This window comes from Passer domesticus, chromosome 28 (genome assembly GCF_036417665.1).
Source record: "Passer domesticus isolate bPasDom1 chromosome 28, bPasDom1.hap1, whole genome shotgun sequence".
Taxonomy (NCBI): domain Eukaryota; kingdom Metazoa; phylum Chordata; class Aves; order Passeriformes; family Passeridae; genus Passer; species Passer domesticus.
In genome coordinates this window covers 2,361,362-2,498,449 of record NC_087501.1, presented here as the reverse complement: position 1 = coordinate 2,498,449, position 137,088 = coordinate 2,361,362, and the positions used below count along the sequence as shown (strand labels likewise).

The following is a 137,088-nucleotide window of genomic DNA, read 5'->3' as shown; positions in this document are numbered from 1 at the left end:
AATGACTGGAAAGCACCTCTTGCAACACCTCACGGAGATTTCAGCCCGCCTTCTGTGCTTTCAGTTTTACCATTTATGACAGCATGAACAAGGTGCAGTTTTGGAGGGGAGTACAGTATTTCAGAGCCAAAATAACTTTATTTCTCTGAACAGTATGGCAATAAACATTTTCTCCTGAGGCTATGGCAGGTGCATCGTTTGCCTGGGAAAATTACTGGAAAACTTAACAGCCAAGGAGCTCTTAGCTCAGCAATGCAGCACTGCGGGTTCCATCTGCAGCACCCCAGCAATGAGCAGCTCCTCTCTGTACCCCAGGCTCCAAGATCTGGATTTTCCATCCAGTTTACAAGGCTGAGCCCCTCTCAGCAGACTCCACTGGGCTTCTGACAGAGATGTTCTTTGCAAGAGCCGTCAGGAGGGAAGGGATCAAGCAGGTTCTTTAGCCCAGTCATTTGGAAATAATCAAAGTCCCTCCTTGCAGCAGACATCCCCCTCTATGACAACAACAATTCTATTAGTTCCACAAGGCAACCCCTGTGTTCTGCATACCAGGTGAGAGGAGCTGTTGGGGGTTTCTGACAAGGTCACAGGAAGCAGTCCCTGAGGTGCATGTGCCTGGTGTCACACTCATATTTTCTGGAAAAGTCCCTTTACCCAGGATTCTTCTCCTGGGAAGCTGAGAAGCCTCAGAGAAAAAGGAAAACAATAATTATCTGATTTGCTTCTCCTGTGTTTTGCTGCTTTGGAATGTGTTTGGAGATTGTTTACCAACAGGTGATTGTTTCATGTGAATTGTTTTGACTTATTGGCCAATTATGGCCAAGCTGTGTTGGGACTCTGCAAAGAGTCACGAGTTTTCATCATTATCTTTTTATCCTTCTGTAAGTATCCTTTCTGTATTCTTTAGCACAGTTTAGTATAGTATTCTTTAAAATAATATAGTATCATAAAATAATAAATCAGCCTTGAGAACATGGAGTCAGATTCATCATTCCTCCTCTGTCTGGGCACCCCACAAATACAATAACCCAGTTCCTGCAGGGATTGCCCCCAGCCCCCTCAGGGTGACCCAGCAGCCCAGGGTGACACCAGGACAGTGTGACACGGGCACTGCTCTGCCCTGGAGCCGAGCAGGGGCAGGGAGCCACCCCTGCCTGCCTCGCTGCCCCTCTGCAGGGAAGCACAGCCCTGGCCCCACTGCCATATGGCAGCTCCTGTCCTCTGGCTCCTCTCTGTTCCACCGCCAGCCCTGTCAGAGTGCTCCAGAAACCACTGCTGCTATTTTTAGAGGGTTAACAAATACCTCTAGGAAAAAATAATCCACTGCTACGTGACTCCCTTTCAGCCCAACATTGAACAAACGGCCACAGCATCGGTAGAGGAGCTGTAAAGATGAAACGAGACTGATGAACTCTGTCTACCCTCACCCACCTGCCCACAGCGAGGGAACACGAGAAAACAGCCAACCTTCTCTCTGGTTGCCAAGGTTTCTCGTTTTTATGTATAGTTACATATATTTATAGTGCCCCTTGCTATCAAAAATGAGCAAAGGGAACAGCAGATAAGACAGCCTAGCAGGATTGTTTCTCAACAGAATGTTTTTCACTTTTCCGTGAGGCGTCAGCAGCTCTTTAAAGTCTTTTTATTACATTCTGCATTAGATGCAAAACCATATTTCAAAGACACTTTAACTTTGAAAAAGAAAAATGCAGATTCTGTGCTGTGCCACCTGCAAACGTGGAGGCATGACCCACATTAGAGAAACTGGGGAGGGAAGAAGGCAGAGAAGGAGAGAGGGAGGGAGCTCTGTGGATGAGAGCAGGCCATTTAAAACACTTCAAACATAAAAACTCGTGGGGAAATCGCTGCCTTTCTAATTACAGCTTTTAGGGGAGCTCCTCACCCTCTCCTTAGTGAGGCTGGGGAGGTCTCAGGCACCCCACATTCTGCATCTAAATCCACATAACAAAAATTAACCAGCTTGGATTTTCTGTTGAATAAAATCAACAAAGCTTCCATTATGTTTGGTTCTTTCTTAATTAGTTAGACCAAAAATTACAAATCAAAAGTCTTCTCATCTCCACTCCATCCAGCACAGAGACTGTTATCATTTCCTGAATTTTCTGGGCATTGGCTTTCACTTTTTAAAGCACGAAAAGCTTTAACAGCCACAAGCAATTAGTGAAAGGAATAAAGCAGCAGCTCGTATGTCCAGATTAGTTATGCCACAGAGAGGCACCGACCTCATTAGGCCAGACTGGGAACTCTGGCAACTGTGCTCAATCCCAGAAACCAGGACAGGTGCAGAATTCAGCAGCGCTTTCTCACTGGCACAAATTCTGTTATCTGTTATTACCTGGACACGGGGGAAGCAAAGCGCTGCTGCTGCTCTTCAGGCTTATTCTTTAAAAAATACAGCATTTAGGGCAAATGGATCTTGCCGAGATTCATTCCAGAGCGGCAATTAAAAATAATAAAATACATTGTACAGATATTTTATATGTATACAGATAATGGATACAGATAACAGAACAGATATCTGTACAGAAATAATGTATATAGATAATATAACAGACATCTGTATATAGATAACATATACAGATAATGTAACAGATATCTGTATACAGATAATGTATACAAATAATATATAATAATGTATAGAGATAATATATAATAATATTGATAATATACATAATAATGTATACAGAATAATAAAATTGATATAGTATACAATATATATAATCACAATAAATATAATATAAATAATAGAATACATAATATATCATTATATCTAACATAATATACATTAGATATACAATATATTATATATAATAATATATTATATCATTATCACTGTTAATATTTATAAATTATAAATTATAAATATTAATTCTATTATTGATTATATGTAATTATATATAATTATATAAATACTATATTATATATTATTGCACATTATCTTTATAATTATTATACATTATATTGCATATATTATATAATATATTATATTATTATATGGTATATAAATTATGTATTATATTATAGACTATATAATATAATATCATATTATATTACATTACATTATATTATATTACATTATATTATGTTATATTATATTATATATATTATATAACGTAATATAATATAGTATTATATATTATATTATATTATATTATATTATATTATATTATATTATATTATATTATATTATATTATATTATATTATATTATATTCTGTTCTATTCTATTCTATTCTATTCTATTCTATTCTATTCTATATTATTGTAAATTATAGATATAATTATAATAATTATAATATTGAAGAATCTGTACATGTATACAGATAATATCTAAATGCATCACAAATAACAAAAGCAATGAAGTCGGACAAGGACAGAGAGCCGAGATGGGCAGCCCGGGATGCGCTGGCGCTCCCGGAGCGCTCCGAGCCCCGCTCCGCCGTTCCCGGGACAAACGCGCGCCGTTCCCGGGACAAACCCGCGCCGTTCCCGGGACAAAGGCGCGCCGTTCCCGGGACAAAGGCGCGCCGTTCCCGGGACAAACGCGCGCCGTTCCCGGGACAAACCCGCGCCGTTCCCGGGACAAACGCGCGCCGTTCCCGGGACAAACGCGCCCCCGCGCGGTTTGGGGACAAAGCCCGGCACCCCGCAGAGGGGACAGAGACCCCGCCGCCGGCAGCAGGAGGCACCACAGCCCAAGGAAGGTGGGAGCCGGAGAGGGGGACGGGGAGGCTCCCACCCGGCTCACCCCAGAAGCAGCTCCGGGAACACGAAAAGCCGCTGGCAGCAGCGCTGGGGCTGCATGCGAGACGTGGAACCACAGAAACAGCAGCACAGCGTCATAGAATAACAGAAGAATTTGGGCTGGAAAAGACCATTAAAGCCAGCAAGTCCAAGCATTACCCCAGCACTGCTGGGCTCACCACGGAACCCTGTCCATAAAAAATGACACACCGAGTTTCAGGCTGTGCCATCCATCTCCACAAAGCTCCCAGGGGTCTGAGAGCAGGCTGGTGAGCACCAGTGTCCCAGCCCTAAAGGGATCCAGTTCAAATCTGAGGTGTAATCACAGGCAAACCCCATCTGACAGCTCATACACGTCCCTGCTGTTAGACAATTCCTCCTCCTCTACATGCCCTAAACAGGGGGAAATGTATTTTTGGAGGATCAAACCAGCAGGCTTGGGGCATTCTGCTTCAGCTGCATTTTGCCCCTTCTCCTGGCCTCCTCCCCCAGGCTGGGAGAGGGATCTCTGAGCTGGGATTGCTCCTGTTCCCAGCGTGCAGCTCCACAGCATTCACAGCTGGTTCTTCCCAGCACAGGCTCTGCAGCAGGAGCTCCTCTTATTCATAAAGTAAAGTGATCTGCAGGGAATTAACTTTGGAGCCCATCCCAAAGGTGAAAGAAAGAGCAGATCAAGTTCTGTGCCACTCTGGAAAACACAACAGTGCTTTTCTGAGAGTGAACCGAAGAAATTTCAGTATCTGCAGGCAAACAATGAACCTCTTTCACAGGATTATGTCTGTCTTCCTATTAATTCAGTTATCTAATTGCAGACAATCTGGTTTCCATGCTGTAACCTGATATTTGCACAAAAGTGATACAAATATCTTGCCTTCAAATCCTTTTTACTCGGAGGAAACAGTTCAGGTATTGAGAGATGCTTATCAAAGAGCAGGAGCTCTATGTCCCCAGCTGGAGCTAAGGTGTCCTGCTTCAAGGAGAGGGATCTTGCTGGGGAAAAGCATCCTGGAGAAGCTGAGGATGCCCTTCTCCTTCCCAGAAGGGTCAGCCTGTACCACACAGATGCAGCAGGAGCCAAAGGACCAATACAAGGGCACTCAGAAAGAGCCCCAGGGAAGACAGGATGGCTAAAGACAACAGAGAAGGTGTAATCACAGAAAGCAAGGAGCTTCAAGGATCAGATGTGGCTTGTGAAATATTGTATAGGGGTTTTGGAAGCGACTCAAGTTCTCAGTTGGACCAATCTGTTTGCTCCTGCTAGATAACTGTATCACTTCCATCTTTGATTTTTCCACAGGGTGGAAAAATCAAACTCTGTTTCAGTTCTCCCACTGTACAGACTTCTCCACGTCAAAGATTTTCTAAGGCAGAAAGCCCTAATTTCACAAGAAAGGGGAAGCGTTTGGGACACAAAGGTCAGCAGAAACAATGCAAAACGTTAGAGCCATAAACAGAGCAAGAGAATCCCTGGCCCCGCTGTGCTGAGACTCTCTCAGCCACTCTGCCAAGAGAGAAACAATGGCTTGTACCTCGCCAGCACTGCACAAATTCCAGACTGCCATCTGGGAATTCCAGACTGCCACTGCCTGGGCTGCCAACTGCTGAGCACGGAGCCAGGCTGATCCTCGGGGAGCAGAGGATTTGTGCAGGAGAAGGAGACCAGGATGATCCTCAGGGAGAACAGGATCCGTGCAGGACAAGGAGACCAGGATCCGTGCAGGAGAAAGAGCCAGGATGATCCTTGGGGAGCACAGGATCCGTGCAGGACAAGGAGACCAGGATCCATGGAAGAGAAGGAGCACAGGATTCATGCAGGAGAAGGAGACCAGGATGATCCTCAGGGAGCACAGGATCCATGCAGGAGAAGGAGACCAGGATGATCCTCAGGGAGCACAGGATCCATGCAGGAGAAGGAGACCAGGATGATCCTCAGGGAGCACAGGATCCATGCAGGAGAAGGAGACCAGGATGATCCTCAGGGAGCACAGGATCCATGCAGGAGAAGGAGACCAGGATGATCCTTGGGGAGCACAGGATCCGTGCAGGAGAAAGAGCCAGGATGATCCTCTGGGAGCCCAGGATCCATGCAGAAGGAAAATCCAGGCTGATCCCCTGGAAGCACACAATCCATGCAGGAGAAGGAGCCCAAGTTGATGTGCTGGGATCCAAAGGACATGGCCAGTGCCCTTTTTTCCAGCAGGAGCTTTGCCTTCAGACCCTTCCAGCAGGGAAGTCCAAAGGAGTCAGCAGCAGCACTGCAGCAGCCAGGCCCTGCTGCCAGCCCTGTCCCAGCTGCTCCCCTGCACTGCTGCCAGCCAAGCTCAGCCCTGGGGGAGCACACAGGGCCCCTGCACTGTGTCCCCTCGCCGTGTCCCCTCGTGGTGTCCCCACACTGTGTCCCCTCACCGTGTCCCCTCGTGGTGTCCCCACAGTGTCCCCATGATCCCTCACCGTGTCCCCACTCTGCCTTTGTGAACAATGCACTGCCAGACAGCATCTGGTTATTCCAGCACTGCTTCACAGCAAGCAAAAGGGATCCAGGAAAATGGGTTTTTTCTGTGAGTAAACGACCGTGAGAGCTGTTGTAAACACTGCACTCAGAATCCAAAAAACACAGAGCTGAATATTACCTGTCACAACACACTGCCAGCCTCAGCCTGCCCGTTTGCCAGGAGCTGGCTGGGGCAGCAGGCACCTGGCTGCTGCTGTTTGGGCAACTGCACCACAGCAATGCTCCAAAGGAGGAGAGAGAGCACAGCCCTCTGCTATTTGGAAAAAAAAAAAACCATGCAGACAAATCACAGAGCTTTTCTTAATGCTGCCATGATACACAAATAAGAGGCTTAAATATAATTATAGGTTGTTTAATCAGTGAGAATAAAGAAATATGTAGTAATTGATGCCATATTTTATAAATATCCTAACTGTTTAAGAAACGGAAAATGTTTTCAAAAGAAATACTTTAGCATAATGATTATAAAGCCCTTTAATGTGAGAGAGCTGCTTTCTGAAGCCAGTTTTAGATTCAGGCTCATGAACATAAATAGAGTTAATTGCCCTTCTGTGTGAGCTGGATGTTAGCACATTCCAGCAGAGCGTGCATTTTCCAAAGTGCCAATTCCAACACATTCCAGCCTGTGCAATTTTTGCCTTTCTGTACAGCACAGAGAACAGGCACATCTGGGCAAGGGGAAAGTTAAGTGCTTGTAGCAGCGAGCCTTGGAGATGGATGGAGACATCAACTGCTGGCCCAGATGTTAGCTGGGCATTCAAGTGCAAATGTGATTTTTTTTTTCTGAATTCACCCCATAAGGGAGAGCACATTGATGTGCAAATGGTGATGGGGAGAAGGGATGCTGGTGGCTCCTTCCCTCTCCCTTCTCAAAAGCTGCAGCTGCACCACGTGGCAGCGCAAGGGGATGATGCTCCTGGGGAAAAGGGGAAATCCTTCTTCAGAGGCAGCTTCTCAGCTGGCAGCCTCCCCAGGCAGCCCTCAGGTGCAGGATGCACGCACCCAGGAGAGAATTCTCATGGAAAACTGCCAGTGTGTGTGCCCTGCTGTTCCCTGGAGTGTCCCTCCTGCCCTGAGTGGGCAGCAGGACAGGTGCCAGTGCATCAGCCACCCCTCAGCCTCCCCAGATGTTCACTGAGCTCTCAGTCCTGCTGGCATCCCACTGAGGCCTCGCAGTGCTGAGGGATGTTCCTCCCCCAGGCCCTGCGCACCCCCAAGCACAAAACTCTACATCGAGTCATATATGAGAAATGAAAATGAAAACACAACACAACCCCAGGATCTCACAGGAACAAAGCATCTACATCTCCAGGAGGAAACACCACCGTGGATTTGTGGCATGAAAACAGGGACCACTTTGTACGTAACGCTAAAAATAACAAAGCCATCCCCATTTGGCAGCGTGCATTCCCAGCTGCCAAATCACAGCGTGGAGCAGCGTGCCAATGACCCGTGTCAGGGCTGCCTCCTTCCCCGGGGTTTTGGGTTTCTGCTTTAATGAGCTGGTGATGAGTGACCCTTGCTCAGCCCTTCTTCACTCCTGGGCCTTCTGGGAGTCAGGAAGAACCATTTTAAATCCAATTTCCTCCTAGGGATTTTGCTCCTAGGGATTTTCTGAGGCTGGGGGTAGAGCACTCTGTTGAGACAGACCAGTCCCCGCTCCCTGCTGCAGCCTTGCCGCCTTTTCCGAGTGTCTGTCACCACATCAGATGGCCGTGCCCAAGCAGGAGTGGCACTTCTGCTGCCATCCCAAATTCCAGCCCCACCACCAAGCCAGGATCTAGCAGAGGTCATGTTTTCCCAGGGCACTTGGTGACACGGGGCTGCCACAAGAGCTCACCATCCCTAACTCAGCCTTTTTGGGGAAGGGGCCCACTGAGGGTAGCAGCCTACAGAGATCCACGTGCCAGAGCTGGGCAGCTAAAACCTCAAAAACCTCTTGAGGGCAAAGCCCCAGGAGTGCAGTGTCCCAAGCCTGTGCTGTGCAGCAGCACTGCAGCAGAGCTGGAATGCTGGGATGCAGCACGAGCTGCAGCTGGGTCAGCTCTGCCCAGAGCCAGCCTCTTCTGGACCCTCCCAAGGGTCTGGGTCATCAGCAGACCTGCACTTTGGGAAGGACAGCAGTGCGTTTGGCTGCAGGCCTGAGCTGAACATGGCCCCATCCATCAGCAGCTTGGCTTCTCACTCACATGATGGGCTTGATCTTGAAACCATCTGTTTTCCCTCAGCTTGCATCCAGCTTTCACTTGGACAGCAGGGCCCTGTTCAGCTACAGCCCCGGGGCATGGGGGTGGGAAGGCTGCTCCACTGGCTGCTCTCTGTGGCCAGAAAAAAGGGAATTTGGTTGGAGACACACACCAATGACCCTTTTCTTGCAGGTAGAGGTAAGACTGGCAGGACTTGCTGGTGAGAACAGCCAGAGCAGCAGCCCGGGGACAGAGCTCAGAGGGTGCTCATGCAAAATCTGTGCAGTGGGGTATTTCTGCATTTCCCATGCAGTTTGGAAATACTCAGGTGATCAGACCCTGCAGCACACTGAAAAAATTCCTTTTACCAGTGTAGGACTCCTAGACAGAAGAGTGCTCTCAGCAGTGTAAAGAAACCCTCAGCACTCTGAGAGTCTGTGATGAGTAGTTTCGTTCTGGCAATACTTTTTTTAACCTCTCAGTAGGTTTTCTCCTCCAAAAGAAATGTGATCTGGAGTCTGTCACCAAGAGCCTCTGAGTGCACTGGTTGTGGCTTGGGGCTTTGTTTCTTTTCCAGGGAGTAGAACCAACCTGTTCACTGAATGGGCTCTTCTCTCCTTGGGATGCTTTTGCTTTATCTCAAAAGGCTGTTATTAACTGACAGGTTGGTGTAAACACACATTTTGCAAAGTGCAAACAGCAGTGCCTGTGTCCTGCACATGCAGCACTTGCAAATCTCCACAGTGATCACAGCCAGGACTCCTCTGTGTGCCCACAACAGCTCCAGCATCTCCTGGGGGAAAGCAGAGCTCTGGACTGCACTTGTGAGCCCACAACAGCTCCAGGATCTGCCTGGGGGAAAGCAGAGCTCTGGACTGCACTTGTGAGCCCAAAACAGCTCCAGCATCTTCTGGGGAAAGCAGAGCTCTGGACTGCACATCTCCTGTGGGCTCACCTGGGAAACAAGTGGCCTCTGGGCTGCAGAGGGCACCTGGCCACTCTGCCTGCTGCCCTGCAGAAGCCAAGGGGTGGAGGGAAGGCGAGGAGAGGGCTGGAGCTGTGTGTGCCCCCCAGGCCTTCCTTCTCCCTGCTTCCCATGCAGCAGAGTCCTGCCCAGCACAAACAGCTCCAAAACCCACAAGGGTGAACAGCAGAACCCCTAGTGCTGCAGAAGGGAAGGAGAGCATTTCCTGCAGGCGTTTCTCACCCCCTGGGCCAAACCTGGACCTGGCACAAGCCGAAGCAATGCTCAGAGGAGCTGATGAGAGCGAGCCTCCCCTGCTGACACCCTGGGCAGTGACCCTGTCCAGCCCAGTGGGGACACCAGGGATACCCTGCCAGTGTCTCAGCAGCTCGGGTGCCAAGCCTGCAGGGGCAGGTGAGGTACCCCATAGCGAGGGTGATTAAAACCAGCTGCCAAGGAAATGTCTGGAGACAGCAGCAAACTGTCAGGCTCAGATAAGTACAGTCTCCTGCAGCATGCACACAAGATAGCTGTATCTCTGGGAGGGTCCTGCAGGGGTCATTCCCAAGGAATGGATATGGAGCAGATTTTTGTATTAACCCTTTGCCTGTCTTGACGTTGCAGTTAAAATCCTAACATGTTTTTGCTGCTGATCTGCCAAGGGAGAAAGAGATATTTCACTGAAAGATCCCCAGGGATCACATCCACAGACATCCCTGCAGATGCTGTAGGGCACATCTGCCACCCTCGAGGGACAATCGTGGATGCCCCATGGTTGGAAATGTTCCAGGTAAGACCAGGCAGGACTATGAGCAACCTGATCCAGCAGCAGGTGTCCCTGGCCACGGCAGGTTGCTGGAATTTTAGGTCTTTAGGGCCCCTTTCAGCCCAAACTGCTCTGGGATCCTGTGGCCCTTTGCTCCTGTCGGGAAGCCACGGAGAGTTCGGGCGGGGAGGGAGCCGGGGGTGGCTGCAGAGCTGGAGCGGGGCAGCCCCGGGGGCGAGGGGCAGCTCCCGCGGGGGGACCCTGCCCGCTCCCGGCCCGCTGCCCTCCGCCACCGTGAGGTGGCACCCGCCGCTCGGGCATCGCCCCCGGGCACCGGGCATCGCCCCCCGGGCACCGGGCATCGCCCCCCGGGCATCGCCCCCGGGCACCGGGCATCGCCCCCGGGCACCGGGCATCGCACCCCGGGCATCGCCCCCGGGCACCGGGCATAGCCCCCCGGGCATCGTCCCCCGGGCATCGCCTTCTCCCGGCCCCTCGGGCATCGTCCCGACCCCCCGAGCGTCGCCCTCACCCTCGGTCCTCCGGCATCGCCCCCCGGGCATCGCCCCGATCCCTCAGGCATCGCCCCCCGGGAATCGCCCCCCGGGCATCACCCCCCGAGCATCGCCCCCCTGGCATCGCCCCATGGGCATCGCCCTGACCCCTCGGGCATTGCCTCTCGGGCATCGCCCCGGCCCCCCGGGCATCGCCCTCGCCCTGGCTCCTCGGGCATCGCCCCCCGGGGAATCGCCCCCGGGCATCACCCTCGGGCATCGTCCCGACCCCCGGGAATCGCCCTCTGAGCATCGCACCTTGGGCATCGCCCCCGAGCATCACCCCTCGGGCATCCCCCCCCGGGTATCCCCCCCCGGGTATCCCCCCCCGGGTGTCACCCCTCGGGCATCGCCCCCGCTCCCCCCAAAGCCCACCCTGCTGCCCCCAGCTCCTCGTGCTGCCGGAGCCGAGCCTCCCCCGCAGCCCCCCGGAGCTCGGAGCCCCCTTTGTTCATTGTTCCTCGGGTTGCAGCCCCGGGGAGCTGCGTGCTCTGGCTCCTGGGTGTGCTCTTCAGCAGAGTGCTCAAAGCTCCTCTCTGCTCTGCTGGAGGCTGCGTTGACACCCAGCCCTTAAACTGAATTCTCTCTCTGCATCTTTGTCTTAGAAATGCCATTTCCCTGGAAGGAAGACCTGCCACCTGGCTGACTGTGCAGGAGCATCCCAGCAGGGACGCTGTGGGGTGGGAGAGCCATCAGAGCACACCAGGACATCAGAGGCTGGGCCTGACAGGAACCATCCCCTCCTCATTCACTGCATCTAACAAGAACAACCCTCGGTCAGCACAAATCCTTTCATGTTCAGTTAAACATCTATTTATAATATCAACAAAACCACAGGACGCAACAGCCTCAGAAAGCTCAAAAGCTTCCAGAAGCTGGAGACAGAAGAGGGTTTCCATCAGCAGCAAAGGCAAGAGAGCTTTGTGGCTGAGAGACCTGGCTCAGCCCTGCCACCATGGTGGCCCCAGCTGTGCCAGGGGGACTCACAGGGCATGGCCCTGGCACGGGGACACGGCTCTGGTGTCTGCAGCCAGTGGCCACGCTGGCCAGGAGGGAGCCAGGTGAAACACAGCCCAGCTCAGTCCTCAGCAGGGCCTCCTTGCTCTGTTTCTTGTCCTTGTCTCCCTCCCCCTCCGCTTTTCTTCTTTACAAATCAAGTGGAAATAATTTAAAAATATCTCTTTCTCCCCGAAGCCAGAGGTCCCTGACTGATGTCTGGGTTAGAAGCAGCTCCTGTAACTGCCAGACCCTGTGGAGCACCCAAATCTCTTCAAGAGTCCTACCAAAACCAGAACACATAAAAGCCAGCTTAGTCACAGAAATGAATGTCTCCTTGGGATCCCTGAGCCCAGACACAACCAAGTTCCTTGAGGGCTTTAGGCCTGGCAGGACTCCTTCCTGCAGTTCACATTTTTGAACCCTCACACCCCATTGTTTTGATACATGCACAGATTTTTGGTGTCTGCTGGAGCCATGGGTGTTCACTGCCGTTTCTCCTACAGCTCTGCAGCACTCGCTGACTGTCCAAGCCCAGCAGCCCCAATCCCCACCACAGCTGGGCTTTGTGCTGTCCAGCAGATGACAAAGCAAGCACAGCCCTCCTGGCTGAGCAGCGAGCAGGATTCCAGGCTGCTCCAGTGCTCTGGAGCTGCTGGAAACCCAATGCTGCTCCTGGAGTCTGGAACACACAGCCCAAGCTGTGGCAGTGCCCTTGACCTCAGTCTGTGCTGCAGGGCAGCAGAGCTCAGCTTGCCCAGATACACACTTCTTAGCCCCAAATGCATTTGGGATCATCCAGGGGCTGCTGCTGGCACGGAGCTGGGTGGTTTGGCAGACACAGCTCTAAAGAAAAAGAGGGGGGGAAAAACTGGAGGAAAAATGCCCCCTCTAGCCCTCTTGTTGAATTAAACCACATGTATATTTTTAAAATACAGCGGAAAGGAACAACTCTCCAGCACATGTTCAAGAGCAGAGTCTTATTTCAGAGATTTCAAAAAATTAGTGGCTGAAAGCTGAAACAATATCGCCCTTAGACGGGGACATTTGGAAGTGATTAACGAGCCCGAACTCATGCGTTCAAAATAAAAAGTTAGTACCTCACGCTGGTAACAACTGTCAGCTACTAAAAAACTGGGGAGAGGGGAAGAAATCAAACTCAATCCTGCACAGTCTAATGCTCCAAATCAGCAGGAGGTGAGTAGCAAGCCCACCAGCCTGCACCTTCCCTGGGTGCATCACCTGCAGACCTCAGATGGGCTCAGACTCCAGCCCAGGGAGTCCAGAGCTCCCTGGGGGCTCTGGAAGATTCTCCTGTGCCTCTGTGACCAGCAGCATCCCCAGAACCACAACAAGAGGCAAAGTCCAGAGCTCTTGGGATGTTTTCCCACTGTATGACCACGACAGGAGATTCCCACCAGAGCAGTGCTGCAGGGGACAGGGGATCATCAGTGACACACCAGGGACATCCCACAGGGCTTCTCCTCCCACTCCTGCTGCTGCTGGAGGGCAGCTGATGGACAGAGATGATCCCTGCAGACTGGGAACACCTCCAGATACATCCAGACCCTGCTTGCAAGCCAAGCTCCAAGCTGCAGGTCCACGCTGGCAGCCTGGTCCCCATCCATGGGGGTATTTGGGGAGCTGCACACCAGGGGAGCACTGGGGGCATGGCTGTCTGTCCCTTCTCCACTCAGGGGCTGCAGAGGCAAGACAAGAGCCAGCCCAGCCATCAGAATGTGCTCCCCAAGTGGAGATTGCTGTGGGAATCCTGAGTAACCCAACCCACAGTGGGGTGCCTGGGTGTGGAGACCCTGCAGATGCACCAGGGGAGGTGGTCTGCCCTCAGTGGGATGCCACAGCACATCCCAGCAGGCCAGGGCTTAGAGAAACAAACCTCCCCACGTCTCATGTCTGAGAACTTAAAGACGAATAGCTCGAATTTACTTCAGCAAAAAGAAACGCTGGTAACGCATCAAACATCTGGGAGCTTAAAATGAAAGCAGACTGTCTCCCCTCTGCGAGGAACAAGCACGTCCTCAGGCTGGGCAGACAACAGGAGCCCAAAGGGAACAGCTGCTGGCCCCTTGTGGGACACAGCCTTGGACACTGCTTCCCTGGCTGCATGTTTTCTCCTTGCCTTGACGAAGATCTGGCCGCTCAAGCTGCTCCCAGAAATTCATGGCATTTTAGAAATGAGCCCAGAATTTCCTCCACCCTTCTTGTTTCTTTGTTTTGTTCTCGAGTCTGTCTGAATGCCACGGTGCCTCTCTGGGTTTCCCTGGGCTGGAGAATGGTCAGGGGCTGGTGGCAGCACGTGCAAGCTTCACACACTCGTGTGTGGGCACTGCCATCAGCCCAGGAGTCCAGGACACATTTCCCATCCCTACTGCAGATCAGTTGTGGTGGCAGAGCAATGCCAAACCTTTGTGATCCTGTGACAAGGGAGAGCATCTCCACATCAGCAAGGAGACAGCTGACAGAGCCTGGGCCTCACGGCCTCTCTGGACAACAGGCATGTGTCTGCCTCCACCGGGGAAATGTCTGTCTCTGCACTTCTCAGCCTCCCCCCAGAGGTGAAGCTCCACATCCACGCTCAGAGGTGTAGAGCAGGGAGCAGGAATTGGTGCTGATGGGGAAAAGAGCAGAAAAGTTCCCAGAGCCAGGGATGCTGTCGCTGTGAATCTGCCAAAGCTGAAGCCTAAGGAGCTTTCTTAGCTGAAAGGCACTGAGTGCAATTCCAGCTGCTCTGGGGAGTATTCCTGAGCACAGATCATTATTGTTATTATTTTCTTGTTTCTTTAATGGTATTGAACATGCTCTAAGACCCTTAATCACAGAGGAAATTACAGCAGACTCTCAGTGGGCTGACAAATGGGGCTGAGCACAGCCAAGAACAGCCATAGCTGACAGTGTGTCCTGCCAGGAGCAGCTTCAAGGGCAAAGGGGGGGATTGGGCAGGGAGCAGCCCCCTCTCCATGGGCCAGGCAGGAGGCTGGAAAGAGCAGGGTGCAGGGGGAGCCTCCTGTGATATCAATCTCATGTTTTAGCCTATGATTTTGTAAAATAAAAGGTGAACATTTTAAATGAAACATATTCCTTTCTTTGACACCAGGAATTATGAATTGATAAAGATTTCCTATTACCTTATAAAATCTACCAGGCCAATCCTCTGCAGCCACTCACTCCATCCAAGAGATTCCAATGCTCTGGGCACTGCACTGGAGACAATTTTCCTGTTTCAGGTCACACTGCAAAGCCAACAGCAAATAATTTCCAAAATGATTTGCCTCTGTGGGCATGGGGCAGAGGGCAGCCAAGGACCAGCAGCAGAGCCCACTCGCTCCCCAGACTGGCCCTTGCCTGCTCAGAGCCTTTTGCATGGGAAACCCAGGACTCACTCTTGATATCAATCTCATGTTTTAGCCTGTGATTTTGTAAAATAAAAGATGAAAATTTTAAATTAAACATATTCCTTTCTTTGACACCAGGAATTATGAATTGATAAAGATTTCCTATTACCTTATAAAATCTACCAGGCCGATCCTTCAGCAAGGCCATGCCCATAATTGCAAGCAGATGTCTTTCTCTGCTGACACATTAAATGGAAGCAGAAAGACCCGCTGCTATCTCCCATCAACAATTTGCACTTAAGCAGAGAACAGATTTTCACAGAGCAGGGCTGCTGGAGGAGGAGGAGGGGGATTAGGTTCCTGTAGCCCAGGCGTCTCAGCATTACAGCAAAACAAGGCAGCTGGGGAAAACAATGAACTCTAAACAGTCCCTAATTCCAAAGTAACCAAAAGCTTTTGTGCAGGAAAATGAATTTGTGAAACTAATACTGCCAGGGCCCATGGAGAGCACAGGGGCTGAGGCAGTGCAGGGGCGAGATGATCCAGCTGACAAACCCCCACCTCAGCTCCCACGGACCCTGCTGGGCTGCACTGGCTCCTGAGGCTGTGTTAGCACAGAGCACGGGGGCTGGAATTATCAATACAAGTGGAAGTGACAGGGTGTTTAGCAAACATTAAGCCCAGGAAGCTTAAAAGGTCTTCCAGGATTATTAAATAAACATTTAGGACGAATGAAAGCCTATGAAATGGTGAAGAAATTGCAAACACTCTGGGAGCAGGCAGTTGGGGCTGCAGAGATTCAGCTGTGCAGGAGAGTGTTTAATCATTTATGTGGTGTCACACATTGTCACGCCTCAGCTCATGGCAAGTGTTAATCCAGGAGCTGGACTTTGAGAGAAATTTAGCCCGATACCAACATTTTATTGAAGACCATTTAACATGCAAGGCTGAACGTGCCAGCCAGCACCATCAGTTTGGCCAGGCCAGTGCTGCCATCGCTGCTCCACGAGCCCTGCAAGAAGACACACGGCCTCACACGTGTTAAATCACCTCAGAGCTTCCACAGAGAGCTCCATCTTCTCCAAATCCAGATTTTCCCTTGATGTACAGGAGCTGGGGAGGCTGTGTGGGCTGGGTGTGCTCACCCCCACCTGAGGATGACCAAGCTAAAGATGTCACATCTGTCTCAAGGGGCTGCAGTTTGTTATTTTCAGGAGAGGCTGCACACACACTCGTCAGCCTGCCCAAGGTAAATGCCCTGATCTCCTCATTTCTTTCCAAGCAGAGATACTCACACTCCACCATCCTCCTGGGGTCATAATTTATTCATGTACAATGCCACACCTCCCAGTAAATTAGCCTCTCAGCCACACCAGTAACTCATGAGTTTGGAGAAAGTCAGATTGAGGCAGTGATTAGGTTATTAATTACAGGTTGCCAATAGCACAGTGGGCCCCAGCCTGGACTAAAGAAAAAGAGCAGTTTTGGTGGCAGCCCCGTGGAGCTGTTCCTGCAGGAGAACAAGAGCAGAGAGCTGGATCCCAGAGAATTCTGCACTGACTGCACCAGGTCCAGATCCCTCCAGCCATGCCCTGGCTTCCCTCCTCCCCTCCCCAGAACGGCCTGGCAAATATCTCCTGGTTGCCTCCAAAGGAAAAACGTTCCAGACAGCAGTGAGCTCCCCATCCCAGCACATTTCTTCAGAAAAGAAGGACTGTTTGCTGACTGCTCGTGGCTCTGGGGATCTTGGCAGGCTGTGAGAGGAGCCCGCTGTGCTGCAGCGTGCCCGTGCCCTCACACTGGCAAGTGGAGACAGATTCATCACTCTGATGTGCCGGGAGCAGACAGAGCCAGGGCTCCCCTGGTGCTGCCAGGCTCTCTGCCAGCAGCAGGGGCACAGCACACCCTGCTCCTGCCGTGCAGGCAACATTCTGGTGGCAGACTGCTGCCCCAGAGGAGATTTCAGCCTTGATGGGAAGTGCTTGAAACAAAGCCCCCGTTTGTTTCAAGGCTGTGAGGCCACCCTGACAGGTTGACCCGCACTCCCGCCCTCCTCGAGGCTCTCCAGGATGGGGTTTTGCTTTGGGGGGTGTGCTGCAGAGCTCCTAGACCCTGCATGTGGGGCTGGCTGCAGGGAGAAGCTCCCAAGAGCAGAGGAGCTGCCAGCCTGCCCCACTCCCCTTCCAAGGAAGACATTCAAGCATGGCTTGGACACCAAGACTGCCCAAAGGAGAAGTTTATCCATCAGGCTCAGATGGGATCACTGGGGAAGAAACAGCAATAAAAAAATGTCTGTTCCTTTGGAAAACAGGGATTTAAAAGCACTTCCTAGACCCTGGAAGACGCTTTTCCTCTCTGGGGCTGAGGGAGCTCTTTCTCCTTGGTGGTGCCACTGTGGCATGCAGAGCCTGGCTGGGATGGAAAAAAGAACCTCTGTGCCAGGGAGCAGCAGTTTGCACACACAGCCCTGGCCCTGGGGTGGAGGGTGGCTTTAATTAGGGGGTGTGTGTGTGTCCTGCTCAGGGGTCAGCCAGCACGACGCAGTGAGAAAGCAGGAGCAGCCTCTGACACACAGCAGAGCATTTCTCTGCAAGGTTGGGGAAAGGAGAATTGCACTGTGGCTTTAGAGAATGTTTCAGCTGAGATCTTGCACGTTCAGCCACTCACTGCTGGGTCCATCCACAGCCTCAAGGAGCTGAGGGGTCCATCCCCTGCTTCCCCTGGCCCCACACGGAGCAGTGAGAGCAGTCAAGGCAACTCAAAGGGAAGGAGCTCGTTATTTCCACTCTTACTCCGTTATTTTTCAGTTATTTGTGCTACCCTCACTGCACACCTGGGCTGCCTGTTTATGAACAGCTGATTAAAGCAAACCCAGCTCCAGCTGGCAGATGTTTAGCTGGTGAGCCCAGCCCTGCTGCCTGTGAGCCAGGGATGAGCCAGCTTCAGCCTGGCACAGCTGCAGGGCATCACCCCCTCACCCTGCACAGCACTCAGAGAGTTCCACACCACGCTGGTGTCCTCTCTTCTCCAGGACAAACCCCCCCAGCTGCTCAGCTGATCTTCCCAGCAGCAAAGCAGAGCACAGACTGCCAGCAATGTAAGAAAATCAGCTGAGGGGTGGAAGATTAATTTTTGTACAGCATGAAAGAAAACTGTATTTAATTAGTAACTGAAGTACAAACTGGAGGCCAGACAGGTGGAACTCAACAGAAGGAATGCTGGAGCAAAGAAGATAAACATTATTGGGAGGATAAACTGAGTCACAAAAGGATGATATTTTATTTTAGGGTTTAAGGTTCATAGTTCAGAAAAGCCCAGGCTGTAGCAAGCCTGAGTGTCCCAGAGTGGCACATCACTGTCCCACAGACACCCCACAGCCCTCAGCAGGGCAAAACTGGGGGTGTCTCCCAGCACAAAGTATGACTGAGCACTTACACACATGCTTGTAACTTAAACCAGAACTCATCGTAACAATCAGCATCCGACATTTTAAAATGCAAAGTGTGTCCATGAACTGCACAAACACCCATCTCTGCTCTGGGAACACTACACCAGACACATGGTGCCTGATTTCAGGAGACTTTTGTGCTTTCTCATGTCAGTAAACATCTCTTTGCTCCACATGGCTCCACACAAGCACAACCCAGGATCTTGGGTACTTTCTCCATAGTTTACACTCAGCCCACTTCAGGTTTTAATAAACTTTTTTTGTTGGAGAGCAGTACAGGAAATCTAAAGACACCAAAGGCACCCACATGCAGCAGTTGCACTGCAAGTCTCACTTTTTACATGACCAAAAATCCTTCAGGAGTTGCCAATTACAAGAAGCCAGTAAAAGAACTGATTCTGGAGATTTTCAGCAACCACGCCTGGCTTCCTGCATCTCTTCAAACCGACCTGATGCTCTCACCTTGCTGAATGACCACAGACAAACCAGCAGTGGAATGCAGGGACACAAAAAGCAGAGCCAGATTGAGCCCAGGCACCAGCTCTGAGCTGGGAACAGGAGACCCCAGGCAGCAGCTCCTCAGCACTGACCTTACCTGGTCCTGTGGTGACCACACTGCTGCAGCCAATGTCCCAGCCAAGTGCACTGCAGGGAGAATTTGTCCCTCACCCCTTAAAGCTTCCCCTGCACTAAAGACCCAGCTGGGGCTGCAGCAATTTCTCAGCAGATCCTCACCCAGGAGGTGAATAAAGGATCACTTGGATTAAAACCACTGCCAGCTGCAGCCAGGGCTGGCTGAAGCAGCAGGAGCTTCCCAGGAAGGGCACTGCTGCTTCAGTGAGCAAGCAATCACAGAATCATGGAAAAAAGAAGGCTGGAAAAGAGCTCCAAGATCATTGAGTCCAGCCCTTGGATGAACACCACCACATCTGGTCATTTCTTGAGGCATTCCAGGGATGGTGACTCCACAAAAGGGTCAGGAAACAGCATCTCTTGATAAAAATGGAGGTGGGGGGAATCATATTTAATGGATTAATTTGGCAATTTTAGCAGCAGCAGCACTCCCTCTGCTGTGCTGTGCTCAGGAAGGTGACAGAGGGGGGACAGAGGGTCCCTGCCCTGTCCCAGTGGGGCTTTTAGGGGCACTGTGGGCACTCACAGAGAACCACACTTCCAGCTCATGGTGTCCTGACTCCATTCCCCACACGGCTGGATTTGTCAGCCCTCTCCATCATTTCACCTCACCAATCTGTGATGTTAAAGCCCATGGTTTATTTATTTCTTTACTTCACTAATAAAGCACATTATCTACAATGATTAATTTTGCAATAAAGAAACAACACTACTACAAATGGTGCTCTAAGACAACCTAAGGGGACTCTACAAAGTTCACATCCTAAATCCATCTCTCTGTTAGCTGTGAAACATCATTCCTCAGAGTACTTGGCTTGTTAATGGAATTCTTCTACAACCAAGTCCACGGCTCTGTCCCCATGTGGGAAATAAGCACCACTCCCAAGCTAAGGAATAATTAATGCACCAGTTTTGAGGGGGTTTGGTTCAAACCTCAGAAATGAGGATTTGTTATTTCACTTAACTGTGATACAACAGGATTATCTCAGACATCAGATATTCATTCTCTCAGAGCATTGGTGATGGATGAGAATACTAAATGGAAGGAGGAAGGATAATGAATACAGAGTGGTATGGGTCTATGAAAAAGAGAACTAGTCCAATTAACAGAATAATGAATTTCAGCTTGGTCGATAAATGTAATCATTTGTGTAAAACATTCTTTGTCTTTCATAAACTATTTGAAATCATACAAACATGACATTTCAATTAGGGCAAAAAAGACATAATGATAGAGAGCCAAGTTGTCATAGATCAAACAGACAAAACCCCAGACTGATGGGTCCCACAGCAAAGAGGGGAAGACAGAGACCATACATTCCCTGCAGTGCTCCACAGGGAAAAGTCCTTGGCCTTCTGCACTCGTACTTTGCCAGCAGCCTAAAGGAACTATAAAAACATCACTGGTAAAGTGAGGGAGTGACACAGGCTGGAGGAGCTGGCCATGGGCTCCACCCAGCCAAAGCCCCAGGCAGGCCAGCAGCTGAACCTGTGCTTGGGCTTAAAATGGAGTGCCAGGTCTGGGCACCAGCAGCTCAGGCCACCTGTGCACGGGAACTGCCACAGGCAGGGAGGGATCTCAGCTGGGCACTGCTGAGACAGGGGCCTGCACGAGGCCAAAGGCACAGGTGTGGGCAGAGCCCCCTCTGCCCCTGCTCCCCATGCCAGTGCACAACACACTGGGCACAGCACAGGGACTCAAAGGCTGCCTGGGTGCAGCACTGGGCAAAGGGGCTCAGCTGGCACAGCAGGTGCCAAGGCAGGCACCCGGGGACACAGCACAAAGATGCTGGTGAGAGAGGGCTCCAGCCCAACAAGGCACCACAAGGAACCAGGGTTAAGGCTTAAACTAAGCAGGTTAAGACTATAATGGGATATTTTTACAGTGAGGGCAATTAACTATGAGGAATTCTTATCAGAGGTTGTAATGGGTTCTCCACTACTCATTTATTAACTTTGATCATGAAGATAGGATCTGTGTCTAATCAGCCAGCTCCGGCTCATACAGGAATTCAGGGCAATCCTGCAGCCATGAAGACAGGAGTGACGTGGTGACGAGGGTCCTTTCTACAAGAAACTTGAAGAACTCCTTTCTCTTACCATCACCTCACAGCCCTGCGCTCGCCCTCTTTACCTGACAGCTGCTATTTCAATGGTTGCACACATCTGCACAACAACAGATGCAGACGGAAATGGTGAGTGACCTCGGCGACCGCGCCCAGGCCATCAGACCGAGGATGTGGGAGGGCTGAGGATGGTGAGGGAGCTCTGAGGAGCAGCAGGGCTGGGCTCCAGCACCCCTGCTGCAGAGCAGCGAGGCCGTGCCCGCCGGGGCAGGTCCAGGGCGCGGCTCTGCCGCCGCCCAGCACGTCACTTGAACACGGACGGAAACGTCGGGCAGTCGGGGGACTTCATCTTCTTCATAAACTTCTTGAACTCTTTGTTCTTCTTGTCCCACTTGTAGATAGCTGTCAACAGGTACTGAGTCTTCACCTGGCGGCCCATGATGAGGAAGTAGTGGCTGAGGTTGTCCAGCTGATGGCAGGGACAGTCTGCCCCGTTTTTTAGGAACAGCACCAGCTTCTTGAGGTTCTTCTTGCGGATGGGCCCCAGCTTCAGTGCCTTCCTCTTCCGTGGAATGATCATCTTGTCCCCATTCTCCTTCTTCACTTCCTTGATGGTCATCTTAAGAGCTGCAAAACAAGATGGGAGGGGGGGAAAACCAAAACTCCTGAGCAGCCTTCACTGGCACAAAGCCCCTGCTAAGTGAGGCTGAGGGAGCAGCAATGCCCTGTGCCACTGCAGACACACAGTGCCCTGCTCCACTCCTGCATCCCCCTTCTCTGCTCCTGAATCCTCCTGCTCCCTGGCATCGCCCTGGCCATGCCACTCACAGCCTCGGGTGGAGCTGCCCCATACCCAGGAGAGCACCAAGGTAAAACACTGACATCTTTGTTCCCCTTCCTGCAGCAAAGCACCCAGAGCTTTCCATTAGAGAGGGGACTTGTTCAGCTGCCAAGCACAAATGTTAACTGAGTAAATTAGGTGACTTCCCTGCTCTAGAGGCATGGAGAGACTCTTGAAAGGATCATTTAAAAGGTCAATTTGGCTTTTCAAGCATTTGTTTGCAGTCACACCGGCCCTCGGGTGCCTGTGAAACAAGTTTGCAAGCACTGGATGTCCCTGAATCAGAGCTGTGGAGATCCCAGCATGCACTCATTCTTCCCTGGGACAAGGGAAGTTGGTCTGCTACGACTGCCATGGAAAATACTTTCCCCTCTTTGGGTTCAGCATTTTCCTGAGTTAATCACAATACCCCCCACCCCAAAAAAAAAGGTTTTTTTTACAATGACCATGAAGAGGAATTTTGCATACATGGGAAAAATGATGAAAATGTGTTGTACATTAAAACATCATTTCAGTGCCATTTGGCTCTGCCTCATTTTGGGGGAAAAGCACATATGGACCAAAATTGCTAACATATTTTCATCATTTGGGAGTTTACTTCAGAGCTGCAGATAACTAGTGCTCAGAGAGGTGATTGGCTGGCTGCTGTCCCTTCTCATTAGAGTCTCAGGGCAGTTGCAGGCAGTCCACAAGAACCTCTGGCTCTGGCAGGGAGATGGGTCCTCACAGCATCATTCCTTGAAGCCCTGTTGTGCTGGAATGTGCAGCAGTGAACACGTGTTGCTTCCTGGACAGGAGCACTGCTCACTGTTCCAGACACAGCAGGACAGCACCACGACAATCCTGAGCAGGCAGCAGAGAGTCAGTGTCACCCTCATGCTCCCAGCCACTGCCCTGGCAACAGGGGCAATGGTGTTTGTCTGCCCCTGTGCCAAAAACATCCCTCAGGTTTGCCAAGAGCCCTGCCATGTTACACTGCTATCATATAAAAAAGTAATCTAGGACTGGAAACCTAAGTGAAATTTTCATTCCATCCGTTTTCCAAATCCAGGAGCTAAAGAAACTCAAGTTTTAAGGAGCTAAAGATGCTGAACCAGATCAGTTTGTAACAAATCTGAAAAATGAAGTAAGTAGTTTTCAAGCAGCTCTAAGTTCTCCATGACACCAGCTGGGCAGCAGTAGCAGCAACACCCCTCAAAATCAGCCTCACTTCCTTTATTCATGCTGACCAGAGCCCTTGCACTAAGCACAGAGGTGGCCAGGGCAGGAGGGATGCTAAAACACCATTACAACTGCACAATAAGAGATTTTGCAAAATGCTTTGATGAGATCACTGCAAAATTTGATGCTTTCTGCTAGAGGAAGAGAAGATCTGCCAGCTAGTGGAGGTGCTGATCTACTCCAAGTATCACCCAGCATGGAAGACAAAGAAGGCCTGGTAACCCTGCTCTGTGGGAGCTCACAGCTGCTCCCTCCCCTGCACACAGCAGCTTGTGAGCCAGCGATGCAGGTTCATGGGAGCTGCCCAGGGGAGCCACAAATCCAGATGTAAACCAAACCCTCATCCAAACCTCGCTCGTGCAGAGCGGCACACTGAGCCAAGATGGGATAGCGCCAAGGGGGATGAAGGAGGAGGCTGACCAGGGGTGCAAATAGCTGTGTCAGGCTCTGTTCTTCCCAGCAGCAATGTCCTTGAGAGCAGCAAGAGCCTGAGGTGCTGCCCAGGTAAACACAGGCTCATGGACCACCAAGCTTTACCTGCCTTGGGTGCTGCAGGCTGAGCAGTCACACAAGCATGATGATCTCTGCTCAGCCCTCATTCCTCTGGCTCCCCCAAACTCCCCTTGTTCACTTAATTGGGCCACATTCCCTAAGTCCCAACCCACACTCCAGGTGAGATTCCCAGGTGTGAAAGCTGGGTTCCATAGTGGCAGGCCAGTCACAGCTTTGGCACATCCCAGGAACAGCAGAAAAGGGGTGTCTGAGGGTACCCTCATTCCAGTGCTCATCCCCCTCTAGGAGCTCACCACCACGCAGTGGGAGGCAGTCTCCAGCTTCTGGCTTTCCCAGAACATGGCACTTGAAGGGGGTGCTGCAGCAGCTCTCCTGGTGAATCCCCAGCCCTGGGAATGCTGCTGCAGCAGGCAAAAGGCTGGAGCAGGATGCTTTGAGTCTTGGCTCCAGGGGCCAGCTGAGCTGCCAAAGCACAAGGTTTCCTCACTGGGAGCCTTGGCCTTTCCACCCCCCCATGCCACACCAAACCTGTCTCAGCACCAAGAGAAGGGCCAGAATCACCCCTGGGACCCCAGGACACCCTTGCTCAGACAGACTCAATCCTCAGCTGTGGCTGCCAGGCAGGAGCTGACCCCAGGACAGTCACCCATGTGCCACCTTTCCAGCCCAGCAGCTGCCCTGTGACCACAGGCTGCTTCAGCACCAGCTGTGGCACTGCTGGCAGCACCAGCCCCTGCCACTCTGCATGCCACAGCAGCCCCAGAGGGCTGCAGGACTGACATGCCACCCACAAGCCCTTCTCACCATTTACTTTCATTGGACACAAAAACATTCCAGCACAACCTTCTCCAAGGACAGCACTGTACTGGGGTAGTCAGCAGCTGAGGGCAGAGCCCCTGTGCCCTGCTCACAAACCACTACCACGCATCATTCCTGCTCCCCACTGGCACCTCCACCCCTTTTTCAGGACTAGGATGCTGTCTCTGCTGTTCTCCTGCACAGGCAGGGGCCCCACTCCAGCACCTCATGTGCAGGAAAGGGAATGTGAGAGAAGGGAAAGCTCCACTGTTCCTTCAGCCTCATTTTTCCTTCCTTTAGCAATCACTGAGAAGGAAGAAACCTGCCAGAAGACACATTAGGGCTGTAACAGGAGAAGGCTGCAGGCAAGGACCTGTCAGTCACAGAGAAAAAATAAACAGCATGTATTGATTGTTCTGCAGTCCCCAGTGCCACAGAGCCTGTTCAGCAGGATCCCCCAGACCCCGGAGAAAGGGCAGAAACAATAAATAAAATCACTAAGAGAAACAGAGCGTGGAATGAACTCCTGGAGTAAGAAACAAGCGCTGGCTGCAGCCCAGGGCAGCTGGGGGAGGCAGCTCTGGGGGCACTGGAGGCTGATCTTGTGCTTCCTCTTGCTGCCATTGCTCCCTCAGCACACCAGTACTACCCTATCCAGCCCCCTGTGCTGCTCTGTGCTCAGGCCAGGGTGCTGGCACCCCTCACTGACATCCACCCCAAAGCTGCATCCTGGAGCCCACATTGATCCCTGCTCACACAAAGGCAAACCCAGAGCTCTGCTGGACCACGAGGCTGGCAATCTCCTGCCCCCCAGCATCTTGTCCAAGATCCTCTCCTGCCTTGTCTTCACAGTTTGTGTTCACAGCTCACTGCAGCTCTCTTCCTGCACTGTGCTCTAGGCCAACAACACCAACAGCCACTTCCTAACTGGCACAGCCACACATCTGTGGGGGGCAAAGTGGTCCTCACCTCTCTTCTGTACCAAGCTGCTGGGATGTGACAGAAAACTACACAGTGGGAATCAGTGCAAGACCTACCAACAGCTGCCCCATGCAGCACATGCTAGTTTAAACATTTATTGTACATGTCTGGCTTTGATGAGGCTCTGTAACCTGTCAGCTGCCAGTGTTTACCTTGGTGGACGTGCATGAGAAACCTCAGTCTGAAGGTTTGGGAGTTTATAATAGTGCCAGATAAACAGCTTTCCCTGAGAAATCACCCCATGACAGTAACCCCCCAAGACTAAACAAAGATCCAAGGGCCATACACTGTGCTTTGGGAAAACTTCCTGAAGGTGATGCCTCCTCCACTAGCCACTCCCTCTGCTGAGACAGATGGATCCTTCCCTTCCCTCACAGGGCACAGGTAGGACCTTTACTGCATCCTATCCCCTGTTCCTGCTCCCCAGCTGGCTACAGATGGGCCACATCTGCCAGGAAATAATTCCATCCTTTGGACACTGTCACCACTGTCTTTCCCAGTAGTAACACTGTGGGTAAGTCACTGTCCCAAGGCAGGGGATTCCTCTGCTTTGGCCTCTGCTCCCTGCTGTATAACTGTCCCAGAGCACGGGAGGATATTCAGCAGCAGAAGCTGATGACAAGCAGGCAGCTGAGGTTGTATTTCCCTTCCCAGCACTCTCCTACCAGCAGGACACCCCCTCAGCTCACTCCCTGCACACCTCTGGCAAGGGGACATGACCCACCAGCACCAGGTCCCCTGCTGCCACTGGCCAGTGCCCCTCAATCCCTCTCTGGGATGAAAGCCCCCAGCCCCTGGCCCAGAACAGAGCTCTGAGCACCCAGCACCTCCCACTCCCCAGCCAGGCCAAGCACTGAATGTCTGCTTCCATTCCCCAGCCAAGCCAGAAGTATGCACATTCCTGGGAAACTATTACATGGGTGTTCCTCTTGGTGCTTTTCCCTGTTGGAAAAAGTCTGTGCTGAACTTAAAGACTTCTGGCATACCAAATCTGCAGGACAGTTGAGAATTCATTTCCAGCAGAAAGGGTAGCACACCAGCATGCAGAGCAGGTTTGGGTTTGCATAAGCACGCTCCAGTACAGGGCACATTCAAGTGCTAATCCCCCAGGAATGCACACCTTGTTCAATATGCCTTTAATAATCTTCCGGGAAAGTTACACACACCAGCAAGGATGTCAAAACCACTTAATTCTGGGTTTGATCTGAGAAAGCTAATATATTTCCTTGTGATAATCTTTTTTTTCTAACTGAAGTTCAGTTTACCACTGATTGTCTCACTCACTCACTCATTTAGGACAAAGCCTTCGAGTAGCTTTGCATTTTTTACCAAGGTCCACCTCTGCATGCCCACAGTGACATCTAGAGGCACACGTGCCCAGCCTTGGGGACAGACTGCAGGACACACCAGCACCACCACGGGCAGGGAAATGTGGCAGCTCCAGTCTAGGCACAGAGGGGTCATGCTGCCCCTGACCAGCTGGGAAGCCTCCCCGTGCCTGGAGTGCTCCTTCTTACCAAACTCGCTGGCACACAGGTGCTCCACAATGGCCTCTGACTTCATCTCATTGTCACACGGGGGACACACGGTCGTTCCTGGCAACAGAAAAGAAGTGAAGACAGTTGAGAGGTGGTGAGAAGCCAGCAGAGGTGGCATAGAGCCAGACTGCCCATGCTGTCAGTGTCACCCTCGAGGGGGACCCATGCACCCTGTCACAGCTCCCAGGAGTGTGGGACAACACCCTGCTGGGTGTAAGGAACCATCCAGCACCTTACAGGCCACAGGCAGCCCCACTCCACTGCTGTCAGTGGCCCCAAGGCCAGGCACAGGCAGCTGCTAAGAGCAAAAGGACAGCACTGGCTAAGGAAGGAGTTGTCAGGGCCAGGGACTCAGCTGAGGGAAGATGCCTGCCAAGGGGCACGGCCCATAGCCTGCTGACATTGCCTCCCCACTGCATGCCAAGGCAGGCACACAATGCCCAAACCCCAGCACAGCAGGAGAATGCTGCCCAGAGGTGGCACAAGTGCCAAGGTGCCACCCTGGTGCCAGGCAAGGGGTTCAGGACCAGGACAGCCCAGTTCAGCTGAGTGTTCCCCTCAGCACTGGGGACCACGCCACAGGCTGCCCAGGCAGGGCTCAGGGAGCCCCTGGCTCCCCTCCCTCCTGCTTTGTGCCAGAGCAGCACTGGTTGGGGCTGGAGCAGCACAGCTCTTGTGGATGCTGCCACCACCAAGAGTGGTCACCCTCTCTTTTGTTTTGAGCCCAGGGCAGCCTCATGGCTCCAGCAGAGCAGAGTCACCTCTGCTGGCCGTGGTCAACATCTGCCTCCTGGGAAATGCCAGCCCAGGGGATTTCACTGGGATCTGTCCTGGGAGGAAATCTCACTTCACCAGAGAATAAGAATCCGTTTCCAAGTCCCCATCTGCAGTTGGAGCAGACCACCCAGCAGCACAGACGTAGACTTGAGCTACTGGCAGATGAATTTATTGAGCTGGGAGATGCTGCTTGTTCCTGGTCCAGCAAGACTGAGGGCTCTTCCCACACAAGGGAGTTATTCTCAGGGACAACACTGCAGCAAAACATCTGCCAGCCCCTGCATGTAAACAGAGCACTCATGGCCTTCCAGCCCTCAGCCAGGCCAGCAAATCCACAGCATTGCTGGACAGAAAAAGCAGAGAGGTGTCTCAGAACGAGGGGTGCAGAGCCAGCACAGCTGGTGAGGGAGGCACAGCCACGACCATAGTGTCGTGTCTCCTCAGCCACAGATGCCCCATGGGGATTCAGGCCAGACATTCATTTTCCGTGGCTTGTTCTTCCCCTGTTGCCACCCCCAAATCTCTTCTGTGCCAAACGCCGATTCCTGGGGACGTGCACCATGACTTTATTAATCACACATGCAGAGCAACTGGCCTTCTGCTCGCTCCTGTGTGCAAGTCACAAGTCAGCCCTCACAGCACCAACATCCACCTCCAGAGCCCCACACTCTCTGTACTTCTGTCCATCGCCTCTTCTTCCAGAACCCTAACATGCAATGCCACTATCACCATCTCACTCAGTGACACAGGCAGGAGCCAGCCTTTGGAGACATGATGACATCCATAGTTACAATATTTCTTTCCTGGCTGCACATTTACTGTGCTCATGGCCTTCTTATTCTCATAGGAAGGTGACACAGGCCCAGCCCTCCATCTGCTGCAGAGCCAGGAGTACATCACTGTGCTGGGCACCACTGCCATGCCAAGCACTTCAATCTGCCTCAGCAGCCAAAGTGCACACGAGGAGGCTGGCCAAGCCAAGCCTACACCAGCCAGACAAACATGAAAGCCACCACTGCATCCACTCTGTGAGTTTTCCAGGCAACCAATTAAAATAGGAAAAAAAAGCAAACAAAAAATGGAAAATAAGACTCATTGTTCCCTGGTGCAAATACAGGCTTTGTTCTAGCTGTGCTCCAGCAGCCCCACAAGAGGCTGTAACACACCCAAGGTGGCAGAGACCCCTGACTTGCTGCCCAGAGCCAACAGCCAGCCTGAGGGCTGGACTTGGGAGCCCCTGGATAGCCCCTTCCACAGGCAGCAGCCTCACTTACACACAGTCCCCCTGCCCTAATCAATAACCTTGATCAGGTTGCTCAGAGTCCCACCAAACCTGACCATGAATGTTTCCAAGGACGGGGCACCCACTATGTTTGTAGATAATCTGTGCCGGTGTTTTACAACCCTCACTGTAAAAACTTCCTCCTTATATCCAGTGTAAACCAGCCCATCCTCCACTCCTGCCTCCTGCAGCCCTTTCACAGCCACTGGAGACACTGTCCCCTGTCAATGGGAAGAAAAATTGTCCTCTGCTCTGGATCACCACATCACACTTCAGTCAGGAACACAAATGGGGCCCAGCCAGCTCCTGCACAGCTCTGTGCCCCAGGAAAACTGCTGTTCTGTGGAGCCACAGCTCCCCCAAAACTGCAATCCAAAGACTGCTGAGGCACTAGAGCAGACATCCCCAGCCCACCCTGGGGGCCCACTGCAGGCTGGCTGGGGCCCATCTGCTGCAGCTGACAGCTCAGCTCCGAGCACAATCTCAGCCTGCCTCCAGCTCACTTGTTCCCTGCTGACCATTTTCCAATGCCTGGCTGCAGAGCCAGCTTACTCCAGGGGCAAGAGAAGGAATGTGTAATGCTGTATTAATCTGCAACTCCCCTGATGCATCCTGTGGGCCTGCAGGCTTTACTGCCTGTGCTTAAGGAGAAAGGAATTCAGCAGGTCAGCTCTTTGAGAGGCAGAAACAAATTCCAATTTCAAGGTGTTAATGGGGGAAAAAAACTGAAAGGGTTTGTTCTTATTAGTACCAGGAGAAAAGGGGGGACACTGCTTGGTTCTGACCCTCTTTGAATCAACAGGAAACACACCCAAGAGCAAAGGGACTCCAGGGGTTGGTGCTGACAGAAAACACAGACAAACCATGGACAGGGTGCACAACCCAGGCAGACAAGTACCCAGCCAGCACAGGGACAAGGACAGAGCTGCAGGTCACCCAGGATGACTCGACATCTGCAGGAGGTGGCAGTACCAGAGCTGAAGCAACGGGTGCCTAACAGAGCCTCTGTGGCATGCAGGACATCCAGCAGTGCTGGTCACACCACACCAGCGGCTGCAATTCACTTGGAGTTTGCTTTTTTTTTTCACTCCAAACTGTTTGAGGCACCACAAGAAAGCAGCAGTGTCCCACCCCACTGCTGCCTTCAAGACAGGTCCAAAAGGTGAAGAGAAAGTCGTTAAACTGCTCAGCGGAAAACCTGGCAGATGCTGCTCATTTAGAAGACTGTTCCTAAGTCCTGGCTCATTAATGTCTGTAAAATGAATGATCTGCACACAGCTCAGACTCTGTTTCAGAGCCTGGAAGGGGCAGCTCAGACCCAGCTGTCCCAGGAGCAAGCTTGGCTGCAAGTCCCTGGGGAAATAAAAGCAACCTTTGTACCTGCAACACGGAACACGGCCGAGGTCTTGACCAAGGGTCCAGGTTCACATAAGACATATTAAATTAGAGCATTCCTGGAAAACAACAAGGTTTCTCCAGCAGTCACACCAGGAAGGACAAGCCATGACAAGGAAGACAGTATGGCTGTGCTGCCATCCCTGCAGGGAGAGGCTGGTCCCTGGCAAGGGGATCAGCCAGAGCTCAGGCCCCCAGTTCCCCCTGGCACTGGAACAAACTTCACATTCTGGATGTCACCGAGATGTGACATGGGCTCCTGAGTACAGCTCCTCTGGGTACTGAGCCTGGGTGTCCCCTGTGCCTGCCATGCCACAGTCACCGTGCCACTGCTCTGCACTGTCCCCACACAGCTCCTGAGAGCCCTCAGTGCAGGATGCACTCTGCTCCCGTCCTCTATCAGAGGGGCTCTCTGAAGTGTGAGACCTTTCAAGACGGGCAGGATGACACTGCACAGTCCCCACAGGCTGGGTTACCCCTCCCAGTCGAGCACCACATACAGGTAGCTCTGTACAGGTAACTGCAAAGGGCAGACGTCCCTGCAGACGAGCTCTGACACAACACAGAAGCCACAAAAATCACTCAGCCCCCTCCCCTCCAGGCACTGGCACTATGCCCCCGTGGAATCAGGAGTGACAATTCCCTCCAATGATGATCTGCTGCCCAAAAAGCTCTCTTAGAGCCCCCTGCATCTCCCTCTACAAACATTCCTCCTGCCAGCCTTCCACAGTGCTCCAATAGCAAACACCGAAGTGACACCAGGGTATTTATTTATTTTCAAGTTTCCAGCAACAAGCTGCACTCACTGCAACTTGAACAAGCCGGTCTGGCACCACAGAAACGTGCTGCATGCAATGGAAACAAACACGAACCACGTTCACTTTCCCTAGTTGTTTCTGGGCAGGTTCCTTGCTCCCTTCTCCAGCCCACAGCCCACCCGAGGGCAGGGCTGGATCTCCACTGCATGCCCAGCCACCAGCTGCCCAGCCTCTTGTCCTAGGATGTGGGGGACCCGGCCAGCACTGCTGTCACTGCTGGGTCCAGCCAGCCAGCACTTTCTGCCGTGGAGACCACACAAATCCTGCTGCCCAGGGCAGCCCTGCAGGAGTCTGGCTGGGGAGCAGACCCAGGTCAGTGCAGTATCTGAGGACAGAGGGTCACGCCTTGGTCCATCAGGGCTGGAGCCCAGCCCCAGTGCATGTGCAGGGATCAGAACAGGCACAGCCCCACCGTGTTCCAAGCCTGTCCCAAGGCTCCGGGATAGGGATGAGTTTCCTGTCCCCACTTTCTTTGGGACAGGAAACACAGACACTTGAACTCTTCCTGCTGCCAAGAAGAGTTCAGGTGAGCCTCCTCCTGCCACAAGAACCCCTTCATCCCCTCCTGGGCTAACACCTGCCCCGTCAGCTCAGGGAGGAGTGCCAGCAGCAAGGCTGCAGCACGCCTTACCTTTAGGCCTGGAGACCTCGGTGGCATTGGGAGCTGTCATAGCAATGCAGACGTCATCCTGGGGAAACTGGTCACACTTGAGCATCTCTGGCCAGAAGAAGCCAAAGAACTGCATGACAGGCTCGCAGGAGTCGCGCACGGCCTCGCAGAGCCAGCGGCAGGGGTAGACGGGCCGGTCCAGGCAGACGGGGGCAAAGAGGGAGCACAGGAACACCTGGGTGCCCATGTGGCAATTCTTGTTGAGCAGCGGCACCCAGCTGCTCGCCTGGTGCTTCACCTCGGCCATGGTCTCGTGGTCCAGCAGGTTGGGCAGCACCATCTTGTCGTAGCCCACGCTGTGGCAAAGCCGCAGGTCGGCGGGGATGGCCACGCACTGGTGGGGCTTGGCGTAGAAGCGCCCGCCAGGGTAAGGGCCCAGGTCTGACTGGTAGCTGACATAGTCGTACTCGCTGGCCACGCCGCAGGCCAGCAGCCCGGCGGCCACCGACAGCAAGGCACGCAGGGCGGCCCCGCCGGGCCCCCTCACGCTGCCCATCGCCGCCACCCGCCGACGGCGGCCCCGACAGCACCGCACGCCGCTCCCCGCCGGGCGCCCGCTGCCGGCGGCCGCCCCCGGGGAACTCTCCTCGCAACCCCACCGGCGGCCCCGCTGCCCCGAGCCGCTGCCCTGGCCGGCTGCGCGCAGAGCCCCGCGGAGCTCCGCCGCCCTGCCGCCGCCCCGGCCCCGGCCCCGCTCTGGCCGCGCTCCGGCCGCGCCGCGGGTTTGTGAGCCCGCGGCAGCCAATCAGCGCCGCGCCGCCCGCCGCGCGCTGGCCCGCCGCTGTCAATCAGCGGCCGCAGGAGCCAATCCCGCCCCGCCCCGCCCCGCCCAGCGCCGCCCCGACGGCCCCGGAGCTCGGCCCGGTTCGGCTCGGCTCGGCTCGGCTCGGCTCGGCTCGGCTCGGTTCGGTTCGGTTCGGTTCGGCTCGGCTCGGCTCTGCCCGGTCCGGCGCCGCCTGCAGCGGCTGAGGGCCTGCCCGGCCCGGTTCGGCTCGGCCCAGCGCTACCTGCACCGGTTGAAGGCCTGCCCGGCCCGGTTCCGCTCGGCTCGGCACGGCTCGGTACCACCTGCAGCGGCTCAGCTCGGCGGTACCCAGAGACCACCCCCCCCCCCCGAGCACCGCTCGGCTGCATCCCCGGCGGGCGGCCCGAACCCCCCGGGGCCGTTCCCGGTCCCTGAAGCCGGGGTGGCCCCGGGATGTCCCGGCGCTCCTGTTCAAAGTTGCAGATATTTCTGTGAGCCTGTACTGGACCTGTGCGGAGCTCATTTCCTAGTTGGCAAATTCCAACAGAAACCATGATATTGAAAGAAAGAAAGAAAAAAAAAAGACAAAAAAACCCAACAAAAAAATTAAATTAAATTAAATTTTAAAAAAATAAATAAATTAAAAAAAAAAAAAAAAAAAAAAAAAAAAAAAAAAAAAAAACCAGGAGAGGGGCCTGAGCTGTAAGGGGCACCGTGCTCCAGATGTGCCGGAGGAGCAGGAGCTGCATTCCCCGTTCCTCCAGCAGCAGCGGCCCCTCGCCACCCTTACCTTGCTGGCAGGAGCTGGGTGTGCGGAGGATGGAGCCGGGCGCTGCCCGGGTGCCCGCACGGCTCCCGCGGCTGCCTCGGGGCAGAGCAGGGTGCCCCTGGTGCAGGCCAGGCAGGAGAGGCTCTCTCGGTGCTTGTGCACATCTGGCCATGGAGCAGCTCTGCCCCGGAGTGCCTGCAGGGCACTGAGCTCGCTCGGTCCGGAATGCTCCAAGGCTCCCCTGCCTGCTGCTGGAACGACTTGTACCACTTACAACAGGAACTACAGCTCATTGAGAGGTAAATGGAAGAGGCTCTGCAGCCTGGAAGCCTGAAAGAGGCACTTTCACCTGAGGGCCAGCAGAACAGAGCAGCCAGTTAGCACCGCTAATGGAGTGAAGAATTTAGCGGTAAACAGGGGACCCGGAGCAAAAAAAGCTGGATGGAGACTTGGGCTCAGGAAATGATGGCAAAGCACTGATCACTGCTTGTACCGAGAAACAGCTGCAAAATGGACTTCTCGTTCCTTGAGAAATTCTGACAGTATAGAATCTGCTTTTACCAAAGCTGGTTTAGAAACGCTGAAACAGCTCATTTTGAGGATTTAGAAAATAGTGCTGTGTCCCACTTTTTTGTGCAATGTGGAACAGGGCACTGATCTGCTGAAGGATTTATCCAGACATCCTGATTTGCACCCAGGTGTTGCATCCACGGGCACAAGTCTCTGGTTGGGGAACCAAACTGTGCCAGTGCCTCTTCATCTGCCATAGGAAGATCACAGAAAGTCTCAGAGCCTCTCTATTTGCAGAGCAGCAATGGGGGTGTTTGACTTTGGCACTGCTATGATCCTTCTGTTCCAGCACGAGGCATGCAACAGGAATATCACAGGCAGGCAAGGTGGATCTTGGGAAGCTCTTGTTCAAAAGTTGGAGAGCTCTCCAAAGGAAACAGCAGTAACACTGCAACAAAACAGCAATCAGGGTTCCAGTCATGTGCAGGTCAGCATTTACCACATGGCACCAGGAGAAGTCCTGTCAGGGTCACCCCAGGGACATGTGTCCTGGAGCATCCCACACTGATTTTTGGGTGGCACTGCAGCCCTGACAGCTGAGCAGTAGCTGCTGAGCCTGCCACAGTTCACAGCTCTTGAGCCAAGCTACAGTTCAGCATGCCTTGGCTGCTAAATCTGACCACATGCATGGTCTGGACAGTTCCTGAACTTGGCTCAGGGAAGGACTTTGCTGGCTCCCTTCTCTCTCCTGTGGCTGACATCCACATTCATGACAACAGAGCCTGAATGGGAAATCAAGAGTAAATTTTAAACTGAAATACAATTGACCAGCAAATACAATTGCTGGCAAACCATTTTTTATTTTAAAAAAATATAAGAAACCAGGGAGAATGAGGAAAAAACTAAACCAAATGAAAATGCCAACTAGTCTAGGCCAATAAATTGCTTAATACATGATATAAGACCTCTTAGAAAGCAGCTACCCAAGAAGGGCTGCTCTTCCAACACATCTCTTCCAGACTGCACAGGAACTTTTCTGAGTGAAGCCTGTGCAGCCATTTCCCTTCATAATTATGTAGCCCACTGCTCCTTAAATCTCTGCCTTGTCTCTAATGTCATAGCCATTTATTGCTGCCTTTCCCACAGGGGCTAACATTTTCTTACTGAATAACGAGGCGCTTTGCACCACACACCATTCTGGCTGTCCCAAGACCTCTCCTGCCCCGTGAAAAGCCCAGCCCAATTAACCGTGCCTATTTCTGGCTCCATTGTTCATCCCAGCAGCCTGCAGGACCAGGCACTCTGCCCTCATCTGCAGCTCTGCATCCCACCCTGCTCCACGTGTGTGCTGGGTGGTGGCAGGGCAGGTGGCAGGGGACACGTCCCCGTGCTGCTGGCAGAGGTTCTCCCACCTGTCCCACCCTCCCTGCCCACACTGGGCACACTCTGCCCTGGCCACCTGCTGCTGGAATGTGCCTTTCCCTGCATGCTGCCCTGGGGAAACAGGCAGGCATGGGATAATAGAATATATTAGCCCCGAGTCCATTCAGGCCCTGGCTCTTTATGAACAAAGCCTGCTAACTGAGCTGATTTTTGCCAAATGACTGGCTTTCGTGCATGAGCAGCAAAGTGGAGCCCCCAAAGACTCCCATGCAACAAGCACTCATTGCCCAGGGCTCATTGTTTTACGCCTGCACTTGAGGGCATGGAGGAGTCACGGCCTTGCCTGCCCTGGCATTTCTTCTCCAGTTTCCCACCACTGCATTAGCCCCATCTCAGCCCCAGCAGAGGCAGCAGTGACGGGGGAGATGAACAAACTCAGGGCCAGGATCGCCACAGTCCCTGTCCCAAGGCTCACACTGTCCCTTGGTGCCCCTCTCTGGGGGCAGATGGGATGCACCAGCAGAGGCAGCCCACCTACCCTGCTCCTACATGGAGAGCCCACCATGTCACCAGGACAGCTCCTGGACACCCCCAGGGAATATTTGCTTCAGGTTAGACCACCCTCAGCCCACCGAGAGCTGCCAGGGTCAGTGCCCAAGCAGGATGTTGGTTTTGCCATGTTTGTTTTCTGTTTTTCTCAGCAGATTGCTCCAAGACTCCAATAACACTGATGCAGCCAGGAGCACTCCTTCACCCCATGATAAGGGAATCTGCACAGGGAGTTTTTGCAGCTGTCTGATGCCTCAGCCAGGTGCCCAGTGCCCCTGGGGCTGCAGGAGACACCTTCACCAAAAGCTGGGCCAGGATCAAGGCACGCAACAATTGCAGCTGATGTCTCCTGTTTGTGTGAAATTAGCACCAATAAATGCTATAACTATACGTGACCAACAACAGATTTACTAGCTAACATATAAAGGACTACAAGAGCTAATGCCTTCAGCACTGGTGAAACTCTTGACCGTCTGCCCCTAGTCCCAGGAGGGAACCGATGGCAAATGTTTACAGGGGCTTATAAATATTTATCCTGTAATAACTTGCTGCATTACAGCACATTCTTCTCCACAAGGCTCAGCTTTGCCCTGGACCAGGTGCAGGCTGCTGAGAGGGTCTGTGGCACATATAAAGTTTGCCTGAATAACATAGAGCAAGTGCTGGTGTTCAATAAAACAGCAGCAGCCAAGCTGCACGCGTGAAAGGCACTGCAAGCCATTCCTTACCCAACAAAAGAAAAATGTGGCTGGGGAGCACAGGTGTGCAGGCACGTTTGTGTGGGTGCACACCCCTTCTGGGTTGCCAGAGTAACCTGGGGAAGTGCTGGAAGTCACTGGGGAGGTATAAATCACACTGCTGGGCTGGCCTGATGGAAGGCTCAGCCCAAAAGTGGCCCCGTGCTCCCTGAGAGCATGGGGACCCTCGGCTGCTTTTGTGAGGACCCCAAAGGAAGGGAACAGGAGACCAGCCCACCATGAGGAAACATCTCCTCATGCTTCTTGCTCTTCAGCAATCCTGTCTGCCTGCATCCCTCTAATTTTTTTTTTTTTTGAGCCATTTGTCCACTTATTTATTTATCCTTCTCATGCTAAATGATTTGCAAGAGCTTAAGATACCTGTGGTTTGGAAACGATGTGGCAGTCTCCAGGCTGGACCAGAGATGGAGTTCAGAACTACTTTCTAACAGGAGTAAAGAAGCAGATTGGAAAGGCTCCATTGTGTATATTCTAGGTTGCTATTTTCTTAACCCTGTCTCATTAAGATGGATGGAGTTTCTGCTTATTAGTAATTTGGCAAGTTCCTCTTTGTGTACACTCTGCACTTCTCACTAATGACGCTGTGCTTCAGTGATTAACAAAAGAGACTTCCAGCATAGTCAGTGAAAACACAGCCACGCACTTGGGGCACTGGGACGGAAACCCAACGTTCTGGAGATGCCCTCTGGGGAAGACTGCAGGGAACCCAGCAAAGGAGAAGCTGCTGGCCATGAAACCTTTCATGTCACTCCAATAATTCTGACCTGAGGACATTGGTTCTTTGATTTACATGCATAATTGCAGAGCTGACAGAGCCTGCAACAAAGTGATTCACAGCCCTTCTTGTGCTGTTCTTAAGACACATCTGATGGAGATGAAGCTGGCCCTGCTACTGCCTGGATTTACAGCTGGCCATTAAAGTATGTTTACAAGTCTTTAGTACAGTGTACACATCTGGTAAATCATTGACTGAACAAACAGCTCCTCCTGCCATGCTCCCTCTCTCAACTTTTCCTCCTGCTCTGGTACTCAGCCTGGAGCCTGTGTCCAGAGGTGGTGGCCAGCTGATGCAGGTGTGCATGTGGCACACACACAGATCTGCACCTGCACATGCAGCACTGACATCTAGATGCTGTTGGACACACAAGAAGCCCCAGGCAGATCCTCAGCTGATCTGACCTTACCTATGTGCAGTGAAAGGCATTCTTGTGGCCTGGCAAGGGCCACAAGCAGCTCCTCAGCACTCACCAGAGCCCTGGCTGCCTGCAGGCTGGGTCCCCCCAGCACCAAGGGCTCTCACCAAGGGGGGAAAGGCAGGGCTGGCAGGGCTTGGGTTTGCTGCACAGGTACGGGGAAAGAAAAGCAGAATGGAAAAAGGGCACAGCTCCAAGTACACAAAAAACAACAGCCCTTTTCCCTGGCACCAGGAAGCATGGAACACAGCCCACACGACGGACTGCACTGGAGCCTTCCCTGCAGCAGGGAAAAAAAATGGTGGGGATTGGTGTTCTACCAAGCATGGCAGTGGCTGGGGTGAGGAGCAGCAGGAGCTGTGGGCCCCACCATGCACAATAAGCATCTGGGCAGCTGTGCAGTCATCTGTGGCCAGACCCTTGCTCCTGTGGCCACAGAGCTGGGCAAAGGCCAAAGGGTAAAGGGCAAAGCACAGGAGCAGAAACAAAGCTAGATCAGCTCATTCATGCAAAGCTTTTCAGGAGCTGTTGGTGGCAGGATGACCAGCTGTAGGAGTGCAGGACTGTGTGTGAATTGCTGTTGGAAACACAGGCTGCCAGGCCCCGTGCAGTCACCTGACAGTGGCTGAAAAGGTGCAGGACCCTGGAGGCTTAATTAGACGGGATCATCAGAGAGGGATCATCAAAGTCCAACTCCTGGCCCTGCTCACGTGTCTGAGGATCCCACCCTGTGCCTGAGAGCCTTGTCCAAACACTTGAGCTCTGGCAGGCTTGGGGCTGTGACCACTGCTCTGTGACCACTGCTCTGAGCAGCCTCTGGGGAAGAACTTGCCCCACTTGTCACTGTCACCCCCTCACCACCAGGTACAGCATCCACCTATGCTCAAATTCTACTGAAGTATCCTCAAAGTTAAGGTCTCATTTAAGTGCTTTTCTGAATAAAAACTTGTTAAGAGAAATGCCTGCAAGGCAAGGCAAGTCCTCCTCTCCCTCCTCTTTTTAACAGTGATAAAATGGGGTGGCTTCGCCCCAAGACAGCTTTGCCTTGGGATGGAAAGAGAGGAGCCTGGGCACCCTCCTTCCATCCCCACATCCAGCTGCCAGTGCTGGCTTCTGAGGTAGACTTTGACTTAAGGCTGATTCCCTGGGGAACACCATGCTGCCTCTCCATTTCAGGGTTTTAATGGACTGGCAGGGTGTCTGGGAAGGAGGAGAGGGAAACAGAATTTTCCTTTCTCCATAAATAATCTTATGAAAGATTTTAAAAGAGATTTAAAGAAGAATCTCTTTCCTCCCTTCCCCCTTTCTCAATTGTACTGTGCGTTTTAAACTGTTTGTGGAAGGGAATTAATTAGTGCAGGCAGCAGAGCCCAAAGCTCTGCAGCAGCCCCTCTTCTGCACAATGGAGATCCAATGCTTTCTCCCCTGCCTGGGAAACACATGCCCAAAATCCAAGTACATACATTTTTTTCTAACCTAATTCATTTTGTAGATTGATGGAGAAAATCCATAGCAAATATTTATGACTTTGCAATAAATAACCCTCACAGAAGTTACAAAAGAGTTCTGGCGAGTCTCAAGGTAACTTTCAGCGAATTCCAGGGGTCAGGGCAGACTGGGATACTGAGCCCATAGTGCTCGAGCCTTTGGCTCATCTGTTTTGAATTATTGGTATTACTCAGTGCAGCATTGCTCTCAATGGAGTAGCTGTGCTGTGATTCCATGCCATATTTTATTTCTGTGGCAGGAGAGAAGCTGCAATAACTATTAGCTGTACTCTGGTGTAGCCTGCAAAAAAAAAAAACCCAGGCCCTGGTGGGGTGGGGCTGCTCCTGCTGGCGTTTGCAGGCTGGCAAAGGAAGGTGCCAGTGCCCAAGTGCCTGGCACAGCAATCAGGGCCAGACACGGTGCTTTTCCCTGCCAGCTCAGAGCACACACTGCTGAGGTGCTCGCAGGGGTCTGCTTGAAAGGTGGGAGTGTCCCAACGTTCTGCTGAAGGCAGCTGCCAGTGCTCCCCGGAGCCAGCGAGGGGTGGTGGGTGCTGCTGGGGAGCCACAGACGTGGCCTGGGAGCCACAGATGTGTCCTGGGAGTCACACGGCCATCCTGGGAGCCACAGATGTGTCCTGGGAGCCACAAACGTGGCCTGGGAGCCACAGACGTGTCCTGGGAGCCACACAGCCACCCTGGGAGCCACAGATGTGTCCTGGGAGCCACAGATGTGTCCTGGGAGCCACACGGCCATCCTGGGAGCCACAGATGTGTCCTGGGAGCCACAAACGTGGCCTGGGAGCCACACAGCCATCATGGGAGCCACAGATGTGTCCTGGGAGCCACAGACGTGTCCTGGGAGCCACAGATGTGTCCTGGGAGCCACACGGCCATCCTGGGAGCCACAGATGTGTCCTGGGAGCCACAGACGTGTCCTGGGAGCCACAAACGTGTCCTGGGAGGCACACAGCCATTCTGAGAGCCATGTACCCATCCTGGGAGCCATAAACCCATCCTGACAGCCACACACCTTTCCTGAGAGCTGCACACCCATCTTGGGAGCCACACACCCCTTTTAGGAGCCATGTACCCATCCTGGGAGCCATAAACCCATCCTGACAGCCACACACCTTTCCTGAGAGCCACACACCTTTCCTGAGAGCTGCACACCCATCTTGGGAGCCACGCACCCATCCTGGGAGCCATAAACCCATCCTGAGAGCTGCACACCCATCTTGGGAGCCACACACCCCTTTTAGGAGCCATGTACCCATCCTGGGAGCCACACACCCGTTCTGGGAGCCACACACCCATCCTTGGAGCTGCACACCCATCTTGGGAACCACACACCCGTCCTGGGAGCCACGACAGGGCGAGAAGGAGCCAGCCGCTCCCCACTCCGTGCTCGTTAGCTCCTAATCAGCGCAGCGGAAGGAGCAGCAGCCAGCAGCCCCACGCTGCTCTGCCGGGCGTGGGCTCCTTTCAGGGCTTTCAGAAAACAGGGTCAGACGTGTCTTCTGACCTGTGACCCGGCGCTTCCCTCCTCGCCATAATTATCTAATACAGCGCTCTCCCTGCCAAGTACAATGAAACAATTTGTCACTTCAATTGTCTGTCAGTCAACACTGGGGCCTTTTCAACAGGCCAACACATGTTTTTTGAGAGCTTGTCAGCAAGGGCTGTCTGGCCAGGCACATAAGCATGGAAAATGGAACCTTTGTTAATTCTGGTTCTTAGAAAAGTAAATCCATTCACTTAGGGTTTTTTTCAGGCCTTCAGTTTGGAATTTGCACAAGAAGCTGAATTGCCCCTGATCCCTAAATGATTGGTCAGAGGATTTGCATGAGGAAGCAGAAATTAATTATTCTTTTCTTTTCTTTTTATTTTCTGTAATTGTGTGTTTAGAAATGAGATTACATTCTACAGCAGCACGAGGGGCTGAGGGGGGAATTGCTTTGCATTTGTTTAGCTCCTTAGAGTTAAGATCACCTAATCGTTTCAAGCATTTCCTAAGATTCCCTCTCTCTTTTTCTGCTTTAATGACCAAACAAAGATTGTGCTACTTCCCGGGGAACTTTTCTGGCAGCTGAGCTCAGCAGTGGGAGCCAGGGGCTTATCCCTCTGCCGAAATAGTCTTAGAATCACACAATCACCAAGGTTGGAAAAGAGCTCTAGGATCACCGAGTCCAGCCATTAACTAACTCAGTGCTGCCAAGGTCTTCTTGCTGCTTTTGGTAGAGCTTCCTTCTGTTCTTTGGGTTTTTAAAATTTGTTATTTTGAAAGCAGCACCCTTTGAAATTCTCACTTTCTCTGTTGGTACACATACGAAATCCTGTTCCTCAATATTTACTACAAGATAGAGATCTCCATTTTGAGGTACTCATACTTTTGTCATGTGGAAGCTTGTGTTCTGGAATATTTTATTACAGAGATGCTGGATGGCCCCTACTCAATTTCAAATGCCCTGAATAAAAACTTCTCCAGATCTGGCTTTGCAGAATACCCCTGTCCCAACCTAATTTAAACCATACAGGGACCTCTGACTTAGAATAAAATGACACAAATTTGCTTTGAGAGTATATCTCCCAATCTAAGCCACGTCTGAAATTTGATTTTTCCTCTTGCATCTCTACTGCATTAGGTGGCCTGAAAGACTTTGTTTCAAAGCTTTTGTCTCCTCTAAGAGCCACGAGTGTGTGCTTGGTCAGGCTGGAAAACACCGTGCCCATGAAGAGTCAGTGGCTGCTCAACACCTCGGATTTGCTCTCACTGCAGCAGAGGAACGACAGTTCTAATCACCTGAATATTCTCCCAGTAGTTAAACACTCCTAGAGAGCTTAACCTGTGCACTGGACTTGAGTTATTCAGAAAGGTCACAGATAAATATCCGGGACAGCGGCGGGGCCGGTGCCTGAGGGCACGGGCGGTACCAAGTACGGCCGGGGGGGAGCCGGACAGCGCCAGGCGCCGGTGCCCGCGGACCCTGGCACAACGCCGGGCTCTGGAACAGCGCCGGTGCCCGCGGGCCCCGGGATAGCACAGACCCCGGGACAGTGGCCGGCCCCGGGATAGCACAGACCCCGGGACAGTGGCCGGCCCCGGGAAGGCGACGGTGCCCGCGGGCCCCGGGACAGCGGCGGTGCCTGAGGGCACGGGCGGTACCAAGTACGGCCGGGGGGGAGCCCGGACAGCGCCAGGCGCCGGTGCCCGCGGACCCTGGCACAACGCCGGGCCCTGGAACAGCGCCGGTGCTCGCGGGCCACAGGATGGCGCAAGCCCCAGGGCAGCGGCGGACCCCGGGACAGCGCCGGTGCCCACGAGCCCCGGGACAATGCCCCGGGACAGCACCGGGCGCCGGTGCCTGTGGGGCCCGGGCGGTACCAAGTTCGGCCGGGGGGGGAGCCGGGACAGCTCCAGGCGCCGGTGCCCGCGGGCCCCGGGATAGCACAGACCCCGGGACAGTGGCCAGCCCCGGGACAGCGCCGGTGCCCACGAGCCCCGGGATAGCACAGACCCCGGGACAGTGGCCAGCCCCGGGACAGCGCCGGTGCCCACGAGCCCCGGGACAGCGGCGGGCGCCGGTGCCAGGCCCGGGCGGTACCAAGTACGGCCCGGGGGGGGGGGGGGGGGGGGGGGCTGTGTGTCATGTGTGCTGAGGTGAGCGGTAAACCCAATCGGATATGTGTGCTTTTGCGCATGCCCGCATCCCGCCGCCCTGCGGCCTCCGCGGCCACGCCTGCGCACTGCCGCGCCTCGTGGCGCCCGGCGGCACTTCCGCCCTCAGCCGGAGCCCGGCGTCGGTTTTGCGACAGCCGTAAGTGCGGGCGGGCGGCGGAGCGGAGCGGACGGGCCGGACGGGGCGGCGGCGCGATGAGGCCGCAGCAGGCGCCGGTGGCGGGCAAGGTGTTCATCCAGCGCGACTACAGCGGCGGGACGCGCTGCCAGTTCCAGAGCAAGTTCCCCGCCGAGCTGGAGAACCGGGTGAGGCGGGGCGGGCCGGGGCGGGCGCACCGGGCCTCACGGGCCTGCTCCCGGGTGGCGTTGCCCCGCTCGGAGCCGGTTGCGCGGGTTCCCCCGAGGGCGGGGCAGCGCCAATCTCCGAGCGGGGCCGTCCTCCGCCGTCTGCGGCCGGTCCCGGTTGTGTCTGAGCACGGAGCCCGCTCCGTGCCCTCAGGGCATTGTCCTGTCCCCTGAAATCCTGCCCGTGCTGCCGAGGCCTCACAAATGGCTTTTTAAGTACTTCCCTTTCGGTCGGTGCTGTCAGGTGTGGTGCAGTCAGACAAACACGCCTTCCTACCCCATTTTCCTTCCCTCACTCGGCTTTTTCCTCTTCCCCGCTCCTGTGTTGGGTGTTTGGTCAGCCCTGCAGCAGCACCGAGGCACTGTGGGTGTGGAGAGCCCTCTCTGTGCCTGGTCACTGTAACCCAGCACATCCCTGTGTGCAAATTCTGCTTTTTTCACATCTGAATTTCACATTTTCTTGGGCTCTGACTGGTTCTGTGTCCCCGTTGTGTTTGAGTTCAGCCCCAGCCTGTTAGACCCAGGTATCTGATAAAGAGCTGCAGGTTTGTGCCTGGTCATTCTAACCCAGCACATCCCTGTGTGCAAATTCTGCTTTTTTTCACATCTGAATTTCACATTTGCTTGGGCTCTGAGTGGTTTTGTGTCCCCGTTGTGTTTGAATTCAGCCCCAGCCTGATAGACCCAGGTGTCTGACAAGGAGCTGCAGGTTTGTGCCTGGTCATTGTAACCCAGCACATCCCTGTGTGCCAGTTCTGGTTTTTTTCACATCTGAATTGTGCATTTTCTTAGACTCTGACTGGTTTTGTGTCCCCGTTGTGTTTGAATTCAGCCCCAGCCTGTTAGACCAGGTGTCTGACAGAGAGCTGCAGCTCTGTGGCTCTGTGTGCTGCAGCTCTGTGGCTCTGAGCACAGTGCAGGTGATCCCTGGGCAGTCCTGAGCCGTGCCCCTGACAGCCCCACGTGCTTCTCCTGCAGATTGACAGGCAGCAGTTTGAGGAGACAGTCCGGACGCTGAACAACCTGTACGCGGAAGCTGAAAAGCTCGGGGGCCAGTCTTACCTGGAGGGCTGCCTGGCCTGCCTGACTGCCTACACCATCTTCCTGTGCATGGAGACACACTATGAAAAGGTATGGGCCTGCTTCCCCTTCGTGCTGCAGGCAGGTGCTTGGTTCTTGGTGGCTTTCCAGTGTTTTGGTGCAGGCTCTGTGTGGTGCTGGTCACTTTGGGTCCCCTGAGGTCACCCTGACTCCTGTGGAGCCACCAGGCCAGTTGTGGCTGTTGGTTGTGCTGTTGTCACAGCCATGCCTTCTGTGCTGTTTCATCACCAGGTTCTAAAGAAAATTGCAAAGTTCATTCAGGAACAGAATGAGAAGATCTACGCTCCTCAGGGCCTTCTGCTGACAGACCCCATCGAAAGAGGATTAAGAGTTGTATCCTTGTGTGGCTTCTGGCCTTGCCTCCTGCCCTGTGCTCCTGCTTTGCCTCAGTGAGGCACCCCTGCTCCTGCTTGATTTTTGATGTACAATTGGTTTTGTTGCTCTTTGTTGTGTCCTGGGCCCCAGGCAGGTTTCTGTTGTTAAATTTGGTACATGGAAAGCCCCTGAAGATGTGGAACCCATCCTTTGTGAGTGCCTGGAAGGAGCACTTGAGATCCTTCCTCTATTCCAGTAACTCCAGAAATGCTGCCTTTCTGACTGGGGGAAGAAGTGACCGTGTTGGCAGGACAGAAACTGATGTTGTGAGAACAAGACCTGGCTGTTAATTAATTAAATATTAAATTATTAACCCTCAGCTCAGGTTCTGGTGAAGATTTTGCCCAGCACTTGCTCTTGTGGCTTATTTCAACCCTTTTTCTTCAGCTGTTGAGCCACACTGCAGACATTTTATGTGGTTATTGCCTGAAGTTGTAAAGACCTCTCATAACAAATGGGGAAATATAATGAGTAACACATCTTTCTTTGAAAATATTGAAACCACAGCAACTTGGAGCCCAACTGAATGTATGATAAGGCTAATTCCTTGCAGCTGGGTTTTCTGTGGCCTTGTCCACATAGCTCAGAGCTGTCACCTACACGACTCCTGTTTTCTCAGTGTGTTTTCCATTGTGCATACACCTTCTGGGAAAAAAACCAAAAACAAACAAAACATTCAACTTGAGTAAAAGCATTTTCAGCTTGGTAGTGATTTATTAGCAGTACTAACTGTTTTGCTTGGTGCACAGCCTTCCCCAAAATTTAGCAGGGGGGCAAGGCTCAAGCCCACACAGCACTGAGCTCCTGTGCAGGCCCTGGGCTGGGAGCCTGATGAGACATCTCACATAGACTGTTCCCTTTGGAGCTCTGGGACTGCCTTTAGACAGCTAAGATATCAAAAATCCCATCATCTTAATGTTTTCTGTCTTTTTCTGGGTATGTTTTCATAGTCTCTTTATAGTATATTTCCCTAACAGCTTTTCTGTGCAGATTGAAATTACCATTTATGAAGACAGAGGTTTGACCAGTGGAAGATAAAACTGTGGAGTCTCAGGTACACATTACCCTTATCTCAGATCAATCTCAACATCTTTCTGTGCTCAGGGCACTGGCTGCTGTCATGCTGAGAGTTTATCCCACCCTTGTATGAAATCAAAGACTGTTCACACAAATCCTGTGTGGACCAGGATTATTGGAAGTAAAAATATCAGTACAGGGCAGCATGTTGCTGAAGAGAGAAGAGAAATTTGAGTCTTGGTTGTGTAAATATGCTATATTATATCCAAAATCCTTCTCAGGTCAGTAAAAGATGGACTCTGGGTGTATTCTAGCACACAGAGCCTTCTTGCTGCAGTTTTTCACTTGGCTGCTGTTCTGGTTATCATGCTGATGTCTTTACTTGTGGTGCTTTTGGGTTAGAGGGCCCAGCAGCCTTGCACAGCTCTGCTGAGAGGCTCTCAGTTCTCTGGATGCTGTGGGGCACCTCACAAAGTGAGGAGCGTTCACAGGACTGGGGCTCCTGCTAATTGTATCCAGTGCAGAGCACCAAAATCACTGCCTGTGGCTTTGCTTTTGGAAAGGACACTGGGGCTGGCTCCCTTGTGTTAGGTGCTGGGATGGGAGTGTTAAGTCCAGATTGTTGGCAGGATATGCAGGAAAGAGTGGGAAATATTTATGCCAAAGAAATAAATAGTAAAGGTCTTTATTTTTTTTTTTTGTTTGTTTGGACAAATGGAATCAAGAGCTCTGGGTTCTGCTCACAACCCATGGTAACTTGCTCCTCTTGCTGCAGCTGTAGAAAGGTTTGTGTAGGGGAGCTTTTGGTGTGACTCAGGAGGAGTTTCTAAGCCTGTGAAACTTCTTTTCTAGATGAAAGCTCACCGGTGGACTTGCTGTACCAAGGTTCCCCTACCTCCTACTTTAGAGCATCATTCCTTTCTCTGCTGCCAGATCCACAGTGCCATCTACTACAAGGACTAACTTCCTCAAACTGCTCCCCAGGGGGTGACCTAGCTGGTCAGCATCCACTTTGCAGTAGATTTGGAAGCAACAGGATCACTTTTTCATTTTTGTTTGGTTTGTTTTTTTTGGTTTTTTTTTTCTCAAGAAAAGGCAGAAGTGGTAAAGCTGTGTTGTCTCCTGAAAGAAATGGGGCTCTCAGCCCAGCAGAGGTTTGTTTTAGTCCTGTAAGTGCAGTGCTGTTCGTCCCTGGTTCTTAAACCCTTCTGTGTGTCAGTTGGGCTTTGGAAAGCTCCAGCTCAAAGCTGGCAATTTCCCTCCAGCCCAGTGTAAGAGTGCAGAGATACACAGTGCCTCTTGCAGTGAGGAGTGACTCAGGCACCGTCCTTGTGGAAAACCAGAAGGGAAAATGTTCCTTGAGTTAAGGTCTGGGTTATCCCTGGGGGAGGGGGCTGTAGCCAGACTTTAACCCTGGTGGTTTTTCTGCCCCCGTGTCTGTGCTGTTGTTGGCCCCATCAGTGCTCACAAGAGGGGCCTGGTCACTCATGAAACAGTGAGCACAGTAAAGTGGATGCTGAGCCAATGAAAATAACGATTCCCACCCTTCTCTGATTAACATGTGAAGTGTAAAACTGTTTCTTTATGGATTTCTTACGTATAATTTATAGGAAAACATGGATTTGACAAACTGTAAGATAGTGTGTAAGATGGATTTCTTAATTCTGTCTCTGGCACACGCTGAGGAGTTGAGCTGTGCATCCCTCAGCGTCCCCGTGCATCGCTCAGCAGTTCCTGCACGAGTGAATTCCCCACACTCCAAGCTGCCTGAATCCTTTCTCTCACATCCTTTTCCATGTCAAAGCCCAGGTGTGGCAGGAACTCGGGAGTTCAGAGGAGACACTTTGGTGGAGGGGCTGGCTTGCTTGGTGGTGGTGCTGCAGGTGCTAATTCTGGACATGGAACTCCAGGCTCATTCCTCAGCCACTGGGGGGGTTGAGATTTGATTAATATTTTCATTGTATAAATTTGTTTTTTTCTAAACTGTAACAGTGTTTGCCTTTCACAGCTGTTGCAATATGGGCAGAAGTACTGATGGATCAGTAAACCTTTTCTTAAACTGTGTGCAGGTGTGTTCTGGGCTCGGGGTGACCCCGGAGCGCCGGGCTGGGAGCGGCTGGAGCCACGCGGGGCAGGGCTGGGGCAGTGCCCAGGCTCTGTGGGCAGGGCTGGGGGCAGTGCCCGGGCTGCAGGGGCAGGGCTGGGGGCAGTGCCCGGGCTGCAGGGGCCGGGCTGGGGGCAGTGCCCGGGCTCTGTGGGCAGGGCTGGGGGCAGTGCCCGGGCTGCAGGGGCCGGGCTGGGGGCAGTGCCCGGGCTGCAGGGGCCGGGCTGGGGGCAGTGCCCGGGCTGCAGGGGCAGGGCTGGGGGCAGTGCCCGGGCTGCAGGGGCAGGGCTGGGGGCAGTGCCCGGGCTGCAGGGGCAGGGCTGGGGCAGTGCCCGGGCTCTGTGGGCAGGGCTGGGGCAGTGCCCGGGCTGGGGGCAGTGCCCGGGCTGCAGGGGCAGGGCTGGGGCAGTGCCCGGGCTCTGTGGGCAGGGCTGGGGGCAGTGCCCGGGCTGCAGGGGCAGTGCCCGGGCTGCAGGGCAGGGCTGGGGGCAGTGCCCGGGCTCTGTGGGCAGTGCTGGGGGCTGTGCCCAGGCTCTGTGGGCATGGCTCCACCAGGGCCTGACTGTGTCCCTGTGCCCAGGCTGCAGGGGCATGGTTGCAGAGGGGCAGTGCCCATCTGGTGCCGCCTGGGAGTTGTGCCCAGGCTCTGTGGCTCTGGCTGCAGCAGGGTCAGTGGTCCCCTGGAGCCTGGCTGGGGGCTGTGTCCAGATTCCATGGCTATGGTTCCATCATGGCCAGTGCCCACCTGGTGCCTGGCTGGGGGCTGTGTTCAGGTTCCATGGCTCCTGCTCCACCATGGCCAGTGCCCACCTGATGCCTGGCTGTGCCTGGGCTCTGTGGGTATGGCTCCACCAGGGGTTGGCTGTGTCCCTGTGCCCAGGCTCCATGGCTCTGGCTCCACCATGCTCAGTGCCCACTTGGTGCCTGGCTGAGGGCTGTGCCCAGGTTCCATGGTTCCAGCTCCATCATGGCCAGTGCCCACCTGGTGCTGGGAGCTGTGTTCAGGCTCTGCGGCTATGGCTCCACCATGCTCAGTGCCCACCCAGTGCCTGGCTGGGTGCTGTGCCAGAGCTCTGTGGCTCTGGTTCCACCTGGTGCCTGGCTGTGTCCCTGTGCCCGGGCTGCCGGGGCATGGCTGCAGCAGGGCAATGCCCACCCGGTGTCTGGCTGAGGGCTGTGCTCAGGTTCCGTGGTTCCGGCTCCATCAGTGCCAGTGCCCATCCGGTGCCCGGCTGTGTCCCTGTGCCCGGGCTCCGTGGCTCGGGCTCCCCCGTGCTCGGTGCCCACCCGGTGCCCGGCCGGTGCCCGGCTGTGTCCAACCTGCCGAGCCCTGATTGGCTCAAGCAGCTGCAGCCTCACTGCGCCTCCTCATTGGCCCAGAACTTGCAGCTTGACGCCGCTCCCTGATTGGTGGAGGCGGCTGCAGCCCGAGCTTCCTGGCTTCCGACAGAGCTGCATCCGCTTCCTGATTGGCTGGAAAAGCGTGCGCCCCGTGATTGGCCAAACAGCTTTATTTCAATCCGCCTTCTGATTGGCCGCGGCAGCGGCGGCAGCTCCAATCTGCATTCTGATTGGCCGAAAAAGATCCCTCTTTCAATCCCACTCCGTTTCCCGATTGGCCAAGCGCCCGCAGCGCGGTTCCCCATCCGCGGTGCCGGGCTGCGCGCATGCGCCGTGGCGCTTGGCGGGGGCGATGGCGGCCGCGACGGGCGGCGACTCGGACGGCGACAGCGAGGAGCTGGTGCTCACCCCGGCACAGCTGATCCACAGCCTGGAGCAGGTACCGCTGCCGCGGGCTGGGGCCGGGCGGTGCTGGGCGCAGCGCGGCCGATACCGAGCGGCGGGGCCGTGGCCGTGTTTTCCCCTCAGCAGCGTGGCTGAGGCCGTGCTCGCTTTCACTGACAGCGCGCCTTCTTTCAGGCCTGGCTGAACGAGAAATTTGCTCCGGAGCTGCTGGAGAGTAAACCTGAAATCGTGGAGTGCGTGGTGGAGCAGCTGGACCATATGGTAGGCTCGGTTCTGCCGGCCCGGCTGCTGTGGGCATTCCCTCCCTGCTGAGGCAGAGACGAGCCCGAGTCCCTCTGAGAGCTCCGGGCTTCCCTGTCTGAGCCAAAACTTCTTCTTTGAGCTTGCCTTGGAAAGGAGGCAGCGTGCTTTGGGTCATCAAAGCAGCCGCAGTCTGGGTTTGTGGGTTCTGTATTCCAAACTTCCTCTGTTTCTTTGTGTTTGGTGTTTCGAGCGTTTGATTTGTTGTCGCTTTTCCTTGCAGGAAGCCAACCTGAAACGGGCGAAGAGGGGAGACCTGAAGGTCAGCGTTCATCACATGGAGATCGAGAGGATCCGTTACGTGCTCAGCAGCTACCTCAGGTGTCGACTGGTGAAGGTAGAGCTTGCTGTGCAGCCCAGAGGGTGAAAAAGGGTCATTTCAGGAGGGGTTTTTACCCACACAGGCCTTCCTGCACTTAATTAAAGCATGCTCTCTGAAATGTAACTCACATTAATTTTTTGGACGCACTGGCATTGTGAGGAAGGAAATCACAGCAGTGTTGGTCACAATATTGTGGGTGCTGCTTGCTTCATGTGAGCCTGGGGTGGCAGAGCTGGGTGCTGTCCTGCTGTGCCTGTGTCCTCCTGCTTGGTGATCCCATGTGGTGTCACAGTTCAGGAGCAGGGATTTGGGCAGGCCTGCTTGCCAGCTCGTAGGGAATCCCGTGGAGAGTGGGGCTTTAAACACTGAACTCGTGGGAGAGATCTGTATCCTTCTGTTGGGTTGTGTTCCAATATTAGATAGAGAAGTTTTTTCCCCACATCCTGGAGAAGGAGAAGTCTCGAGCTGAAGGGGAGCCCTCCATTTTATCACCAGAGGAGTTTGCTTTTGCTAAAGAGTGAGTAGGTTTTCAATGTATCTTCCTCCCCTTTTATAGATTATAGAAACTTACCTGTTTTGCTGAAGTTTTCTTGAGACTGTGAGACTTAAACAGATTTGAAATAAGAATCAGTGTGTCTTACCAGGAGGTTTCCTTGTGGGAAAGAAAGGAACTGAAAATAACTCTGGTGACTTTGAGTTCCCAGGGTAGGCCAAGGGCCTGTCTTTGGCTGTGCCCATGGCATGAGGAGCTGTCTCTTACTCTTGTTTTGTGTCAGTACTCTCCCTGCAGATTTGTATTTGATTAACCAGCTCAACACTTCACTGTTTTGTTTCAGGTACATGGCAAACACAGAGGCTTACCTGAAAAACGTGGCCCTAAAACACATGCCACCTAACCTGCAGAAAGTGTCTCTCCTAAAGTCAGGTGAGTCTCTCCAGCCTCTGGGGTAATCTGAAAATTGTAGAAGCAGGTGGAAGTGTGGGGAAAGCTCCAAATGTAAGGGCTAGTCCTCAGCTGAAGCAAAGGTGGTGTGGTGATAATGTTGTAACGTGGTTCCGTGCTGCTGCCAGGGGATCCTGCTGGCCCCTGCTGCCAAGTCCTGTCTTGCACTGAGGCTGAGCACACACATCTGGTTGGAAGGGTCTGGTGTAAGTTTGTTCCCTGCCAGAGGAGCGTAAGTGGGTGCTGAGCTTGTGCTCTCAATCTGTCTGCAGTTCCAAAGCCCAACCTGGACTCCTTTGTGTTTCTGAGGGTGCTGGAGCGGCAGGAGAACATCCTGGTGGAGCCAGAGACAGACGAGCAGAGGTAGGTGGGCATTTCTGCCTGTGGCACAGGTGCCACTCGCTGTCACTGTGTCACTGGGGGCTGCAGCTCACGCCCTGCTGTCTCTGCAGGGAATATGCCATCAACCTGGAGGAGGGCTCGCAGCACCTGATCCGCTACAGAACCGTGGCCCCTCTGGTGGCCTCTGGAGCTGTGCAGCTCATCTGAGGGGACAGGTAAGTGCCTGGTGCTGCCACACCATCTCCCCCGGCCACGCCGCCTCTGTGGGGCTGCCAGGAGCTCCCCGTGGGGCTGGTGCCCGCTGCCATGGCAGGCAGAGCACAGGGCACTGGAGGTGAGTACCACGGTGTTGTACAGCAGAGGTGTTCATGAACCCCACAGCTCATCAGGCTCCTGGTTGCTTGTGACGTTCCCAGCAGTCCTTACAGTGGCATTGCTGGGTGAGGGCAGGCTGTGTCACAGGGCAGTGTCTGGAAAGATTCAGTGTGTAGCTGCCTTGTTTAAGAGCAGTGGCATCACTGAAATGGAACAACTGTGGTCATGGACTCAGGAGAAAGCAGTTTCTGCTGTGTGTCATGTGAATACCCTCCCTGCAGAGGGTGAGGGTGCAGCTTCAGGCTGCATTTGTGAGAGCAGACTGTCAGACTCCTTTCTGCAGAAACCATTGCTAAGGGAAGTGGGACACACAGTTCATTTTTGCTGGTCACACAAAGCAAAAGCTCCTCTGGCTGTGCTGCCCCATGCAGGCCTCGGGGTGTTGTGTGGTACCTCAGAGCCTGTTGAGTGCATGGGCAGACAGGGCCTTGTGTTCTTCAGGGCAGGGTTTCTGTTCCCTGCCTGAGAGATGTCTGGGACATCTTCCTCTGCAAGGCTGGGGGTGACACAGGGCATCTTGTAGTGTGAGTGGCTTTGCATGTGTGGTTTATAGTCTTCCTAATTAATCCATTTAGGTAAAGAAGATTCTTTCAAGTATAGACATTAAGAGGGGGCTGGGTTTAATCCTTAGGAATCAGTAGCATGTTCCTCTGGACAGCCTCCCAGGAAGGGCTTGTGAACTGTGCCCTGCCTGTATTTACAGCCAGACAACTTCACAGAGGTGACTGAAGCTTCCAGACTAAATCCTTGTTAATCTGCTGCTGTGGAAGCGTGCTCCACAGGGTGTGCCTGAGGAGTGTGCAGGTGGCACGTCTGCAGCCTTTCTCCTTGGCCCTGTTCATCTGACTGAATGCTTGTCCAGACAGCTTGTGCTTGTCACTGCATGTCACGTGGCTGCAGCACAGGGGCATCTGTCCTCTTCTGGTGGCTGAACTTGAACTGTCCTGATGCTTTCCAGAGTGCCTTTGGTGTAGCTCATCTCTGGAGCTTGCAGCACATGGCTGTGCCTTCACAGGCAGCCAGGAGAGTGGACATGGCTCTAGCAGGCTGAGATCAGTCAGGCTCCTGTCAGTTTTCAGGTTGTGGCACACCTGAAAATGCTACCTGCTTTTGTGTCTTTCCATGACTTCCATGACCAGGACATCTGTGTAACTGCTAACACTGCACCTCTGCTCTATGCTGGATGAAGTGTCCACGACTTGATTGAGAAAATTATGGTTTTGGTTTGCCCCTTCAGAAGGGGAAGACACAGCAGTGCACATTAATTTGTGCTGCTGGGACAGAATGGGTGGAGTAGGGGCAGCTTTTCCATTTTCCATGGGTTCTGCTGTTAAACTTGATGTCAAATACATTCCTGGTTCTCTGCTCTCCCCTGGGTGGAAATAGCTTTGGTTTAATTAGTGATCAGCTCTGAACACAGAGTAGGTGGATGGGGTCACAGGGAGGGCACTGATGCTGAGCTGCAATTTCCCTGCCTGAGCCAGAACTGCTCTCATGGGGACAAGAAAAAGGTGGGGACAACTGCTTTCATTGCTGGGAGGACTCATGTTTGTGTTGGCTGCCCCAGGTTGCTGAAGTTAGGGTTTGAATTGTCAGCCTGAGATGATGTGTTGAAAGCTTGTTTTTGCATCATGTTTTTGCCAGCTGGGCACTGGGTTCAAGCTCGCTTTGGCCATCCTGTGAGAGGTGTCTTGCATTGTGCTGCAGCCATTCAGACATGGTGGTGATGGAGAGCCAGGTAGAAATACTGGTAGGTCAGTCAGCTGTGCCATGAGCTGATGAAAATCTGTGCTGTCAGCAGGAACAATCAGGGCTGCTTAACATAAATGGCTAGACAGCTCTGGGGAGATTAGCAAGGAGAACAAGGCAGGGGTGATCTGATTTAGGTGACAGTCTTTACTGTCAAGGAGTCACATGTGACCTGAACAGTGAGGGTGATTTTGACTATAAGGGACACCACACTGTCCCTTGCGTGCTTGGTGTGAGCAAATCTCCTTCAGTGCACACATATAGGGGAAAAAGCCTCTGAGTTAGAGGTTGGTCTGGGCTTTTCTCTGCTTAGGCACCCTGGAAAATAGCTTGGAGATTGGATTAGATCTAGAATAGATTAAATCCAGAATAGATTTGGAGAAATCTCTGAAAAGGGCTGTATGAAACCAATTCAAACCTCCCCCATTAATGACTAGGTAAGAGGAGCACACTCCCCTTTCTCCCAGAGCTGTTGACAGTTGCACAGCTGCTGGTCCTCCAAAAATAATCGTGTTTTCCGGCGCCAGGACCCATTTCTGCGCTGTTTCCCTGCTGGCCCTGCGTGGCACAGTGCGAGGCTGCGCTGTGTCCTCTCCCCGGGCTGGGCCCGGTACTGCCAGCTCTCCGGGATGCGGTGCTGCTGGGCCCGGTGCCGTCGGCTCTCTGGGCCTCGGTACCGCTGGCTCTCCGGGACTCGGTACCGCTGGGCCCGGTGCCGCCGGCTCTCCGGGCCTCGGTACCGCCGGCTCTCCGGGACGCGGTGCCGCCGGGCCCGGTACCGCCGGCTCTCCGGGCCTCGGTACCGCCGGCTCTCCGGGACTCGGTACCGCTGGGCCCGGTACCGCCGGCTCTCCGGGCCTCGGTACCGCCGGCTCTCCGGGACGCGGTGCCGCCGGGCCCGGTACCGCCGGCTCTCCGGGACTCGGTACCGCCGGGCCCGGTACCGCCGGCTCTCCGGGACTCGGTACCGCTGGGCCCGGTACCGCCGGCTCTCCGGGACTCGGTACTGCTGGCTCTCCGGGACTCGGTACCGCCGGGCCTCGGTGCCGCCAGCTCTCCGGGACTCGGTACCGCTGGGCCCGGTACCTCTGGTTCTCCGGGCCTCGGTACCGCCGGCTCTCCGGGACTCGGTGCCGCCGGCTCTCCGGGCCTCGGTACCGCCGGCTCTCCGGGACCCGGTGCCGCCGGTGCCGGGACGAGCGCAGCCCCCGAGGGGCGGGGCGAGGCGGGACCCTCCGTTCCCATTGGCCGCCCGGGAGCGCGGGGCGGCGCTGATTGGCTGGCGCGGGGTGTCCCGGCGGCGGGCGCTCGCGCGGCTCCATTGCGGCGGAGCCGCCGCGGCGGGAGCGGAGCGGAGCGGGCGGGATGAGCTGCGGCGAGTGAGCGGGGCCGGGCCGGGTGGGGCGGGGGGCTCGCCGGGGCCACGCCGCCTGACCGCCCTCCTCTTCGTCCCTAGGGTTTTCCAGGTGTGCAGCGGGCGGGCTGTCGCCCCCCCAGCCATGCCCGTGGACCTGGCCGTGCGGCTCTGCCTGAGCCGTTCGCCCCCCATCCGCAAGCTGCTGAACTCCTACGAGGAGCTGCGGGGCAGCCGAGGCCGCAAACCCCTCCGATCCTGTCTCAACCAGAAGCTGAGCGCAGAACCCGAGCCAGAGCGGCGAGACAAGGGCTCCAAGGGCCAGAAGAAGAAGCAGGTTGTGTTTGCTGATATGAAAGGGCTGTCACTGACGGCTGTCCGCTTCTTCTCAAAGATTGAGGAGGACCTCTGCGATTTGCAGCATGCCCTGTCAGACCTGGCCTGTTTCCGACCGAGGGAAGCGTGCAGGTACGTGCTGGACTTCCCACAGCCCTCTGCAAACTACGTGGCTTTCCGCAACAGCCTGCACAGCAACTTTGTCTGCCTGGAGAGCTGTCTGATCCAGGGCCGCGCTCTGTCGGGGACAGTGAAGGTTAGGAACATCGAGTACGAGAAGAAAGTGATGGTCCGCATCACCTTTGATGGCTGGAAGAGCTTCCGGGACATCCCTTGCCAGTACATGCACAGCACCTACGGCTCAGCTGACACGGACATCTTCTCTTTTGAGCTCACCCTGCCCAAGCCATCCATCTCCCACAGGGGCGCAGAGTTCTGCATCTCCTTCCAGTGTGGACAAAAGACCCACTGGGACAACAACCATGGCAAGAACTACAAGATCTGCCTCGTGGGCACGATCCACTCTGCCTCGTGTGCTGTGAAGAGTGCCAGCAGGGCCTGGGAGCACCTTGGCACCTCTGGGGCTGCTGCTCTGGTCCTTTCCCACCTGCAGACCTGGCGGCAGTCAGAGACACGGGCTCCTTATTGGTAGTGTGGGGAGACTGTAGGTGCCCTCCCTGTCCCGATCTCTGGGGAGGGCTCAGCTGCAGAAGATGCTGCTCACGGTGTTGTTAGCTCCTTCACTGCCTGCTGCTCCACGAGCAGCTGCCAGTCGCTGCAGAAGCTTCTTCACTACAGAGGCTGGAAGCTGCTGCTTGAAATAAATCCTGCGATAGGATCTCAGGGCAACACGGGAGCGGGGCAGGCTGCAGGCCGGCGCTGCCCAAGTGCCTTGTGTGGAGGCGCGGCAGCTGGGGCCTCCCGAGAGGGGCTCACCGGGCCAGGAGCGGCGGGGCGCCTCGGGCGGTTGGTGCTGTACCGGGGAGTTAATAAAGTGACGGCGTTTCGCGACTCCTGCCTGCTGCTCGGCCATACCGGGGGCGGGCGGGCCGGAGCCCTCAGCGGGCGGGAGGGAGCCCGCGCGGGGCGCCCCCTGGCGGCGCGGCCCTGCGGGCGCGGCCCCGCGGGCGGCGCGCTGACGCAGCGCGGCGCGGGGGCGCGCACGGCGCGTGGCGGGGCGGAGCGGGGCCCGGTGGCGGCGGCGGCGGCGGCGGCGGCAGCAGGTGAGTGACCGCCCGCGCCCCCTCACGGGCCCGCCATCCCGCCCCTCACGAGCCCGCCACCCAGCCCCTCATGAGCCTGCCACCCTGCACAGCGCGGCCAGGCCGGGACGCCCGCAAAAGGCCCGGCCCGGCCCGGCCCGGCCGCCGTTATCCCGGGAGCGCGGCCTCCCTCCCTGTGGCGCCGCGGCCGCGCCGCAGTGCCCGCCGCGCCGCCCCCGCCCCGCGCGCAGCCAAGGCCGCCGGGAGGGCCGGGATCCGCCGCTCTCCCGCGGAGCAGAGCGGAGATCGACCCTCGCCGCCGCCGCGGCCTCGGGCGGGCCTTGAGCCGCTCTGCCGAGTCGCTGCAGCCGCGGCACAGCGGGCTCCGTGCCTGCCGGGCCCGCCCGGCCGTGCCTCAGCCCCGGGGCGGGGTCCGAGCGGCCGGGAGCCCGCGGGCAGGGCTGCGGCACACGTGGGCTCGGCCCTGCCGGTGCCTGGGCACGGGAGAGTCGTGGCTGAGCTGGTCACGGAGCGGCTGCCGGCTCAGGGGCCCGTCTGAGCGGGTCACCGGCACGGGTCCTGGTTCCCACGGGTGACAGCTGTGCCGTAATGTGTGTGGCTGACGAGCTGCCTCCCCCAGTCCACGCTCCGTGTGATGCCTGTGAAGCACTAACACTCATCTTAGCATTGTTTAACCAGCAGCTGGAACACAGCGTACAGGGGAGCTTTACAGACTCTCCTTTGCCCTGTGTGCTCGTCAGGTAGCTGTTAAATCCCATCCTCAGGTTCCTGGTGAAGGTGGTGTCCAGAGGGCAGTGTCCCCCGAGCAGGCTCATTTTTTATCATAAGCCACTGACGGCCCTGTGGGTGTGTGACCTTTGACTGGTCCTTGTGCCCCAGCAAGTTCTTCTTTGACTAATCATCAGCAGTAATTCTCCCCTTAGGCTAACTTCCTGTCCTGAGCTGTTTGTAAATGTGCCCTTTGTCACTGAGGATGAGATGTACAGGGGCAGAGGAAGTGATGCCTACCCAGGAATCTGGGTACCTGGCTTCCTCACTTCTCTCGGATGCCCCTGAAATGAGAGACATGATAAGGTCTTGGTCATGAGGAAGGGTTTTCTGTCACTCCTTTCCTGTACTCGAGACCTGATTGCAGCATCCTGTGCCGTAGGCGTGGTTCTGGATGAGTCTGCTCCAGCTGAGCTGTGCGTGGTATGAAAATACAGGATGAATGGCAGCAGGAGGTGATTCCCAAGTCCGTGACCATGACAGGACGTAGCTAGAGTATCCGTCTCAGTCTTTGCTGTCTCGGGAGCTGCTCTGAATGCTGTGACCTCAGCCCAAGTACTGCCTTCCAGGTTTCAGAGCCCACTGTCTCTGGCCTCCTGCCACGCTCTCTGCGTTGACATCTCTCCCATCTGCTGACTTCAGTTGCTCCCCTCCGCTGCTGCCGGTGGCATGCGAGTGCCACATCTGCCAAGAAGCCAACTTGCTGTTTGAAAGCATTCCAGGAGCTTCGCTGGTGTCTGTAATGACCCTTCAGCGTGGGTGGATGCCAGGGGCCTCCAGAGCTGAACTGGTTCCAGGCGTCATGCAAGGACCCGTGCTGGTGCGCATGCCCTCGGGGGAGAACAATAATAGCTCCACATACGGTAGGCTCCCGTGAGTGCCAACTCCCTCGATCTCCTCCAATGCAGGCTCAGGGATGGACTCCACCTTGTCCCTCTGAAGAGACTCTGCATGCTCTCAGCAGCCAGCAGGGGATTCTGCTGCCAGGTTCTCCACAAGCTGCCCCGCAGCAGGACTTGCTCAGTGGCAGCCTGGGAGGGGATTTGTTCCTGCGGTCGTGTTGCTGCCGTGCCCACCACCTGCCCATGGACTGTCTGCTCTGAGCTCTTTGGCCTGCATCGTCTGAACTCACCCGAGCTCCTGGCACACTGTTGGCTCGTTTTCCCAAGTGCTCTCTCTGCTCCTGTTGCATTCCCTCTCTCAGAGCCCCGAAGGGATGTGAACTTTGGAATGGGGTCTCTGAGCACGCTGCAGACTCAGTGCATGTGTGTGACTGTTGCTGAGTAACAGGAGGACTGGTTCACTGCTGGGAGCAGCCCTTCTGTCTGGCTGCAGGGCACCAGCCTTGCCTGGGCCCTTCACCATGTTCCTCCTGCTCCCCTTTGACAGCCTAGTGGTTAATCTCTTGGGGATTTCCATAACTGTCCTCTTCACTCTGCTTCTGGTTTTCATCATCGTGCCAGCAATTTTTGGAGTCTCCTTTGGCATCCGCAAGGTTTACATGAAAACTTTATTGAAGATTTTTCAGGTAAGTCATGTTTTCAGAGTGTTCTCTGTGTTTGCAGAGGTTTGTCCAAGCATGGAAGAGAGGTTTTTGCCTCAGGAGGGGATTTTGGGTGACCAGAGTGGAAGACAGGGCTGTGGATGTTGTGCTGCTGCCTTTTGACCTCTTTGGCTCACCTCAGCCAAATGCCGTTTATGAGACCTCTGTTTGTGGGCTGTTTTTCCCTGTAATTAATCTAGTAAATCTTCAAGTGAAGCAGTAGTGTAGCAAGGCTCTGCAGTCAGCAGGAGCACAGCAGGATGTGAGGGGTCGCTTGGAGGGGTTCTGTCCCAGGCAGGGCAGGGAGCTGCTGCAGCAGTGTCAGGTGTGATGGAAGGGAGCAGCCAGCAGGCTGCTCCTCTCCAGGGCACATTTGGACGAAGCAAGAGCAGAGGAGGCAAGGCAGGACATTTGTGCTGCAAGCCCTGAGTGATCTGTGGCCAGAACCCAGAGCTCTCAACGTGTTTCTGTCCTGGAGTGTCACCTACTGAGCCGTGTCTGGACCTGCCACCTTGGAGGACAACCAGCAGCCCTTGCCGACCCTCTTGGCACAGAGAGGACAAGTGGAATTTTCCAGCTTGTTGTCATGCTGTTCCCTTGCCTGCCTTTGGTGGACTAATTTTATGGGCTGTCTCTGAGCCAGCACCTCTTGAAGCAAGTTCCTGACCAGACCAGAATTTTTTATCTACTAGGAGTAGTAAGTAAAGCCTATACCACCCTTCCCTGGCAGCTCAGGTGAAAGCAAAGTGTTTGCTAGGGAGGTTTTAGGCTCTTAAATATGGAGTTCATGCTGCTAAAGGATGTATGGTGTAGCTACTGCTGTTGGAACAGGGCTGATTCTGCCTGATACTCTGGGGAGTATCCCTGTACTGCCTGGCTTGGGAAGACAGCCCTGGAGCTCACAGTGTTCAGCTCTTTAAACTCTTGAGTCTTCCCAAAAGCTTGAGGTATAAATGGGAAGGCCCTGGGTTTTGTGAGGGGCTTTATTAACACAGATTTTGGAAGACCTGGCTACAAATTTACTGACTGAAGCAGGCAGGAAAAAAAAAATTAAATGGAACTTTTCACAATGTTTTCTTTTTTTTCCCCCTCTTCCTTCAATTTAGGAACATTTGCTCTCAACACCTATATTGGTGTTTGAAAACTATTTTTCTGAAAAGCTATTCCAGCTTTTATTAAAGGATCTTAGTGTTAGGATAGAGGAGCACTCATGCCCAACTAGTCACTGATTTGGTGGAAAATCCACTCATTAAGTTTGACCATTCAGAATGGTATTTTGGAGGGCTGTTGGTTACTCAAAATACTTCCCCAGCACTCGAGGCTGACGTTGGGAACCCAGAGGGGCAGCACGTGGGAGTGTGGCACTCTGGGAGCTCGTGGCACACAGCCCGAGCTGCCAGGCCTGGCTGGCACTGCCACACCTGTGTGGTGGGGAGGGAGGGCACCTGCCTGCTGCCCCTCAGGTGTGGGGCTGGGTTTGCTGCTGCCACATCAGGATGGAGATGTGCTGGGCTGCTGAGCTCCTGCGAGGTCAGAGCTCCTCTCCTGGCTTCTGGGATGGCAGCATCTAGGCAATCTGCAATGCTGGAGTTCTGGCTGCTGGCAGAGGCAGCTGCAAGGTGAGCAGGATGCTCCATATGCAGTTAGCATTCCCTCATTGCTGCCTCCTGATCTGCTGCCTGTATGGGCTGAGATTGGGATGCCAGAGTTCACAGCAACTTCACAGAGAAGCATGTTGTACACAAGTCCTTCTTCTTCAGAAGCTTGTCCTTCCAGACCTGTATGAATTACAGGCTGTGAAGGTTATTTGGAGGGCAGGTGGGAAAACTGCACAGAAATACAGCCTGCAGTTTGTGCTGCTGCCCTTGAAAATTAGCTGATAGAACAAGTAGTCCTGGCACAGGATTTGGCAACCAGCTGTCTGAGGGTGCTTGCTGCTGCTGTTTTGGGCAGATTGCTGAGCTGAGAAGCAGCAGCAGCCATCAGCTGAATCAGAGGGGAAAGGATCCCATCCCATCATCAGCCTGATGTGTCAGCAGCAAACTGAAAACACAGTCTCTGCTTTGAATTTGGAAGAAACAAGGGTTGAAGAGTAGCACTGGTCCCCTGACCAGCTCCCTACACTGTGGTGTAGACACTTCTGCTCAGCCAGAAGCTGTGCAGTGGCAAGCACGTGCAAGGTGCAGCAGAGCTGAGAGGTCACAGAAGCAGCAGAAAACCTTTCTGTGCCATCTCACCACTGAGCACTCTTCCCTCTGGCACTCCCTGTTTCCCAGGCCAGCCCTTGGTTCCACCTCAGTTCAGTTGAGTTCATCACTCACTCTTTCAGTTCTGCATGAAAACCTCCTGCTTTAGCCCCATCTTCTCCCCTGCACTGTGGTCCTTCCTGAAAGTCAGCTCTAAAATGGGCAGTAGTGTGGAGCTATAACCTTGCCAATCTTGGTTGTGCTGTCTGTCTTGCAGTGGGCAACGCTGAGAATAGAGCGTGGTGCCAAGGAGAAGAACCATCCGTTGTACAAGCCCTATGTCAATGGTGAGATCCTGCCCTGCATGGCTACATGAGTTCTTTTGGGGAGGTGGGGTAAATGGGGTGTCTCTGAGCAGCTGAGGTCTGCTGGGAAGTCTTTTCCATGTAGGAAAAGTTCTAGAGAGCTCTGTTTCATGAGGGAGGGCAGGGAAGCACCCTGGGAGTGCTTCATTTCTAGATAGTGGGGAGGTTTGTGGCTGTCTGGACTGGACAAAGGAAGAGGGGGACCCTGAGGAGGGTGGGTGAGGAAGGACCTTGGCTTTTGTCTCTCTCTGAGTGGGCAGGTCACAGTTTGCTCAGAGCTGCCTACGCTGTGTTGCAGGGATCATTGCAAAGGAGCCAACGTCACTGGAGGAGGAGATCAAGGAGATGCGGCGGAGCGGCAGCAGCAAAGCCCTGGATGCCCCCGAGTTTGAGCTCTCAGATATCTTCTATTTCTGCCGCAAGGGCATCGAGACCATCATGGATGATGAAGTGACCAAGAGATTCTCAGCTGAAGAGCTGGAATCCTGGAACCTGCTCAGCAGGACCAACTACAACTTCCAGTACATCAGCCTGCGCCTCACTGTGCTCTGGGGGCTTGGTGTGCTCATCCGTTACTGCTTCCTTCTGCCCCTCAGGTGAGTCCTGCTGCCAGCACCTGCCTGCCAACAACGTGCTGCTGGCCTGGTTTTGCTAGCATGTCGTTTCCCTCTTTCTGCAGGATAGCCCTGGCATTTACTGGCATCAGCTTGTTGGTGACTGGTACCACAGTGGTGGGATATTTGCCAAATGGAAGGTGAGTTCATCTTTGAGGGAGAAGCAGGTGGGGAGCACTCCGTGCAGTTTGAGACCTTATAATCCTGAAATTTCCCTAGAAAGCTTTCTGTTCTTCCACCTGCAGCCACAGCAGGTGGTCCTGGCAGCTGTGGTCTCTCAGGAATGGACACCCTGTAATTCTAAACAAAGGGCCTAGATGTGAGCACTAAGCTGGTGGCAGAGTGCTCACCCTGGCCTCTGAAAGCAGTAATAACAGAAAAGAGCAAAGGCCAAAATGTTATTCTCATGAGTTAAGAATCAGTGATGATAAGCTGACAGCAAAGCTCAGGACACGCTGTGTTTCTGTAGGAGAGATGGGAAGGCTTGGCTGGATTTCACAGCCTGGGGCAGCTGGGCTGGGTGGCACTGTTACAGGGGATGTTGTAGGACTGGGCAGTGATGGTGTGTGTCCTGGGCTGCAGGTGTAAGGACTTCCTGAGCAAACACGTCCACCTGATGTGTTACCGGATCTGCGTGCGTGCCCTCACAGCCATCATCACCTACCACGACAGGTAAGGCCTGTCTGCTCCACGCTCCTGCCCAGGGGGTGCTCCATGCTGCCCATCTTGTATCTCTCATGCTTCCTTCCCCTTTCTTCACCCCTACTTTTGTTTTGCTTCTAGAGAAAACAGACCCCGAAATGGAGGCATCTGTGTGGCCAATCACACCTCCCCCATTGATGTGATCATCCTGGCCAGTGATGGCTACTATGCCATGGTAAGGTACCAGGCCTGGCTGCCTGCATGCAGCAAAGCTTGTTAGGGGGCAGGAGGAGGGCAGCAAGAGTCCTTGGAGCATGTACAACTGCTTGACCCTGCATGGTGTGGTGGGGCACTGTCAGACTTGTCTGTGGCATGCAAGCTCAGCTGGAACTCCAAGCACCAGGGGTCTGTGGGTGCAGCTGTAGCAGTCTGACTTGCTGCTAACATAGTCCGGGGTAAGGAAGCAAAAAGGACCTTTGCATAATATCCACAGATGTTTAATTCAGCTGTGTGCTGAGATGATCAGGTCCCAGAACACAGGCATGCAGAGGGTCTAAGCTTTCTCTCTACAGGGGCCCAGGGGCTGACCCTGGTCTCAGGGCAGTACAAAGATGAGGGTTAATCAGGAAACAGGGAAGGAGTAGCTCAGGGACATAGGAACAGGGGAAGGAGCCAGTGGGGTCTAACAGCTTTTTGAGGCAAGCTTCTTGTGTCTCCCTAGACCAGGGAATGCCCCCCCAGGGTCTCCACATGCAGTTTGCAAGAGGAGCTCTAGGCTTTGCTGTTCCTGGGAGAGCAAAGCACTTCCCCAGCTGGACCTCCTGCCATGGGGAAAACACTTGGGGTTTGCTGTATCTGTCTTTCAAATCAGAGCCTGGGACTTTTCCTCGTAGCCTTTCCAGGCTAGGGGCAGGAAGATGAAGCTCAGTTTGGCTGTGAAACTCTTTGGCACAGCCTTGACTTTCGTGTGTGCCCAGGTCTTGTAACTGGTGTGTTCTTTCCCTGCTCAGGTGGGTCAGATCCATGGAGGGCTCATGGGTGTGATCCAGAGGGCCATGGTGAAGGCTTGTCCCCATGTCTGGTTCGAGCGCTCCGAGGTCAAAGATCGTCACCTCGTCGCCAGAAGGTGGGACTGGCTGAGGGGTGGCTCTGGAGGCTGGGGGAGCTAGAGGGCTGCTCACCTCCCTTGGATGAGGACAAGTGCTGGGAGGGTGTGCCCCTGTTGTTGGCACCCTGATAGTCCCTGGTGACTGCAGGGTATGGATTATGTGTGGATTGCTACTGAGAGCGACTGTCCCTTCTGCTAATTTTTGACACTCTTCTGTTTAGGCTCACAGAACATGTCCAGGACAAAAGCAAACTGCCCATTCTTATTTTTCCAGAAGGTGAGTGCAACAAGGCCAGAGAAGCACCAGGTGGAGAAGGCACCTTGAGATTAGCACCACATCTCTGTTCCTTTCCTTCTTACATAGCCAAGGGCTTGATACCCTCCACTGAGACAAAAGGGACATTTGTGTCCTTAGAGCTGAGTGAGCCCAGAATGCAGGAGTCTCACATGATGTCCCAGTGACCCAGAGAACAGGGCTTGGATGGAATTAGGGGACAATTGCTGGGTTCCTGTTGCCCTGCCCTTAAGCCTGTATCTTAGACTTCTGAACTGACCTGCAGAGGAAAGTTAAGATTGTGCTTGTCTCTTACAGGAACATGCATCAACAACACATCTGTGATGATGTTCAAAAAGGGGAGCTTCGAAATTGGAGCTACAGTTTACCCTGTAGCCATCAAGGTATGACAAGGCAATGTTCCTAGGGCACAAGTCTGTCTGTCCCTCTGTATCTCTGTCCTGGCAGCCCAGTCCAGCCTGGTCTGAGGGCACAGAAAAGCTGAGGTCACTCCATGTAGTGCTCTGGGAAAGCTGAAGTTTAGCTTGGTTTGGGGTGGAAGTTGGAGCCTCAGAGAGGGTGCAGCCCCTGCCTGACTTCATGAACTGTTCTGCCTTTGCAGTATGACCCACAGTTTGGAGATGCCTTTTGGAACAGCAGCAAGTATGGCATGGTGACCTACCTCCTCAGGATGATGACCAGCTGGGCCATCGTCTGCAGTGTCTGGTACCTGCCCCCAATGACCAGGCAGGTAAGGTGAACCCAGCCTGTCTGATCCTGTCCTGTTGGGCCCTTTGCTCCTGCTGATCCCTCCTGTTTTGCCACAGCCTGAAGAGGACGCAGTGCAGTTTGCCAATCGAGTGAAGTCAGCCATTGCCAGGCAGGGGGGCCTTGTGGATCTGCTCTGGTGAGTCCAAGCAAGCTTTTCTCTTCCTGGTGCCAGAATTCCTTGTTCTGCTTCCTGGGATGTGCTCATGGGCTGTAGAGCTCCCATTTATTTCTTGCTTAGAGTAGAGCAGGCCTCTGGAGGAATGTCCTTCTGTAGTAGGGACCAAAGTCTTTGCTTCTTGTGTATGCTGAGCATCAGAGCTTCATCCTTTGATTGCAGCTTGCATTGGGGTGCCCTGGGTTTGACTTGTTTCTACTCTGCAAGTTGTGTTCAGCTTGGGAACTTGCTCTCCTAGGCACTGAGGTGTCAGAGCCCAGGAGGCAGGCAGTCTCCTGTAGCTGTACCACAGTAGCTCATGTTTCTGGCAGAACTGCTGTTTTGAGCACAGTGCAGGGCCATGGGGGCAGAACCAGGTAAGAAAGTGATGCCCTTTGGGGACAGGTAGTCTTGCTGCAATTCTGACCTGCCCAGAACAGTCCCAGATAAAGATGGTGCCTGTCTACAGCCTCTCTGATATGACTCTCTCCCCAGGGATGGAGGACTGAAAAGGGAGAAGGTGAAAGATGCGTTCAAGGAGGAGCAACAGAAACTCTACAGCAAAATGATTGTAGGCAGCCACGAGGACCGGAGCCGCTCCTGAGCCTGCTGCCTCCAGCACTGCCACCAGGGCTGGCCAAGCCCCTGCCCCCAGCACCAGCCAGGGCTTGTCTGGAGCACCTCTCAACCTTTGGACTTGGCTGCTCCAGAGCTGCTTGGACTCGCTTTTTCATCCTCTGGCTGTTGTTTTGTGGAGGCACTGTTGCTGCCTGGAGTGTGTAGGCCTTTGGCAGCTCATGGCAAAGTTGCCTTCTTGTTACTGTTACAGTGAAGCCCCTTGCAGGGGCAGTATTAAATGAAACTCTTACGGTGTCATGTGCTTCCATCTGGTGTGTCCAGCCCCAGGGGAGGAGTGATGTGCATGTGTGTCAGTCACAAGTCTCCCACAACACAAAAGCTGGTGAGCTGTGCTGAAATTGGCTGCCTTGACAACCAAGGGAATCCTCATGAGTCTGTCCCACTCATGTGTGAGTTATAAACCCCTTAGGAGCAGAATGTGCCTCTCAGGCCATTTTCAGATCCACTTCCAGAAGAAATCTTTTTCTTTTGCCACTTTCCTGTCAGCTTCACCCAGACTGTTGCTTCTACAGTGTCTGAGTACCAGCCTCCTCACTGCTCCTGATGCAGTAAGGATCAAACTCCTTGGAAATCTCCCTCTGTCCCCTGGGGCTGTGGGGTGCCAGGTGTCACTGGAGTGGCAGGTGGGGCTCCTGAGGAATCTGGTGTAGGAGAGCCCAAGACTTCATGGCTAGGGCAGCAAATCCCTTTTCAAATGTCTCCTGAGGGGAACAGTGGCATCTGACCCTGTCATGCACACACATGGATAGTGTCAACCTGTAGCAAGAAAACTGAAATCTTGTGCTGGAGGTGGTGCCCCTTTTCTGCTCTGCAAGTAGATTATTCAGTAAAACAACTTGCATTTGAGCATTTCTCCCAGGTACTTTCCCATTTTGCTTACATTCCTATCAACTTGAGCACTTACACTGGGTTCTCTGCTCTTACAAGCAAGAGCTGTTTCACTGCTACCTGCTGAACCCTGCTTGCATTTTCTGATGCTCTGGAGAAGGCAGTTACCCAAGTGCCTCCTTTGTACCTGCTATGCCAGGTGAGGACAGCTGCTCTGTGTAAGTGGCCTTAAATCTGAATTTTCCTGCACTTTTTAATTTACCTGATGGAAGCTCTGGCTGCCAGCTCAGGTGGCTGTTTGGATGAAGACCCCTGCACCTTGCTGTGGTCTGGGGAGCCCTGGAGAGAGCCACAGTGAGTCAGGGGTTGCTGAGGCTGTGGATGGCCCTTCCCTGTGTCTGAGTGCAGCTGGGACACGCCTGCTGGGGACATGGACAGCCCTGCCTGCTGATCCCTGCTGCCCACGCAGGGTCTCCAGGCTCTCCCTCACTCCTCCCATTCAGCAGCTGCTCCTGAGCCCTATCAAGGGCTGTGTCCCCAGAGCTCTCCTCTCTGGGGGTGGGATGGACATTTCCTTCAGGTGCTGCTGAAGGCCACAAGGCTCCTCCACCCCCTTCCCATGTCCTCAGGCACTTGGATCCAGCTGCAGGTGCCCCCAAATCCCCCGTCCCTGACACCATGGAGAACCCTCCTCAGCTTTGCAGGATGTCCAGCCACCCTGCTGTGCTCGGGGACCGTCCCCAGCAGCATTCAGGACACTCCACAGCAGGCAAGGAGCTGGCTGGACAGGTTAGGAGGCACACATCCATCTTTCCTTGCCTCTCCCACCCCGTGCCCCCCAGTCAATACGTCTCTCTCCGATGAGAAAGTTAATAAATTTAGCTCTAGATTAAAAGTATCGATCATTTCATTTGTAAGCGATAAATAACCAGGGGGGGAGCACTGGGCTGCCCACGGGGTAGGGGCTGCTGGCTCTGGCTGCAGCAGCCGTGCACCCCACTGGGGCCAGGAGCCCTCATATGCATTCTGCCCGGATGCTGGCATTGATTTGCTATTAGTCTCCACGCACCACCCAGTAGCACATCATTCCCGGAGCTGCTATTAATGGCCTTTTGATAAATAATCACTTGTAAGTCAATAAATTTTTATTAAACAGTGTGGCGCTTTGATTTATGAAAATCCGACGGGGTTTGTCTGGGAGAAAAGGGATGCGGAATTGAAGCGGAGCTGCCATCCATCTGCCTGCCAGGCTGGCCTGCCTGTGCTGCACTCCTGGCTCTGCCCACGCTGCCTGAGGCTGCCTGGCACCGGGCACAGGCTGGGCAGAGCTCGTGCTCGCTGCTGGCTGCTCCTGCCCAGAGCCCAGAGCTGCTGGGGCACCGCTCTGCTGCAGCAGAAAATGGGAAAATGGGAAAGGGGGAGCCACGGTGGGCAGCACAGGGAGAAAAGGGGGTCACTCCTGGCTGCTGGATGGGGCCCTGCATGGATCAGCACTCTTTGGGGTCCTGTCTCAGCGTGGGGATGCACGGGGCAGCCAGGCTGCAGCAGCCATTTGTCACTCTCCCTGGCTACAGCAGGCCCTTTGCCACCTGCTTTATTTGTCTCCCAGCCCTGACGTGGCATCAGACAGGTGTTAAACTACTTAATCACTTTAAAATTGTTTTAATTTTCTGTTTTGTATTGATCTCCACAGCACCAATTAATCAGCTCACTGGACCAGGCAGTTAGTACATTAAAAATTGTCAGCCAAGCTGGGCAGCTTAGAAAATGTTCAAAAAATATCCCACCAGCAGCCCCTCACTTCTCCCACCATGTGGAACCTGCTGAGCTCTGGCTCTGTCCACAGACAGTGATGTGTTTCCTCCAGCCCCGTGCACCACGCTCCCATGGGACCTGCCATCCCACAGCCCAGGGTCCATGAGCTCTGTCCTGGCCCAGAACCCATCCCATGGAGGCAGTGGAGGGGCTGCGTGGCTGAGGGGGGAGCATTACAAGCCCCACGCTCACTGCAGGGGCTGGACAGGGACAGTAGTGCCCTAAACTCTGGGAAAGTGGCACCGAGCAGTCAGGTCCCCTTGCAAAGTGCCCAGAGCCCAGTGAGAGACTGAAAGGGGCTTTAAGCCAAATGTGAGCCTTGGCAGGTTGTACAATGACCTGCACCCCACACGGGCCGGTGCTCAGGGCCACTGAAAGCTCCCAGTGGCTCAGGAGCTTCAGGTGCCCACTCAGCCACCAGCCTGCTGCAGGTGCTGCCTGCAGGGAGGGGATCCCCTCAGCAGCCCCACTCCTGCCCCTCCCGTGCTGCTAATCAGTGCCTGATGGGCCGGCAGCACCTTATCTGCTATCGATTTCCTTCCAAGACACAGCCCACGTGTTTGCTCACACCTGGCTGCCGCTTAGCCGGCTCTTGGCTGAACAGCTGCCAAGCTTGCCCGGCCTTCAGTGCTGTGGCTGTGCCAGCTGCAGCTCCATTGGTGTCCTGAGCAGGTAAGGACAGCTGGCCCTGTGCAGCACCCGCAGCTGGCATGCCACTGGTGAGCCACGGCGAGCCAGAGCAGGGGGTGTGCAGCCCCTTGTGCTCAAAAATGTCTGTATGTGCAGCCCCCATTGCACAGGGGTGCAGCACAGAGCAGGGGGGCACCCAACAGGTTGGCAGGCAAACACACTGGGGCTATTGATGCCACATCAATCCTGCAGCCCCGACAGGTGAATGGGCTCTCACTCACACTGTTAAGATAAATGATATTTATTTGCTGCTAAGAGCTTCCAATAAGAGGCCCCAGTGAGTGACTTTTGAACCAGCAGCTCTTGCTGCTGGTACACGCCCAAAGCAGAGAAAACCCTGGGAAAATCTCCAGGGCTCCCCTGCTTCTGTGGGGCACTTCCTGTCCCACATGCAGCACCACAGCGTGGCCCCTTCCCCTGCCGGGCATGCAGACCCTGCCCCATCCATCCTATCCCCAACCCTTCTCTAGCCCAGCCTCACAAGGCCACCCTGGACCACGAAACAAGTGCTGGGACTCGACGGGGACCTTTATTTCATCAACGCTGCACCTGACACTACCACGTGTGCTGCTCCCAGCCCTGCCAGCCGTGCCCCCCATCCAGCTGCCACCCCACACCCCCCAGCTGCTGGTGAGGGGGGTCACCCCGGGCCAGAGGGGCAGGCTGTGCTGGCGCTCAGCCGCTGTGCGTGCCCAAGCCCAGCATGGAGAAGGCTGCACGGTGCTTCCTCAGCAGCAGCCGGATCTTCTCGTCATCCGAGTCGGGGTCCAGGGGCTTGTTGTACTCATCGTCCTCGGTCTCGGAGGCCGCCCGCTCTCCGCCAGAGCCCCCCGCCCGCTGCGAGGATGAGGAGGGCTCCAGGGCGCTCTTCTTCCTCCATTTGGTCCGTCGGTTCTGGAACCAGACCTGTCGCCCCGTGGGCCCAGCTCGGTTAGCAGCCAACACGCTGAGCAGCCCATGGCACAGAGGAAGCGGTACTCACCTTCACCTGAGACTCAGTCATGCCAAGGGAGTAGGCCAGCCGCGCTCTCTCCGGACCCGCCAGGTACTTGGTCTGCTCGAAAGTCTTCTCCAGAGCAAAGATCTGGTGTCCCGTGAAGGTTGGGCGCGTGTGCTTCTTCTTGTGGATGCTGTCAGCCAAGTGAGCAGGGGCTGCAGGAGAGGAAGAGAGAAGGAGCTGAGCTCTGGCAGCTCACAACTCTGGACAGCGCTCCCTTTGTCCACACTCGCCAGCCCTCAGTGGCCAAAGAGTCCCTCCACACCTGCTCCTCTCCAAATTAAAACTTTATTTCTGCTTCAGGGCTTCACCCTATCCCAGGAGGTGCCACAGAGGAAGAGCTGGGATAGGCACCCCCTGAACAAGGACAGTGGTTGTGCTGAGAGGGTGAGGGTTGCTACCAACAGTGCTCGCCCCCAGAGCCATGCAGCGCTGGGACACTGTGCCCCATGTCCCACAGCTTGCAGGATGCATGACAGAAGACAGGCATAGCTGCTCGTTGGCTCGTAGCTGTGCCAGGAGCAGAGCCAAACTGCTTAACCCATCTGCTCCAAAATCCTCACCTGCAAAGGGGTGAGGGGGACCACAGCTGTACACAACCTCCTGGGGCTTCCCATGGGACATTGGATGCACACATCCCACCGACCCGCTGGGACAGCAGCAGCATGCTCTGCAATTCCCCTGGCAGCTCTCCACCAGGACGGCAGCGCTGCCAGCCTGGGGCTCGTGGCTGGCCTGTCTTTGCCATGAAATAACCAGGCACTGACCCCCAGCCAGGCTGCTCGAGAGACAGGGAGATCTTGAGAGTCAGAGGGCTCTGCCCGTCCTTGCCAGCTGTGCTGCCTGGCGCTAAAGAATTAGTATTTGTCATTAGAGCTGCCCCTGCCTTTGAGCCAAAAAGTTCTGTGCCCATTTGAGCTCCACCAGCTCCAGCACTGGAGCGCTTCCCACCGTCCTGGGCGACCCCCAGCCGGCAGGGCAACGGCAAAGACACAGCCCGGCGCATTCCCCGGTGCCCACAGGGACTCCGCGAGGTGCCCATCCCGGGGGGCACCCCGAGCCCACCCGGGTGCCCCGAGCCCCCCGTACTTACGGCCGCCGCACTGCCGGCCGCCCCGCCACTCCGGGGCCGCCTCCGCCCAGCAGCTCCGGCCCCGCGGCAGGTACTCGCCGCCGGCCTTGGGCAGGGCGCCCACCTGGGGCCCGTAATAGACGCCCGGGGAGCTCAGTCCGTTAAATCCGCCCGCGTGCGGGTAGCCGGGGAGGAGCGCGCCGCTCGGCGCCGCCGCGGGCCGCCCGAGGATGTCGGAGATGCCGTGCGGGGTGCCGGCCGCCAGCTGGGCGCCCAGCCCGGGCGCCGCCAGCTTGTAGAAGGAGCTCTGCACTGAGTACTGGCAAACGGGCGCCTTGGCCTCGGGGAAGGCGCCCAGCGAGGGGCCGTTGAGCAGAAAGGTGCCGGGCAGGTTGGCATCCATGGCTCCAGCACCGAGAGCTCCTCAGAGCGCTGCGCGCCGCAGGTGCGACGGACGGCCCATCACCGCCGGGCCGGGGGCTGCGGAGCCCCGGGGTGGGCGCTGGCCCTGGCTGGCACGGGGTGGCGGCGGGGCCGGGCCGCGGCAGCCCCGGGGACCTGGCGGGGCTCCGGCCCCGGACCCTCAACTTGGGCTCGGGCAGCGCCAACATTTCTCTGATAAAGACGCGGCCCATTAGAATAGCGCGCAGCCATTGGCCGCGCGCGGCTGCGGGCGGCGCGCCCATTGGCCAGGCCTGGGCGGGCGCGGCTGCCATTGGCTGCGCCTCGGCGGCGGCGCGTGATTGGTGCGGGGCAGACAAATTGCGATTTGAGCGGCGGCGGCGGCGGGGACGGGACGGGACACGGGAATGGGACGGGACAGGGGACATGGGACACGGGACACGGGAATGGGACGGGACGGGACACGGGAATGGGACGGGACGGGGGACATGGGACACGGGACAGGGGACATGGGACACGACGGGACACGGGACTCGGGACAAGGAACGGGGCAGGGGACACGGGACAAGGGACGGGACAGGGGACACGGGACAAGGGACGGGACAGGACAGGACATGGGACACGGGACACGACGGGACACGGGACTCGGGACAAGGAACGGGACAGGGGACAGGGGACACGGGACGGGACAGGGGACACGGGAAGGGACGGACAGGACAGGACACGGGACGGGACACGGGACGGGACACGGGACGGGACAGGACAGGACACAGGACACGGGACGGGACGAGACAGGGGACATAGGACGGGACACGGGACAAGGGACAGGACGGGACTGGACACGGGACACGGGACTCGGGACGTGACGGGACACCGGACACGGGACGGAACGGGACGGGATACGGGACACGGAAATGGGACGGGACACAGGATGAGATGGGAGATGGGACGGAACGGGACACGGAGCAGGACACAGGACAGGACGGGACACGGGAATGGGTCGGGATGGATGGGAAGGGATGGGACGGGTCGGGATGGATGGGATGGGATGGGGCGGGTCGGGCTGGATGTGATGGGATGGGACGGGTCGGGATGGATGTGATGGGATGGGGCGGGTCGGGATGGATGGGAAGGGATGGGACGGGTCGGGATGGATGGGATGGGATGGGACGGGTCGGGATGGATGTGATGGGATGGGACGGGTCGGGATGGATGGGATGCGGGGCCGGGGCTGCACAGCGCCGCTCGGGCCGGTGCTCTCGGTGGGGACTCAGCAGCCCCGCGGCCCCGGGACAGCCCCAGCAGCGTGGGGGGAGCAGTGGCACGGATCCTCGCCCTCCCCGGGAGAGGCCGCTCCAGGAACGGCACAGACACGGCCGACCCCACCCTCCCGCAAGAGGGGACCCGGCCCCGGGCTCTTCCCACCTTCGGCAAAGCAGAGACGAGACACTTGTTTGTGTTGATTTATTTATTAATTCATAATCTGATAGCTGGTGTACAGGGAAATGATCTATACATCGGGGCCTAAGACAGGGAGATCCAAAAGGCTTGTTTCCATAACAATTAAAAAAAGAAAATAAAAGTAATCTTTAAAACTTCTAAAAAGCTTCTAGTGTGCAGACTGCAGCATTCTCTAGGCTCAATGTTGGGTGCAGCCTCCCCCTACCAGCCCTACAAGCAATCTGAGCGCGAAGCAATGTCACTGCAGGTGCCTGGCACGGTTGCAGCACAGCACATTCCCTACGGCATACACAAGGCCAAAGCACTGGACCCACACACAACTCTAGGGTGATGCTACGGAGTCAGCTGTTGCAGTGGGTCTAGGGAGGTTACTGTACGCAGCGAGGGTGATGGATGGAGAGTCTGTGCCTCTATGGCTCAACTTTGGGGCGGGGAGGGGGCTGCTTTGCTCTCCGAGGCTAAGCTGGGTCAGTGGCTTGGCTGCAGCGAGGTTTCTTGGCCGCAGGGCAGCCAGGGGCTCTCCCAGCAGACGTGCACCCGCTGCAGGGCAGGGCTGCCCTGCCAAGGCCACCAGCACACAGCCTGAAGCTGGAGGGGTGCTCATTCTGCACCTGGCCGTGGAGAACCAACTCAGACTCTGCAAAGCAGGGCCGTGGCCACGTCCAGGAGAAAGAGCAGGGGGTCCCCACGCCGCTGTGCTACAAAGGCCAGGTCCCCACATCAGCTGGGTCAAGGACCTGGGACCAAGTGCCACCACCCTCTCCCTGCGCTCCTGGGGTCAAGTATTACAGCGGGGTCGATGCACTGCCCAACTCTGAGCTCTGCTCCTGCCAGAGCAGCCGGGCCGAGGCTGCCCCAGCCCCCAGGGCTCAGGCAGCTCCCACCTGGAGAAAATGCAGCTCCCATGTCTCTGGGTTTGGTCCCGGGAGAGTCAGTATCCAGGGAGATGGGCCCCCCTTGCAGGGAGGCCAGGGTCCCTGCAAAGCCCTTGCCTGGGGTGCGTATTGCTGGCTATTGCTAGCTCCTGGCTCATCTCCTGAGCAGATATTGTGCTGAGTAGAGCTAGGCACAACCCCACGCGTGGCACAAGCACCTCCTGCTCTCTCTCACTGCACATCCTCCCCGGGCCCCAAGCACCTCGAGGCAGGCCTACAGCTTCAAGCCAGCTGGAGCCAACACAAAGTGGGGCTGGAGCATGGGACTGCACCTCTAGCCCCCCCCTCTTCAGGCCAGCAAGGGGCCAGGCTCGGGCAGAGGGGCACAGGACAGGGCCAGGCTGCTGCCCTCTCACTCCTATTGCCTTCCTGCTCCATTCACCAGAGCTGCTCACATATTCCAAAGGCTTTGCCCATCCTGCAGCCTGAAGAGGTATATGAGAGCAGAGCTGTCAGTGCTTTGTACATACTGCTAGAGTGTCCCTAGGGGTTTGCATAGTATTTATTGGTTCATATACACAAGGCTGATTGCTGTACAGTTTACACTTTCAACATAAGCAACGAGCTCAGTGCTCAGCCCAGAGCTCTGCCCTGACGGGAGACTTTGCACGTGCTGGGGAGAGGAAGGGCAGCCCTGCACCAGCCCCTCTGCCCAGGGCAGCTGTGCTCCCTGCAGCCTCCCCTTGCACCCTCTGGCCACTGCTGCCCTCCCCAAAACCCAACACTCACAGGGAGGGATGAGAAGCAAGTCCAGCAGAGGCAGCACAGGCATTTGCGGGGGGGGCCAAGCACCTCTCCTTCCACGGTGAGCAGTGCCATGCTGTCCCAGCTTTCCTCCTGCAGCTGGAGCACAGACGTGGGGATGCATCCACACACGGAGATGGAATCTCCTTCCCCTCTCGTTTTCTTCTACTCCAGCTCTTGCCTCCCCAAGGAGCTGAGAGCATGCCCCTGGTGTGTGGTGCTGTCTCTGGGCTCCTGGCAGCAGCGGGGCAAGGATGGAGGCCCCTCATCTGGTTTAAGTACTGTAGCTCATGCGTCTTGCAGTCAGTCAGTCATGCGGATAGGTAAGTATATCTCATACAGAAATCATGCCATTAGCCTATAGAAACATGTACAGCCAGCCCTGCTCCCCTCCACTCTCTGCTCTCCTCTCCTCTCTCTCCTCAGGTATGTGTCAGAACGTGTGTGAAGTTCAGTGGTTTGGTGTTGAGGTGTGATCCTGGAAAGACACAGAAATGCAGGGGTTACCAGGTGGCACATCCAGGATTAATGGTGGGACAGCCAGCACATGGCTGGCAAGTCCCTTCCGCACACTGTGCTTGTCCCACATGCACCCATGCTGCCAGGCAACCATAAGACAAGTTTTGGGGGGTGTCAGACAGTGACAGAGCACGCTAAGTGGCAGGCCTGGAACTAGGAGCAATGGCATTGATGGCACTGATGGTGCTGCCCCATCTGCAGCAGCTGAGCTGCCCCATCTGCAGCGTGGCACTGGGAGGGAGCTGGGAGGGCTGCTGTAGGATCTGGGGTGGAGGAGGCCAGCCTTGAGCCCCCCACCTCAGCTGGAATGACTGACTGCACCCCACTCTCCCAGCAGTGAGGAAGACCCTCCCCAGTGCACACCCAGGGCCACTTTCACACAGTGGAAAAATACAAAAGCAAAGCAACAGAAGCGGTGCCCCAGAGAGAGGCAGAGCCAGGGACTGTCTGGGGAGTGGGGCAGGTAGAGGGGGACAGTCTGCATGAACACGTGCCCACAAGCATAAGCCCTTCACACACCCACAGAGAGCTCACTGACAGAGTGGAGAGAGAAGGAGGACAGAGCGAGTCATGCATGAACAACAGAGGCCAGAGCAGCAACTGCCCCTGCCTGGCAGCCTCCTACCAGGAGGCAGTGCTGGGCAGCTGGGGAGCACACATGCAGCACCTTCCCCCAGTGCTGCACTGTCAGCCCAGCAGTGAATATGCAGAGAAAAATGAGGCAGCCAGGCTCAAATGTGCTGTGCCAAGCACCCTGCCTTCAACCTGGCCTAGTCCCACTCCACAGAAGGATCAGGGAATGCACAAGACTTAAGGGGTCATTCTGAGCTCAATGAGGATCAATGGAAGAAATGTCCTAGGTCAAAGGTAGGTGCCCTGTTGTCAGCCCCTACAAGTGTCACATTCCTGCAGCTGCCCCTCCTGCATCCCTACTGCCCAGACATTCCCCAGCAGCACCTGCCAAGGCCAGCCCCCATCCTGCCTTCAGCACACCCCAGTGCTTTCCTCTACGTGGCTGGACAGGCAGCACCCAGGGCCCCGCAGAACCAGGACACCCTTCACCTGGCCCTCAGCTCTGCCAGTGCCCAGCTGCGCCCCTCGGGAAGGGCAGCAGCTCTCACTGCCACAAGGCTGCAGCTTGTGCTCATGCATGAAGGGGGTGGCTCTGCTCAGACCCCATGCAAATGCCATCTAGTCCCTGGAGCAACCTGGACAAAGACCACCCCTCTGTCTGTAGCCCAGAGTAACAACTCTGTGACCCTGTCACTGGGGACATCCCCCTGAGCACCCACTGCAGCAGCAGCAGCAGCCCTTGGCACTGTGGCTGCACTGGGGTGCTGCACACAGCTGGCTGGAGCATCTCTGCACACCAGGGCACCCAGCAGCAGGGTATCAGCAGGGCACACTGCTGCCCACCCCCAGCCCTTTGCTGCAGCACAGCAAACCCTCTCTGCAGGCCACGAGCTGGGCACTGCCCCAGCACACCTTCCCCAGGAGAATGTGCATGAGCAGCAGCTCAGTGCAGGCAGCAGCATGGAGAGCCGGGACAGAAGGAAGAGCAAAGGTAGGGTTACCTCAAAAGAGGCCATTTGAGGGGTCACTGCTTCCCCCTTTTCAGGCTGGCTCGTTTCACTATCTGAGCCCCCATCCTGCCCCCAGAGACCTCTGGTTTCGGGACACGCACTCGCACCTCCTCCTGAGGAAGCCGAAGGGGCAGGAAGCAGGACATCACCCAGGTGAACAGACAGACAGAGAGAGAAGGACAGGAAAGGGAAAGGTAGAGTCAGTTGGCAGGCAGAAAACACCAAGCAAGAAGACTGGCGCGGTGGGCAAGATTTGCCTTAGAAGTCTTAGAGGGGAAACAGGAGAGGAGTGCAGGGCAGAGGAAAGGACAGAGGGTGACATTGACCCAAAGCCTGAGAGTCCTGCCGAAGTCCTGAGAGCCCTGGGTGCTGGCCCAGGCAGGCTGCCTGCAAGGCAGGGCTACGAGCCACACTGTACCTTGGCGCCCAGGCCATCCCGGTGCAAGATGGAGTATTTCATGAAGTGATCCTCCTCAGCCTCCAGGTCTTGGGGCTCCTGTAGGGAGCCCTCCAGAATCAGCTCCTCCTGTTCCTGCCTGTCACCCATGTCACCGGGGCCCAGCTGACGCACCACCTTCCGGATAATCTGTGGATACCCACGGAGCTGGGTGTCAGAGCCAGCCCCAGGGCGCCGCGAGCCCCTCCTCACCCAGCCTGCCCCAAACCACACGTGGTGTGTGTGCAGCCTGCCCCATGCACTGGAGGAGTGCCGTGACTGTAACCCAAGACAGCAGGACACCAATGCCCTACATGGGCGCCGGGCTCCAGGGCTGGAGGGGAGAAGGGAAAGGCTGCGGCATGCCCTTACCCACATCCTGGCCACTCACCTTCTTGGTGATGATATTGCCTTGGTCATCTGTGAACTGCTCCTCCGTCACCTGCTCCCCAGGGAGATGGAGGGCTTCGTTCCCCTGCAGGAACAGGAGGGAGGTCAGGCCGTGTGAGGGCGGCGAGGGGAGCCTTTACCTGGTCGAACCATACACCTGAGGCGCGCCCCGCCCTGCCCTGCCCCTTCTCTGCTCTCCTGCGTCCGTGCCGGGCCGGCCCCTCAGCTCGCCCTGAGCAGGAGCTGGGGTTACCTTCAGGAGGAGGCGCCGGCGGACGACCCTGGCCGAGAGAGCCTCCTCATCATCCGCCAGCCCCTGGCTCTCCCCGAGCTCCTTGTCCAGCTCGCGGTGGGCGTGCTTGAGCACGAAGCGCACCGAGCCCCTGACGATGTGCATGACGTTCTGGCAGCTGACCAAGAAGAAGGCCAGCAGCACCAGGGCGATCAGCAGCTGGGCCAGGAAAGCCCACATCCTTCCTCCGGCCGCGGGCTGCCGCCGTCAGCGCTCGGCCATGCCCGGCTGGAGCCGCAGCTCCGCCGGCTGTGGGCGGCGAGAAGGGAGCGGGCAGGAGGAGCGTCCTCTGCGCTCTCAGCTCCGCTGCGAGTCATGTGGCAGGGAACAGGACAGCTCTGTCCCTCTGCTCTGTCACCTTTCCAACTGCCTGTCCCCCCTGGGCGCGGTGGGAGGGCAGCGGGAGCTCCTCCGTCACAGGGCGAGTGAAGCCCTGGGCAAAAGCCAGGGCTTTGGGGTGTCACTGGAACCACAGTGACTCAGGTAACGCGGAGATGAACAGCCACCTCTGAGCGTGGCCGTGCGTGCCCTGGCTGGGGAAAGGTGCTTGCCCTCACCTTGTACCTGCTGGCTCTGTGTGACCGTGGCATCAAGCCCACCACCCAGCCTGGCCCCCTAGACCAGCTCTATTTCTGGCTCCAGCAGGCTGTCGGGCTGGCAGCCAGGGCAGATACTCAGTAAGGAACAACTCTGGAGGGTGACTGGGTTATAAATGGAGAGCAAGAGCTCAGGTATCAAGCACAGCGGGCTATTCTGGGCTGAGAGGCACCCCAAGGGGCAGGAAGTATGCGAGGAGAGTTGAGGAGCTAGCACCTGGTCTGCCTGATGGGCCTTGCAGCAGGCTCCAGAAAAGGCTGTCCATAGAGCCACCACTTTCCTGCAGGGCTGACTCCCCTGCTCCTACCCTCACCTGCCCAAAGAAGCGGCTGTCGGGCTCCTCCTGCCAGCCGCCTGTGGGGTGCTGAGGCTGCCAGTCGCTGTCCTCTGCAGAGCTGACCCGCATCAGCTCCGTGGCTGGCACCAGGACCTGCTCTTGCTGCTGGCCCTGTGCCCCAGAGGCTGTGGTGTGCGTTGGGAGCAGCCTTCGGGTGACTCCCTCCTGCCAGGAGCCCGCTGTCAGGTCCTGTAGGCAGGAGATAAAGGAGCCTTCTGCATTCCAGTCCCTCAGCCTGGGCACCAGAGAGGGACAGGGACAGGGAGAGAGAGACAGAGAGAGAGAGGCAGTCAGCTTTGCAGGCAGGGCTGCACCCTGAGCACCAGCCGAGCTCCGGCGGGCACACCTGCACCCCGCAGGCTCTGGCTGCACTCCCCAGCTCGCAGCACTGCTGGGCGCCTGGCAGAAGCAGCACAAGACACACAGATGCACAAAAGGCACAGGCCACCTCTATGCCATGCTCCCTGCCCGTCCCGCAGCCTCACAGCTTGGCTGCCAGGGTCTGAGGCAAGAGCTTGCTGTGCTCTCATGGTCTACTGTGGTCTAGCTCTAACTCTAATGCTGTGGGGCATTTCTGGGTGCTGCCAGGGACTTTGTGGGTCCAGTGCCACTGGGAATGTGGGAGGAGGCAGCCCAGGTTAGGGCTAGCTCTCATAAGTACAACCTACATGCAGGGCCTGGCTGACTGGGGTCTCTTCCAGGTGCTCTGCAAGGAGCCCTCCAGAGCAATTCCAGAAAGGCCCAACCATCCTTCTATGTACTGCAGATGCCTGGGCTCCAGAGCTGGAGACCAGCAGGGAAGCAAGCAAAGCAGGGAGATTACTGCAGCTGGCCCAGCACAGGGCAGTAGCTGGCAAAGCAGTTGTGCTCCCCTACCACGGTCACCCTGGTGCCCCAGGCTGCAGTACCTGTCTGCACTCTTCTCCACATCATGGCTAAAGGTAGGTGATGTCATGATCCTGGTTTGCACCTTCTCCTGAACTGAAACAAAAGAGACTTCACTCTCCGGGTCCTGCTCCCCAGTCCCTGGTTGATGATCACCAGATGGCATCTTCCCCTCTGGCCTCTGCCCCTCCTCCTGCTCTAGAAGGTCAATCAGGCCATTCATGGCATCTGAGTCCACTGTGTCATCCTCAACCAGGTCCATAGAGCCCATGTGGTCTGGGCCATGAGCATCTGCTAGAAGCTGCCCTGGGAACCGGCCTTCGCTCGTGGCGTCCGAGTCCTCAGCCTTGCTGCACTCCAGAGAGGAGTCCTCAGCAGTCACCAGCGAGGGGGTGAGCCCCGAGGACCACACCTGCATGTCGGACATCTCCATCAGGGCATCCTGCTCAGTGGCAGCCATGGGGATAGCATCCATGATGGCCACCTCATTCCAGTACTGGTCGGCACGCAGCGGGGATGGCAGTGTGTAATGCAGGGAGGCAGGGGACAGCAGCTCGTCCTGCAGTGAAGCGTAACCTATATGGGCAGACAGAGGCATCATGTCCAGCAGCCACCTCACGCACGCACAAGCACAGTAGGGCACAAGGGAGGCAGCTTCTGGGAGGGTGACAGCCCCGAGGACAGCAATGGCCATGCCACAGCCCCCTGTGGCCAGGCTGAGCAGGGCTGCGCTCACAGCGGCGCCTGCTTTCACCTGGTCCCTGCAAATGCTGCCATGCCTCCCCTTCAAACCCTGGGGCTGGTTTGGGCAGGTCCTGGGGCTGCCTCCTCCCCATGAGGAGGACTGGCCTGGTGTTCACGCGATTCTCCATCCACACTGCAGGACACAGTGCCCTCTTTGCTACCCTGCTCCATCAGACCCCCCGGTCCCTGCCCACAGCCCCCATCCAGCACCAGCTGGCTGTTAGCCTGGAGTTCAAGTAGCCAAGTCTGGCAGGCACCAACTCTCAAAGCCAAACACTCTCCACAGCACAGAGGAGCAGGTTGGAAGTACCATGAGCAGAGAAGAATGGCCCCAGAGCATGCCATGCAACCCCCAGGCCCTGCAGAAGGCAGCCAGGGCCTTACAGCCCCGTTGGAGTCTCCAGGGCTACAAGCCATTGTCACATCTCATTGCCCAGGGCCACGTGCACAGCTCAGGCACATCCACATGAACTACCACCAAGCCAGGCACTCCCACCCATGCAGGTGGCTTTGCTCAGCCTTTTTCAGCCTTGAGCCATCTTTTCACCCCTGGAGATCAGCAGCGAACCTGTTCTGCTGCCCTGGCAGCCAGGGAGTGCCAGCCACAGCCAAGGCACAGGGTACAGCTGGGAGCCTTGGCACAGAAAGGGCACCTCACCCATGGGCACCCAGGTGCCTGGCCAGGGGCATGCAGTGCAGTGCCAGCGAGGGAAGGAGCGTGGGGCTGTGCAGGAGAAGGAGGCCTGGGATGGCTGCCTGCAAGCGTGACAGCTGTAAGAGGGGTGCTCCCTGATGACATGCAGTCGCTGGAGCAGGATGCGGCTCCCAGAGGGCTTAGCTGAGGTGGAGACAGTGGAGACAGGCAGTGGAAGATGAGAGAAGGAGAGGCCAGGATGAGCTCAGAGGAGAAAGATGAAAAGAAGTGACCCACAGGAGTGCCCGCACCTGGCAGCACTAGGTGGCATGTTTGAGAAAACAGAACAAGGGGAGAGACAGAGAGGGAGAGAGCGATGAGCCAGCGCTGCAGGGCCAGAGGCACAGTGCAGGGCTGCAGCAGCACAAAGCCCTGCCCCTGTCTGGTGTGCTGGCTCCCCACAGCTGACTCTGGCTGTGTCCCCACATCCAGGCCCACTCTGCCTGGGACCCAGCCCAGGCACACCACCACAGCTGTACAGCCAGGACTCAGTGAGCTCCCCGGCCGCTGATCAGCTTGCACAGCCACAGACACCTCTCACCTCTCACACTGGGATGAGGAACACCTGTCAATCCCACCTGGAGAGTTTCTGAGAAAGCAGCATGGCAGAGCCAAGCTTTCTGCAGCACAAGCCCCATGTGAAGAGGCCACATCTGTCAGCAATGCCTTGTGCCCACTCAGTTCTCAGTGGGTGCAACCTGCTCAGGCAAGACACCAGCCCCAATCTCTGCACAGACTGTGCCCCCCAGGGCCCTCCTGCATTCCCTGCCAGAAGCTGGGGCTCACCATTCATCTGGGATGGTGAGAGGGAGTAGTCTCTGTCTGTGAAGCGCCAGCTTCCCTTCAGGCTGCGGCTCTGGCGGCCGGAGCCCTCCAGCATGTTGACGATCTCACCGCGGTCGATGTTCCTCAGCGCCGTGTACAGGCTCTCAACTGCAGGGGGAAGAAGGTGTCAGCAAGCTGATCGCTTGGGGAGACGCAGCCAGACACCCTCCAGGTGGGCAGGGAAGGTGGAAATGCATGAGCCACCCCTGTAAAGCCAGCCAGTGGCGCTTGGAGGTGCACACGCTGCTCTGCACAGCTGGCCCTGCCACCTCTGTGCCTGCAAAAGGGCACCACAGCTACTCACTCTTGACATCCTTGCCCTCACGGCTGGCCCAGAGGTTGAGTAAGGCTATGCTCTGCTCCAGAAGCGAGTTGGGGTTCTCCACACGTATCCTGTTGATGTCATCCACCCCAAACTGCAGCTCACGTGCCAGCTCTGGGGAGAACACCACGTCAGTATCACACCTTCAGGTGCCCACCACAAGGCTAGGGATGCTGTGAAGGGCTCAGCAGAGACCCTCTGTAACACACAGCTGAGCACAGCAGAACATGCAGGAGCTGGGATGGGGCAGAGGTTGCAGCCCCCTGCTCAGGCTGGCTGTGACTAGCACAGTGGGGTCTCATGCTAAGAAATGTGGGCTCTGCTGTTGGATGTGTGGCTGCCACGAAGAGCAGCAACATGTGCAGCTCATAACAAAGCCCTAGCCTGGTGCCCATGCACATGAATATGTGCACAGCCACAGGAGGGTTCATTTCAGTGCCCTGGAATGCTCACAGCAGGCGTGCACTGCAAAGCAGTCACTACACCTGGCAGCACACTTCACCCTCCCTAAGTGTCAGCTTTCCCAGGGGTGTTGTGCACCCTCAGAACCACCAGGTGTGGACTCACCAGCCCAGCTGAGGCCCAGCTGCTCTGCTATGTCGACCATCTTCTGGTCTGCCTTGTCTGTGCTGCTCAGAGAGCCTGGAGGAGAAGAGGGAGTCAGAGCTCAGCTGCACAGGGCGCTGCACCAGAGCAGTGGGGCTGGCCATGGGGGTCACACAGACCCCTAGGCACAGCACTGCCCTGCAGGCAGGACCAAGGGGACCTTCAGGGAAAGGGAAGTTGCTGTGAGTGCAACGAGGACAGGATCATCCCCGCTTTCCACTGGCTTGGGCATCCCAAGTGCAGGCAGTGAGTGGGCTGGAATGCTCCCAGCAGGCTGCATACCAAAACTGGTCTCACTCAGGATGCTGTATCGTTCCCGCAGAGACAGAGGTGTCAGTGTCCTCCTTCGCTCATCACTGCCACTTCCCTGTGAAATGGTGACAAACCAAGGGGTCAACAGCTTGAAAAGAGAGCAGCAGCTCTGCCCTGGCTGCTTCTCCTTCACCTCCTGAGTGGTGTGACATGGCCACGTGGAGCAGGTGAAGAAAGCTGACAGCAAGGGCTGTCCCCTGCACTTGGGGAAGGGATGGGCCCTCACTGCCCCCTGCCAGGGTGCCAAAGCCCCTCCACTGACCTTGGTGCAGGGTGGGATGCTGATGTTCAGGTGGCAGAGCACGTGCTGGAGGTCCTCGTATTTCATGGCCTTGCGCAAGAAGGACAGGGAGCCACTGGCTTCCCTGCTGCTGTCCCGCACCTGGGTGCCAGAGCCCAGTCAGGTGGCTTGGCACCAGCCAAGGGCCCCTAACTGCTTGCTCAGTCTTGTACCCTGACGTTACCTTGATGGGAATGACAAGGCGATTCTCGCGGAAGGACTGGAAGAGGAAGGTGCGGGGCTGAGCAGCCTTCTTGACAGGCACCAGGTTCCCTGAGAGTTCCACGTGCAGAGGCATTCCCTCCACCACCTGGCCAGGAGCAGAAAATGTGCTCAGACCCTGTGCAGAGCTGCTCCTCCTGCTGCTGGGCAGGGCAGGTAGCCCTGACTGTCCCAGAGCCAGGCCCTTCACTGGTATCAGCCTCCCCTCACTTTGTTACCCCCCTCCCTGCCCTCCACACATGCTGCTGGGGACAAACCTCAATGTCCCTGCTGCGGGCCACCTCGGTGAAGTTCTCGTGCTGCTCTAAAGTCTTGTCAACCTTGTCATCAGTCATGCAGTAGCAGCGCAGCCGGCCTTCCCGCGCATCGTTCATCTTGGCAAACACCACGAATTTGGCCATGTAGGGCACGGCTGTCAGCTCCTTGTACAGCATGGTGGCAAAGTGCACGGCCTCAGCTGTGCGTGGGCAGTCTGCCAGCCAGAACCTGCAGGAGAGCTGGGTCGGGGTGCTGCTGCTGGGAGGTGGCACCAGGCAGCTGCCCCCACCCCATTCAACTGGACTGCAAAGGAAGCTCCAAGATTTCTGGACACAGAACTGGATAAGGAACCAGGCAAGTACAAATCATTGTCCCCTTCTGCACACCCAGCTGTCATGACTTTTTCCTGAAGTTTGCTCAGGCAGCTTGGGGGTCTCAGGAGGAAACCACCCTGCATGTAGGAACGGGGCAGCACAGCACCAGGGGTAAGGGGCTTCTCCTGGCAAAGGCTACAGCAAGGCACAAGGAGCACCAGGTATCCTCAGATGGGCACACTTTTGCCCACGACTCACCTGGCAGACACATTGGTGGTAAAGTTAGCACACTCATTTTCATAGACTAGCTTGGTGGTGCCTGTTATGTCTTCCCACTGGGCTTGGGCTGTCCCTCCTGCAGCAGAAAACAAGGGTGAGCATAGTGTCTTTCCATAAATCTGGAATCTGCATCCCCTAGGCATTTGCTTTGTCCACAGCTGTGCTCTTTACTGAGCTCCCTGGAGCTGCATCCCCCCGAGGCAGCCCAGCCCGTCCCCAGGAGAGCACGCCCGCAGCCTCACCGATGACACTGCAGAGCAGACGCAGGCTGGTGGTGTCCCCCTCACCGCTGTCCCGGGGGTTGTCCTTCCAGGAGGGCGGCAGCGGGATGCGCAGCCCGATGGGGCGGTGGAACTTCCTCCGCCGTGGCTCCACGGTGACAATGGGGCTGAAGGTCGCTTGGTTCCCCAGCAGCTTGGTCACCAGCTCATCAGGCACAGGCTGTGCCTGTGGGCAGCACAAGGATGGGCATCAGGATGGTTTTCCCCCAGGGTGGAGCACAGCCTGGGCTTGCTGCCCACCCCTGATTGCAGAAGCGTGTCTGAGCCCCAGGCCAGGCTCTCCGAGGCTCACCTGCAGGGCCAGCCTGACTCTTTTGGTGACAGCAGTGTCTGGGAAGGTGGCCTGCACCATGGGCACCAGTGTGCTTTTCAAACACCCTCCCTCAGGGCCGATCATGTCGCAGTCCTGGCAGATCCGGGACATGACCACAAAGTAGAGAGGGAAGTCGGTGGTGATGATACGGCACACCCTCTTCTTATCCAGCTCCTCCTGGCTCTCCAGCTCTGCAGGGGCAGCACGGCCATCAGTGCTCACACACCAAGCTCTGCCTGTCACTGACCACACCACTCAGCCCCACTGTTGTGGTGTGATGTCATGACTTGCCTCAGTTTCCCCTGGTTTCTCCCTGAAATTTCCTTCCCCGGGGGGGTGTCAATCACCTCTCCTTTTCCCCTCCCATGACCCCTGCTGGGCACTGTCTATCAACCCAGAAATTCCAAGAGGAGCATCGAGTGATTGGCAGGTTCAAAGGATGCTCTCCACCCCCTGGGGGGCCATTGGCCCACCCAGGTGTCCCTCTCACCTGAGACCCCCTCCCCTCATACCTGGTTGCTGCTCCTTGTGTCCCCTCCCCTGCCCCAGCCCCCAGGTCAAAGGGCAAGCAGAGCACGAGGGTTCTGGTGGAGAGTTTGGATGGAGAGTTCATTGGAGTTGTTGCAAGACTCAGAGGCCGTGCCACCAGAATAAAAACTCTGGATTAAAAACCCTCCATCAGGACCCGCTCCTTTCTTCACCTCGCCTTTCCCCAGCTCAGGAGGGCCTGAGGAGTGACCCCCTCAACAATAAGCTCCAGCCTGCAAGCTCTGGAGCTCGGGGCATGCCTGAACTTCTCTCCACATGCCCAGCTGCAAGCACAGGTCTCTGGGGAGTTAGGACCACAGGTGCTGCTATTTGGTCACCAACCAAGGCCAGACAGACCAAGGCAGTCCCATCAGTAATATTGTACACTCCAATGCCCCACGCCACCTCCCAGGGCAGCGCAGCCCTGCCTGCAGGGAGCTGCCAGGCGTGCAGCCCCTGCCCTGGGGGCTCACCCTCGTCCATGCCGTTGAGCAGCTGGTCCATGTAGCTCTCCTCGTAGCGGTTGCGGTGCTCCTTCCACACGGAGCCGTTCTCGCTGCGCAGCACCACCAGCTCACGGTCCCCACGCCCGTACGAGGCAAAGTGGGGGATCTCCACAATCACAGGGCTGCAGGGAGCAGAGGAAGGCCACTGGCACCCACAGGCTGCCACAAGGACACGCGGGCCTTGTGTACCTATGATACTTTATGAAAAATCCTCTGCTAGGATTTTTCCCTCCTGAGGAGCATCAAGAAAAAAATGCAAGCAAGAACTATCTGCTGCTGTGGAATGCAACAGGTGCAGCTGTGATTGGTGCACGTTGGTTGTTTCTAATTAAGAGCCAACCACAGATGCAGCTGCATCAGACTCTGAGAGTCACAAGATTTTGTTATGCATTCTGTTCTTGTTCTTTCTTTTCTCTCTGTTCTTTTAGTACAGTTTTAATGTAGTATTTTAATACAATATATATCATAAGATAATAAATCAGCCTTCTGAAAATTGAGTCAAGCTTCACATCTACATGGGGAGTTCCAACAGCCCTGGGCCCTGGGGAAGAAGGACTGCTGACCTCCCTCTCTCTGCAAAGAGGGCTCTGCACCTGGTGGGACAGGGCTGCTCAGGGCTTTTCTGACACTGTTCTGTTACTCCTGAGTGGCCCATGCCACAAACACGCTGCACCCCACAAGAGGTGGGATCTGGCAGCCTCAAGAAGCAGGTGCAGGCAGAAGTCTTGCCCTGTATGGTGAAGCCTCCAGACGAGCCCAGATCTGCTCCCGGTCCTGAGCGATGACCCTGATGTGGGCAGCCCAACCTGCTCTTTCCCCAGCCGTGCTCACCTGAGGAACTGGGCACCAGCAGGCCCCAGAGCAATGATCCGGCTGCCCAGGCCCTCCTCCTCGGCCAGTGGTGGGGGTGCAGGCAGCTTCTGGGGCTTCACCAGGCGGCAGGTAATGCGGGTGGGCGCGGCGCAGGCGCGGGGCGGGATGACCACGCGCAGCCCGTGGTGCCGGCTGCCCCGCATGGAGCCACCACGAGCATCCACCATGAAGCTCACCAGGAACCTGCATTGGACAGGCGTGTGGGCACCCTGCAGGCAGCTGGGGAGCAGAGCGTGCCTGTGCTGCACGGGTGGGCACTCACCCTGTGTGCACGGGGCTGGCCACTGGGCTGATGTTGTCTGAGGTCTCAGTGGCAGGGCTGCTGGGGATCAGAGAGTCCTCGTCGAACTCTTTGGAGGGCTGTGTAAGGCAGGGAAGAGACCTTGTGGGCAGAGGGTCCTGTCTGGGGGCGCTGAGCCTGCCCACCCTTGCACAATCCTCACTGGACAGTCCTGCACCACCAGGTCAGTGCCCATTACCCAGCACACACTTGAGCTCTGTGGTGATGGGGGAGCTGCCCCAGCAGGGGAGGCCATGGCAGGCTGTGTCTCATGCTCACCTCCTGTGGGGACACCGAGGGTGCATGCAGCAGGCTGACTTGCTCAGCTTCTGTCTCCACAGGTCCTACCTGCTCAGTCTCCTCAGCTCTGGTCACCACAGTTTCAGGTGGGACGCAGGGGACCTGCAGGACAGCTGGAGACTCCACCCTGGCAGGAGAGGGCAGTGACAGGCACAGAAGTGGTAGGGTCCCTCAGCCCCTGCCCATCCCCACAGAGTCCTGGGGTCTCTGGACAAAGGCAAACTCAGCAGCAGCCCTATGTCCTGGTGCAGGAACAGCACTGACCAGCTTTGCCTGCTGTGCCAGCCACTGAGGGCTCAGTGGTCCGAGCCTTTTGTGCCCCTTGCCCAGCACAAGGCTGGTCCTGTGCCCTGCACCTGCTCCCTCCCCACCACACAGTGTCTCTTACGTTTGCTCCAGTGTCGTTGTGGTCACGAACTCCAGCATCTCTCTTTTGCCTTCCTGCTCTCTGAGATCAGGTGTCTTGGGCTTTGGTGCAATCAGCTCTTCCTCTGAAACCAAGAGCTGGCTCAGCAAGCAGAGGCAGATGGAGAAGGGAACACAGATACCCAGCCCTTGCTCCCACCCCTCCTCAGGGCTGGAGGCAGGGCCCATCCCTGCTCCCACTGCTGGACACACACACACACATTTGCCCCCTGGGTCTCAGCCAGACACAGGGAGGGCTTTGCCCTCTGCCACAATGGGTCTGCTGGCAGGGCAGGCCAGCGGGACAGGAGCTGTGGGACAAACTGGGAATTTTGGCTGCTCACTAACCTCTTCTCACAGTGCAGAGACTGCAGGGGACACCTTACACTTTGATGCCTGGGACAGGGACATGGGCACAACTGGGGGTGCAGGAGGCTGACCACTGGCCCCATTAATACCTGCTAGCTAGCTCAGCAGAGTTTGGCTCTGGCCAGTGCCCTGTGGAGGGTGCCCAACACTTCCTGCAGCAGACAGAGTGCCCCAGATTTGGGGAGGGGACCACAGCAGCCCTTGAGCTCTCAGGTTAATCCCTGCTCTGGCCAGGATGGCTTGGGGCAGCTGTGGAGGGACACCAGGGGTTGTCACAGGTTCCTCCACCTGCCATGGACGGGGCCTGGGTCTGACAAGGGGGTCAGGGTCCTCCTGAGTGGGAGGATGCCCATTCATGCAGTCACACCACAGCAAGCAGCACGGACATGGATTGGCAGGGCAGGGTGGCAGGGCTGGCGCTGCAGAGCACCAGACCAGCAGCAAGGCTCAGCAGATGGACACGGCGTGCGGATGGTTAGTGGCCATGGGGTGAAATGGGCCATTGAGCTGGGGCAGGGGGACACATTTCATACCCATTACTGTGACATGAGCAGTGCCTGCAAAGTAAGAAGAGGCAAAAGTGAGGTATTGGTGGGAGGGGGCAGGAGCAAACCAGCTACAGCTGGGCTGGGAGCTGGTACCCTCCTTGCCTGGGCAAGGCACAGTGAGGGCTGTGCATGCCCAAGGGCTCTCTGCACAGTCCCTGAGCCATGGGATCATGGAGATGTCCAGACATATCCCTCCTGCATAGTGCAGGGAAGCACCCAAGGCAGGAGCTGCCACCTCAGGAGTCTGGTGGGCTTCCCTTGTCCTCTCTGCAGGGCCCACACTGCTCCCTGGCCTGGGGGTGTCCCTGTTCCAGCAGGAGCACCAGTGCCATCCCCTTGACTGCCGCCTGCCATACTGACCCAGCCAGCAGATCTCTGGGATGCCGTGACCCAACTCCCACCCCTCACCTTCATCCTCTGATACGTCCAGAATCTCATCTACAGTCTCTGGGAAGCTCATGCGGTGCTTGTCACCAACTGCCTGTGGGAGCAGAGCAGAGCAGAGTCAGAGGAAGGCAGCATTTTTCTGCACAGCCATCTGCAGCTGCAGACCCTGCTCCCAGCCCTCCTCAAGCATCCTGCTCCCATCCTGCATCCCAGGGGCTCACCGGGATGTCGATTTCCTCTGTGACAATCTTGAGCACGTCTGTGACAGAAATGTAGCCAAGCCTCTTGGCGATGGCCAGGGGAGTGGTGCCGTTCTGTGCGCAGAGGAAAGAGGCTCAGCAGCAGCCACAGGGCAGCTGGGGCAGCTGCCTGGGCTTGCCACAGCGTGGGGAGGTGAGGGGAAGCATGGTGCTCACCGTGCTGATCTCGTTGGGAGACGCGCCGTGCTTCAGCAGCAGCGTCACCACATCCGTGTGGCCCTGCTGTGCTGCTTGGTGCAGGGGGGTGTAGCCCAGCTGCAGGGGAGGACAGAGGGTGCTGCCGTCAGAGGATGCTGCCATTCCACCCCCAGAAATGCCCCCAGGCCTCACACAGGGTGCTTCATGCCTGGAGCAGGAGGGCAGCTCCACCTCCCCATCAACCTGCACGCTGTTGCCCGTGGCAGGAGGGTCCCTGGAGCACAGGACACCTCTGTACCTTGGTCTTGGCGTTGACATCTGCTTGGTGCTGCAGCAGAAACTTCACCAGCTTGATGTTCCCATAGTGGCTGGCCACGTGCAGTGGGGTGTAGCCCATCTGAAGGACAAGATCAGGGCTCAGTGTGCCCTCACCACTGCTTACTGCCCTGCTGGCTTGGATATGCTCATCCCACAGGCAAGCCCCCATGCAAGAAGGATCAGGCACACATTTGGGGGTTTCCCAAAAGCCCAAGGCCAAAGCACAGGGCTTCAAACCATGTTGTACTTGTGGATACAGAGGTGAGCTATGTGAGCAGGCAGGAATCACCCCTCCAGAAAGGTGAGGGGAAGAGGAGGAAAAGTCCCCAGGACACAGGCAAAATGGTAAGGATGCCTGCTAGAAGGGAGTCTCTTGCACAAAGGAAAAGAAAAGCTCTTCCCTGAGCAGACTAGAGGTAGTTCCCCCATGTGTTTCACCAAAGCCATGCTCAATGCACTACTTTACCCTGGTTGTTGCATCCACTGTGACTCCATGTTTCACTAGAACATCAGCAACCTGCACATGCCCCTCTTGGGCCACAAGATGGAGAGGAGTCAGGCCACTCTGCAAAGAGAGGAGGTCTCAGCACGGTGGCACTGCATCACTGCAGCTCCAGCAGCAGAGACTCTCCTGGGTCTCCAGCCTGGCAAAGTGACTGCTGCCCAAAGACAGGGAGGCACAGGGGCCTGGGCCACCACCAGACTGCTGTCCTCTGCTGCCTTATTTGCCTCCAGCCTGGCAGGATGCACTGGCACAACTTACCTTGTTGCCTAGGTTGCCGTTGGCTTGTTTGGAGAAAAGCAGTGCCACCATGTCTGCATGGCCCTCCTGGGAAGCCAGGTGCAGGGGGGTGACTCCCTGCATGGACTCGGCGTTTGCAGAGGCCCCGTACTGCAGCAGGCTGCTGGCCACTTCCATCTGGTTCTGCTTGGCAGCGATGTGCAGGGGGGTGTACCCATTCTGCAGGGAGAGAGGCTCATTGCAGTGCTCAGCCCTGCCAAGCACAGCAGAAAGGACAGGAGGTGCCACCCTACCTCTGCAGGCCAGGCCTGCCCTTCCTAGCTGCCTCCAGAGCTCAGGAATATCCTCCCTTCACCACCTCTCTGACAGCAACCAGCCTGACACTGGTGCCAAATCCCACTCACTCCTCAAGCCAAGCCAGCAGGGGGGTTTCAAAGACCACCTGCTTCAGCTTCAGCTACCATGGGCTGCCCTGCATTTTGCTACACACGAATTTCTGCAGCAGCACAGCAGCCTCTGCGAGCTGCAAAACGCAGCTGGAGCGTGCCAGGCTGAGGCGTGGAGCTGAACTCCCAGCACGCAGCATTAGCATTCAGGCAGAGACTGCAGGGCCTTCAGTCCTGCCTCTGCTGCCACGCTGCAGGAAGGAGCAGAGCAGCTGGCAGGCGCCCGCTGCCCGGGCTGACGCGCAGGCTGTCGGTGACGCAGACCCGCCGGGGGCTGGCACCGGTGCCCGCTGCTCCCGGAGCCTGCCCAGCACGTCTGCACAGGGGAGAGGGAAGTGCCAGATGGGGAGGGCTGGCACCACCAGCCACTTGGCTGTTTGGAGGATGCAGCTTTTGCAAACAGCGCGGGGAGCGAGGCGCCTGCTGGCGTGCTCTGTGGGGAGATGCTCCCCCATGCTCGGGCGGAGCGGGGTGAGTCTCACAAGCTTGCGGGTTTTCTGACTCACTGCTTCATAGCTGCATGCAAACATTTGCCTGTGCTTTCCCAAACTGCCAGACCGCAGCGCTGCTCTGCAGGACTTGCCATGGAAACACGTTCCCCACGCAGCAGGCAGCATGCTGCTAGCAGGACCATGCCTGACACAGCCTGTCTGCTGGAACAGAGCACTGCCTGGCACCCTGCCTGCTCCTATGAGGACAGCAGGCGTGGAGAGAGGCTGGGGGTGATCAGTGCCTTATACATTCCCTGAGTGCCGGGTTTGAGGGGCAGTGCTGGCCCCAGGCACTGGACACACACCACATCCCCAGGGAATCCCCAGGCTTACCCAGGCCGAGTTGTGTGGGGAGCTCCCCTTGGGAAGCAGCAGCCTGACAATCTCCAGGTTGTTGTGGTGCACAGCCACATGCAGTGGTGTCAGGCCATTCTGTAGAGGGGGAGAGAGAGCAGACAGGTGAGACAGAGCCTCTCCTCATACGAGACCACTCCTCCCACAGAAGCAACTCTCACCTTCCCTGCTGCATTGGGGTGAGCGTCATGCGCCAGCAGCAACTCTGCCACATCCACCTTTCCATACTTGGCTGCAACGTGGAGAGGGGTAAATCCTTTCTGAGGAGAAAGGCAGCCCATCACAGGGTGGCAGAGATGAAGAGAGTGCTGGCACCTGCTGCAACACAGGAGGAGGCTGCCCCTCCTGCCACAGGGACACTGTGCCACCAGCCTGCCCAGCCCTGCCCCAGCTGGGCTGTGCCTTCCACAGCAGTGAACTCAGCAGCCTACCTTGGTCATGCAGGTCTGTGAGGCTCCCTTCTCCAGCAGGGCCAGGGCTGTGTCCATGTGGCCCTCTCTGGCGGTGATGTGCAGGGGCGTGTGCCCTGCTGTGGTGGCCAGGTTGGGGTTGGCGTTGTTCTCCAAAAGGAGCTTGACCATGCCGGTGTGGCCGATGCGTGCAGCACAGTGCAGAGGAGTCTGGTCATCCTGTGAGGGTGGCAGAGAAGCTGTCTGGGCAGACCTGCATGGACCAGCCCCTTCTTGCAATGCCAAAGGGATCCCAGCCCTGCTCCCACTGTTGCACAGCCCCTGGTAGGCAGTGCCCTGGGCATGTGACAGCAAAAAAACCCAGCTGTTCCCAGAGCTGAATATCACACAGGTCCTCTGGACCTACCTTGGCCTTGGCATTGGCTTTGGCTTTGTTCTGCAGCAGGTACTTTGCCACATCTGTGTGCCCAGCTCTGGCTGCCATGTGTAGAGGAGTCTCTACTTTCTGCACCAAAGACAGGATAAAGTGGTAAGGCCAAAGGAGGGAAAATGCCTTCCTGCAGTCATTCCTCTGCTCTGAACAGAGGAGAGCAGTGCCTGCAACCCCTTATTGTGCCAGCACAAAGCAGAGGAACCAAGGACTGCTCAGGTGAACACAAGGAGCAGGACCTGGATATCCTGCTGAACCCCAATCAGCTGAGCTCCCCAAACCCCAGCCAGGGTGGGACTCACCACGTTGGACACATTAGGAGAGGCTCCACGCTGCAGCAGAGTCTTGACGATGGGCAGGTGTCCCATGAAGGCAGCCACATGCAGGGGGGTCAGGCCAGACTGTGAAGAGAAAGGGACCAGAAAGATAGGAGGATAGGACTTATGGCCTTGGCAATATCTCTTACTGCCCCCTCCTCCTTCTCCCCAGGACTCTCAGCACAGGGAGAGTCCCCACTCTGCTCCAGGAGCCTGGTGAGTGAGTGCAGAGGAAACACAGGGAGCTGCTGTCCCCCTGCATCTCCTTGCCCTTCAGGAAGATGCTGCCAGACTAAATCGGTTCTGAGCTGCAAAGAGCACCAAGAAACATCCCGGGGGTGTGGCAGAAGCAACAGGGACATGACATCCTGCCACGATGCCCACAGTGTAGAGTCAGGAGAGCTGAGGGTGGGCTCGGCCCACCTACCTCTGTGACAGCATCAATGGAGGCACCTGTCTTCAGCAGCAGCTCCATCACACGGATGTGGTTTTTCTTGCAGGCAATGTGGAGGGGCGTGAAGCCGTTCTGCAGACAGACAGACAGACAGACAGACAGTCATTCGCAGGAGCTCTCCCTCTGCCCCTGGCCTGGCCCAGACCGCCCACCTTTCCTCACTGTGAAAAACGCCAATCGCTTGTTTTGAAATTTTAAAAGTTTAATAGTAATAAAATGGTTATAAAAATAGTAATGTAATTAGAATAATAAAATTTGAACATTTGAGGTTAGGACAATATGAGACAATAAAAGCAAAGAGATACGGATGTCCAGGTACCATTTTCTGGGCAACACAAGCCCGAAAAAGGACACCCATTAACAGAGGATTAACCCTTAAAAACAATTGCCTGTTGCATATTCATACATCTCATACATGATGCATAAATTCTATTCAAACACAGGATTCTGTCTGGTCACTGTCAACCTCTTCCTCTTAATCCTTATGCCATCTTCCAGTCTGAGCGAGGTGGGAAGAAGTTAGTTTTCTGCTGATAAGGGAGCAATAAATTCCCTTTCTCTGAAAGATTTAGGTGTCCTGCGGCTTCTATCTGGTGTGAGTCCTTTCTTAAACAAATATCTTGCATAGCATAGTTTCTATTTTAACATTACGTTATTTAAGAAACTTAATACAGCATAACTTTCCAACGTAACACACGCAACATTCATTCTAATACTTGCGAAAAGCCAGCCATAACACATTTTTCCACGCTCACCAGGGCTCGGGAGTTGGGCTTGGCCCCCTTCTCCAGCAGCAGCTTGGCCACGCGGTGGTGGCCGCAGTGGGCGGCCACGTGCAGCGGCGTCAGGTGGTCCAGGGTGATGTCGTCGATGTCCGCGCTGTACTGCAGCAGCAGGCGCACGCAGTCCAGGTGGTCCCCCTGGGCTGCCATGTGGATGGGCGACAGGCCGTTCTGCGACAGTGCAGAAGGGTTAATTAGCCTCCTAGAGCCAGGTCTCGTTAGCTCTTGGGGGTATGTGACACGGCCAAGATAGCTCAGCTGCTTTTGGAGGAATAAAAATCAGCAGGATGGCTTCTGTCGCGGCTTCTGTCGCAGTGTCGGAAACAAAGGGTTCAATAAAAGGCAAAATAACAAACAGAAAAACCAATCCAGGTGCAATAAGCCTTTGCTCCTGGTAAAACACCTCGTATGTGACATGCCCAAGATAGCTCAGCTGCTTTTGGAGGCATGAAGATGAGCAGGATGGCTTCTGTCACAATGTCGGAAATAAAGGGTTCAATGAAAGGCAAAATAACAAATAGAAAAACCAATCCAGGTGCAAGAGGCCTTTGCTCCTGGTAAAACACCTCTCAAAAGCAATTAGTTTCTTTGTTAACTTCTTTTCTAGTAAATTGCCCAGGCAGGACTTTTTGGCTCCTGTCCAATTAGCCATCCTTGGGGACTTCATCTCAGTCCCCGAGGTCCTATGAGGTGGCTTTTCACCAATCGAGGAGAGAAACTTCTGGGCATATTTTCTTTTTAAGGGGACAAAAGATAGTTTTGCCACTCCATCAACAGGGGTCACATTCCTACTGCAGAGCCTCAGGGCTGGGCCAGGAGGGGTCCAGGCATCCCAGCCCCTGCCTTGCACCCCCAGACACTACTCTAGGGCAGATGGGACAGCTTGTGCTGCCAGAGAGAAGCCTCAAAATCCCTCAAAATCCCCACTGGGACTTACAGAGGAGCAATGTGGAGTGGAGGGAAGGGCCTGAAGAGCTGCTGCCACGGGGCAGACTGTGCCCAGGCCATCCCCTTCTCAGGACTGGTCCTTTTGAAGGACTCAAGGACTCTCAGGCAAAGGACTCCAGCTAGGGCTAAGTAGGGCAGGAAGCTTCTTATCCCTCCTCAGGCCAAAAAAAGCCCCAAGGCAGTCATGGGTGCCATCCAGCAACTGTGCACACCCACTGTGCTGCCCTGGGAGCTGGCACCAACCACAGCCCCAGGCCACTGGGTACCTTGGTTTTGGCTTGAATGGGAGCCCCGTGGTCCAGGAGGATCTCTGCAATTCTCACATGTCCATTGCGTGCTGCACAGTGGAGAGGGGTCAGCTCATCCTGGAAGAGAGGAGGGTTCAAGGGCTCAGTGTGGCATGGAAGGGCAGGGTTCCCTCAGCTAGAGGACTAACAGGGACTTTGGACTTGTCTGAAAAATAAGGCAAAACTGAGCCTGGCCTCAGCTCCCAGCTCCTTTGTAGCCACGCAGCCTTCTCTCACCTCTGTATGTGCCAGCAAAAAACCTGGTCCATCCCCTTTAGTGCACCAGAGACCTTCTCCCACATTCCCAGCAAGCCGTTTGCAGGGTGAGCACTGGGCACAAGCAGCTCAGGGAGGGAGGTGGCTGTGTAAAGGGGGGCTGTGCTCTCACCTTGGTCCTGGTCTCTATCTGGGCCCCCCGGTCCAGCAGCAGCCGTACCATGATGATGTTGCCCCGGCGGGAGGCTATGTGCAGGGGGGTGATCCCATTCTGTCAGGAGGAACAACAACCTTTCAGAAGGAGCAGCCCCTTCTCTTTCAAGAAGGCAACACAAAGGAGAGAGGGCAGGGAGAGCTACATCTCTACCCAGGGACAGCACTGGGGAGCAGCTTGTTTAACAGGGCAGTGCCAGAAGCTACACAGAGCTTGTAGGAAAGCACCAGCTCATGGGTTGAGCTTTGCTTTTGGGTCTGGAAGAGGCATCCTAACTGCAGGTTCTATGAGCTCTGCCCTGCAGCAACAGCACCAGCTTTCCCTCAGCCTGGAAACAAGGTCCCCAAGAGCTTTCAGGGATGCATGGCTGCTTCTAACAGAAGGAGACATAGCAGAAAAAGCCCATTTTTGTTGTTAATTGCAACTCCCATGCTGCTTTCTGCATAGTCCCACCTCTCCAGCATGCCCTGGAGCTGCTGCACCCTGCATGGATAGGAGGCACAGCACAAGCCCCAGGGGCTTTCCACTCTGCACTCACCTGGGGTGTGAAGTTGACACTGGCTCCACGGTTCAGCAGTAACTGGGCCACGCTGAGATTCTCATAGTGGGCTGCAATGTGCAAAGGGGTGAATCCAGTCTAGGGAAAGAAGGAGGGATCAGCCAGCCAGACCCATGCTCCCTGATGAAACCACGGATAAATACAGCATACCGAGCTGCTGCTCTCCCCGGGGAACGCGGGGAAGCTCCCGGAGACAGCACAGGAAAACCACACACCTTGGAGAGGACATCAGCATTGGGGTCATTCTGCAGCAGCACAGCAGCTGTGCGAGTGTCGTCATTGCGGGCTGCAATGTGCAGGGCAGGCAGTCGGACCTTACCCTTTGTCCCATAGTTGATAAGGTGGGCAACCACATTCTCGTGTCCTTGCTGGAGAGCCACAGCTAGCGGGGTGAAGCCATCCTGCCAAGGAGAGGGAGAGAATCCAGGAGCCATGGCAGGACCCGGCACATCCCTCAGCAGCCCCCACAAGCAGGGCCATAGGTTCCTCCCCAAGGATCTCACCTCTGTGGCTACATTCTGGTTGGCTCCGTTTTCCAGCAAGAACTTCACAACTTCCAGGTGGTTCTCCTGCGCTGCCATGTAGAGAGGTGTGAAGCCTTTCTGCAAACACAGGGCCATGAACATCAACACAACTCTTCCTTGTGTTTCTTGAGTTCTTTGAAGACCTATACCCGCATCAAAACCCACTCTCCCAGATCAGTGAACAGGGGCAGAAGCATCCATTGAGGGTGTGAAAAAGAAAAAAAAAATGGCAATTGTGGAACAATCACAGAGAGATGGAGCCCAAGGGTGCACATATCCAGAAAAAAAAAGTGCTTTGTAAGAGTCAACTGACAGGAGACACTGCTGGCATTGTCCCTAGCTTCAGGGACAACTCTCTCATCAGGAAAATGTGAAGATCTTTCAGCCCTACCAGGCCCAAGGAAGAGAGAGTGAAGGAAGCACAGTGTGTTTAACTGGAGGTGTTGCTGGAGATCTCAAAGCCTTGCCAGGGAGGCATCAGCCATGAGTCCTCCCAGGATAAGTTCAGCATGCCTGTATGTGTTGACAGGGACTCCCTCAACACCGCAGAGACCCCACAGGTGTCCCCAAGTGCCTCAAGCCTCCCTCCACACCATTTGCACACTCGTCTCTTTCCAGGAGTCTGGCAGAGCACTCCTTGCTCCTGAACAAGACTAGAGGGAAATTGCAAAGGGCTGCTGAAACGCCCATGCTGGGCACAGTTCCCACCACGAGGACACCACCACCACCACACAGGGTGGGTGCCTTCCTCTTCCAGACCAGCTCACCCTACCTGGGACTGCGCATTGACGTTGGCCCCGTAGTTCACCAGCTCCCGGACCACGTCCTGCTGTCCAGCCAAGGCAGCGATGTGCAGGGCTGTGTTTCCCTTCTGAAAGACACCACAGAGCAGTCCTCAGGGGCTGAAGCAACCCAGGATGCCAGGGAAAGGTTTGCCTGACATGCTAACAGGCATGCAAGCAGAGCAGCTGGCCAGGAAAACCTTTAGAAGGCCACGCAGCTCTCACTCCGTGCTCCATCCCTGCTGTAAACCAGCCACCCTTCCCATCTGCTGGCCAGGGAAGAGAGTGATTTCATCTCTCCCGTGAGGTTACTGGCAGCAGAAGCTGTGTGCACTGTCAGGTGCTGTGCATCTTCAGCACGGAGGGATGAGGATGGGGGAGCTGAGCTGGCAGTCTTCAGGCAAAACTGCAGCGTGCACCCCGCCAGCCAAGGCAGGCCAGCAGACACAGGGGATGATGAGCAGGCTGGAAAATGCACACGCAGGCTCTTCCCACTCGTGCCTTTGGGTGGTGTGGCAGAATGCCAGACTCTGCTCTGTGTCCAGAGCCCTGTGAGGTGGCAGCTGAGGCCTCCTCCTGTTCTCACAGCCCTCCAGCCCGTGCTGGAGGCTGCTCATTTGCCAGCCCTGCCTGCTTGTGTTGTCTTGCTTGTCATCAAGAGAAAACCACACCTGCTGTGGTGGTGCACGAGAGAACAATATGTTATTTGCAGAGCAGCAGAGCTCTCCAGGCTTGTGACAGTGGTACCAAGGCCATCTCAGGGCTGGAACATGCAGGGGCTAGGGGAGGAGATGCTGGTAAGGCAGGACGAGCCCATGCTGTGGTTTATTTTACTCCTCTCTGAAGTTCTTTTATTTATGAAGAGATGCCAAGCCTGTGCTAAAACCAGAGCCTGGTGCTAGTGCCCAGCCCAGCAGCACTGCCACAGGCACAGTCCCCCTGGGGGCTGACAGCAAACAGCATGATCCCTGCTCAGCTGCTGTGCCTGGCAGCAAAGGCAGTGTGCAGAGCTGTGGCCAGACTTCCCTGTCCTCACCTTGGTCGTTGTCTCCAAAACGATCTCCTTGTGCAGCAGCTCCACCACCATTTTGACATGGCCCTCCTTGGAGGCCAGGTGCAAGGCGTTCAGCCCATTCTGCAGGAAGCAAAGGTGGGAGAAGGGAATTACAGCCATCACCTGGGCATGGATCTTCTGTGGAGCACCTACTCTGAGCTCCTGTGCAGGCAGGACTGTGGGCACTTGGCCCATGCTGGAGAAAGTCCAGGCTGGCGGGGGCAGGAGTGACTGCCCTGTCCTTGAGCACTGACATCCAGCACACAGCCAAGGTGCCACAAACAGCTCCGTGCTGCCAGGAGAACTCCACACAACGGAATGCTGGGTTGCTGGCTAATGCTGGAGGTTTCTCCACGAGCAAAACGTGCAGCCCACGTAGGCAGTTTCCTACAGATGGGTGGTACCACAGCTCAGTGTTGATGTGCTTGAGGCACAGGAGCTGCTCCAGTCCTCCCTGCCCATGGCACATCCCTGGTGTCAGCTCAAGTGACTTTCCATGGGGTGCCCCTCCTCACAGTCAGGTTTTTCACACCTAAAGCACAGAGCTGAGCTTTGTGCACAGTCCAGAGCAAGGATGCTCCACCACTGCTGTGTAGGTGCACATACAAACCACAAACTTCACCATTTACACAGACAGATGTGCAGTGAGAAGCCCTGCTTCAGGCAATGATTTTATCAAGCAGCAGCCCAATTTAATTCACAGTATTTTGTGAGCCTCCAGGCCAGAATTTGGCTTCTCCCTGGCTTTCAGACTGTGCCCACCAGTACCTTGTCCTGCAGCCCGTGGTGGGCTTTGTTCCCCCAGAGCTCAGCTGCAGCAAAGAGTGTAGAGAGATGTTGGCTGTGTCACTGTTAGGCTCTACCAGTTCAAATAAATTCCCAAAAAGCTCAGGTGACTTCTCAGGAGCATCTCTGCATCTGCCCCAGTTTAGCTTTTTCCTTTTTTGCCTTTTTCCTACACGTGGAACCTGAAGAGCAGAGGACTGGCCAATGCCCCTTGATCCTCCCCAGGCTGTCAGAAGGAGGGGTGCCAGGTCAGACAGCATCCTCGAGGCTGCTAAGAGCTTCTGCTCTGTTATTTCTGACACCCCCTTCCACTTCCCAGATGTGAACAAAAGGGCTGAGATATTTGCTAGAAAATAGATTAAATACCTGCAGGCATTTTCAGCTGTCCCTTTTTCTCCTTGTTCCTCACTTCTCCCAGGTGGATGTGCTAAGTTTACTCACCCCTACACAGTGTTGTTGCATGGCACCTGCTCCTGCCCAAGTGCTCCACCTTCCCATCATGTGTTTCAACTCCTGACTGGAAGGTCACTTCACAGAAATGCTTCATCCCCACCTAAATATTGGCAGGGGAGCAGAAAATGCCCAGGGAGGCTCAGTTCCAGCCCTCAACACTCCAGTTAAACTCAAAACTGCTTTAAGAGTGTTAGACTACAAAAAGGTTTTCCACTCTTTCTCAGTCAAAGCACCAGCTGCCCTGAAGAGTCACAGATTCTTTTGCTCAACTCTGATTACAGCACAAAGAGCAAAAATCTAAAAAACCCACAGGCTTCCTCACCACACCAGCTCCAGAGTTCTATCAAGCCTCAAGCACAAAAGGTCTGCTTCCAAGGGGAAATGAAGTGGGAGTGCTGTAATGCCCCCAGAGCAGTGCCACTGAAAGGAAATGCTCCTCAGCCATGTCTGGCTGCACTGAGTCCATCTTCTCTGGCCAAGCCCTGTTTCTTTGCAAAGACACAGCTACAAACCCATACAGATAATCACTGACACCCTCACCTCACAAGTTGTATAAGTGGCCACAGACATGCAAGATTTTTCTCAGCTACATTCACATAACCAGCAAGTGGAGAGCAAGACCACAGATGCTCCCCTCAGACCATAATCCTTCTATGCAAAGGACTCATAAATAACCTTTTGAATGCTATAAATATGCAATGAACCATTAACCTGTAACAAATAGTTGTGCAAGAAGCACAGAAGATTGTTTCCACTGATGGCCCACCGGTATTTCTGCTCCAGGAGCAATACTGGCTGTTTTGCACATTTGCTTTGGCTTGACAGCTCATCCGACCCAAAACTGCCACAGGGTGTGCATCATTTGAAAGGTGCTGCATTTCCCTCACTAAATAATTCCCAGAAATCCCAGCCACTAGCAATCAATGTGACAAATGTTACCCTACAGAATAACACAGAGACTTCACACACAGCCTGTCCCAAAGCAGGGACTGCCCCTCAGGGCTGGCCACCTCAACAAAGACCATCTCCTGGGCACCCACGTGCCATCACGGTGCTGTTCCCAGCTGGTGAGAGTCCTGGCAGCAATGTGCACTCATCCTCAGTCCTCCAGCTCCTCGTGGATGAGATGGGACCATGCTGGAGTTTGACACACGAAAGGTGCACGATGGAGACACTGATGCAGCAATGGAGGAGGTGAAATCAGTGGATGAAGATCAGATGGCATGTCAAGGTCTCTGAACTTGAGCAAGAATACAGGACTTGTGGGATAGGTCTGACCACATATATCCCTCTTTATTCTATACAGGACATGTGAGGTTGGACCTTTCCCACAGGTCTGATATTCCTCAGAAGGAAACCCCAAAGTGCCATCTAACCTCAGGGAGATGGCAGGAACCAGTGCAAAGACATCACTGAGAGAAGAGTCTCGTACTGCTGTAGCCATTGTCTTTCCATCAAAGTGTTAAATACCCTCACCAGCACCAGAAATCTGGTTGGAAACAGGACTTGAAGCTAGTCAGTGGAGACAGCTGATGGCAGACCTTCTCTTTGGTGAAGAAGGAGTTCAAAGCCATCATCTTTAGCTCGTGGATGAGTCACCCTGTTGTAATTCTTTACAGAGCCCTCTCCAGAACCCCACACCCCTCTGGGCTAGAGGATCAGTGGATGTAGAAATCCTGCCTCTCCTCTTGGGGTGAGTGAATATCCACGGTGCACTCTGCTTGCCCTGGGGGAAGTGTCCCCGGTGACTGCCCTGGCTGCTGCAGCACAAATCAGGCCTGAGCTTCACCTGCTTTGGGGACCTGATACTGGAACAGATGAGCGTGCCTTGGTGCTACCTGCTGAGTCAGCCTCCCCAGCAGCACTGCCCCAGAAAGCAGGGACAGCACACGGCCTGTCTGCTCCCCCTGCTCAGCCTGAGCCCCCTGAATCTGTCCCTGCAGCATCTGCCCCAGTTCAGGCTCAGCCACTTGCATTTGGCAGCCACACAGATACAGAATGTTCTGATGATGATGTGCAAACAATTCCTCGGCGCCCGCAGCTCTTTGCTCCTGTACAAACCTATTTCTGTGCAGGATGAGGAGGGCTCCTCCTGCCCCTCACCTCCCAAACCACCACAACTGGCATTTTGCAAACATTCACTGCGTGTGATAAACTGCAACCTCTAGGAATCCAAAAGCCTCAGCACTGCAGGCAAGGGGAATAAAGCCCACGAGCCATTTCTGTGATGCTCCAGCCACTGTGCTACCCTTCACAGCTCTGCTCTGGCCTCTGAGAAGCAGCTGAGCTTTTCCCAGTTGTCCCATTTTCTTGTCACACTAAAGGAGCCCTCTCTGCTTACCTGTTAATGCGTCCTTTCCTCTGCTCCAGCCAGTACACCCTGATCTTTATGACTATTGCTGCCCTCCTGGCCCCAAAGACAACTGCTCCAGGTCTGCCCTCTGGTCAGCCCCATTTTCAATGAACTAGAGATGGTACCAGAAGCCCTGTGTGTTTCACCTACCTGGTTACAGGTGTTAATATCTACCCCATTCCTGAGGTGATCCAAGGCTTTGTCCAGGTTCCCAGATCTTGCAGCTCTCAAGAAACTGGTTGCAGCATCAGCCTTGGGGACAAAAAGAAAAAGCATGAAAACTCAGAGCCCCCTTGTTCTCCCCCACCACCAGCACTGGGTCAGCTCTTCACTCAGCTGCAGAGAACACAACTACACAGACCAGAAAAGGCAGAGGCCAGGAAAGTCACAGTGGGAACTGCAGGGACAGGTGGAGGTGCCCCAAATCAGACAGGAAAAAGAAGGGCTGGGACCTGGACTTAAAATGAAGAGCATCCAGACAATGGGGCAGAAGGTTCTGCAGCTCATCCCATCACACTGTGGGGACAGCAGGGGACAGCTCTTGCCACCACGACAGCCTCCCTTGGCCCAGGAAACCCCTCTGTGCCTGGGCTGAGGAGCTGCACTGATGGAGCTGTAGTGAGCCCACCCCTACCCTCCTCCAGGAGCCATCAGCACTGAGCTTGGGTGTGCTGGCACCAGGGACACCAGCCCCAGCTGAGCCCCTGACAGCTGTGAAAGTCACAACTCTCCTTTTTGGCAGTGCTCCCCTGCCACACCACAGCCAGCCCAGGCGAGGCACAGCAATACTTTCAGCAACACCACTCAGCAGTGTGAGGCAGCAAATGGAGACAATGGCATGGCTCACTAGAAGCTGGAGAACAGGGTGGAAATGCAGTGATGTGGGTCTGGGCGTCTGGGGGCTTGAACTGGTGGCTGGAGCTGGCATGTGCCTGCTTGGGCCAGCCCAAAGGGCTCTCTGCAGCCAAGAGCCACACGACATCCGTGGCATGGGTGCAGGACACACTCCTCTGTCTTCAGCTCCAAGAGAAAATCAGAGCCCTGCTTGTTCCACTCACACCAGGACTGACCAAGGGACCTCCTGTGCCAGGACAGCTTCTGTTCTGCCACCCCAAGCCATCCTGTGTTGCCCACAGAGGAGCATCCAGGATTGGGAAGCTCCTGGGCAGGAGCTGGAAGCAACAAAAGCACTGGAGGCACATTGGGGAGGATGATGCACCACACAGCTTCAGGGCTCCTCTCTTCCCTTCTCTTTGCAGTCTCAGACGTTTGAATTGGGACTTTGGAGCAGCACAACTCAGATGCCTCCTGGTCTCCTCCATCTGCCTCCCCCAGCTCATCCTTTCTGACTGAGAAAGGCAGCCGTGCCCTGGGCCCTGCTGGAGCTCACAGACAGGGTGAGGAGGAGCCCGCAGAGCTCAGGCCAGGCTACCAGCACGCTGGCAAGGTGCCATGGCCCCTGTGGGGCAGCCCATGGGTCAGAAGGACAGCTGGTGGAGGGCAGCACCACGGTGCAAGGGGAACACGTGCTGGTCTCATGACCCCCTGCTCCAGCTGGCTCTGCTTGCTTCCAGCTCAGAGGAGAGGGGAGAGCCCCCAGATTCACAGGGGGCTGTGGCTTTGGAAGGCTGTGGATGCAGAGGAGACACGGCAGCTCAGTGCTCTGCTCACACAGAAGGATCAGCCACAGGAGGCAACACCAGCGCTGTGCTTAGAAGTGCACATTCACGCTCTGTGCTGTCTGGGGTCCAGTGAGGAAACACTGACAGCTTCGAGCAACAGGCTGAATGCAAAGAGCTTTTCCAACTCCAGACACTGCTAGAAGCCTCTGCTTCTCAGGTCAGGATCGACGACAAGGCAGCAAACCCTTGGAAAATCCAAGCACAGCTCAGGCAGGCTCTGTCATCCACGGGACACACATGGAGCTCTGAAGATTAAATGGTAAATTCTACCTGGCCCTGCAGCAAAGGGGCTCCCAAAGCCCCAGCACGCCCAGCAGCAGAGACTAGAAGCAGAAAGCAAGCAGAAAAGCAAAGCAGAGGTCTCTGTGGGCATGAAGGAGAAGTGTGTTGAATACTCACAGCCACGTCTGGACCGGACCTGCCCTTTCGTGCTGCCATAGCCCGGCACTTCGGCTGAAACCTGAGCCCGGTGTCCCCTCTCTCCCTCCTTGGTTATCTACTCCCCAGCTTTGAGAGAGCCAGTAAGTTACATTGCATTCTATCTAAAAATACAGGCTCCGTCCTCCCTCCAATGCAGACCCTGCAGGGATCGCCAACTGCTAATGGAATTTGTTCATTTTCCCTCCATTATTGTGTCAGACAGGATATTTAATACCAAGCCACCTCCGGAAAGCAAATGAGTGCTGCCAAGCGCAGGGAGGGGGTCAGAGCTGCAGGTACCACCTCGGGAGCAGCAGAGGAAAAGCAGCCCCACAGATATGCCCAAGGAGCCTGGCAGCTCACAGGTAACTCCTGCCACACAGGAGAGGGGTTGGGGGTCCCTCCTGACCCTCTGGGTGCTGGAGTGTGTCAGAGGTGCTGCCTTTTGCTCCCCAAGCTCAGCATGTACCTTCCAGAGATGCACAGACATCAGACAGCAGCAACCCGAGCACACATTTCCACCAGAGAGGATGGAACAGCTCGGCTCAGGTGGTAAAAGCAGATCCACAGTCATATTGTCCCCGTGATGTCAGCCTGCAGGGTGGGACTGCCTGCCTACTGCTCAGGGCAGGCTGCTCCCCAGGAAATGGAAGCACAGGTCACTGCCATCTCCTGAACTTCAGCAAAGGGAGCACGGACAGCAAGAAGTGCAGGGACCCCGTGAACACGAGGAGATGTGCACGTGGAGAAGACACACACACACATCCCAGTCAGCACCATCCCAGCTCAGCCAGCCACAGACACACACGGTGCAGTCGTCACCACCCTCCCACAAGCACAAAGCTCAGCACAGCCCTGCCTCACTCACTCCCTGTGTGCCCCAGGACACAGCAACTGCTGCCAGCTGCAGAAACTGCCTCTGCTCTTTTTCCTTTATTTGGAGTTTGCAGAGTTGCTTTCCAATTCTCCTTTTCCTTCCCAGCAATTCTCCAGGAAGGAGATATTCCAGGGGAGAAAATAAGCTGCCTCACTTGCTGTTGTGTACCTCTTGCACTCTTAGGTGGCTGCTAAACCCTACACAGGCATCATGCTCTACAGACATCCAAGCTGTGAAGTGTCAGGAGGCTGCTGCCAGCAATTCTATAAGAGAGAAGCCTCAGATCAGGACTTTGTTAAGTGCTCCAAGACCTTCTAAAGTCGAAAACTTAGGAGAGCACATCAGACTGTGCTTCTCCTCTCCTTCCCTTTCTTTTCCTCCAGGAAAAATCTCCCATTGTCTGCTGACAATCTAAATTTTCCCTTTCCCTCTGTCCTGGTTTCAGAGTCAATTTATTCTCATGAAACCCTCTCCTGGCCCTGAGGAGAGGCTTCTTGTGTTCCTTTTCCCAGGTGTCCTCCTTCTCTCACAGCAACAATGCCATTAGTGCCTGGAGCCACATGAGCCCATTGCATTGTGCCACCAAGCAAAGGGGAAGTCAGACCAGAGGCTCAGGCTGCATTTCAAGGGCTGCAGTGAGATGTTTGTAAGCCTGCTGTGTCTCTGGTCACAGAGTCCTGCTCTAATCTCTTCTGGCAGCTCCTGCTCTCACTCACACCCAGGGAGGAGCTCCCACAAGCTCCTGCTGCTCATCACTGATAACAAAAGGGAGGGTCCCAGCATTGCCTGCTCCTGTTAAAAGTGGCCACACTTGGCAGGAGCCCGCTCTGGATGAGCTGCTAAATGCTGCAAGTAGATGTTTTCCAAGCACAAATGAGTGCAGGGGCTTGTGCTGATCCCACAGTGTTTTCTGGGACACAAAGACAGTCAAGAAGCAGCTCCCCACACTGCTCCAGCCTGGCACACACGCCTCCTGCTGCACTGCCCTCTTTACCCTGCCTGCCCACTTGTCTCTTCAGCCAAGCTGACACACGCTCATGGAGCAGCAGGCAGGAGGTCCAGCAAGGAAACACCAGAAGCTGGGCAGCACACAGCAACCAACAGCCAAAGAACCCCAGGGCTGGCAGTGAGATGCAAACCCTGATCCTGGCACCAAGCCATTATTGCTGTGGGCATCCTGTCTAGATGCTGTGGAAAGGTCCAGCTCACATCTCAGAGGTCATCCAGTTACTTCCAGCTACTAGTGCAAGTGTCTGGAACCTAAAGTCAGCACTGCCAGCTGAGGATGTGTGATAAACCCTTGCCAAGGACAACAGCCCTTGCCATTTGCTTGGACATTTCCTTGGTTGTGTCCAACAGTGGGCATGATCCTCACCTTTGAGGCATTATTTCCAGCAGAAACACCAAAACCTCACCTCAGTGTAGTGGTTTGCTTTTAACTGTCCAACCTAGGAATGTGTCTGGAGCCAGTGCTCGTTTGGAGCTCTCCATCTTGCCAGAGATCAGCTACACAATTCTGCAGGTGATAACCCCAGTCCTTTCTCATCAGATGAGAAGAATTTGTCAGTCCTCAAAACACACTAAAAGAGCTGCTAGGATTAAGAGCAGTTAGGGGTAACACCTAGGGTCCCCACAGGATAATCAGGGAAGATAGAGATTCAACTCCAAGTGCTCAGAAACAGAAGCCAGGCTGTCTCTCTCACAGGAGCTCTCTCCTTTCTGTATTCACAGAAACTGGACGCTCTCAATGGGCCCTGCAGCAGGAACAAAACCTACTGGCAGCTTTCTGCCTTCTGAGCAGAAGGCAGCATTCAGCAGAACACAGCATCTCCAGAGAGGCCACAGCAGCAAAGCCTCAGGCAGTCAGCCAGCAGAACACGGAGAACAGGCAGAGACTGCAAACCCAGGAGAAAGAGAAAAGCAAAAGCATTGCGAGAATTCATCTGATGAAAGGATCAACCCAGTTGCTTAAATTCTATTCTTTCATCATCCTCACCCCTATCCACACGACCCAAGACAGATAAATCCATATGCTCGAGTTCCTTCCTCCCATCATCCTCACCTCTGCCCACATGAGTTAGCACAGGTCTGCAGATCTTAACAGCAACCATGATGAGAGTCAAGGCACAAGAAGTCATCTCTGGAAGGCATCTGCCAAGTGAGTTTGTTCTCATTTCATGCACCAGCCTGAGTAAACCCTTTGTCCATGCCCATTTCTGCTTGGTGGAGATTTCACAACAGCCCCAAAGCAGGTAGCACAGGGGCTGATGGCTGCTACACCCAGCAGAGATCCCCAGAGCAGGATCCAGATGCAAAAGGGAGCTCAACCACCTTGCAGCAGGTGAATCAGAGCATGCAGGAAGTGAAAGATCTGTTTATTTGTGCAAAGGATAGAGGTGGAGAAGAATTTGACACCACTGGCAAGGGAGAAATCCCAAAGAAGGAGGGAAGGAAGGGCCCTGTCAGGTTTGTGGGAAGGGAAGCAACCTGTCAATTAGCATTTCTCCAGTGCTGAAGAGAGGGCAAGCTTTCCAGTGCCAGCATCAGACTGGCCTCTCCAGCATGCACAATCCCCCACCATTACATAATCATGAGTAATGGGATTTTGGAAAGCCCATTTTTGTGCACTCTTAACAGGAGAGGTGGTTCTGGACTCTCACTGGTGGCACAGGTCAGGGTAAAGGTTAACTCAGTCCCTGCTGAGCATTTCCAGGTACAGACATCTGCATTGCCATTCGATCCTTCCTTCCCCACTCACGGCTCCCCTGTGCTGCCTGCTTCAGCTGGAACGGGCTCAGAGCTGTGAGGAGGGCAGATATCACAAACAGCTTAATCTGCACAGAGCCAGGCAGCCAGGAGATGCCCCTGCAGAGCAGCCTGATCTTTCTGATAAGGATCCCCTGGAGGGATCACAGCCTGCAGCTCTGAGAAAGCCTGCAGGACCTGCCTGCTGCCTAATGGATTTTCTAAGTAACACGTTCAAGATCTTGTTCTGTCCTTTGCAAACTACCACTTTGCCTCTGAAGTGCAGTGCTGGGTGTCCAGCAGCAGTGGAGAGTGAAGCAGAGGCTGGTCCAGAGAGCTGAGCAGGAAAAGGAGACCAGAACATCTTTCACACAGAGTGAAAGCCAGGCAAGAATTAACACAGCTCCTGCTCCTGCCAGCTGAGGCCACGCACACCCAGGGGAAAGCTGTCACTCTCCTTTGATGTTAGCAGGAGCCTCTGCTCTCTGCATATCCTGAAAAAGAAAAGCTATTTTTACCTCATCAAAAAATATATAGACTGTGACTGAAGACAATACATGAGAGCTCTGCTCAGGCACTACACCTCTTCTAATAACATAACAACATTTACAGCTGCCAAGAGAGATGCAGCAGCAGCAGAGCAATGGCTTTGTCTCTCCTCCTTTCCTGGTGCACTGCCTTTTTTGGACCCTGACATGGTTCAGGCAGGTCTGTGCAATAAACACTGGGGGGCTGAGAGGGCTCTAGCATGCTGACAGTGCAAGGGGGGATCAGAGACATGCTCTGAGCCTGCCTGGTGTCAGCCTGGGACTAAGACACAGCTTCTGGACCAGCCTCAACCTGACCTGGGCTCTGTCAGTGCCCTCATGCTCAGGTGAGGTGCTGAGTCCAGACCATACTACCAGGATCTGCCCTGGTGCCCTGTGGAGAAGCTTCCTTTTCTTTCCCAGTGGTGCTTATGAGCTGTTCCTGATTTCTGCAGCCTGCTCTGACTCATTCCCTGCCTCTCCTCCTGCAGGACTAGCCCACACCTGCTTTGCCTGCATGAACAGAAGTGCTTAGGAGGGGGTTTTCTGCTGGGGTCTGCATGCTGGTGGTGTCACAGCACAGTCCTTGTGCTGTGGCTACCACAGATTTACTGTCTAGAGCCTTAGGCCAGGCTTGCCTGGCCAGCACGTGGGGCGCAGCCTCTGGAAGCCATGCAGGGAAGAAAGCACTGACAGAAAAGCACCAGAAGCACAGGCCTGGTAATACATCTCTGCCAGCAGACCCCTGGGGAGGACATGCAAGCAAAGCCCTTGCAGCACAGCCACCTGCTCCAAGCAGAGCCAGCACAGTGCTGTGCTGAGAGAGAAACATCCTCCTGTGCACCTGGCCCGGGGCAGAAAGGTGACAACACAGGAATCAACATTTACCACCACAACACTGCAAAAAAAAACAACACCTGGGGCACCTCCCTTCTCCCAGTAAAGCAGTGGTGAGAAGGACAAGGCAAATGCAGCACAGAGGGACCTGGTTTCAATGCCAGGCACTGCCACTGGCTCCAAGGATGACCTAAGAAGGGCAGCAAACCCTTCCTGCTGGCCTGAGGTCCATCTAGCAGCAACTCTTTGGGGAGAAGAGGCATTATCTTTGGACTGAAGTTCATATTACCAGCCAGAATACACCTAAACTCCCTCATGTAAAGCAGCTGACCTGATTCCTCTCCTCTTTTGCTGCCCAGCCATGCCCAGGTACTCACCCTCAGGTAATGCATGCATGTCATCGCTGCAGGAGGAGGTCAGCTCACCCTGCTCAGCCAGGGTCTGCAGCTCTGATCAGCCCACTTCTGCTGAATGCTGCAGCCAAACCAAGCAGGAGCGGGCTGGAAGGGGTTTATCAGCAGCTGGACTGCACCCTATCAGCACTCACACACCTGCCTGCAAGCCAGCACAACAAGGAAGCTCCTGTCTGGAGGCTGGAGATTATGGGTCCTCCTACGTCAGGAGCTTGGGGAGAGCTGCCAGGCTGGGCACGGTGTTTAGTGAATGTCATGCCTGAGCCACACTTCATAAACACATCTGTGGGCTGTTAACAGGGAGGAGCCCACGTGCACGAGCTCTGCTCTTCAAAGAGTTCGAGGGAAGATGGAACTTCAGCAATTTAAAGCAAGATGAAACAGCTCCGTGGCCAGAGCCACGCTGTCCCTTGGTCTGTGCCACACAAAGCAGGCTGGGGACAGCGAGCAGGAGACCTGAGGGTTTCCACAGGTCCCTGCAGACCTTGGCTGGGCACAGTCCCAAATGGAGGACACCGAGATGGAACTGAAGTGGCAGATGAGGTCTGGTGACAGCAGCTCCAGGCTCTCTGCAGGGCCTAGAGCCCACCAGAGAACAATGAACGCGCCCCTTCCCCCCTTCTACCTGCACAGCAGACTCCTGCTCCAGCATCCCTTCAGGAGATCCTTGCTTGCAGCAAGAAGGCAAGGGGTCCACAGTGGTTGGTGCATGCCCTCTCTGAAAGACACGCAAGGGAGTCACACCAGTTGTCCAAAGGAACAGCCCTCCTGGAGACCGCTCCCGTCCCCCCCTTTCCAGGGCTCCAGCCTGGGCTGAGCCTGCAGGGCAGTGCTGGCCTGGCTGGCAGCAATCATCCCTCTTGGTGCTCCAGGTGCCAGCCTGGCAAAGGATTTGGGGTGCAGCAGGGGAGCCACACGGCTTGGTTTCCATCTCCAGCTACCACTCACCTGGCCCTTGGGCCAGTCACAGCACTGGGGCCAAGCCAGTGAAGGCACAGCCATGAGATGATCACACCTGGAAAGGCCTGGGGTGAACACAGCTTGTAAAATCTGCGGCTCTGAGAAAGAAACAACTGCTTCGCCAGCTGTTGTCTCCCTAGGGAATCCCTATAAAACAGCCCGGCCCACCACCAGGAAAGCTTGTATAAGCTGAGAGGCAGGAAAACTAGATCAATAGAACATGTTAGGATGGCAAAATGCTTTGCATTACACAGAAATTGAGATTTTTACACAATACTTCTCATACCCACATGAAAACTATTTTCTCCCTCTGCTATCCTGAGACAGCTCCTGGCACAAGGCTCAGCATCCCTGGTGCCTCAGTGCCTTTGCATTCCAGGTTCACACCTGAGATGGAAACCTTGAACTCCAGCAGCAACTGCAGACAGAGGCAGGGGTGAAGAGAAGCTCTGTCAGAAGTGCAGAAGGCAGAGATCTCTGAAGAGAACTAGTCCTCCAAGCTACAAAGAACCTCTTTTTTTTTTTCAAGATACCAAGTTCTGCCTCTGACCTTTGGAGAAACTCTTCAGCTGTGAGATGATGTAGCTGTGAAGGAATGCAGGGCTCCTTCCTGGGTTTTGGTATCTGCCATGTAACCAGAGAAGTGGCTGCCCAGAACCAGGCACTTGCTGGCTGCTGCCAGCCTGTCCTCAGCTGTTCTTCCTTTCATTTAAGGGAATGAGGAGTGCAATGTGTGCAGCAGAGAGCCCTAAACACATCACCTTGGGGAAAAGTAAATAACATAAAAATGGGATTTAATGTTTTGAGGAAGCTGTATGTGCCTCTGCCCAGGGAAGGAGCACAACCCCTCCTGAACTCAGCCACCTGAGAAATGAGGCCAGGACAAGTCCAGGCTGCAGGCACTGAAGGGAGCTGCTCCCTCCTGAGCACTTGCATCCTCTCCTGGTGCAAGGACATGGATACACCCAGGTTCACCTTACTCCAGCACGTCCCCTCTCTCCTTAGAGAGGAAAACACTCCCTGTGCTCCTGTCACCTGCTGAGGCTCCCAGGTTCCAGCCAGCAAGCCATTATCTCAGCAAACATCAATGCAGTTTTAAAGCTGAGTCAACAACAGAAGCTGAATAATTTAAATGCTTGGCAGTCCTGCTGCTGCTGCCCAGCCATGGATAACAGCAGGTAGACAGAAAAACAGTGGCGCTGTCAGGCCACTTCCTCCTGTTGGGAGAGAGCAGCAGTGATGCAGGTATAAATAAGTGGGTAAGGATGCTCTGCAGAGCTGAGATAGATGCTGCAGCTCGGAGCAGGCAGCCCTCAGAACATCACAGAGCTGAGGCTTTGCTTTCCTCTGGTGTTTGCGGCTTCTGGCAGTGATTTGTCACCTCACAGCAAGTCCATGGGTGCCACTGGTGCTCAGCTTCCAAAGTGCTGGAATCATCAGCCATGAGCAGCAGAGGAAGCATGTGAGGGGTCAGCACTCTGCTCTTCACCTTTCCATCTGAGGAGGAGTCGTGCAGTGGGATGTGGTGGGAGGGAGACAAAGATTTGCTGTACACAAATATTCCAGCCCTTGCTCTCTGGCTGCCTCTCCATCTCCTTTGTTGCTGGGGAAGCCAAATCTCTCAAATCAGTCTAAAAATTGGCACACTGAAGCACAGAACAAATGAAAAGAAAGCCAGTGGACTGGGTCTGCAAAGCTCTGCAGCTATTAGAAATAAGAAATCTCTTCCTGTCATAGTCTTGATCTAAGAAACCATTTATGGTCATTTGTCAGTTCAGAGCTATTTAATCTGAGGTTCCCAAAGGAAATTCAGAAATACAAATTGAATAGATCTTCTTAAGGTTGTGTTCCTTGAACTGTGCACTGTAGCAGACTTTGCAGATGAAGCAGACTGCTGTCTTACTCCAAGAGACAGCTGCCTTCTACCAGCACAACCACAATTTAGTTCTTGGAGAGGAAGCAGTCTGAGCCCCAAACCAAGATGTTTCAGCAGCCTTTTGCCCCTCCCTGAGCAGACAGACAGCTCCATAGCATGTGCCTCTCTGGCATCTTACCAGGATTTATCAAGTGTTCTTTTTGCTCATCATTTGAACAAGCCAGGCCACACAACTGAAAATATCATCACACAGATTTACCTTATTTACTTATTCAAGCATAAAAACTCAGAAAGATTCTCAAAGTGAAGTCATGAAAGAGCTGCAAAGCTCCCAAAGGAAAGGAATATTCCTGCCCATTGTTTATGCTGCAGCTTAGTACTGTGCTGTCCTGGCTGCAAAGAAGATATCTGCACAGATAAAGTTGTTCAGCAACCTCTGCATCCAGCTCTCTTATCCAGTGGACCAGAGCACATCTCACCACAGGATTAGCACTCGATGTTTGACCCTTCTTAGAGACTAGGCAGTTCTGAGAGCAAAAAGCATCACCTAACTCAGCCTGAATCTGAACATTACCACTTCTGGGAACTCAGAATTTGGCACTATGCCCACAATATGGGCCAAGGGCAAATCACTTCTTAATTACTGCTCATGGCGCAGATTTCAGCTTTCATTCAGACAGGCACAATCTGAAAGATGTAACAAGACTCTTCTCAGGCTGCAGCTAATCCACCCCAGCTATTGATCCTGTTGAATCCACTGGTGCTCCTGGAACTGCAAGTCTACCAATAACTGAGAGATGCCTAAATGTTATGCCTGTTTGGGAATCTCAAGAATGAGAGATTTCCATCACTTGGCTGCAGTGCATGCCTGGAGGCAGCAGAGAGTGACCTCCTGTGAGAGAAGATGAATGCACAGTGCCCACCTGGCAGGCTGCACTCTGCTCCTCCTGGAAAGAAACCTGCACCTGAGCATGAAGCCAGAGAGCCAGAGCTCAGATCTTACCCCACGCTGTCAGTGCACCTTTATTTTCAGCCTCTGAAGGTCTGCACTGTACCTAAATACCACAGCCTGCACCCAAATGATCTTGCTCTGTCATGTTCAGGCAGTTTGACAAAATATTTTCTCCTTTAGTATGCAGTGGCCAGCAGCACTGAGATCACAAGTCTGAGTTTGTCTACTGCTGTGGCAGCACAAGGAGCAGGCTGGGTGCTCAGAATTACCTGTTTTCCTGCACCAAACCCCCCATCAGCCTCAAGTGCCTACCTGCACACACACACCACCCTTCAAAGCACATCTGCTCCCTGCATGTCTGAATAAATCACACGTGTGCCTGTCCCCCCAGCAGAGAGTGGCCAGAGATGCTGGAGTCACCCAAATGAGAAATGTTCACAGAATTGTGTTCACACAGCGATGCCAGGGGCCATTTTGCAGCACACAAGGAGGAGGATGGGGCATTTTGCCCAGGACACACAGCCTGACAGACTCACAGTGAGGATCAACAGCAGCCCCTTGGTTGTGGCACACTACCCAGACAGATCAATATCATATTTTCACAGTGTTCAGCTTTATGTTCACTCCTGAAAATCCACTGCATCCAGCACATCTGGAGCTGCAGGGGGGTAGAAGAGGCACCTGAAGCCAGCATCCCAAGGACAGGCTCATTGAAGCAGTTTTGAGCTCCTACAGAGTCAAAGCTGTAGCAAGGCTCAATGCTCAGCTCCCTTGAGAGCCAACAGAGAAAAATGAGCATATAATTCAGCTGACCTACTTCCACATGTGGCACAGCATGGGAAGGGCTCCCTTCTCCCCTCCCGGGCTGGAGGGAGCTGAGGTGAGCAGTTCAGGCACAGGGGTCTGCAGCACAGTGCTCCTGGGCTGGGCCAGACCATCCCCTCCCCAGCGCCCTGCCCACGGTGCCACTGATGGGAGAAGAGCAGCCCCACTCTGCCCAGCACACCCAGCAGCAAAATCCCATCCCAGAAACATCCAAATCCTCTCAGCTGCTGTTGCCATGGCGACGCCAGAGCCAGGATCCACCAGCCTTTGATGTTCAGATCTGCTCAGAGCGTGCGGAATGTTGAAAGTGTGAAAAATGCCATTTGGAAGCTGGGGAGCTGTGTGCAAGAGCACCTGGCTGCCCTGAGGATGGAAGGCCCTCCAGGGAGAGAGTATGAATGCTGTCCAGCACCACTTCATCTTCTTCCACAGCCCATCACCACCAGCACACTGCTGCTTCTGTGCCCCAGCTCACCCGCTTAAGGGACTTTAATATTTAACATCAGACAAGTGCCATTTCACAGGGTAATTTGGGTTATTAATAAAAAAAAAATTCTCCCTTCCCCCAAGTGATAAAAAGCAGGATGCCTGTGCTCCATTTTATCAGTGCTGGGAGCTGAGCCCCACGAGAGTGCTGGCCCCAGAGCCATTAACAGGAATCCAGGAAGGGATGAGCAGCCAGAACAAGCCAGCAGAGCCAAGTGAGATGCAGCACAACGTGGTCCCCATCTTCCATTGCATCACAGCAGAGGGGAGGGAGTAATTCCACATGACACAAAAGTTGTGCCAACCACAGGAGGAGCTGGTGGTCTGATGCCCTGCATGGCAAGGACACCTCCAAGCTGCACAATTGCTTACCTTACAAAATTAACACTCTTGTAGCATTTAGCACTATGATTCCCTGAGGATTTGCAAAAAAAAAAAAAAAAAAAAGTGCTGTCAGTGCCAGGAAATGCTTTTCTGTGGTAACCACATATTCTCTGAACAGGGAGAGACATAGCTGACCTAGGATTTTCCTGGGAATATGTGAGAAAGCTCAGAAAAAGAATTGTTATCCTAATATCTGCACCTGTTGTGCATGTGTGGAATGGGTTATGGAGATTCTTTACCAAAAGGTGTTTTTTTAATTGGACTCTGGTGATGCTCTTTTGATTCATTGACAGTTGGATCCAGTCTATGGGACTGCCTGGCAAAGGCAAAGGGTTTTCCATATAGTATAGTGAATATAGTATATATAGCTTAATAAATAATTTAATTAGCCTTCTGCAATCATGGAGACAATGCTCATCATTCCCCATTCAGGGGGATGGCTGCTGCTACAATTTACACTGACCCTGCATCTACCCACCTCACTGAGCTGCCAGGTCAGGGTGGCTCAGCACAAGCCAAGTGTAGGGGCAGAGAGAAAGATCTGAAACATCTGAGGGATTTTTATGCCAGACTTCTGACAGAATTTACTTTACAACATGAAACACAGAAACCTGAAGTAGTTTCCTGCTTCAGAGAGTCGTCTCTCTTCTACATAGACAGCGTGTGTCCTGCACTTTGTCATTCCCACCACTTTCATTTTAAGATTCAGCCCACACTTGAGCTGCAAAGTTTCCTTGTGTTCTTTCACCCTCTTGCTAAAGTGGTGATCCCATACACAGACCAAGAGGAGGCAGCCTCCAGCAGCTCTAGGAGCTGGGGAAACAAGTGGCTGGAAAGAAGCAGAATGCAATTACCTGAGAAAGCTTTTTGCTGAACAGAAGAGTCAATCCATGCACACAAACACTTTATTGTGAAAAGCATCGTAGCATCTTTGACAGCAGCTATAGAGGATGCTGGATATCAGGCTCACAAAAGCAGTTCAATGTAAAAGTTTAGAATTCCTCCTCTTAACTTCTTGAGGGAGCCTGAGTATCTGCTTTACAGGGACTACTAAGGCTGTGCTTGTCTCTGAATGGAATTAAACAGTAAAGAAATCCTATTATTTCCTCTTTTGACTTCTTCAAGTCCTTTTCAAGAGAAAAGACGAGCCATTTTCACCTGCCAGCAGGCAGGTGATGAGAAACCCTTTTGGCCAGGATGCTCACTGTGGCAGATATGTGAGAGTGCCAGCTCTATTTCAGCTGCTTTGCTGTGTTACCTGCTGACCATGGTTTGGAACCTGGGCCTGCTGGAAGCCTCCAGCACTTTACTCTGCCCTCCTGCTTTATTGCAACCCTTAGTGCCTCTTCAGAGGCATAACATCCCCCAAACATGTTTGCATGCATGTTTATTCATGCTGTTCTTTAAAATAGCCAAAATTAAGTCCTTGTTTTCTTGGTTGGGCACTTAGAGAGATTCCTTGATGCTTTGTTGTTTCTTGGCACCTCCCAATCAGATCTCTGGCAAGTCATATACCCCTTTTAATGTAAATACAAAAATTATATATATCTGTTTTCCAAGCACTTTTCTGTCATTTAAAAAAAGCCTAATATTATCCCAGCAACCTGCTGGCAAAGCTTGGCAGTAAACAGCAGACAGCTTGAGGGTGGGGAGCTGACTGCAGCAGCTGCAGCTCCAGAAAGAGGACAAAAATCACGTTACGTGCTCCATTTGTGGTGTTTGGTTTTTTCCCCACAAATCTCCAAAGAACAGTAAAAGAAACTCTGAAGCCTCTTCCTTTTCTGATCTCTTTTTTTATTTCCTCAGTGTTTTACAATAGATTTTTTACTGTCAAGAACAAACTACAGGTTCATGTCTTATTACGGTGCACCTTCTCCAGCCAAAATGCTGCATTTATTCCTAACAAAACAGACAAAAACCACACCACCTCTGCAAAGAAAAAGTCTGTTCAGACTAAAGCTCTCAATGTGCAATGCCCCTTCTCAGTGGTGAACCTTATCTCCCAGTTTCATGAGGAAGTTGCATCCTTTTTGCAGCTGTGAGCAGAGCCTCTCCATCAGCTGCTCCAAGTGTCTTCACAGCTTTCTTAGCTCTAAGGCATGACTTCAAGCAAAGTGAATTAGTGAAAGATGTCAGCTCCTCTTCCCAAATATCTGCAATTTACCCACAGTGTCTGGCTATGCAGGACAGGCAGAATGAGTGTCCCTCACTGACCCTGTGCAGAAAATGATGGTGGTGCCACACAACATGCTGGGAGGCCCTGCAAAGTGCTGCTGATCCCTGTGAAATATCAGAGACAGCAAATGCTGCTGCCTCACCTTTTGAATGGAGAGAAGGTGTGTTTGCTGTGCATTTTTGAACTGCTGCTGGCCTTGGAGGACTTCCCTGACAAGTCTGAGAAGCACATCTCACTGGCAGGGACGAGTTTGAAAATCAGTTTTGCTGATGCAGTACTGGTGGGCAACAGATATTTTATACTTTCTCCCTGTGACACTGCAGCTCCTCTTACTGCAATCTCAGCTCCACAGCCACCTGACAGCAGGCTGAGGAGAAGCATTTTCCCCCAGTGCTCAGAGGAAGGGGGTCAGCCTGCTGACCACCGTGCTGCTCTTCAGCAGGAGCACATTGCACGTCCAAGCTGCGTGTACAGAGAGCTGCCATGCCATGCTCTGCTGAGCAATTCCTGCTTGGGCCAAACCTCCTGTCACTGCCAGCTAAGATGATGCTGCCAGGAAAAGAGCTGGAGAATGGAAAAGCATAGAAAATTAAAGCCTTCAGGACAAATACTGATCCCATGCAGGCATCTCTTAGCTCTGAACCCCCTCCCCAAGCCAAACCAGTGTTCCACAGACACAACTTCTCTTTCTGCATTAAAGATGGGAAGAACTACAACACTCCCCACTGCAGTAGAGGCACCTCTAACATCAAAAGCCAATTCAGTAAGATTTACCTTTCTTAGAACTCTCTATACACCACCAACTCCCTGTAGTCCACTCCCTGTTCCCACTGTCAGTCTGAGTGCTTTCATTCACCACAAGGGAAATGGAGAGGGGAAATAAATTTAAAAATCACTCCAAAATAAGAGAAACTCCATGCAGAGATTCACAAGAAAACTGGAGTGTTGAAATTTAGCATCTCATTTAAGGACACAGTAGTTATTACTATAATCAAATCCATGGCAAGCATTTACAGTAGAATGTTATTGATTCAAAAACAGTGTGAGAACCTACAAGATATATGTTTATGGTTATAGCACACAGCAAAAACTCACACTTCAGTCCTCAGTGAGGTACAGCTGATTTTCAGGCAGACCAAAGCAGGACCTTTTACTCTTCCCCTTCATATTCAGATCAATGAAATAAAGACTCAGTACACAGGCAAGTGAATTGTTAAAGCTGAACCTGTGTTTCACTCACCCCACACCTCTCTGTCATATTCTCACAGTATTTATCTTATTCTTTGGTGCTGTAATCAGCAAGTCCTGGGAAAGACACAATGCTCCTCGTTCCAAGCATGGCATCATGAATGGACTCAATGCACTGCATTTCCTGCAGAGTATCTGGACACCTTTGGACAAACTTTTCTGGAGAAATGACGCTGTAAGAAGGTGAGAATATTTATTATCCCTTTGCAGAGACTATCACACTGGTTAAAAATCAAACACAGTTTATATTCTGCAAAGGGTTTCAGTGTGCTGTTCTCTGCATTTCCCGTTTTAAAGTTCCAATGTAGGCACATGAATGCACCCTACAAAGCCTGCAAAGTCCTGTCACCACAGTGTAGTGACAAACCACAGCCTTCAATCTTGCTGGAGTACCTTTTCTTTTAGACAGGAATCTTCCTGGTGGCCTGGCCACACACACAAACATGAGCTCTCTCCCTCCTTCCTCATCCCTGTATAAATATAGAAACTCGTCTGTTTTCTAAATGCTCTCCTGCTGCTGTGTTCTCTCCTTCTGCCTCCCAAGACAACTCAGTGAATACCTGCTGCTTTGTCTCTGCTGCAGATTTTTCACTGAGGATGCAACATTTTGAAGCCATAGATTTAACACAGTCCCCTACACTTGCAGCCCCTCCACAGAGATGTATGGCTCTGGCTTAAAGTTTCACCCAGTCAGCAAAATCTGCTTTGCAAATAGGAAGGGAGCTTGAGTTTTTGCTGCTGCTTGCAGAGTTGAGGCTCAAAACATGACATAATCATCTGTGAAAAAATAAATGTGAATTTTCAGATGGTTCTGTCATGCTGAGAAGTGCCCTTAGAGAGAGAAGGTGTCAGGAACTTTCCTCCACCTAGGAAGCTGCCCTCTACTCACCAAAAGTTTTAACAAGGCTGGTCTATTCAATCCAGAGCTAAGGCTTTCAGAGCCTACCCTCGTGGCATTTTGAGAGCTGGAGGTGAGGACTGCAAGCAAGATGTAAATAGGCCAGAGAACCCAGAAATCTCCACCAGCTTTGATCCATCCTACCATCATACCACAATTCCAGACCACAACAGAGAGGCTACATTTCTGAACAACCCTGACACACTTAGACAATTAAAACAAATTAGCATGATTCAGACTAAACTTCTAATTTTAGCACTCTGTAAATCTGCTTTCCTTTGAGCTCAGGTCTAGCTTGCTGTACCTCAGCTTCACCACGCTGCAGGTGGCTTCCTGTGGTGGATAGACCAAGCCCACCAGGCTGTCACATGCAGGACTTTTGTGAAGGCACTGTCTTTTGTGCTCACCCTCCTGCAAGCATTTGCTCCAGGCAGGGCTCATCCCTGCATTCAGCCAGTGCCCTCCTGGGGAAAACGTCCTGGCCGAGGTGCCAGGCACAGAGGACAGGGCACAGCTTGAAAGAACTTGCTCCTGAAACAGATTTCTGAATGCTGCGAGGCTCCGGATACTGCTCAGCTCATTTCAGTACCAAGCACACCAAGCACATACAGATGCTGTTATTACCTGAATAATTTAAGAGCCTGCAGAGCGGCAGTGCAGAACAGCACCAACATCCCCCCAGTGCTTTCTGCCACCAGCAAATCCCTGCAGCAGGGGATTCTGCTCCTACCCAATGTCCCTCACATCCAGATGCCCATGTCCTGCCCCTGTTCAGCCCCCACCATCATGGGGAAAGGACCAAAGCATCCCTTGTGCTCTGACTCTGCAGGCAGCACGGTCCTTTCTCCTGCTTGCAGGTAAGACACCAGCACACCTCCCAGCAGCTAGTGAGGACCCAGGTGGGTGACAGCCAGCCATGCCACGTCCCTGGCAGGATCTGCTGCCACTGAATGCAGGAATCTCAGTAGCCTAGTCCAGCCATGGTGCAGGGGCCAGATATCCATGGGAGCAGGACACAGCGGAGCTCAAAAGTTATCATTGGGATGTTCTGAGCCATCTGCAGCTGGGTCTGCTGAAATCCTTTGCCCTCCTTCTGTCTGTCACTCTTTTCTCTGCATCCTCTCTAAGCCCAGTGCAAGCTGAAGGCTGCTGCAAGGAACCAGCCATTTGAAAGGATGCAGGCGAGCAGACAGAACAAACCCAGTGGCTGCTCCTTGGCAGCGCTCCAGCAGCGATTTCTCACCCCAGTTTCTCGTGTGCTTATTGCATAATTCTGACAGAGGTGTCTTGATTTTCTGTCTCAGAACCCTAAGCTCAGACCACCCTGATACACCTATCAGTGAACAGTCATTGAGTGACTGTGACCTCTTTTGCTTGTCACACAAAAAGCACAAACGCTGTCACCCTGTACGACTGTGTGACTGTCCTCCTAAGGAATCATCTGTAATTGCTCCTCTGTCTGATTGAGTTTGTGGCTGTTGGCCCAAACCCTTCCTGACTTGTTCTAGTTACCACATTTCCCCAGCTTCCAAAGGATGGAAAAATTAATCCATGTAAAAGCATTCTCATTTCCATCCTCCACGTCGCCGCAATTATCTCAGTGCCGCCTCTACCCAGTCACCTCACACACCTCAGCTCTGAGTTTCTTCTGACAGTTATCAGCCTTTTAATTGCCCACATTTATCCCTTATCCATGCTTGAATATAGGAAGGGGGTCACTTGATCCTCTGGCCTCCCTTAGCTCTTTCCCACCATTTCACTCCAGCTGGAGAACGAGCTCTCTCTCTGCCAAATGGAAGAGCTCCTGCCAAATGGAAACACCTTGCCCTTGCTTTCCCACAAAATTCAAACCCACTCGCACAAATTTCTTGTCTCCCTTCTCCAAAGCACCCTCCCAAGCTCTCCTGGCAGGATGCACTTCAGTGTGTAATCTCGAGCACTAAAACATTTCCTGCTGCAGCGTGCAGGAGCAGTACGGCGCTCAGGATGGGTGCCAGACTGAAATGTGGAGATCCATGAGCCCTCAGGCTGATCTGCGTGCTGTTTTCAGGAAACTTTCAACCAGAAAAAAAGCCAAGGAGTTTTATGCAGGGAGTTTCTTATTAGGGATCACTTACTATTTAAGGATGCATTGTGGGAGAAGCTCTATAACAAGAGACTGTCTGACCCTTGAACACTTGCAAGACAGACAAACTAGACAGAAGCAGAAAGAGAAAAGAATTTTGTTCCTCATTGTATCTTCCCTGCCCCATAGCCAGAAAAAAAAAAAAGAGGTAAATTCAGGCAGCCTTGTTCCCAAGCAAAGTTTGCTCTGAATGTCCTGAGAGGATGTATCACATCTTTCATACTAATAATTTAAACACTGATAGGAATCATCACAAGAATTTCCCTTCAAGCTTTTGCTTGGATTGTTATCTAATACTGTAGCCCCAGTTATGCTGCACACAGGCTGAGTATGCTCTTACACGTGCACTTGATGAGTTCTTTGGACAGTATTGGCACTGCTGCTGTTGCTGAAGTCCTCCTGCTCTTTGCTGCATAGCACTCTTGTCAAAGACATTTTAGAGGTTCCAGCCTCCTGCCCCATGAATCCTGCATGTCCACTGAGAAGTGCAGCTGGGATCTGCATCTTTGTAGAGGGGCAGATGAAGGTGTCTGCCCCTGCTTATGCTTGATGAAATATTTGGCTGAATTCAGTACCGAGATAAGTACACTTCAATAGGAAGAAAGATTTTCATAGAAGCACTAACTGTTATTTATTAGTCTCAGTTAAATTATGTCTGGTCAAAATGCCACCAGCCATCAATTTTGGACCACCTGGTCCAGCTGCAAGTTGCTTGTACATGTGTGTTTGAGACAAAGGGCAAGCCAAGTGCTCTGGGCCCAGTTTGGGCCCTTTCTAACAACCCATTTGGTGAGCCCTGCCAGTGCTTCCAGAATTGCTGGCAAGGGATTTGGTCCATTTTCTGTCTTTAACACATAACTACAATAGTCACATGCAACTCAAAAAGGACTCAATAACTGTGTTCACATAACAAGCTGCCTCATAAACAATGTCAGAACACCACTTTTCCACTTCTTTTCCACTTTTCCAAGGTGTTTTGCTGCTGCCCACTGGCCCTGGCAAAGGCAGGACTGCCTTTGAAGTGACCTGCATGACTCCCCAGCGAGGGCTTCCTGCCGAGGTGGCCTTACCACATCTGCAGGGAAAGGAAGGAAGTGCTCTTGTCTATGACCGCCTCTCAAAACCACAAAAAAGAGACACAGAGCTGCACCCAAAGCACAGATATCTCTGCTGTAAATCACTATTTCCCTGTCAGTGCAGACAGCCACATCAGAAACTCCACATGCAGCCCTGCAGCAGTGACAGAGTGGCTCTGGTCCCCTGTAAACTGCCCATCTAAGGAAAACACAGAGAGGTTTGAAGCCAGGACCCTGCAGCAGGAACAGCAAGAAGCCAACCCAGATGATGCTTGGCACATTCTGTAACAGCAGTGACCCTGTGTTAGTTCACACCCTCTTTTGCTCACGTCTGCTCTCTGTCACACCTCCCTGCTGCAGGGCACCATCAGAGTCACTCACACATCATGCCACAGCCCTGCTAAGTCCCCACAACTCAGGAGCTGCGTTAAATGTGGGAAGACACAGGATTATTGAACACTTGGTCTCAATCCTAAGATTGAGACAACCCCCAGGCACTCTGCAGAGCACACAGAGCAGGAACACCTCAGGACATGCCTGGCTGTTCCATGTGGCAGCTCTGCCCAAAGCAGAAGATTGCCTGGGCTGGACAGGGAGCCTGGATGGGTGGCAAGGTGCCGTTCCTTAAATCCTTGGTGCAGCCCCTGTCAAGTGAAAGCTCAGCTGTCATCATCTTAAGTTGCAAAGGTTGGATGCAGGGAATATTGGAGAAGTGGCAAGGTTATGCATCTGGACTGTCCTTGTGCCAAGAGACAAACAAGAGGTAGAGAACACAGAAATGGACAGTACAAGGTCAATCAGGTTGTTGTTACATGCACTTAATACAAAACCCAAGAAATTGCTGCAGAAATTGGAAAGCAACAAATACAATCATGGTCAAAGGAGAAGGATTTTGGTCAACACAGCATTAAATAACAGAACTCACTGCCTCCAAGTATCACAGAACACAAGGTTCTTGCAGGATACAACTGTGAAGTTCATGGGACACATATAACTACACAAAAATTTCAGGAAATGCTAATGGATACTAAACTGAAGAAATAACTGCAGCTCACATGGAATGGGATGAGAAAATATTTCTTCTGAGGCCATGATCTCCTTCCTTGTGGCCATCCTTGCTTTGTGTCATGCTAAGGCTTCCCTGGACCATAGGTCATGCCTCTACTTTCATTGCAGCTGTGCTTGGTGGGCTCAAGCAGATAGCAAGACACTGCTGGCCTGCCCTGCACAACCACCAGGTGAATGAACAGCCTCTGCCCCAGAGAGCCTGTGTCTGTGCACAAAGCAGGCACTGCCAGGGGAACAGGAGGAGTCAGAGACATCCCAGGGGTTTCAGCACACTCCAACAGACAGTGCAAGGGACACGGCGTGGACACGACACGCGTCCCATGCAGGCTCACAGGGCACCAAGACACTGACCTCACCCAAATCAAACCCCCACAGCTGCTGCAGCAAAGCACGATGAGGGAATCCAACACATCCTGGCAGGCCACTTGGCCCCAAGGACTCGCACAGGGAAAACACTGCCACTAGAGACACTGAGGCTTTGGGGCAGGGGCTAGCAAGAGACAGCTGGCCAAGGGAAAAATGTCCTGGTGTGGTGGTTCTTCACATCAGATCCCCTTTAAAGCCCTCTGCCAGTGTGAGAGGCAAGCTGCTCCGTCAGCTCCCAGTGCAAGAGGCCCTGCAGGGAGCAGCCATGGACCTGCAGGCACTGAGCAATCATCACCACTGGAGAAGGAGGCATCTGACACGAGTGTGGCAGCTGAACGACCCCCAAAATCACCTCCCCAGCTGCTGCCTGCAGACCTCACCTCTGTCCTGATGTGCCCACTCATTTCCCCTGGATGGCTTCCTCTCTGTGGGCACAGACCTCTCCAGAGGTCTCCAGACCTCTCCTTTTCTCTTTAAGGAAAGCAAGACTCTCCTCAGTACCCTCAGGGCCCAGCTACCAAGGTGTTCCAACAGCAGAGCTCTGCTGTGAGGCTCCTGCTCACGGGGGCACATGGAAATCTCTGGGTAAAGGCAGAGGAGAAGCCCACTAAGAATTCCTGTGCCATAACCTCCTGTCAGATACATCCTTGATCATCCTTGGTTTCACCTCTCTCCTGGCTGCCTTTCTGCACTGGTGCAGAGCACGTACACCCTCAGACCATGCTGTGGTAAGAACATTCAGATTCAAGAGGTCTTCAAGGGGCAGCAAAGCAATCTTAGCGACGTGCCCACTCGTGCAGGAAGAAGACAACAAGAAAAAGCTGCCAGTGACTTTTTCAGAGAGGAGCCAGAGCTCAAAAGAGCTGGCAGACCCCAGGCACCAGCACATTGGTGTCAGCAGAAGGGACAGACATCTCTTTGCTGTCCCTGATTCCCCTCACCTGCTGCCAGCAGGGAAGGGTGACCCACGTCCCAAGCACAAATATAGCCCACCCCCAGGAGCAGCAGAACCCACAGATCTCTGCACAAAAATGCCTTCTCTGTTAGGAGTCTGCTCCTGCTGTGCCCTGGTTTCAATATTCTGGTGCAGATTAAGCAAGGGATGGAGGGGACAACAAAATTGACAGCAAAATTAGTCCTGCACTAGACAAAGGGGTGGGGGTCTCTTGTTCCTAAGCTCTGAGCACAAAAAGCAATTGTGGGAAACTGAAGGAAGCTAGAAAACAGCATTTTTATCTTAGAGATCAAATCTGTTACTGGGCTGAGTGAGTCTGTTTAGCTGCCTTGATGAACCCCTCAGTTCCCTTACCCCTTCACTGGGTTTTTTATATCCCTGCTCCCTCCCTCCCCCTGCTCCCTGCAAGCTGTCAGGGTAAACAGCAGATTTCTGGTCCCAAAAGTTGTCCTCTGTTTGACAGACTGCTTCTTGTGCTGACTGCACACGGGTTTAGAGGGACCAGGCTGCCCCTCTGCCAATCTCTCCCCACCCTCCAATCCCCCCAAACACAACCAGCACTCACTGCCACACCACAGGCACCTGGATATAGGGTTGTTTTCCCCAACACCACTGACCTTTTTCTTCCGGTCCCGAGAGCGGTTCCTGCGCTTGCGGTTGGATTCTTCCTTCTCCTTCTGCTCCTGCAGAGCCTGAGCCTCGATGTCTTTGATTTTCTTCAGCTGCTTAGCTGCTTGAGCCATGGCTGGTCAGACTGCAGTCCCCTCCAGAGCACTTTCTGTGCAGCACCCCCCGATTCCTGGCCGGGGACGCGCGCTCCCCTCACTCAAAAGCTGCCGACCCAGATGAGCGTGAAAGCAATAACGAGAGGAAAATTGAAAGCAGTCAGTAAGCCCCAAAGGACAGCCAGCGTCTCCGGGTAGTTGCTAGATGCAAGCTGGGAGCACTTTATAAGCCATTAATAATCCCAAATCCAGGTGTTCCAGAGGTTCTGTGCACCATTGCAGCAGCCCTTGCCTGTGCTGGCACATCCCTTCTGGTGGGACAGGACGCTGGACTGGTGCTGTGCTCTCTCCCTCACTGTTTCTCCTGCAGTAGGAAAAAAGATGCAGGCAGTCAGCCACAGGAAGGAAAATAACTCCCAGCAATTAATGCATTGTGACAGTGGAGAAGCAGTGAAAAAGGAGGCCGATGCATTTCATCCCGAGTTCTCTGTAGCAATGCCTAAAGAGCAGTAACCTGCCTGTATTCAGTCAGGGGCTTTACCACTGCAGTGCTGCTGAGGCAGGCACATATTCCAGTCTCTCCAATTTTCCTCCTCGCAGTCAGTCTCTGTGCTGCATCACTCACTCACTCACTCTCTCCTTACGATTCCATCTTCCAGCAAAGGGAGATGGCTGCATCCCTCAGCAGGCAGGCAGCTTCTCTGCTCAGAAAACAGCCGATGCTGCAAAGGATGTGCCAAGTACTGGAGCAAAGTGCAGCTCAGCAGCATCCTCTCCTCCTCGCATCTCTCCGCTGACTGAGCAGCAAGAGGAGGGGAGGGATCTCAGCAGTGAACAGGAGACAGAAATGAAGGGTTCAGTCTGCTCTTTGCACAGCAAAGTAAACCCAAGCTACCAGCTCCTGCCTGCCCAGGCATCAGCAGAGCTCAAATCCTCTCTGAGGGTACCTAGGCAAGGCTCCCAGAGTCAGCCATGCCTTCTCTACACAGAGCCCTTCATTTCACCTGCTGCTGTTTTCCAAAAGCACAAACAATTCCGTGTTGGAGCCCAGGGGTGAGGCCTGGAGGAGTGACTTTGGCTCCAGCACACGGCACCAGGATAAAACCAGGATGGGGTTTTTGGGGTGGGCTCTTCACGGGGACCACGCCATCACCTGCAGCAAAGTGTGCTTAGCTGTTATAAATTAACATTCTTATAAAGTAGGCTTATCTGTTCAGGCACTTCTGAGCTGCCCTGCCTTTATCAGCTCAGATCTTGTCCCTTGGAAAAAAAAAAAAATATCTAGGTGCAAACCCATGGGCAAAGCAGCCACGGGAAAACTGTCTGCACAGGTGGAAACTCTGCAAATGCTGCACTTTTCTGGAACCAGAAACCCAAATTCTAGGAAGTCATGGTCCCTTTGCAATAAAAGATGGAAAGCAGAGATTAATGTCAATTCCTCAGCAACTACCCAACAGTCACAGGTTATTTAGGCTGGTGAGAAGCTGAGATGCAAACTTAATTGTACACACACTGTAGGTCACTTTTTTGCTAGGGTAAGTTTTCTCGCATTTTTTCCCCTTTGTTTCTTTTCCCTTTGAGGTTCTCCCAGTTCTATTGCTTTATTCATAGACCAAAGAGTGCTCTAAAATCAGGAAAAAAGACTGGCACATCACACAGTTTTTAAAGAATATGATGACTGACAATACAGAGAAGGTCCTAATAAAATATGAAGAACAGGAAATGATAAAATTTTACAAAGTGTTTCCTAGTACAGCTTTAGTTCTGTGTATTTTCCTTTACCCACACTGATAAATAATACATTCAAGTCTAGATCCAGCTGCACGTCTTTTTATAGCAATGTTGTCTCAATGCCCATGGGAAAAAAAAAATCACAAAGTCAAATAGAAGCTGCAGAATTAAAATGCTTCCTTCAGTAGGATTGTCACCCTAATTGAGTCCTTTGCAGGCCATATGAGGCTGAGGAAACGTTACCTTTATTCAACAACAGGCACACACAGCAGTTGTCAAAATTAACCATAACACACTGGAAGCACCTCACTTCTAGATGCTGGACTTTGCATCCTAAATCAGCCCTCTGCTAGCCTGCATTCCTTTCTGTGGAATTTCCCAATTTTTCAGAACAGGGAATTTGGGAATGACACCAAGTTCTGCTCCCACCAGTCTGGGCATCAGCTCCTGAGCCCCTGAAGGGTTTCTTTGCTCCCTTCCAGGTTCCAAGGTTTAAGCAGGCTCAGAATGCAGGGATGGCTGTGCTGCACTCCAGGCTTTGGCACAACCATTCCTTTTTCCTCCCCGTGTCAAGAGAGCGCTGCAGAGGCAGCAGCCACAGCAGCATCCTCCCTGCGCCTGTCTGCGGCAGGACACAGCCTCCTCCTACACACAGATCCCACCTCTTAACTGCTTGGCAGCCAGAGCACACTGAGCACAGGCAAATAAGCAGGAGCTGATGGAGAAGAGGCTGAGGCTGGCCAGGCTTTGCGTGCTCACAGCTTCGGAGAATGCTGTGGGCATGCAGCTGAGATGGCTCAGCTGCTAAAAAGCAAAATTCCCAAGTTTGCTCTGGGAACAAGGAGCAGAGCCCACCAGCTCTGGGCATTTGAACCAGTTTGTTGAGCCTAGGAGTCTCCTGGAAAGCTTTTTATTTTGTCACTGCTGCTTTTAACCCGCTAACCTATTTGCTGGCTTATGCATCTGTGTTCTTTCTTTTTCTGAACAGTGAGCAGCATGTGAAGGGGAATGTGTGAGACCTCAGTTATCTATTTCTCTTCTCCTGTTCCAGGCAGCCTTATGCAGTGTTACCAGATGCTCCAAACAAAAGGCTGGGATAAAAAGCAGCTGCATTAAAGAATAGGGACACTTAATGAACTCAGAGGGTAGAGTTTTAAAAGCCATCTAAGAAAGAAGTTACTCACAAAACCAGCCTGGAATTTACTCAAGTTAACAGCACAGCTCAGAACTCTAGGGCTCAGAAGAGCTCAGTTTTGCAAGTGCTTTGAGTGACCATAAGGAGACACTTTTCAGAGGAGGTGCAAGTCTCATTAACGTGGGTGCCAAATCAAAGAAAGCCTCATGCCATTGGCAGGCTAAGCTGCAAGTGCAGGCTCTTTAACCAGCCATTCTTGCACTCTGGATATGCTCAGGCCTCATGTTTTCTACTTTGCCTGCAGGCTTATACCTGATAAAGCCTCCAGACAGATTTATTTGGATGCTTGGCTGCCATTCTGTTTAATGCACAATGAGGAACCCATTAGAACAAAAATAATGACAATATTCTGATGATTCCACAAAGAAGCACAAACTGTATATAGTGAGGCTTGAAGGAATTTGCCATGGACTAGCAGACAGACAGTTCAGGAGGCAGCTCTGCATCACCACAGAATTGCATTAGGATTGTGAGCCCTTTGCTTTAGGTGACCCCACTGGGGCAGGGGTTGGAGCAAATGACTGCCAGATTTTCTTCCAGCCTCATTCATTCTGAAATTCTGTGGTACATGGAGGGACTGCACATGATAGTAGAGAAACTCTAGACTGAAAGAAAGGCAATAACGGAGCACAGAAAATTGTGACTGATACAGAGAACACACAAAGTGAAAAACAAAATCATTATTTTATGTACAAAAGATAATCAGAGACAGCATCTTTAAAATAACAAAAAAAAAAAAAAAAAACCTCCATAATCTTTCTGCTCAACATGCTAATGAAATGTGGAATCCACTCCTATGGAATGGGCAGAACAAAGAAATGCATGAGGCAGATAGATTTGGGAAGGATAGGTCCATCACAGACTAGTGAACATGATGGAACTCCAAGAGAAGACTGAGTGAACTGGGTTGGTTCAGCCTGGAAAAGAGACAACTTAGGGATGACCCAATTGCAGCCTTTCAGTACCTGAAGGGAGCCTACAAGAAAGATAAAGAAGGATGTTTCACAAGATAATATAGTGACAGGGCAAGGAAGAATGACTTCACACTGACAGGGAATAGGTCTAGTTCACATATGAGAATGAAATTCTCTCCTGTGAAGGTGGTGAGGTACTGCCATGGGTTACCCAGAGAATTTGTGGTTGCCCCATCCATGGAAGTGTTCAAGGCCAGACTGGATGGAGCTCAGAGCAACCCGAGTGAAAGGTGTCCCTGCACACAGCAGGGTGGTGGAATAGGATGATCTTTAAGGCCCCTTCCAACCCAAACTATTCTGATTCCATGGTTTGGGCCCAGTCTCCTTCTCTAGAGGCCCTTAAAGCACAGGTTCATGGGAATGCTGTCCTGAAGGGAAGATGAGATGCAAGAAACTTTCAAATTCTGTTCCTGGCCATAGCATCATTCCTAAACCCCTGCTCCTGTGGCCCAGTGCATTACTGCATAACTAAGACACATGAATTGCAAAATACCCCTACGTCCCTGCCTTGCCACAAAGCAGAGCAGAGAATTAGCTAGCAAGACTTCAGATAGCCCCAGGTTCAGGCTCCATCTGTAAATCAGAGGGATTATTGATCTAATTCACTTCAGGTATAGCCTGAAAGGCACCAAAAGCATCATCTGCCATCCCCAGAAAAGGAGGGTGCACTTGAGTTGATGAATAGCTTTTACCAGTGCAGCTGAGAGATACTTGAACTTTTCTAGGGCTAGAAATATTTCCCTGTTAAAACTCATTTTCCTTATCACTTTACCTAGAGCACGATTGTATCCTTCAGACCCTGACTACAACACAGTTATGTCCAGTTGTACATAAGCTGTCAGAGCTTCCAGACAGTGCTGCCCTATAACAGCACAATTCCCTTTTCTGTCTCCCTTCTGCACCAACATTTCCTGCTTGGACTTCCTGAGCCCTGTGCAGAATCCGTGTGAAGGTTCTTGTGGACAGCAGAAAGGTTTCCAAAGAGATCAAAGTGCCTCTTGCACAGCTGGACAGACAGAGGGATGATCAAGGGTGTCTGCAATGGCCTCTAAAGACACTGTTTGTTCCTTTGTCCCCAGCCTTTCAGCCATCACCTGCTGACCCCTTGCTGTACATACTCAGGCAGTTCTGAAGATCTCTTTCTGCAGCCCAACTTCTGTGATTTGCTTTGGTCTCAAGAGCATGCTCGCTAGCACAATGCAAAGGAGGACAAGGACACTCCTAAAGTAACTGCAGGCTTGCCTGTTTCAGACTGCAGAAGGTTTTTCTCTGAAGGGAACACACAGCAACTTGAACCTGCTCCCCTGGAGAACAGCTCCTCCCAGAGGGACTGGCTGAAGCCCTGATCAGGAAATCTGGTGACCAGCAACAATTCACTTCTTCCTATATGAAACCCTTTTACCTTTCCCCCAAGATACCAGAGAGGTTTTCATCCCTCCCAAATGATGGGTTCAGAGCTGTTGTCTTGGTACCTCCCTGGGATTTGGATTGATGCTTAGCTCTCAACTGAATGGTCTTTGGCATCAGTGGTAGCTGGTTTTCAAACATGTGTCTTGAATTTTGACAGCACGATTTAAAAGTCAAGTTAACTGGGAGTAGGTAGCTCTGGCCATACATGTAAGGTTGTCCTGAGCAGGGGCATACACTTAGGACATTCTCAGTCAGGAAATATTTGGCCTATGACTGATACCAAGCTTCTATGGGCTGTCAGTGTTTGGTGGGTAAAAAAGGAACCCTAGAGATCTGCTGCACATAAAATAATTTTTTTAAAAAAAATTAAAAAAAAATAAAGCTCATTCACTTCAACATTCATGCAGGACACAGGACAGGAGAAGTAGGAAATGGATTTAGTTATTTCACTTAATAATATTTTTTCACCACATATTTTTGTCCAACAGTGATTTTTATCTTCTTTGGAGAAGCTGTTTGGGAAGTATCTGGGATTGCAGATGATCTCTTGTTGCTGCTTGTTCCTGTTGTGTAAAATAGGGAAACAGAGGATGACAGTTCCAGTAAACAGACTTTCTCCTTTAGCTGAAAGGTACCATATGCATACATTAGCCAACATGTTAGTAGAAAAATTTCAATAATTTTATTTAATTATTTGTCACACAGCACCATATTGATCACTTTTCCCTTGAAAACAGATTTGTTTTACTATGATAACTCTGTTACCTCAATCACACACTGGGATTCCACTATGTGACACAAATGACAAACATAGTGACATAGTGACAACAGTCACTATCTTGAGTTCACAGGGCAAAGTATTTGGCAAGGGAGAGCAAACAAATACTGACAGAGGAACCCTTGGGAAAATTTCGACACCAAATAACAGGGTCATTATGTGCCAGTTTCACATACAGAGCTACCCAACAGAGCAGAACCTCCCCCTAAGGAAGGAAACATGGAAACAAATTCCTGACTCTCTCTGCAAGGTACTGCACCTGTTTCAAGAGATGAAGCATGTAGCTGGAGTCCTGCCTTGCTCTAGGTGGAAAACCAATGTTTGGTGAAGTTGCTGAGACTCTCTGTATTTGGGGCAGAAGAATTTTACATTCAAAGCTCAACATCAGGCATCTATTTTTAGGTAAATTATTCTGGCTGACAAGCTGTGCTGATAAAAGATGCTGCAGGCCTCACCTCAGCTGCTGTAAACCTGGTCTGCCTCTGTCAATCTGCATTCCTCTGTTAGTTTTAGAGATCTTGCAGAGATCAGATCTCAGCAAGGAGCTCTTTCCCCGAGCTAATTAAGATGGCTCAGTTCTTCTTAGCTTTTTCTGAATTATCTCGCTGATGAGCTTTTTCTGAATTATCCCACTGATGAGCCTTCAGAACTGCCGTAACCCTTTAAGATCATTCTCCTTTCAGTTAATTTCTTTCAAGAACCACAACTCTTCTCTCCCAGGCAGTAGTTTGTTGCTGTAGGCTTCATTCAAACTCCTCCCTGCATATTGAGAGCTGGAAGCAGATATTGTGGTTCACCTATCAACCACAGCAAACCTGACAGTGTTGAACAGAGCAACTGTCCCCATGTCCACAGCATGACACCTGGCTGTGCACACTGTGGTACCAAAGGCTGATGCTCTTCAAAACAGCCAGATTTCAAACCTTTTTTGGCTTGGCAATTCCACCAAACCAAACCAAACCAAACCAAACCAAACCTAATGTTGGTGTTCTTCAAAACAGCCAGATTTCAAATCTGTTTTGGCTTGGCAGTTCTCCCAAACCAAACCTTGATGCTCTTCAAAACAGCCATATTTCAAACGTGCTTTGCCTTGGTAATTCCCTCAAATCAAATCAAATCAAACCAAACCTAATGTTGATGCTCTTCAAAACAGCCAGATTTCAAACATACTTTGCCTTGGTAATTCCCTCAAATCAAATCAAACCAAATCAAACCAAACTAAATCAAAGGTTGATGTTCTTCAAAACAGCCAGATTTCAAACCTGTTTTGGCTTGGCAGCTCCCCCAAATCAAATCAAACCAAACCAAACCATTCTCTAATGGTAGGATTTGACAGTTTGTTGGTCAAGATTCTAAAAAAGAGGTCACCTTGTTCATGGCCCCCAAGTGTGGCTGTCATCAAGTTAACCCACACAAACTAAGGCTGGGTTTTTTGTTGTTGCTTTTTAATTAACAACCAGTTAACAATTCAGCCTATTTGATCAAATAATGCCTTTTATAAACAGCTTGCCTTGAAGACAACCTTGTGACAGCACATTTGTGGAAAAGCCTTGGACCACAGGAGGCTGAGGTTCTTTGCTGAGGATGATCATGCTTGGCACGGGGAAACTCAAGCAGGGATCACACCCATGCTGGGACTGTGCTTCCCTCTAGCGTTGTCAGAGCTCTGAGTTTGTGGAGAATTTGCAGCAAACAGCAGGATGGCACCCAAAAAATCCAATTGTGCCTTAAAGCTGCAGGCAGAGCCTTGCTGGGTAAAATAATGCCTTGTTCTTCTCCTATTCGAGGTTCTCATTACAGATGAAAGAGCAGCTGATGGAAACTTTAAACACGCACTGCCAGTTTTAAAGGATGCAAAATTACAAATTGAAGCTGATAAAACCAGGACCACACTTGGTTCTGGTCAGCCTTGGCAGAGAGGAGTGTGAAGGTGGTGATTTCTGGGAAAGCTTCAAGTTTGTTCTTGCTTTTCTCTAACTGGAAATTATAGATAAAAATTAACATGATCAAGAGACCTCATAAGTGAATTTTCTTTCAGGTGAAAAGGCCCACGGGGAATCATACTCCCGGACAGCATTCACCACTCAAAAGGAAGAAAAAAAATTTACACGCACAACTGACATCCAAAATGGCTCAACATAATTTATTTTTTTATGTTAAAATGTACAGAGTTCTTTTGAAAGTACTTGCTAGAAAGGGGAAAAAAAAGTGATATTACATACAAGGAGAGGAAGGGAGACCATCCAGCCAGGAGCGTATGACATGGAGAATTACAAAGGCATCTAGGCACCCCCTTCCCCTTAGCTTACAAGTCACCATGAACAAAGTACAAAGAGGTTACAAAACAGGAAAAGCAAATATAAACAGACAGGAATAGACTCAGCTTCATTTGTACATGCGGCTTTTAGAGGCATCTGGAGCTCCTATTCACACACTCTAGAGATCTCTTTAAAGAGAATTTTATCTTTCTTAAAATAGTTTTTAATATTCTACAACAAAGATAAAAAATTTTAAAGATGGAATGAAATGAAAAAGCTCTTATTTTTAAAAGGCATCGAAGTCACTAACAGTGAGTTTTTTTAATTTCTTTTAGAAGATTACCCAAGTTATCTTGCTAAAAATACATTTTTTTTTTAAACAGAAGTGAAAAAATGGTAGGTACCAATATTACTGCGTTGGATAATTTCTTTTTATATATAGAAAAGAACTTTTTTTTTTTTTTTTCTACAATAGTTCTACAGTCACAAAGGTTTGTGGAAAAGGGAGCTGCCCAATTGATAAAAAAACCCATACAAAACCAAACCAAACATAAAGGCAAACAAACTAAATTCATGGCCCTCGTTTCAACAGCTTCTCCTCCTGTCTCAGACCCACCCCCACCCCCAGGAAGCAGCGACACAGCTGAAGATCTAAGAAGAGAGGGCAGCACAGTGCGCTTTCTACACGGGTTATTTGGAACTGGAATAGTATATACAGAGAAATGGGGTCCTACACAGCCTTGTACATGCTCAAAACTAAACAGAAATAAAAAGTGGAAGTCCTTTGAATTCTGCCTTTTATGGTTAGCAGTTACTGGAGGAAAGTCCATTTTAGTGCATCTGAAGAAACCCCAACTTTTAGATTCTTTTGGTTTAAAAACAAAAGGAATTAGTCTTATTAATGTGTCTGCGTTTCTACTTCACATACAATAAAAAAAAGAACTTTACATTAAAGGGTTGTCCCTTTTTGTATTGGGTGACATGCCAGCAGTGTAGCCAAAACGAATGGAAATTGGATTTTGCAGCAATAAACAGCAAAACCCCGCCGCCTAGATCCTGCCACGGTGTTGGGACGGTTTCACTGCTGAAAAAGAGGCCGATTCCCTTCTTTTCCCACACTGGATCAAATGCGGGGCTATTTCTACAAAACGGGTATCAAACACAGCAAGAGAATCAGGAAAAACATCGCTGACCCCCCCTCCCAAGAAAGCGGCACATTCAGCAACTTCCTACCCCAGAGCAGGAATGGAAGAGTGACAGGGACACCTCAGGGTGCTCATCCCAGTCACCAAACGCACACTTTTAGTTCCAGCCTTTCCCAAGCCAAGAGATGAGCTGGGAACAGCTGCTGCGGAGCTCAGCCTGACCCCAAGGCTCAGAAGCAAAGCCCTCTCAGCATTTCCAAGCGGGTGCTAAAGCAGTGTGGGATCTCAGAGCTGTGGCTGGCTCGCAGGTCACCAGAAGAGCCTGTAACCATTTTCTTGTCCTAACACACCATTACCCACCCTGTCCTCTTCACGACTGCAGAAGGGATACAAGAACAAGTTCTCTCTCGAGATGCTTCCAGCAGTTCAGTGACAGAACGTGTGTGCATGCATGCACATGTGTGTTCACGTGCATGTCTGGGTGGTGAATGGGATCATTTGAAAGTTACATTATATTTTCAGCATAAAACATACAATTTCAATTAACTCATCTACAAAAACACCAATGTGAATGGTTTATTGTTTACACTTAACTCCAAATTTTACTGAGGGTGAGGGAGTCAAGGAAAATTAAAGCTTTTTCCTGACTTGCAGAAATAAAGATTTTCCTTTATCCTCTGTGTCCCCTTCCAAATCTCCCAATAAGTGCCTCCTGCTAGAAGTAGGAAATGTCAGGTGGGGTTTAGAGGGAAGGGTTGTTATTCTTTGAGATGTCAAACATTTTACATGGCTGCAGCACTAGAAACTGCATACAGAGGGGCACAGGGAAGGGAAAAGGACATATATTGAAAAAAAAAATTTAGGAAGATGACTTCACGTTACACATAGTCTGTCCACTTTGTCAGCAAAGTAAGGCTCTTTTTAAATTATGAGAAGATTTTGTGCATGTTTCCCCTCTAAAAAACATCTGTAAGTGATTTTAGCTGTAAAATGTTTGACGATTGTGAAGAAAAGAAAAACAAACAAACAAACAAAAATCAAAAAAAATAAAGACCAGGCTTCCTAAAAAATAAAATAAACCAAAGAAAATCCCTCTAAATCTACAGCAATATTTTAACTGGAAAAAGGTCCATTTTCTCTGGTTCGTCAGTATAAAAGGTTCCTTTATTTATATTTATTTCAGT

General features: G+C 53.7%; 8 protein-coding genes and 1 long non-coding RNA gene across 22 annotated transcripts in view; 5 read left to right on the top strand and 4 right to left on the bottom strand.

Annotated features, from left to right (window-relative positions):
• Positions 1-3,518, top strand: part of LOC135287189 (uncharacterized) — a 3,952-nt gene extending 434 nt beyond the window's left edge. The window contains exons 1-3 of one of the 2 annotated variants that reach the window (XR_010351012.1): positions 1-552; positions 1,346-1,486; positions 3,344-3,518. The exon at positions 1-552 is cut by the window's left edge and continues 434 nt beyond it. This is a non-coding gene — a long non-coding RNA (uncharacterized LOC135287189). Of the gene's footprint in view, positions 882-1,345; positions 1,487-3,343 lie in introns of both variants that reach the window. The other variant, XR_010351013.1, reaches the window with a different exon arrangement.
• A 14,833-nt stretch (positions 3,519-18,351) lies between these two features.
• SFRP1 (secreted frizzled related protein 1) lies at positions 18,352-32,738 on the bottom strand. Its single transcript, XM_064400449.1, has 3 exons — positions 32,038-32,738; positions 27,114-27,191; positions 18,352-21,869 (listed from the first exon to the last, which is right to left on the bottom strand). The coding sequence occupies exons 1-3, from the start codon at positions 32,570-32,572 to the stop codon at positions 21,547-21,549; spliced, it is 936 nt and encodes a 311-aa protein (XP_064256519.1). The 5' UTR covers positions 32,573-32,738; the 3' UTR covers positions 18,352-21,546.
• A 10,521-nt stretch (positions 32,739-43,259) lies between these two features.
• GOLGA7 (golgin A7) lies at positions 43,260-47,350 on the top strand. Its single transcript, XM_064400475.1, has 5 exons — positions 43,260-43,455; positions 44,473-44,625; positions 44,827-44,928; positions 45,961-46,024; positions 46,840-47,350. The coding sequence occupies exons 1-4, from the start codon at positions 43,345-43,347 to the stop codon at positions 46,006-46,008; spliced, it is 414 nt and encodes a 137-aa protein (XP_064256545.1). The 5' UTR covers positions 43,260-43,344; the 3' UTR covers positions 46,009-46,024; positions 46,840-47,350.
• Positions 47,351-49,720: 2,370 nt separating this feature from the next.
• GINS4 (GINS complex subunit 4) lies at positions 49,721-55,359 on the top strand. The gene is made up of 8 exons (XM_064400463.1): positions 49,721-49,871; positions 50,012-50,098; positions 50,361-50,474; positions 50,879-50,976; positions 51,296-51,384; positions 51,675-51,765; positions 51,855-51,959; positions 55,325-55,359. The coding sequence occupies exons 1-7, from the start codon at positions 49,785-49,787 to the stop codon at positions 51,949-51,951; spliced, it is 663 nt and encodes a 220-aa protein (XP_064256533.1). The 5' UTR covers positions 49,721-49,784; the 3' UTR covers positions 51,952-51,959; positions 55,325-55,359.
• Positions 55,360-55,367: 8 nt separating this feature from the next.
• Positions 55,368-56,569, top strand: LOC135287128 (protein phosphatase 1 regulatory subunit 3C-B-like). The gene has a single exon (XM_064400462.1). The coding sequence runs from the start codon at positions 55,368-55,370 to the stop codon at positions 56,208-56,210; it is 843 nt and encodes a 280-aa protein (XP_064256532.1). The 3' UTR covers positions 56,211-56,569.
• A 141-nt stretch (positions 56,570-56,710) lies between these two features.
• GPAT4 (glycerol-3-phosphate acyltransferase 4) lies at positions 56,711-66,079 on the top strand. Of its 3 annotated transcripts, none has more exons than XM_064400402.1 (13): positions 56,711-56,781; positions 57,932-59,077; positions 61,556-61,625; positions 61,942-62,239; positions 62,323-62,397; positions 62,840-62,929; positions 63,041-63,134; positions 63,910-64,025; positions 64,229-64,284; positions 64,600-64,685; positions 64,904-65,032; positions 65,109-65,188; positions 65,702-66,079. In XM_064400402.1, the coding sequence occupies exons 2-13, from the start codon at positions 58,913-58,915 to the stop codon at positions 65,808-65,810; spliced, it is 1,368 nt and encodes a 455-aa protein (XP_064256472.1). In that variant the 5' UTR covers positions 56,711-56,781; positions 57,932-58,912; the 3' UTR covers positions 65,811-66,079. The 3 variants fall into 3 exon arrangements, with proteins under 3 accessions (XP_064256472.1, XP_064256473.1, XP_064256471.1); XM_064400403.1 differs by having other exon boundaries at positions 56,718-56,781; positions 58,119-59,077; XM_064400401.1 differs by lacking the exon at positions 56,711-56,781 and having other exon boundaries at positions 57,895-59,077.
• Positions 66,080-69,403: 3,324 nt separating this feature from the next.
• NKX6-3 (NK6 homeobox 3) lies at positions 69,404-71,650 on the bottom strand. Its single transcript, XM_064400404.1, has 3 exons — positions 71,269-71,650; positions 70,161-70,330; positions 69,404-70,084 (listed from the first exon to the last, which is right to left on the bottom strand). The coding sequence occupies exons 1-3, from the start codon at positions 71,648-71,650 to the stop codon at positions 69,854-69,856; spliced, it is 783 nt and encodes a 260-aa protein (XP_064256474.1). The 3' UTR covers positions 69,404-69,853.
• Positions 71,651-73,098: 1,448 nt separating this feature from the next.
• On the bottom strand, positions 73,099-127,215 carry ANK1 (ankyrin 1). 10 transcript variants are annotated; one of them, XM_064400289.1, is made up of 46 exons: positions 126,932-127,215; positions 126,306-126,777; positions 110,919-111,011; positions 102,943-103,044; positions 99,183-99,281; positions 98,137-98,235; positions 97,344-97,442; positions 97,056-97,241; positions 96,820-96,918; positions 96,240-96,338; positions 95,831-95,929; positions 94,590-94,787; positions 93,808-93,906; positions 93,366-93,464; positions 93,040-93,138; positions 92,655-92,852; positions 92,385-92,483; positions 92,203-92,301; positions 90,954-91,151; positions 90,657-90,755; positions 90,171-90,269; positions 89,891-89,989; positions 89,696-89,788; positions 89,496-89,568; positions 89,073-89,096; positions 88,154-88,256; positions 87,745-87,892; positions 87,448-87,545; positions 87,144-87,368; positions 86,280-86,434; positions 85,258-85,469; positions 84,927-85,131; positions 84,664-84,760; positions 84,091-84,319; positions 83,796-83,921; positions 83,594-83,713; positions 83,302-83,386; positions 82,981-83,055; positions 82,396-82,527; positions 82,053-82,199; positions 79,852-80,404; positions 78,920-79,178; positions 77,719-77,802; positions 77,310-77,477; positions 76,883-77,004; positions 73,099-75,267 (listed from the first exon to the last, which is right to left on the bottom strand). In XM_064400289.1, exons 2-45 carry the CDS (start codon positions 126,429-126,431, stop codon positions 76,906-76,908), a joined length of 5,997 nt encoding a protein of 1,998 aa, XP_064256359.1. In that variant the 5' UTR covers positions 126,432-126,777; positions 126,932-127,215; the 3' UTR covers positions 73,099-75,267; positions 76,883-76,905. The 10 variants fall into 10 exon arrangements, with proteins under 10 accessions (XP_064256359.1, XP_064256360.1, XP_064256362.1 ...); XM_064400290.1 differs by having other exon boundaries at positions 126,955-127,215; XM_064400292.1 differs by having other exon boundaries at positions 87,814-87,892; positions 126,306-127,215.
• A 7,408-nt stretch (positions 127,216-134,623) lies between these two features.
• The window catches only part of KAT6A (lysine acetyltransferase 6A), a 31,226-nt gene continuing 28,761 nt past the window's right edge, over positions 134,624-137,088 (bottom strand). For both annotated transcript variants that reach the window (XM_064400193.1, XM_064400194.1), the window contains exon 18: positions 134,624-137,088. This exon is cut by the window's right edge and continues 2,606 nt beyond it. The gene's annotated coding sequence lies outside the window, so the exon portion shown is untranslated.

What these genes read in the sequence shown, in the direction of transcription:
- SFRP1 (XM_064400449.1), bottom strand. Translation starts at nt 32,572, where the DNA reads ATGGGCAGCGTGAGGGGGCCCGGCGGGGCCGCCCTGCGTGCCTTGCTG. An exon ending in CGAGGTCTCCAGGCCTAAAG is followed by an intron (nt 27,192 to 32,037) that starts GTAAGGCGTGCT and finishes TTCTGTTGCCAG; the next exon opens with GAACGACCGTGTGTCCCCCG. An exon ending in CCTGTGTGCCAGCGAGTTTG is followed by an intron (nt 21,870 to 27,113) that starts GTAAGAAGGAGC and finishes CTTGTTTTGCAG; the next exon opens with CTCTTAAGATGACCATCAAG.
- GOLGA7 (XM_064400475.1), top strand. Translation starts at nt 43,345, where the DNA reads ATGAGGCCGCAGCAGGCGCCGGTGGCGGGCAAGGTGTTCATCCAGCGC. An exon ending in CCGCCGAGCTGGAGAACCGG is followed by an intron (nt 43,456 to 44,472) that starts GTGAGGCGGGGC and finishes CTTCTCCTGCAG; the next exon opens with ATTGACAGGCAGCAGTTTGA. An exon ending in TGGAGACACACTATGAAAAG is followed by an intron (nt 44,626 to 44,826) that starts GTATGGGCCTGC and finishes TTTCATCACCAG; the next exon opens with GTTCTAAAGAAAATTGCAAA.
- GINS4 (XM_064400463.1), top strand. Translation starts at nt 49,785, where the DNA reads ATGGCGGCCGCGACGGGCGGCGACTCGGACGGCGACAGCGAGGAGCTG. An exon ending in TGATCCACAGCCTGGAGCAG is followed by an intron (nt 49,872 to 50,011) that starts GTACCGCTGCCG and finishes GCCTTCTTTCAG; the next exon opens with GCCTGGCTGAACGAGAAATT. An exon ending in CCAGAGACAGACGAGCAGAG is followed by an intron (nt 51,766 to 51,854) that starts GTAGGTGGGCAT and finishes CTGTCTCTGCAG; the next exon opens with GGAATATGCCATCAACCTGG.
- LOC135287128 (XM_064400462.1), top strand. Translation starts at nt 55,368, where the DNA reads ATGCCCGTGGACCTGGCCGTGCGGCTCTGCCTGAGCCGTTCGCCCCCC.
- GPAT4 (XM_064400402.1), top strand. Translation starts at nt 58,913, where the DNA reads ATGTTCCTCCTGCTCCCCTTTGACAGCCTAGTGGTTAATCTCTTGGGG. An exon ending in CTTTATTGAAGATTTTTCAG is followed by an intron (nt 59,078 to 61,555) that starts GTAAGTCATGTT and finishes TCTGTCTTGCAG; the next exon opens with TGGGCAACGCTGAGAATAGA. An exon ending in GTACAAGCCCTATGTCAATG is followed by an intron (nt 61,626 to 61,941) that starts GTGAGATCCTGC and finishes GCTGTGTTGCAG; the next exon opens with GGATCATTGCAAAGGAGCCA.
- NKX6-3 (XM_064400404.1), bottom strand. Translation starts at nt 71,650, where the DNA reads ATGGATGCCAACCTGCCCGGCACCTTTCTGCTCAACGGCCCCTCGCTG. An exon ending in CGGCCGGCAGTGCGGCGGCC is followed by an intron (nt 70,331 to 71,268) that starts GTAAGTACGGGG and finishes CCTCTCCTGCAG; the next exon opens with CCCCTGCTCACTTGGCTGAC. An exon ending in TGACTGAGTCTCAGGTGAAG is followed by an intron (nt 70,085 to 70,160) that starts GTGAGTACCGCT and finishes ACGGGGCGACAG; the next exon opens with GTCTGGTTCCAGAACCGACG.
- ANK1 (XM_064400289.1), bottom strand. Translation starts at nt 126,431, where the DNA reads ATGGCTCAAGCAGCTAAGCAGCTGAAGAAAATCAAAGACATCGAGGCT. An exon ending in ACGTCAATGCGCAGTCCCAG is followed by an intron (nt 97,443 to 98,136) that starts GTAGGGTGAGCT and finishes CTGTGTTTGCAG; the next exon opens with AAAGGCTTCACACCTCTCTA. An exon ending in CCATTCAAGCCAAAACCAAG is followed by an intron (nt 94,788 to 95,830) that starts GTACCCAGTGGC and finishes GCACTGTCGCAG; the next exon opens with AACGGCCTGTCGCCCATCCA.